At 36.2% G+C, this 144,179-nt stretch overlaps 5 protein-coding genes, 1 non-coding gene and 1 pseudogene across 8 annotated transcripts; 4 read left to right on the top strand and 3 right to left on the bottom strand.

The window, feature by feature from the left end:
- Positions 1-14,319: 14,319 nt before the first annotated feature.
- On the top strand, positions 14,320-17,899 carry LOC133300665 (probable trehalose-phosphate phosphatase G). Its single transcript, XM_061500236.1, has 13 exons — positions 14,320-14,386; positions 14,423-14,610; positions 14,718-14,858; positions 14,961-15,032; positions 15,128-15,253; positions 15,378-15,434; positions 15,532-15,633; positions 15,796-15,873; positions 15,965-16,034; positions 16,125-16,195; positions 16,311-16,403; positions 16,610-16,636; positions 17,762-17,899. Exons 1-13 carry the CDS (start codon positions 14,320-14,322, stop codon positions 17,897-17,899), a joined length of 1,230 nt encoding a protein of 409 aa, XP_061356220.1.
- LOC133300670 (beta-fructofuranosidase, soluble isoenzyme I-like) lies at positions 14,833-67,950 on the top strand. 2 transcript variants are annotated; one of them, XM_061500240.1, is made up of 7 exons: positions 52,899-53,295; positions 54,143-54,151; positions 65,267-66,123; positions 66,750-66,911; positions 66,998-67,221; positions 67,335-67,422; positions 67,578-67,950. In XM_061500240.1, exons 1-7 carry the CDS (start codon positions 52,899-52,901, stop codon positions 67,779-67,781), a joined length of 1,941 nt encoding a protein of 646 aa, XP_061356224.1. In that variant the 3' UTR covers positions 67,782-67,950. The 2 variants fall into 2 exon arrangements, with proteins under 2 accessions (XP_061356225.1, XP_061356224.1); XM_061500241.1 differs by lacking the exons at positions 52,899-53,295; positions 54,143-54,151 and adding an exon at positions 14,833-14,838.
- LOC133300671 (ubiquitin-conjugating enzyme E2 28-like) lies at positions 26,989-31,308 on the bottom strand. 2 transcript variants are annotated; one of them, XM_061500243.1, is made up of 5 exons: positions 31,223-31,308; positions 29,310-29,389; positions 28,315-28,445; positions 27,623-27,727; positions 26,989-27,368 (listed from the first exon to the last, which is right to left on the bottom strand). In XM_061500243.1, the coding sequence occupies exons 2-5, from the start codon at positions 29,377-29,379 to the stop codon at positions 27,225-27,227; spliced, it is 450 nt and encodes a 149-aa protein (XP_061356227.1). In that variant the 5' UTR covers positions 29,380-29,389; positions 31,223-31,308; the 3' UTR covers positions 26,989-27,224. The 2 variants fall into 2 exon arrangements, with proteins under 2 accessions (XP_061356227.1, XP_061356226.1); XM_061500242.1 differs by having other exon boundaries at positions 28,315-28,442; positions 31,223-31,302.
- Positions 55,542-65,113, bottom strand: LOC133300663 (acid beta-fructofuranosidase 1, vacuolar-like; annotated as a pseudogene).
- Positions 67,951-109,852: 41,902 nt separating the features above from the next.
- LOC133300675 (small nucleolar RNA R71) lies at positions 109,853-109,959 on the bottom strand. The gene has a single exon (XR_009750090.1). It is a non-coding gene; the product is annotated as a small nucleolar RNA R71 (small nucleolar RNA).
- A 1,147-nt stretch (positions 109,960-111,106) lies between these two features.
- Positions 111,107-113,636, top strand: LOC133300666 (uncharacterized). The gene is made up of 3 exons (XM_061500237.1): positions 111,107-112,124; positions 112,600-112,910; positions 113,100-113,636. Exons 1-3 carry the CDS (start codon positions 111,107-111,109, stop codon positions 113,634-113,636), a joined length of 1,866 nt encoding a protein of 621 aa, XP_061356221.1.
- A 7,682-nt stretch (positions 113,637-121,318) lies between these two features.
- On the top strand, positions 121,319-122,032 carry LOC133300668 (uncharacterized). Its single transcript, XM_061500238.1, has one exon. The coding sequence runs from the start codon at positions 121,319-121,321 to the stop codon at positions 122,030-122,032; it is 714 nt and encodes a 237-aa protein (XP_061356222.1).
- Positions 122,033-144,179: the final 22,147 nt, after the last annotated feature.

A 144,179-nucleotide genomic window follows, 5' to 3' on the forward strand; every position in this document is an offset into this window, starting at 1 on the left:
TAATTCCATAATTGACCCTAATAATTATTATGAGACTTAAATAATTATAGTAAGTGTGTAATAATGCTGAAAGTCGCTTTTCTGACGAAAAGTGCAGATACCGGTTCTGCTCGCAGTATAAGTGCGTACCGGTGAAGTATCCCGAAAAATTATGAAATGTGAGTATATATTACTAGAATACTATGTAGGACTGTGATTTCAAGTTTCAAGTTAAAATAATGAGAACTGGTGCCAGAACTGATACTGGCTATGGAAAAGCGCATACCGGAAAGGTGCTGCGAAAAATATAATAAAAATATGATAATTCTTGTAAAATTGAGTAGGTTAAGAATCCTGAGTTTGGGATTAAAATGCTAAGCGTAGCTATTAATGCTAATATTGTGTGTTTAATTGTTAAGTGGTTATATATATGCTTGTTAGCAGAGAACCCTAGGCTTCCAGTTATTTTTCCTGCGTGAGAGGGTGGCTGAGCAGCTCTCTAAACATTGTTCCATTGCTCCCTCACCCTTTCCTTGAGCTTTGTGATCTCTTATCCTTCATTTCTCTTCACCTTGTACCTTGTGTGAGTGGGAGAGATCTTTGTGAGTGTGAAAGAAGCACATTTTCTGAGTTTGGAGGCCGTGAGAAGTCAGTTTTGGGGCTGTGTTCTTTGTTCTTGTGAGGTGTGGTCATTTATTTGGCATTTTGATGCTCCAAGGTGCCTTCTTGTTGAGAGAAAGTTTTACCTTCTTGCTCATTTTCGTGCACCTTGAGGGACAACACCCTTGCATCTGATTTGTGAGCTCCAAGAGCATCCTCTTTTCTGTTTTGAGCCTTTGGGTAAGCACCCTCACTTGGATCATGAGTTTTAGATGTTAAAACTTGAGCCTTGGTATGTTAAATAAAGAAAATAAATAACCAAGATGATCATTAGCTTAAATGTGTTTAAAAATGCATGCTTGAATGTTTAGAAGTGTTAAAAGTTGAAGCTTGTAGGAAAAACTCTTGAAAAAATGCATTTTTGGCTTTCTGTCGCAAAATATCCCGATATTGGAAAACCAATATCCGGATATTGATATCCCAATATTGATATCCGGATATTCATCCATAAATATCCGGATTCGATATCCCGATATTCCTTTGGCAATATCCCGATATTTTGGTCTGGACAGCAACGAACCTGTTTTAGTAAAAAATTGATATCTTCAAATCGAGTGCCGTTTGGACCTATGTGAAGCTAACACATAGGGATACAACTCTGTAAATTTTCGTAGCCATTGGATAAGTGGTTTGATCGCAGTATCAATTTTAAATCGCGTTTTGGTTGTTGGAAATTCCGTTTGCAGCAGTCACCTTGCGTAAAACTTAACCGGAGTTATACAACTCCGATTGAGACATTTAATATGTCATTGTAAATATGGAGATGTCTAGTTTAACATATTAAAATATTGGAATTTTCGGTAAAGAGCTGCAATTAAAGCTTTAAAAAGAGCAAACGCAGTTTAATGCTTAAGGCTTTGAGAAAAGCCTGCAGTAAGTGAAAATGAGAAAGAAAACGTATTCCTTTTGACATGAATTTATAGAGCATGATTATTGATGATTAAGTATTGTATTAACATATTGTGATTGTGCTGTTTGTGGGCCTTGAGCTTGTGTGGACTCTTGGTTGGTTAGCTAGCTTACAAGGTAAGCTTTCGTGTCATCGGTTTAGCCATTGTTGGTTCCACCATGTCCCTTGGGGGTATGGTTATATGCATGATGTTGTTTTCATGATATATTGATTTGTGAAATGCTGTTGAGCTGTTATATGCAAGTGCCTTTATGATATGCATATGGTGTTCCACCTATACGGTAAGCCTGAGTATGTGGTACATACAATAGGGTGAGGATGTGGGTGAGGTGCAAGCGATGTTCCTTGTACTAACTGTAGGTAATAGATGTATTCCTGCATTTCTCTGGCCAGTAGAATAGTTAAGCACACATGGTATGAATATCTATTGCACTGCATAGTTTTGGAAATTATATTGAATTACTGCTTTTAGAACTTATATTGCACATGTAAGTGAGCTTGGGGTGGAAGATCCTTGAGGATCCCTTGTCTTACTGAGATTTCTGTTTAGAGATCTCACCCCACGTTTGGGGCACCATTTCAGGTTCAGGTAATGCGGGGGTTGAGACCTCTAGTGGAAGGAGGCCAGAGCTTAGCTGATAGATGATACTTGTTTACGCTGCTTATGCTGTTATGCTGTTATGATTGGATGCTAGATCTTGTTTACTGTCCTATGTTTTTAGCTTCAGTTTATGGATTTCTATGTCGAGACTTTGTTGGTTATGCTGTCGATTTGGTGAGCATGAGGATTGTCCATGCCACATAGACTTGATTATTGTCTTGTTTTATCTGGAGTTGTAATAATGTATCAGGATTATTATCCAGATTGCGTGTTGTATAGTCGTGACTTAGATACTCACTTTATATCTATACATTGAGGTATTTCTGTTAGATGTCTTTTGCATTTACATACAGGCGATGATTTTATGAAAATGATTAAATAATCAACTTGGCTAAGTATAATGACGTCATAATTGAAAAAGAAAAAGATATTCCGCATTTTTAATTAAGCACGGCTTAATACGATGACATGTTAACAAATCGGGTATACACGGGGTGTTACAGTTTCTTTGGTGGGTTAAGCTCTCCAAGTGATTCTACACACATTTGAAGTTGGAACCAAGTTGATTCATCCACTCTAGCTCACTTTAGGGTTTTCAAGGTCACTTCCCTCCCTAAAAATGGCTGCCTCAGTTTGTTGGAGAATAAAGTCCAATAATGTGTCTTATTTCATCCAATTTTAACAAAATACATGTCTGCTCGTTGGGCTCCTCACTTCAGCGAGCTACACCAGCAAACAATTACAACGCTCACTGAACAGCTCGCTTCAGCGATGAGTGGCTGACAGGGATTTTTAACATAGTTTTCCACTTTCTTACTTACCCACACACAACCATTCAAATTGAGTATTTATTTCATAAATTTCTCCTAACATTTATTCAATTTAATTAAGTCTCTCACTTAATAAATCTTCATTATGCATGATTAAATAATTAATCCAATGCAATAATACATTTTATAAATTAGGGTTATTATAGCAAAGGAGCATAACTCTCTTCTAGGAAAAGAAAAATATGAAAATAACTATAAAGATAAAAATAATGTAAAAATATTACTTTTTGTCCTTGTTTTGGATCAGATTCATATCTCAACAACCTATCCAACAGAAAATTGGGAGGCTTATCTTAATAATCAAACTACCAGAGGATCAAGGAATAAGATTCCTATATCAACAATGATTTTAATTAGCTAACAACCTAGAGGTATTTAAGACCCAGACCTAAGAGGTAAACATTATAAATATAAGCTAAAGATCTCACGTACACATTTTTTGAACTCGTTTACTTTTGGCATCACACACACACACACACACACACACACACACACACACACCAAGTCTTGGCTATCATCGTATTATACATGTGTATAATGACCTATACTCCCATATGGAATCTCTCTCATAGATATCTGTGAGTGTATCAATCCAACATACAATTAACACCCATCAGGTGTACATTCATGGTCTACTCGGACCGAACATTCCTAAGATAGCTATGCGGTACCAAGGTGCTAGACGAATATGTCATATGATAGTGCTAAGATGTAAGTATGGGAATAGATTTTATATTGTGATACAAGGCAGTGCCAAGATGTTAATAAGGAAAAAATCTAATATACTAGCATAGTACCTATATCCAAGCAATAAGAGTACAACACATGTATTGACATATTTTTTGAAGAGAGAAAAAATAACTTTAATATTATGCTTATTTATTTTCAGAAATACATATTATGTAATTTTATTTTGAATGAGAATCGTACTTATCACTCAGTACGATGGTACTAGTAAAAATGTGGTCATTTGAAAGACACAATAATTCAATCAACAATCCGAAGTGATTAGTTTGGAAATTTTGAGAGTTTTTTCCCAAAAAAAAGTTTAATGTCTGTCTTGGGCCAAGCGTAGATTGGACCTGAACATGCTGGGCCTGTTATACTAATCCAGCAGAATGTGAATTGTAATATCTTTAAAGTATTTAATTTGTTTGGTAAAACAAACATATAATCAATAATAAAAAAAATTTAAAAATCATAAATATTTCAAATACTTATAATATATGGGACATGATATTGTTATGCCAGTGTAAGAATAAGAAATTATACACTAAATATTGATAATTGATTTGCTTGCATCTAACAGCTCAAATATATAATAAACCATAACTATTAGATATAAATAATATTAACGATCAAGATTGAAAATATAATTTACACTGATATAAAATAATCCTGATCCATATATATATATGGGTCCCTCAGACCTGCCGTCCGACGCAGACACATCTTCGCCAAGATACGCATGTGGATCCATATATTTTTCCCTATATATATATGAGATATATTATTCTACTTATCTTTTTTTCTTGCCTATACCTACCAATCTCCAACACTGTTAGATCATAATCTCAAGAGGAGAGATAAATAGTAAAATTCTGATCTAATTGTATTGGAGAGTGGTAGGTTAAGTAGTCATAAAAAAAGTAAGTAAAATAATCTATCTATATATATATATATATATATATATATATATATATATATTTATATATTTATATATATATATATATACACACACACACATATATATATATATATAAGGTTTTTCGGATATAATGTCACTTGATGTAAGGTTTGGTGCGGTAAAAATTTTATAACTATGTATTTCCGGGAATACATAGTTAAAATGTTAAAGTTATTTTTTTTCTTCAGAATTATAACTATGTATTCCTGAGAATACACAGTTATAATGTTAAAGTTATTTTTTTTTCTCTTTACGTCACCCAGCAATGTCTGAAAAGTTGTTCAAAAGAGAGAGAGAAAAAAAAACAACTTTAATATTATAATTTTGTATTCCTGAAAATTATAACAACCCTCATTAGGAAATATTGAAATTATATGATAAACATAAGGTTGAATACTAGTTTACACTAATTTTTAGCAAGCAAGCTTTTAATGCAAATTTTGTTGAGTAATTGAATGAATTGGCATGATAATAAATATGGTGATACAATTCATGCTAGATAAAGTAAGTTATACTTAAATGGAACTATTAATAAAGTTTAGGGGTCAAAGGATAAATATGTGAAAGTTTAAGGACTAAATTGCAAATAAGCAAAGTAATGACCTAAGCTTAACTTTGATTTCTTAATTAAATTATTTAGAGAATTTTAAAGACTAGAAGTGTCTTAGAATTGTCTAACGATGATTAAATTAATTTATAAAATCAGGTCAAAGTTTAATTAAATATAAGTCAAAGGTGTGTTAAATTGCATGGAAAGTTAATGTAATTAAGTAAATTGACTAGTTTGATAATCTAGTCATATTTTCTACTAAATGATTAATTGAATGCTTTCGATTAGTTCATTATATATGTGAATATATGTGTTTGATAATGGACCAATCATGTTTAATTAAAGGGTTGATTAAGTTAAAATTGAAACAAAAGTTAGTAAACATTTTTTTTTTTTTTTGATAACAAGTTAGTAAACATTTAACTAAGTTAATTTGTTGAATTGTTTTCATGTGTAGTTAATTTCTTCTTTATTTGTACATTTCACGCCTCTTTCTTTTTCCTTCATCTATATGGGCTGAATCATATTGAAAGTCTAAGGAAAAGAACCAATAAGAATTGATTGTTGGTGAGTTGAAAAAGTCAAAGATTGTAAGTTATTTGTTAAAGTTACTAACCAAATGACTTTGTAATGCTTCTTACATGTCAAAACTGGTTGTGCACTTCACTTTTCTGCATGTTGATGTTCGAAATGTGCATGTGGAATTAAACAGCCAATAGAAATTCAAAGAAAGCTTAAAGGGGTCAAAAGTGTAGGAAAAGTTGATGAATTAATAAAGTTAAGTAAATTGGTGTAAAAACTCTTTATGCAAGTCGGTTGGCTCTATGTTTCCTTGTGTCCTTGCCTCAGCCGAACCATCTAGGAGAGAAATAGATGGACTATTGTCATTGGTTGTTGGTTTGGCATTTAAAAGACTTGGTGAGGAAGTAAAAGAAATTAACTAAGATAGGTTAAAGTAACTTAACATATTTTTACACAACCTATTTGGCCATCACACTCACCAAATATTCCACACACTCTTTCATTTTCATCTTGTCTTCTATCTTGTCTCCAATAGCGGAGCACGCTTCTTGAGAAATAACAAGTCCATAACTTTTGAGTTAAACACTTTTAGACTTAGTTTTCTACATAAAATTTGTGGTTTAAGACCTTATGAGCACATCTATGTGATTGGTTATTCAAGTGAGGCTGAGTTGATGGTGTTTTGATCTCTAAAGCTTTGAAGGCGTGGTTTTGTTAGTGTTGAAAGATGATATTTTTGGTGGTTTAAAGTGTGGAGATTAACCTTGTTTTGATAAAGAAGCTATTCAAGGTAAACTACTTGAGATTTAATGATTTATTCTCAAGATATCACCTAAGTTCTTCTTGTTTTAAAGTTTGGAAGTTGATTATATAATATTGAATATTTGATAGGGATTGGTGTTTAAAAGTGATTATTTTTGGAGTTAAACTTATACTAAGTACGTTAAACTAATGAAAATGCAAGGTGGCTTAAAAACCTAGATAAGGTTTCGGCCATGCATTCTTTAATAAGTGTGTCATGTGTTTGATTTTAAGACTATATGGAATCATGAACAATGGTGAGTAGCTAAAAGCTTGAAGTGGTTGGATTGGAATTGAATATTATAATGTTGAGGTATTTAATGATGCTTTTAATAAGTGGTTAGGTGAATGGAATTTTCATCGTACATGAAAAAGATGTAAAAATCCAAAGAATGTCTATGTTGCAATTCGGCCATGTTGAGTTAAATGGGAATGAATCATGTTTAATCATGGTTTACTTGATAAAGATGAACTTTAAGATGAATTAGGGTAATTGAATTATGAATGGATTAATTATAAACTTAATTAGATCGCTTGGTCAATTAAGTGGATGATTAAGGTTAATGTGTAAAGAAATCATTGAAAATGATGTGACAATGAGTTTAAAGGTTATGAAATGATTAATGGAACCTTGGAAGAACAATTAAAATTATGGCAAGAGTGTAATTAGGGTTACACCTAATTCGGCCATTGAGTGATTTTAATGAAATTGGAAAGTTTGGTAAGTTGCTTAAATGATAACTACTTCAATTAAATTAGAGAATGAACATTAAATAAAGAGTGAAAAGCTTGTAATATTGATGGAATTTGTGGGGCCACTATTCAGCCATCATGGGGAAATAGCCTTAATGGTTATTTAAATTCAAGTGGAGTTAATGAAAGAATATAGTTATGTCACCTAGGTTAACTGGTGAATAAATGAATAGGTATAAGTTGTTTAAATTGCAAGTGACACTTATTCAGAAATTGATAGTGTCTTATTTGTGAAAATAGTGTGTGCTCAGGGGAAGTACATTTAAGGATAAAATTGCTTGCAAGGAAGCTTCACAAGGAAGCTCTTTGTTTAAGGAGTTTTCTTTTAGCTTATTGTTCTTCCAAAATCTGGTGGGATGATGGTTTATGTCTGTATTAATAATGTGATTGGACATTGGAGTAGTGCTATGCATATAGTGAATAAAATGTGATGTGTGAGGTATACTGGTATATATTTTAAATGATGAGTTTGATGTTGACATGTCTGATAACAATGTGAAATGATTGATATGTCTGTTGATATATGAAATGATTGGTATGTCTAAAATTCTGGTAATTTAATATGTCTGGTGAAACTGATGTGTGAGGTTCAGATATTTTAATATTCAGATAATTTTGATGTTAGATAAGTTTTGGTGTACTGATGATGTGATGGTGAATTAGTTGTATTTCGTGAAGAGAAAAGTATTCAACTATATGAATACTATATTTATGTATGTGACATTTTGTATAGGTAATCCTTAGTTAGAGGGATACATTGTACGTATGCAGAATTGAAAGTGCATAATCTGATAACGTGATTATGAAAATGTGTAATTTAATAAGGTGTGATATATATAGTATATGGGTGAATTTCAGTACGAGGCCAGTGAGTAACTTGGTTATACAAGTTGAGTGCATCTGATTAATGGATGACTCTGGTGGAATATGATTAGATATTACCGTGAATGCTTTCGATCAATTAGGTGGTTCCGGCTACTCTGGGGAGTAGATATATATTTATATGTATATGTATATATAAATATCGGTGTAAGTTTATATTGTATTGTTTAATGTATTTGTGATGTTTAATGTGTTTGCTTTGTTGATAAATAGATTTGTGGGATGGTGTGCTCTATATGTTATTTGTTGTTATCTATTTGGTTTGATTGTGTTTGTAAGTTCTGTTGATATTCTAATAATTAATGAAATTATCAGTATTTGTTTGAAAGGAGAATATGATAAAGTAATATGGGTATGTTTGAGATTGCTATGATGCTTGGAGATATCACTCCGGGAGTATCAGGTTAATGGGAGAAAGGCGAAAACTTCTGTAAGAACTGTAGCATTGAACTCTATAATAAATTCTGTAAGGATATGGGTGAACTGTGAATAGTTTGTTAAGTTAAATAAAGTTAATTGAAATTGATTGTGTGTTTACATGATTAATGTTTAGAATTGCATTAAGTAATTTAAATACGATAAATTGCTTGCCAAATTATGATTATTGTATGCAATCAACCTTAGGGTGTAAATGAACTAAATTTAACTATAAAGAATTTAGTATGCTATGTGTTGTATGTTGTATCTAGAAATTGTATGTGTAATCTATATGTTTCTGCTATTCTGTGTGCGTTGACCAATTATGCAGGAAGTGAACTTGAGAATGAGGGATTACTCTATAAATCCAGAGTTTACTGGGATTTTATATCTCACACCATGTTTCGGGGCATATTTCAAGTCTTTCTTCAGGTGGTGGATCTTCCAAGAAATAAGCAACCAAGAAAAGATGGTCAGTAGACACAGTAAGATCAGTGTGTGTGATGGATGTTTGCGAATGTACATATGTGATATATTTTCGCTGTTATTATCTGTGGTTTAAAAGAACATGATGTGTTGTGATCATGTCTGTATGTAAGTTATGGTGTATAACTTGATACATAGACATAATGGGTGCATTTGTATATATGTTTGGTATGATGACAATGTGTGCATGTATGACGAAAAATACTATGTACAGGCTTGAAGAAAGTAATTGGTATGAAGTATTGCATGTGAATGTTTGGATATATTATGTACAACAAAGTATGTTTGTATAATTTATATTTTACTGAAAGTTGAATAGGAATCTACGGATAGATTCTGAAATGGTAGATATGAGTATATTATGTATTCGTTATTTCTGAATTATAGGTGTTGATGTTGTTTAGTTAATCCAATATACAAATGTTATGTTGTTAGTAAATTATTAAAATAGTAATTGTCAAGAATTAGGGTTGAGTTTGAATTCTGTACAATTATGGGATTGTATGGTTTTAAATTTCGCATATAGTGAACATAAAAGAATACGTAAAATGTTTAAATTAGTCACATAGTTTAAAGAGAACTATTGTGATATTTCTATGAAAGTTTTTCGTTATATTAATTAAGGGTTTTATTATTCTCCTTCAACATAAGATAGATATCTTATGTTGTAGAGAGAAAATGAGTGGGTCCCACCATTACAAGAAAAAAAGAAAAAAAGAAAAAGGTGAGGTGCGGAAATCAAAGTGAGAGAGTAGGAGATAAGTAATCTTATGTAAAAGGAGACTAATATTTCTCATTAATTAATTAAGTGTGAAAGTATACCGTATGCAGGTAACACTTTGTGCTTACTAACAAGGTGTTACAAGAATACATAGTTATAATTCTGAAGAGAGAAGAAAAATAACTTTAACATTATAACTATGTATTTCCGGGAATACATACTTATAAATTTTTTACGGCACTAAACCTTACATCAAGTGACATTACAAATCATTTTGATATATATATATATGGGGCAAGATTTATGGGGCATTATAGGATAAGATTCTTTGATACTAATACTAAAAGATCCTATCCATGTGTGTGTGAATTATTTTTTCAGATAATAGGAAATAATTTTCTCATATTGCAAGACATCGAAATTCATATTTTTATTTTATTTTTTTCTTTCTTTTTAACAAGTGGAGTGTCTCATCACTTGTTGTATCTATGTCATAAGAGATGTTACCTAATGTGATATGCTAATATGATTTAGGGCACTAGAGAATCCGTGTGTGTGTGTGGTGTTTTTTTATAAATATTTTTATATGCCTAGTAAGGTTGATTTGTGCATGTTTTGCTAATCTGTACATATTTGTATGGGAAATATTTTTTCATGTAATAAGAAATAACTTTTTCATGTTGTGAGATGTTAAAATCTATATATCTTTTTGTTTTTTTCTTTCTTTTTAACAAGTGATGTATCCCATCATTTAATTATATTTATGGCATAAAAAAATCCTATCCTTTGTGACATGCTAATATGGTTCAGGGCATCGGAGAAGCCCTATTTGTATACATGCTAATATGCATGACCGAACAAAAAGCAGCCAAATATGGTGTCACTGTGTCAGCATTTTTGTTCATTTGTCACTATATTTGACCAAAAACGTGCTTCTTTCTATGAATTCGTGTCGCCAGCTAGGATTACCCCACCACTCTCCGTACAAAAGCATCGCCACCGCTCAAATCACTTTCTTTTTCTTTTGGTCAACTTCACCTTCCATGCTATTTCCAAAAAGAAAAACTTCGCCTTCCATGCTTGGCTTCTTTTTGGAAGGAAAATCATTTTGTATTTTGACAGAGACAAAAAACTTAAGTTAAACTAAGTCTATAAAAAGTTTAGTCAATGGAGAACACGCAAGCTGGACGTGGAAGCATATACGAATGAATCTACTTAAAATATATATAATACTATTCACATGCGTAACGCTACCATATTAATATCTTTTTTGGTCTACACTAATATAATATTAATTATTTAATAACTTTTTTGGTCTACAGTAACTCGTTTAACTTTCGGAAGTATGAAGTCATTTGGGTTTTATTTACGAGAAAAATTATATTTATAACTTTTTTTTTTACAAATTATATTGTATCTTATTGATAAGATACTCTTAAGTGAAGTCTTACGATAAAATATAGTGTAGTTTAAAAGTTAAAAAAAAATATTCTTTTTTTTTCTGCAGTTAATATAGATAAGTTATGAGCCCAAAACGACGTCGTTTTGGAACGAAAAAATAATGTATTTTTATAATTATAATTTATTTTAGGATTATAATAATCTTTTTCATTATAGTTTTTTAATCTTTGAACTCAAAACGACACTGTTTTGGAAGTAAATGTAAATAATTTATCTACATTCACTGTAGAAACATTAAAGCCTTAATTTTTTTTTATCAATATAACTCTCCTCTTATTTTACTTATAAAAATCTTTTTTTTAAATAAAAGGAATATGCAATGTACACGAAAATATGGAGTAAACTATTTTTTTTAAATAAAAATATTTAAGATGCTAACTACTTCATTGAAAATACTCAAGTTCTCGAGCACGTGCATTGCATTTTTAAAATGTTAAAAAAATTATTTAAAGAAAAATAAGAGATTAATGTTTTTTTTACAAGATGAATATAATTTTGGAAAAAAATATTTGTCCTTTCAAATGACAAAATTTATATCATTTCACTCTACAAAGATGTGAGACTCACATCTTTATTTTTTTTATCCACTCTCTCCTCTTTTATTTATTTATTTCTCTCACTTAAAATGACACAAAAAAAATGACACAATTTTATATCTTTTAAAATAACACACATTTTTCCTATAATTTTATATCATGCATTCTTATAAAAGCGGGTGAACCCAATCAAGAGATACAAGAAAAAGAGAAAAAAAGAGTTGCATTCACTTTAATATGAATGTATGAAATAAAATTATTTCAGAAAAATATTATTTTCATAAAATAAACTCAATTTTAAAATTGTAAATATAAAATTCTGTAAAATTATTATTGTATAAGTGTTTCTTTCGTTATAAATTATAATAATTTTGATTAAAATGACATGATTATAAGTGTTTTATGAGAACAACTACTATTCCTTTTATTTATGGAAAAGTATGTATAATTTTAAAGAATGTAAAGTTAAGAGATAGATAAAGGAGGAAAGTAAGTGGACAAAAAAATATAAAGTTGTAGGTCCTACTTCTTTGTATTTTAAAAGAACATGAGTTGTGTCATTTAAAATACAAACACTTTTCACATTATTTATTCATAAATAATTAGAATCCATCAACGTGATCGTATTAAATAATCACAATCTGACTTTTGATGACTGTCTAATACGAGCGTTATTTTTGTTTAGAGAAAACGTGCTTTCAACAGCAAAACAATTTGGAACTTCATAGCTAGTTTTTCCTTATTCAACAACAGCGCAAAAGGGTGTCCCTGCACTGCAAGTTAGGTGAGGACTGAGGACCAAAAGCGCTTATAAAAACTCCATTATCTCTCTTCTATTATTCTTTCTCCTATTCTTCTTCTTCTTCTTCTCATTGTAGCATTTCAACACATTCATTTTTTTTTCCTTTTTAATCTCAAAGGGTTTCTGAAAGCTCTTATTTTTTCAAGTGAGTATTCATTTGCATATGTATCTCTGCTTTAACTTTCCATTCTCACATTCTCAAATCTCACTCACTCACTCATACCCCCACGTGCACATTGTTCTCTATGTTTGGTTTGGCTGCCAAGAATGTTACTGCAAATGGAAACTTGTGCTCAAATCTCACACCAAATAGTTGTTAACTTTTTATTGTTTTTGTTATGTCCTGTTGCCTATTTTTAAAAAAGGGGTTGTTCTTCTTGGGTTCTCTATAACATTGTTCATGTTCTTATTGGTTTCTTTTCTCTTTTGAAGACTATTCATCTGGAACTTGCATTGTGAACTGAAGATTTGTTGATTACCCTCGTTTATTAGGTACCCTTTTGCCTCTTCTTCTCTGCTTGTGAAATTGAGAATCTGAACTTTGAGTTCCAATTTGTGTTTGATTGTTGTTATTATTATTATTATTATTATTATTATTATTTATTTTTTTAATGGAGATTGCGTAAATATGTTGACATTCAATGGTTCGGTAACAGTTTTGACTTGTGAATCTTTCTTGGTGCCTTCGCTTTTAATGAATATTCAATCTTATTGAATTTTTATTTTGACATGGTCGGATTCTTGGTCACTTTTTATTTATTTAATTTTTATTTGCAAAAACGTTTCTTTTTCTTTTAGTATGTCATTATTTCCTTAAAGGGGTCCGTTGAATGAGTAGTTAATTCAATTTTATTTTTTTTGTTGCTGACCGCAATTTGGATACTGTAGTGTTAAAGAATGATTCTGATTTTTCTGCCTTGGAACTGTTTTTGATTAAGATGTTGTTATGGTGTTTTTGGTTTTCAAACTTGATTTTTCGTTTTTAGGTCTAATTGCTTGTTGTCGTGAACAAGTAAAATTGTGAACTTGACATAAATCTCTGTTCAATTTACCAGTCTTAGATTGTTGATTTTGAGTATTTTTCTTTGAAAATAAAAGTCTGCTAGAATTTATGCTTGAAAGAAGTATGCTTACAATTTTTTTTCAAATAGTTTATGTTCTTTTTGATGTCATGATGGTTATTTGAGATGGTAAGAGGAGCCTGATGAGTGGTGGTAACAAATTCTAACCATTGAATTGCGTACGTGTATGTATAGTCAATATTAAAACAAAATGTTAAGTGACTTTTTTAACTGGTCATATAACTTTTAAATAATTTCTAATCTTGACCATATATTGAGAAATTGTCAAAGTAACTTTCCTCCTTATGTTTAGCAGAAATTGTCATTGTAGAAACTCTCTATGTTGGGTTTATGTATTTAGCAGTTTGCCTCTTTAATAATTTATGGGATGATAAAAAGTTGGATTGAAACTTGATGCCATTTGCTTAATTATGTGGTCACATGATATTCAATGACTTCAAACTGATCAAATTACATGATCATTATCTTTAGGAGTTCAGCAATTGAGAAACTGCTACCTCAAGATCAGTGACAAGAAAGCATTGAAGCAGTGGTTAGAGTTGGGTGAAGTGGAAATTTATTAGTTCCATTTGCTCTCAATACTCCTTAAAAGTTGTACATCATTGCTGCATTGTAAATTTGTGCACAAAACTGGATCCAATGGACCTCAAAACAAATCATACTCCTGTGCTTGCTGATACTGCACCATTAACACGGTCAAGGCTGGGTGTGCCTTCCAATCTGTTACCTTACTCTCCAACAGGGTCAACCATTCCGCATGGTTCCTTGCTGACAATTCCTAGGAAGAAAACAGGAATTCTTGATGATGTTCGTTCTAGTGGTTGGCTAGATGCCATGAAATCATCTTCTCCTACTCACAATAAAATATCAAAGGATGTTAGCCATGGGAATGCATCATCTGATGCTGATGCAGCCTATTATACTTGGCTGGTATAACATACTTCTCTCTATGTGATTTTGTGTTCAATGATTCTGGAAGTGTTGTTAATGCAGTTTCCTTTTCCATATTTTCTTTTTCATTTTTTTAAATCTCACAGCTGAAGTTTCCATCAGCACTTACATCTTTTGAGCAAATTGCTAACTGTGCAAAAGGCAAGAGAATAGCATTGTTTCTGGATTATGATGGGACTCTTTCACCAATTGTGGATGATCCTGACTGTGCCTTCATGTCCGACAATGTATGTAACATTCTGCTTAGATTTAGTGTCCAGAATTTCAATTGGGGTGATTTTCTTCTCTTGTTCTTATTTTGCTGGTTCTGGTCCTGTAACTTCTGGCAGATGCGTGCTGCTGTTAAAAAAGTGGCAGAATATTTTCCCACCGCAATAATTAGCGGAAGAAGCCGTGACAAGGTAGTTGCAGAATTTTATAAAACAAAACCATTTTCTTCCTCTATTTTATATCTTTTATATTTACTCACACCGTTTGTTACACTGTGTTTGCTCAGGTCTATGAATTTGTTGGAGTAACAGAACTCTATTATGCTGGTAGTCATGGGATGGACATTATGGGTCCTCTTAGACAATCTGTATCTGATAATCACCCAAATTGCATTATGTCTACTGACCATAAGGTACTGGTTTTCAAAGTTTCCATCTGGCATATGTTTCTGAATATGTGTCTGACTTCGAATTGCCTTTCTAGAAGTACCTTTTTAAAGGACCTCTGTTTTGATTTATAATCTTTTAAGTTTGCAGGGTAATGAAGTCAATTTATTCCAACCCGCTGCTGCATTCCTGCCCATGATTGATGAGGTATGTATATTTGAAAAATTCTGCCTTGAATCATCACCTTTCAATATTTTTTTTCTGTATTGGAATGTTGTATCCCGATTGACTTATGTCTGCACAGGTACATGGGTTGCTCATGGAGTGTACAAAAGACATTAAAGGAGCAAAAGTTGAGAACAATAAGTTTTGTGTCTCTGTACATTACCGTAATGTAGATGAGAAGGTATTACCTTCTGTTTTGATGCTTATTGTTAGTGGTATTTACATAAGAATAGGGAGTTTTTGTGCCTAGGATGATCCCCCTTTTCACCAACTTATTTCATACTTCATCATGGTTGTAATTGTAAGTATTATTTCTTCTTATTTTGTTTCATTTAATGTATAGATTTGGGATATGGTGGGACAACGTGTATATGATGTTCTGAAGGGCTACCCACGATTACGGATAACACATGGGCGGAGGGTACTATTTCTAGACACAAATTTTGGATTCAATTTTTTGAAAGATCTAACTATTATAGTACTTTTAGGAACTTATGATTACTAATTTTCAGGTTTTAGAGGTCCGACCCATGATTGACTGGGATAAGGGAAAAGCTATCACATTTTTACTTGAGTCACTTGGTGAGTTCATTTGTTGTTTTTGTAAAGGTCACTTTCTTTAAATATCAGAATTTTGTTTTGCAGTAAATGACATCAGAAATTTTTATTTAGGACTTAACAATTGTGATGACGTGCTAGCTATATATGTTGGAGATGATCGGACAGATGAAGATGCATTTAAGGTAATGTATATATAGCTTCTTATGATGCTATGCCTCAATTTACATGTTTTTCAATTTTCATTTGCCTCTTACTCTGTACATTTCCTATATACTGATATCAAATGAACCGTAACAGGTTTTGAGAGAAGTTAATAAAGGTTGTGGCATCTTAGTGTCCTCTGCCCCAAAGGAAAGCAATGCGGTTTACTCTCTTCGGGATCCTTTAGAGGTGATTCTCTCGGTTGTTATTCAGTTTGTATGTTTTCTTTCAAAGTTCTCTTGTAATTACATGCATTTTCTTTGGCATTAAACATGCTGTTTGTCAACACACTGGGATACTATGTTGATCATCATCACTTCATTAGGTCTGTTTCATTGCTTATATTGTTATTGTTTCCTAATGACATATATTTTACCATAATGTTGTATTTGCAGGTCATGGAATTTCTTAAGTCACTTGTGGTATGGAAATCAAACTTGCTAAACAGACTTGTATAGTGTATACAGGAGAATATACTGCACTATACTATATATTAAAAGACAGCCTTATGTTTAAATTTCGGGTTTACTTGGAGACATTCAAAGAGGTCTGCTGGAGCAGATTTAGGCACTGAAGACCTCTCAAGAGATAGCAATAGCATTGTCATTACCCAGTTGTTTTTTTTCAAAGCTCAGAGGGTTTTTTTATCCCCATCAAAAGTTTATTGTATTTAATTCATATTCTTTCTTCTGTTTTGGTTACTACCCCTAATCAGCTAATTGGAGGTTTATATGACATTGTTCTTTTTTCTTTTTGTTGAGAATTTTCATTTGTTAAAGTTTTTAATATGTACATTGGATATCATTATTTATATTACTTATGTTATATCAGTCTGATTACTATTACATGCATTATAGTTTCCCCTTCTCTTCTTCACTCCTTATCTCTTATCACTGTCTCGCAACTGACTTCAAATCGTTCTACAAGAGATCTTGTGAATTGTGATATGTTAGTTCAAGTTATTCCTTTATCTAAATTATTTAATTAATAAGATGTACATTTCAGATTGAGGTGGTTTGATAGTTTCTAATTAAAAAATAAATAAAAATGAAGTGGTATCTCTTTCTCTTATGAATTAAGAAGGAAGTTAGTTATGTACCAAAAAAGAAGAAGGAGGAAGTGAGTTGCAAAATATCTTTAGGAAAGAAAAACTTGTTTCGAAAGACATTTTTGGGCGTTCATAATCTTTTCCTCTCTTTTGGTTAGCTAAATAATTTAATGTAACTTGGAAAAATTCAATAAGAAACAAAACTTAAAACTGTTTTCATTTATTCATTGCGCTGGTTTACACATATTTGAACTAGTAATTAGCATGTCATGAGAGAATAGTTTGAAATGACTAACTATATATGCTTTCGAATTCTGGAGAGGTGAAACTGGTAACATCATGAACTTCGGAAGAAGCAAGTGACATGAGTCTCTTCTTTACCATGTCTAAGGATTCCAATGTTGTGTCAAAAGTTGTAGGAATAAGGGATACAAGGCCAGGATTTTGACTATTGAACACTGAGAAGATAGTGGCATCTTCAAAACCATTATTTAGATAGAAATGGAACAAAGCCTTGGGGAACACAAAAACATCACCAACTTTGAGAATCTTTTGGAAAAACTGGTTTTGGGTATCAACAAATCCAGCTAACAATACACCTTTGGTAACAAAGATCATCTCAGTAGCTCTAGGATGATAATGAAAGTTTACTAGGCCATTCCCTTCAATGTCAGTTCTTCCAATTGAGAGGCCAAGAGTATTTAGGCCAAGAAAATCAGCAGCAGTTACAATTTTTATGGATGCACCAAAAATGTCTGCAGGGCCAGGGTTGCTTAATTCCATGGTCTTGAAATCTTGAGCTGTTACATTAGCGGGGTTTTGGCATGGGAAGCCATTGATGAATATGGTTTGTTTTTTGGGTGGAACTGCTGGACAACTGTCTTGTAGATTATCACAATCTGCTAGGCAAACTTGGATGTTAGTATAGGCAAAAAAGAAGAACATAAAGTAAAGGTAAGCAAAGGATTTCATCTTTATTCTCCACTTGGTTGCTATTTCTTGCACCTTATTGGGTTGGCTGAATAAATTATCCTCTTCAATTTATATATATAAATATGTACACACCAATAAGTTCTTGATGATATTTGGTCTTTTGCTAATGTGAGTCTTTTTAGGGTTGCATGTAATGCAAGTAATGACAATCTTGGAGTTCACTTCTAGCTTTGAAGTATAATGTAAGAAGTGTTTGCTTGAAACAAAGGAAACACTAACTGTTTCATTGAGTTAGCAGCATGTTCTATAACTGAAATTTCAACTTTATTTTTGAAACTTTAAGGTTGTGTAATATGAAATTCCATGTGTGGATCTTCAATACCATTCACTAATAGCAGAAGATATTTGAGGAATGACATTCACCCAGTTATCAATTTCAATGGTCAAATTCAAACAAGTTATGCTGTCAATTTTCAGGTCATGCTTCTATTTTGGATAGGAGCTATTGTGGTAAACTACAAGGTTTCAATGTTGAAAGGAGAGAAATTCCTTGGTAGTCACTCCTCCTGTATTATATTCATTATGGCAAAAGCAAAGTGCAATTAACAGTATTAAAAAAGGCAGTTTATAGTGTATGTAGTGGAATCTTTTCTATTGGTAAATTCTTTTTGACAATGACAAACTTTGGATGGATTTGGACATTTGGTGTATATTGAATTTTTGCACTAGTTTGATAAAAAGTCATATTTTTTAAATAATTATATAAAAATTGCTAAAATGTTTATATATATATATATATATATAATGGGTTAATGTTTATCATGTTTTAGAAGATAAATTTTATTTTCTATTCACACATAAAATTATATGGGGCCTATATGAGGAGAAGAGAGAAAAAGAGAAAATATGAATCTCACACACTTTTATATATATCTCCTACAACATGAAAAACAACAAACCCTATATAAAAAGAAAAATCATTTTATATCCCTCTAAATTACATTCTCAATTTTTATTTGCTTATACTGTTTTTGTGTAACTTCAATTCAGGTTTATGTTTTCTCCGGATTCCAGAGTATTAAAATGTCTATACAACTGTATTTATTATTTTTCGTTTTCAGTAAAAGTCTATCCAACATTATAAAAGAAATGAAAAACAAGAAATTAATAATTTTAAAACTTGTCAAACTTGAGAATTATCCGATAAAGTATAAACCTCATGGCAAAATAAGGTTGTACGGTTCGTATCTACATTGTATAACAACCATAGCAGTTCAAGGTAGATTATAATAGTCCAATGACACGTTCCCATCAATAAAGGTATAAACCCCTCAGGCAAAATAAGGTGGAAAACTTGATAAAGGTTTATCCCCTTTAAGCCGTCGAAGATACATAGTTGGTTAAGGATTAGGATTATATTTCTTATGGGCATGAGTTCGAATTTCGCTAGCTGATGTGAGAATTTTATTGATGTGTGATATGTAATCCCTTCAAGAAATATTCAAATAGGTTGAGAGGTCTACTCTGACCCTGATAGGATATCAATGTCTAACCCTATCTAAACTTTTAATTACTATAAAGTTTATCCTCTTGTAACTGTTCAAAATTTGCACTATAGCAATAGGAAAAAAAACAATAAATTAATGTCCATTTGTAGGGGTGTTTGCGGTCTGGATTGGATCCCTTTTTTAAAGTAAAAATTATCCGATCCAATCCCTTCAATTTGGATTTCTTTTAAAATTCGATTCAATTCAATCCAATTTTATTCTGTTTGAATTGGATCGGTTTTTGATTTTTCAAGAAGACTAAAATTTCAGCCATACAAATCATTAGCTATATCAAAATAAACCCTTTCAAAATTACAAACCATTGAAAAATTCAAGTCTTCAAACTAAGACAAGTCTTAAAACTCATGAAGAGTTAAAATAAATTAATAGATAATAAAAAAACTAAAACAAGATAGTTTGTTATCAATAACATCCAATATTCCAAATCTACAAAACAACAAAATTTCAAGTCACCATCTTTCAAAAATAATAAATACATAATACATTGAATCGGTTGGATTAGACTGATTTTCACCAACAAAACCAAAAACCGATTCAGTCCAATTAAAATATGCGGGTTTTTTTTTTCGAATTTTGGTTTTTCGGTTAATTTGGTAATCAATTTTTTGGTTTTGTCACCGCAGTTTGAATCGATTTAGATCAGTTGATAAACACCACTATCCATTTGCATAGACAAAGTACACAAAAATCTGAAACCTATTATTGTCCCAAATACTGACAACTAAGAAATATATTATTTTCCCCTGAACCCTGTTAAGACAATATAGAAGGGCTTTGTTCAAGGACCATTGCTGCATAATGGGTCAAAACTAGATCAGACACATTCAAAAGATGGTTATGCTGTTATCAAAAAAAGAAGAAGATGGTTATGCTTCCTCTAGAATGAGAAGAGGAGCAAATTCAATTTAAGATTCCAACACTTTCTTTTTTCCTCAATGTAACACCCCATCTCGGATCAGCTTGTTATCATACAAATGGTAGTAAGCGCAACAAGTTTAATTAAATAAATGTATAAGCTATAACTAATCATTCATCTATGATTTTTATCTTAAAATGTGAATAAACTTTTTCTATTCTTTATGTATTGCAAAGTATAACACCTCGCATTTCTAAGTTTAAATATTAATATATTAAATGAGAATTAAAAAGGAAGGATTAGTGAAAATCCTAAAGATTAGACCAAAATACAAAGAAAGGACAAAACGGTAATTAGCCATGCACACAACCCTAGGAAGATAAAATTGAGTAGAAGGTCTCAGATGATAAAAGAACCCTGGAAATTGATTCAAAACGAAAAATTGAGTGGATAGGCAAGTTTCAGAAAAATCAGTGAATAGTGTTTTTACCGGTGTAAAAATACTGCGGTATAATTGTACCCATAAGCGTGAAATTTTTATCAGTATTTTTAGGAAACAAAAATATGACATGAACGATAAAAATACGTAAGTCATGAATTTGTGGTTGAAATTAGTGATTGATTAAAGTTAAATTGCGTGTGGGACCCATCTATGACTTAAGTGACTTAAAAGTCACATTTACATGAGATCTTCTCTCTCCCCTTCCCCCTTCAAGACCGTGACAGCCCCTTCCTCCTTGCCCATGGAGTTTTTTTTTATTCTTTCTCCATAACTTGATCAAATCTTAACCAAATCGAGTGATTCTTGTCTTGAAATTCGATGAAAATCATCATCCGAACCCATTCCACCAATTAGTTTCCCTTGAAATCCTCTCTATTGTGAGAAAAGAGGCATTTACAGCCACGAAATTCTTAGGATTTTTGTGATTTTGGGGTTGATTTCTTGAGCAATTGCTTGTGGAGTTCTAGGAGGAGTCTTGTGACGTAATTGTGGGTAAGTTTCAACACCCCTCATGGATTGATTTGAAGATTTATTTTCAAATTTGTTTATGAACCATAAAGAGGGCTTGTTTGATTTGTAATGTTAGAGAGCTCAAATGGAAAATGTGCATTAGATGATAATGTCTTAGAATGATGTGTTAGAGCTAGAAATGCCATGAAAATTATTTGTGAAAAATATGGTTTTGTAACTTAGAAATTTTTGAGGTTGTCATGACTTTGAATTTTGAAAATGTGTTAGGATTGTATTGGTGAGTTGTTGTACGATTATATGTTATTATAATGGGATTGTATGAGGTGTGGAATGGTTAAAATTGGGTGAAAATCCCTTGGAATGGCTTATGTGCAATTCGGCCTTTAAAGGGAAATTAAGGAATGGATGTTGTTGGAAATTATTTGAGTGATGTATGATGTGCTAAATGGTACTTAGATGGGTTGTGTGGTGGTTTAAAGGTTGGAGAATCAATGAAAAATGGTTGATGGTGTTGAAAGTCATAAGGATCTTAGAGTGAAATATTAGGCAAAATGTTGTTTAAAAGACCTAAAGTGAGAAACGGCACTTGGTATGGCCTTTTGGCAACCTAAGGATATATAATAAAATGAGAAAGAAAATTTAGAAAAATAAATTTTGAAATAAGCCTTAAGAGGCCGAACCTACCTAGTGTGGGTGTAGAAATTTGACGTTTTTTGCATTTTGATAGAATTGCCATGTACTGACGATTCGTACATGGATATTGTAGGTTGTCGTACGTCGATTTGAACCCCGAACCGTGAGTCGGTGGATTGCCCTTGGTCCTGGACCAAGTAGGATTGAGGTAAGTGGTTGAATCATGCTTGTATAGTTGTAAATGACATGTATTCGTATGAGTTTTGAGTAATTGGGAATGTCCTTTGTGTAGGCATTCTGTTGAGTAACAAGTTTGGAAAATAAGCTGTTATGGAGCTAAGTGGAGGAACATATTGAGGTAACCTCTTGGTACTGGGGCTTGTTCCCCTTGTGTGTTCCACCATACCCGTTGAGGGTGATGGTAGGAAATATATATGAGTAGTGTAGAATAACATGAGCATGCATGTAGTATTTATGAGGGTACTTATGTACCGAGTCTCTGGCCAGTAGACAGTTTTTGCCTTCAGGCGTTTCGGACTTCCACTGGATAGGTCTCCGAGAAGGAGTTCCAGTTGACCCAGGGTCGTGGTGTGTGATCCGGATAGGAGCACACTAGGAAGTCTCGGGTGTATGCGGATGGGAGGGGTACCTTGGTTGATGTTCTAGGAACACGCCTTGGATGAGACCCATAGGCTTATATGCCGAGGACGTTGCGTGGTATTGGTAGCTACCATTCCCGCTTCGTCGTATTTTGTATTCCTATATTCCCCAGTTTCTCTAAATCCCTTGCTTTATCCCGTTTTGAAAAGTGGTTATTTTATATTATTTATATGCATCGAAGTGAGCCATTGGGCGGAGTTTTCTCCAGAACCTCTGGGTTACTGAGATATATTCGTATATCTCACCCCGTCTTGGGGGCTTTATTTCAAGAGGTAGCAGTGGCACTAGAGCGGCGGGCAAGAAGCCCGTAGGTTGAGTCATTGGAGGATTAGCACCTTTTTGCATTTTGATGGCCACTTGGCCAGGCTAGACTTAGGGCATAAATATCTCATATGTATGTAGGATGAGTTTCATAGTCATATTTGTTCATGTCGTTTTGCCTAAGTCTAGTAGTTTATGTCATTTAAGCTTATGTTTCAATTTGTAAGTTAAAGTTGTAATATTTGTAAGTTGTAATATTTGTATGAGATGTTGTAAGTATACATGGATATTGATGTAATATGAGGGGCTTTAGGCCTATTTTAGGATTATGATTATATGCTTATGTTGAGAAATTGCATGTAAATGGACTTTGGTGATTGAAATAAGTTAAGGAATTATAAAGTGAGCCATATAATATGTATTGTGTAATAACTATAAACTGAGTTGGGTTGTAAGTGCCCCAAGCGTTGTTGGTCCTTGTGTGTGCCACCCATTGGTTATTAGGTAATTTGAGGTGTTAGAAGTATTTGCAAATTTGGAGATTTTAGGAAAAACAAAGGAAACTCTGGCGAATTTTCTGTAGAATTGGCAGAATTTAGGCGAACTTCGGGAGAGTATATCTCCCTCCACAGAGGTCGGATAGGGACTTGCCATACGCCATTTTGAAGCTTGAGATTTCCCCTACATTGTGTCAAAATATGAGAATATTCTGGGTTGCACGCAGCCCTGTAGAAGCCTGTGGACACAGACTGTCCAGAACGCTCCTATGCAGGGGCTGTTTCTGGCAGTTTTTGGGAATTTTATTCCGGCTTCGTTTCTCAGTAAAATTAAACGTATGATATATCAAATTGAAGGTTGAGGTGTCTAGTTTGTGGTGTAAAAATTTGATAGCAATTGGATGAGTGTATTTTCTGAAGTAATTCATGGAGTGAGGGATGTTTAGAGCTGTTTTGGGGTTGGTTGGCAGTTTTGCTTGTCCAACTTCAAATGGCGATAACCGGAGCAAACGAGCTCCAAATAAAGCGTGCGATAGCTTCCTAGAAAGGTAATTAAGTAAGAAAAAAAGATAGCTAGAAAGGAAGGTCTGGTTTTGTGCGTTGAGTCCGCAGAAAAATAATTACCGAACCATGTTCGGATAGGTAGAAAACGTAAAATTGAGAAATTAGCTAAGTGGGTTTATGGGAACCCCTTAGTGGCTTTTAATAAGTAAAATAAGTTAGAAGAGTAGTTTAAATAAGTATTCCGCAAAGAGTCTGCAGTACAGTCACAACTTTTAATTATTACACTTTTTATTGTTTTAAATACTCGCGTAATAACGGAAAAAGTTTATTCGTATTTTTATAAATGAATTGTTGTGATTGTAACTGCGCTTAATATCATAATTAATGTTAACAATACTGGTGTACAACGGGATGTTACACAAAGTAGTTCATTTATAATATCCTTAATCTTTCTTGTTCAACAATAACTTGTGCATCAAGCAACATTGTCAGACACTGCTCGCTAGACAACTCGTCAAGCAAGGAAGTCAGTGAGGAATTTAATTTCAGGATAGTAATAAATGTCATCCATCATACTTGCTCGTTAGACTGCTCACTCAAGCGAACAAGTCAGCAAGCAATTCCACACTTTGGGCAGTAGCTACTGCCATCTTTCCATTCTGCTTGTTGAAGCAAGCAAGTCCGCGAGCACCCTCGCTAGACTGCTCGCTTCAGCGAGTGAAACTCTGCCCATGTGATGGCACTACCTAACTTGCAAATTTGCTCGCTAAACTACTTGCTTCAGCAAGTAAGTCAGTGAGCAGGCCTTGTGTTGCAAAATTGGTAGCATCTTGCTACATTTAACAAGATGCTGGGGTTCAGAGGAAAATTGTTGTCTTATGCAAAGTTATCTCGTGTGTCTTTTGATAGTAAAAAGGAGGGGTATTTATAAATGGGGTTGGGTTCCTTAGGTATGAAAAGGGAGCCAAGTCAACGGGTTTGGGACAGAGCCACTATAACTTGGGCTTGCTGGGTACAAGGCATTTTGCAGCCATTGTTAATGTACAATGATTATTGTGCAGGAGAAATGGGGTAGGGGGAGTGGAGGACATTCCAACGTATGACTTTGTGTGTCTTGCCTACCTTTTTCGGGCAATGGAGATGGAATAGCCGTGGGTTGGTTAGGACATCCTATTTTTCGAGATAAAGAGGGGCGTGAACTTTTTGTACGTCGTATGCCTACCTTTTTTGAAACATTTCCGGTTGTTTTGGTAGACGGAGACGGAATTGTTCGAGCCGATGTTCCTTTAAAAAGGAGGGGTATTTATAAATGGGATTGGGTTCCTTAGGTATGAAAAAGGGAGCCAAGTCAACGGGTTTGGGACAGAGCCACTATAACTTGGGCTTGCTGGGTACAAGGCATTTTGCAGCCATTGTTAATGTACAATGATTATTGTGCAGGAGAAATGGGGAGGGGGGAGTTGAGGACATTCCAACGTATGACTTTGTGTGTCTTGCCTACCTTTTTCGGGCAATGGAGATGGAATAGCCATGGGTTGGTTAGGACATCCTATTTTTCGAGATAAAGAGGGGCGTGAACTTTTTGTACGTCGTATGCCTACCTTTTTTGAAACATTTCCGGTTGTTTTGGTAGACGGAGACGGATTTGTTCGAGCCGATGTTCCTTTAAAAAGGAGGGGTATTTATAAATGGGGTTGGGATCCTTAGGTATGAAAAAGGGAGCCAAGTCAACGGGTTTGGGACCGAGCCACTATAACTTAGCCTTGCTGGGTACAAGGCATTTTGCAGCCATTGTTAATGTACAATGATTATTGTGCAGGAGAAATAGGGAGGGGGGAGTGGAGGACATTCCAACGTATGACTTTGTGTGTCTTGCATTGGGATGTATGATATACTAGTGTTGTCATCGCAACACTATCATGATAATGCTGGTTTAGCTTAGATAATATGGGCCTCTATTCTTGAGTCAGCTAACTGGGCTAGCAGAAATACCTATAATATCAAGTAAATTTAATGGAGCCTGGAATGAGATTAGTTTCTCATGTAGTTTAACATGAATCGATTGGGAAAACTTGCTGACCCAACATAGACATTATGGGAGAAACACACGGGAAAAATAAAAATAGTGCACGAACTTTGATGATGATGATGTAGGAAGTTATTTCTTTCAGATATATTTTAATGGAAGCTAACGTATAAAAACAAGAATTACCCAAATTAAAAAGAAAAGGGTCCTTCTAAAAATATTACATATTACCATCATGTCAAAAATAATAGTATAATAGTAAATAGTATGAAACTAATAACATCTTAATAAATAGTTGAGATAATAATAGTGGGGAAGAAAAGCATGGTTTGTAAACTATACGATTCGAAAAAGCAGTGGTCAAATCGAAATCTCAAAAGCAAATTTAAAGGCAAGCATAAACTAATACTGATATATCAACCTTTAGGGAGCGTTTGGTTGAAGAGAAATTTTTTGAATATTAGGAAAATATAATTGATAGAAAAATGGTTAGAAAGTGAATTTAGTAGGAAAGTTTAAAAAAAGTTGTTTGATATGCCAAAATATTATCGGAAAAATTGGATTAAATTTTCTAACTGTATGTTTGGTTGAAGGTAAAATATTGATGGGAAAATTGGTTAAAAATACTAAAATAACCCTTTATCATACTTTATGAAAATTGATTAATAATACTAAAAAATTTGTGAGTGTCTTTTTTGTCTTTTCAATAGAATGTGTCTTTCCATTTACCCATCTAAGTATAAAATACCATCTTAGAAATGGTCTTCTAAATAGTGCTCTCTATCTCATTTGCTTCCTATTTTTGAAAAGCTAGGGAAATATATTAGATGGGGAAATTATTCAATATCTTGAACCAAACATGGTGATCTCAAAAGACCAAAGTGAGATGCATAGGAAAATTTTTAAATAACTTGAACCAAACACCCCCTTAGACTTAAACATTTGTTTGAATTATTATAAAATCGATGCGGAAGCACAATATTTGTTTGTATATACCAACCGACATCCCCACAACTTTATTTACACATAGAACCAACCATAAGCATATCTCCTATTTCATGGCATATTTCTGAGTCCAAGAACGGGCAGTACTCTCGTACTTGGCCTTGTCAGTCTTGTACATGTGAGCAATATCAGGGACCAAAGGGTCATCGGGGTTAGGATCTGTCAGCAGGGAACAAATTGACAGTAGCACCTGCAATAAATTGCAATGTCAATGGAAAGTCTGAATACATAAATATCTACGGAAATGGCTGGTAAGTTTCACTGCTATAATCAGGTGAGATGGTTAAAACATTGCTGCATTTTCCATTATTTTCTTCATATGAAAATTCAAAACTCCATAAAAGTTACTTTTAACTTTCCTATACTTAAGATTTTTATCAAAAAATTTGGGAGGTTACGCAAAGAGACCCGTAGAAGGAATAAGTGACAACTATAAAGACTTACCTTGGAAACTGTAAGAGCAGGGCTCCACTGCTCTTTCAGAATGTCAAGACAGATACTTCCATTGCTGTTTATGTTAGGGTGAAATACCTTCGTTCGGAAGGAGACCTACACAAACACCACATTGTAAATACTTTTCCCAACCCAAACTACCGACGTTTTTTCTACCCAAGATCAAAGAAACATGCCTAAGACATACTTCAGGCCTCAAGAAAAGTTATAATATAATAAAAAGGTCAAAAGTTAAACACTACAACAAAGCAATATCAGATAGAGGACCATAAATGCTTCACCAAGCTGCCATACAAAACTAAAGATGTAAAGGGACTCTTTATCACTTGCACCTACAGATTCAAATATCTGGTTAGAGGGTCTTGTTTTGATATTAGTTTCGCAACACAAGCATTAATCAGATATCATCTCTCAATATTATTCTGACAACGGAAAATGGTTGAAATCAATGTCATGGCATGCCACAAACTACAGGAGAATATTTGGCAAGAAACAAATAAACTGTAAAATCAGCAATTCAATTTTTTAAGAGTCAAAATTTTCAGCCAAAGTATATATTAATTTCAATACAATATCCCATAAGAAATTGATTAAGATGATCAATCTCTTTTATGCTCATATAGTAACACAGATAGCAAGTAAGCACTTGAATCCATCACGTTAGCTTAGGCCTAGTTTGATACCTTTGGAGGCTTAAATGGATAATCTGGTGGGAAGTGAATGGTCACTAGGAATATACCACCAGCATAAGGACTGTCTGCTGGACCCATAATTGTTGCTTGCCAATGAAACATGTCTTCACCAACAGGGCCTGCTCGAGTGTAGAATACATAAGAATCATGATAACCTTCTTATACAAAATTGGCAGTTGGTGCAAATATATAACTAAATAATAAATATTATAATACATGCCATATATTTATATATATATGTAACTCATTTTCATTAATTCCTTTTCATTTGCATCACTCCATTTTCATCTCAACCAATCCAAACCCTACTTTATTGTTGCAGTTGGCAACATGAACTAGCAGCAAAATTTCCAAACCAATTCAAATCTACATATAGCTTCTGCTATTCTCAATCCAAGGCCTTCGCCATCTCTAATCCTTCTGCATTTGGCAACAGTGAACTACTTCACTACTACCGCCACAAATGTTTTCTCTTTTTCGTTTTTTAAAGCTTCATTCACAAATGCTGTCAGTAGCCATGCTACCCTCAGTTTCTCCTACTGTGCTCTCACATTTCCATACCATGCACGCAAAATGGTGTACAATCCAAAATCCATATCAAACAACTTTCTCTCATTGTATCGTACTTAAGTTCAAACAAATCACAATTTACTCAAAAGAATATTTTTGCATCTCGTCCAGGTATGGTTCAAACATAATTAAACCACTTTAAATCAGTTAAGTTAAACCGTATGGTATGTTTAATAATCACAAATCATATTCCAAATGACAAATAAATGGAAGATATAACATGTTATGAGGAGTGAAAAAAGAATATATGTGAAATGCATTTGCACACATGAGAAAGTAGAATGATCAAGAAGTACTAACAGAACATATTAATTTATTCAGCTTGCACATATATGCAGATAACTAAACATGGTTCTGAGCTATTGAAACAACAGGACTATATATGAGAGAGAGAGAGAGTGTCAGTGCAAACAAACCAGCGCTGCAGGAAACAGGAGGGTCCTTCTGTAGGTCCTTCAACTCCTTAGTAATGCGTTTTGAAGCCATCACAAGTGCACTACGTTTAAGACACAGATTTCAGGATTATCACTTCTAAAATTGAACCCAAACAAAAAAAAAAGTGTGAATCCATTATAAATACATTTAGCACGACATATGCCTTCCAAAACAGAATGAAGAAAACTATGATCTATAAATTTTAAGGGCAACAAAACAGCCAACTACTCACACTACGGCCCTCCAAGATAATTAAAACTCAATTCACTTTGCAAAATATGCAAGTAATAAAAAAATAAAATGAAAGATATTTTCTCTGGCGAATGTGGGTAACTCCAATTTCAGTCACCTACATCTCTGGTTTTCCTCCTAAGTTACCAGCCTTGGAACTAATTGTCCCCAGGTGCTTGGGGATCCACCATTTACCTCTGCAGCTTTTATCTCCCTTATTCCCATCACCTAAAGTATAAAAATCATGGTGTCTAGGACAGCCTAGACATTCAACATCATCTCCATCATCCCAATTTTGAAATCTCCAACGTCCCTCTCCAAAGATTTGACTCTTGCTTCAATCCAGGTACTGACCATTCACCGCAGGAACTACGGCTCTTGTACCAGGTAATAGAACACAACAAAACAATAACACAAGTGCAAGAGAATGACCAGAAATGGATTAAATGAAATACCACACAGACAGAATGCAGTACACCAGATAAAACAATAGCTACACTCCCTCAGAATACTCTCAAATACCCCCCCCCCCCCAAAACACAACCCACCAAGGGTTCAATCAATCTTGTCAGATCCCTTCCTTTACTGTAGGTGCCTAGCTAATGACATGACACGTTATGCCTCAACAGAATTTAAGAAGTATGACCCCCTGTCCTTACCCTTTTTCTTGTTCCTGTACAATTGTATTATGAGTGGTACATGTGCCTTAACATGTTCAAATTAAGTAGACAATATCAAAAAGGATTTAACAGAAAGATTAATATCAAGTCAATTTTGAATCAAACATATTTCGGTACCATATCAAATGTATAATAATTGCTTTTCTATGGGTTTATGGATTGCCAACCCCAACTAGTTTAGGATAAAGGTGATGTTTATGATATTGATGATTGATGATCATGAATAACTGAGAAAATTTTGATAGGTACACAAAACAAACTTATAAACCAGTTTATCCAATGCACAAAAATCAAGGTGACTGATTGAAATGATATATATAAAATAAAAAAAAGAAGAAGAAACAGATCCCTTGTAGAAAAGATCACAAAAACCCAGGATTTAAACCCATAATTGTTTTAATGCAATATCTTCAAACTATGTAGACAATGTTTCAAAAAAAAAATTGCCACCAAAACAATATGCAGTAAATTTTGAACCTATCTTGTTTCAGTACTATCTATCTCAAAAGTACAATTAATATTTAGGACGAGTAAAATGACAATTACAAGTTCTAACGCACAAAATTATTTCTAAACCAGTTTATCAAATGTACACAAAATAGCATAATAGCCGATTCAAAATAAGAATACAAATGATAATCTAGAATACTTTCGAGATTTTTACCAAAAATAAATAAATAAAAGGACTCCCTAGCAAAATAGCTCACTGAAACCCAGAATTTAAACCATACGACCAGCTATCGAAATTTCTACGGACTGACATGAAATAAGAAAAAATAAAATAAGGAAAACAAAAACAAAAACAAAAACAAACAAAAAAGTGAAGAGAAACTTGAAAAATCCCAAAAATCAAATTCCTCCTCCATCAAAATCCGATCACACAAAACAAAACCCACAAAGCAAGTGCTGCATAGGGAGGAACAGACAGCAAAGAAGGATCAAAAGAAAGAGAATCCAAAAGGGCACAGAGATTCGTAGCGAACCTTGCAGTCCTAGGGTTTGAAATTCGACCAGTGATGAGATAGAGAGAGACCAAAACGTTGAGGGATGGAAGAGAGATTCAAACGAGACTGCTTTCTTATATACCGTTGTGTGCGTCCATTGGATGCCCGCCGGGTGTAAATCTATATGGAATTACGATTTTAAAAGATTCTTTTAAGCTAATTTTTTTTTTTTAGATTTTAAAAGATTATTTAAAATTGAACAGACTTTAAACTTTAAAGACTCGATCAAGATTTCATAAGATTAGAATTTAAAAGATTTTAATATAATTTATAAGATTTGAAAAGACAATATAGATTTATAAGATTTTAAAAAATTATATGAATTTTTAACAAACATTTAAAATTACAAGAGTCAATAAAAAAGGGAAAGGTTATACGTATAACATATTTTTATTTACAACATTTTATAATCATATCTTAACCGTTGATTTCTGTCAATTAACGGATATAATTCATTCCAAGTTAAATATTAATTAATGAGTTTGATTTGCGAAAATAATAACCATTGATTTATGAAAATCAACGGTTAAGATATGTTTGTAAAAGGTTGTAAACAAAAATAAGTTGTAAGTATAATCTTCCCCATAAAAAAATAACAAAGAAATGCAATGAAATTAATAAAAAAAAAAAGTAAAACCTAATATAATTTCCTCAATCAATAAAACATAATATAATTTTTAACAAACATTCAAAATTACTAAACAACAGCTTTTCACATATCTAATGGGTTGAAAATTATCTTCTTCATTTGGTAAGCTATGCATATATGATTATAAGACCCAATTTTTTTTAATTATAAAAATAATTCTAAATTTACATATAGAACCTAAAGTTCATGATAAAATTTCGTTTGGAATTTTTTGCAATTGATCTTGAAAACCTTGGGGTTTTTATTTTACGTGATGAGAGTTTTCTAACTATATATCATATGCAAATTTTCTTTGAATATTCTAAGAAAATTTCGAATCTGAAATTTTGGGTTTAATTTCATGAAAGTTTAGAAAATTTCTCAAATTTTTTTCAATCGATACTTTGAAACCTTAAATTGCTTTGAGGCTTTTGAGAAACAAGCTTTTAGTTATCTATTGACACAAAAATTGTTTGAAATCGTTTCCTATAGTGAAGAAATTTCGTTCATGAATGTATTGTTACGAAAAATAGGGTTCATATTATGAAAGTTTCAATCTTTTTTTAAATTGATACTGTTTTATTGATGTAAAACGAAAATTGGGTTGAGGGTTTTAGTTCTCCTGTTATTTTTTCATTGTTTTATGTTGTTTTTAATACAAAAATCACACGTTTTTGTGCCAAGAAAAACCGCGACCCATAGCTTGAAAAATCACTTTTTAAACTTTCAAAATTTCTCAAAGATGGCTCAAAAATATGTTATTTTTGAGATAGATTATATTAAAATTTCGTTGGTTTGTTGTTTCTGGGTTATTTTGTGATGAAAATCGCTAAAAAATATGTTTTTTTTTTTTTAGTTTTGATGAAGCTCCCATGGCGGAACCTAATTTCGAGCAGTCAACCTGCCAAAGGAAGAAGAAAACACTGCAATAGAATAATTTCAAGAAATCCTAGGGGTTAGGGTGAGATTGTGAGAGAGGCATCCTATTTATATTTTTCACTAAAAAATCTCACAAAATTCACACCAATAGAAAATGAGGTATGTTTTTCTCATGTTACATGAGATAACATACCCCTCCTACTCATACATTAAAAGGTGTGCTAGCATTTATTTATTTTTTTTAAAAGTGGGTCCCACATGCTTTGTGTCTATGACATGAGATAGCAAATCTCATGCAACATAAGACTTGTACTTCCATAGAAAATACATTAAAATCGTCGGAATTTTGAATACCACGAGATTGTGATTCCATTGTTTAAAATCCTAATTGAGTACCAATGGATTTGGACAGATTCTAAAATAATCCTTTAAAATCCTAATCGAATATCACGTGACTTTTTTTCAATCCATTAAAATCCTAATCAAATACCAACGGATTTTCTTGTTCAAAAATAATCCATTAAAATCTTTTGAAATCTCAATCCAATACACCCCCTTAAGTTTTGATTTAAATAGACCATCTCTTTATAAAAAATATTGGGTCTGGCATGTTCTGTTGTTAGCTTGTGTAGACCCTAAATTAGGGGTGTGTATGGATCGGTTCGGTTCGATTTTTGTTAAAAATCAAACTGAACCAGTTTTAAATGGTTTGGTTTTCAAACCGAACCAGTTTTCTATTTTATAACTGGTTTTTGATTTTTCCAAACCGGTTTGAAACGGGTTCAAAAACCGGTTTATGGTTAATAACCAGTTTTAATTTAAAATCGGTTTTCCTATACAAAATTGCCACAATAGAGACCCGATTCCAATGTTATAAAAACTGGACCGATCCGGCCGGGTCGACCCGGAAACCAGTGAACCGGTCATGTAACCGGTCCGGTTTTCATATTGGACCGGTCATGTTACAGAACCGGTGTGACCCGATGCGACCCGGCCGGTTTTCGTAAAAACTGGTGACCCGGTCGGTTCAACCGGTGACCTGGCCCGGTCTATAAAAATTAAAAAAATAATAATTTATTTTCATAAATTAATGTCTTAAGTATATTTTTTGAAATTGGTATATTTTTTTTCCAAGTACTTAAGTATATTTATAGTTTTTTTAATATAAATAGTAGATTTACATGTACTTACCGGGTCATGCGGTTGAACCAGTGACCCAATGACCCAGTACCTCGACCGGGTCAATAACCGAGCCGAGTTTAATAACGTTGCCCGATTCACAATCCATAGCAGCTGAACATGGAACCTACCAATTTTAGCTCAAAAAACAAAAACAAATTTCCACATATCTCATCTCTTGAGTGAGAGAAAAGAAAAACCTAACAATTGCCATTAGAAAAGAAGGAACAGATGATTGGGAGAAGGAAGTACACAATGGCAAGTGCTTTGAATTTCTAACTGTAGTTTTAGAAATGCAAGTACATTGTAGGTGCCTTCGTAGATGAAGAATGCTACTGCAGTGCCTAGATGAAAGTTAGTAAGGTTCAAACCTGAAAGCAAAACAAAAGATTTGGGTATTTTGAATTCAAAGAAAATTGGTTTGGATAACTGTGGATATCCATTTGATAAATGAGTGGGTAACCAAATTGCTTTACATCATAAGAAGTGGTTTTTTTTAAAACCGGATTTTAAAAGAAAATCTGATTTTTTAAGTATGGATCGGTTTGGATCTGGTTCAGTTTGGATAATTTGGATAATTTGAACACCCCTATCCCAAATTACAAGTTTGGCTTGACCTATATTTAAAAAATAAACTCCTTTGCCTAGGCCTGTTAGCCTGTTAAACATTTAATAATTAAAAGAATAATTAAAATAATATTATTTTATTATTCAAAATTATTAAAATAATAATTTTATTTATTTTATTTAAAATAAAGAATAAGATATAGGTCGGCCTATAGGCTTATAGGTCCGACATATACAAAAAAAGCCTATGGCCTATTTTCTAAATAAGTTTTTTTTTTAAAGCTTAGGCCTATGGGTTATCTATGTAAGCTTTTATCTATACAAAAAAAGCCTATGACCTATTTTCAAAAACCAAAAAAAGTTTAAAAATACTTATTATAGTTATCTATGTAAGCTTTTTTTTTTTAGAATTGGGGAAATTGACAAAATAGGGTTTTTTTTTAAAAAGTAAATAAAATAGGGTCATGGGTTAACAATTGACCCGATTCATTTTTTATTTAAGCAAAAATTTAAAAACTTGTGTTTGAACTATTTTTATGTTTTACGCGATTTTTTTATCCGTTTTTACTCGTGTTTTAACATGAACCGCTTCAGTAAAAACATAAATTTTATGTTTTTACACTAGTTTTTAACAACAATTTGTAACTATTTTGTTATCCTAGGATTTTTTTTATTTTTTTAGAATGATAATTTACTGATTTTGTAACCTGTTCAAGTTTAATTTTGAGATTATACATTGGATAAAATGAAATGAAAAATAATAGGTTTATTTTTAGGATCCAACATAACATTTTTATGAAATAATAAAAGTTTGACTAGCTTATTTCAAATTTAAATTATAATAAGGCCTTCAATTAAGCTAATAAGCTGAAACTTTTAATTTCTAAATTGGCATACAATATAATCAAACTATTATATTATCTATAAAATTAATATAATAATATTAATCTATAATTAATTAAGGATTTATCATTTTTATTCCGCAAATCTCCACCATCAGATAAGATTGTAATCTAACGGTATTGAAAAAGGTAGGTAAAGGTAGACAAAATAAGAGTAGGCAGAATAACCTATCCCTTTTTATAAAATTCATATAAGAAGAAACAAATGAAATTCCTACAATATCTTTTATTAATTTCCTAATCCCAAAATAACGTAGTTTTGAGATTGATAGAGATAATTTTATCTCATGTTGAAGGAGAAACAAATAAACTCATTAATAAATTATTGAAATATTGAAATATTATAAAAAAATAGTTATATGTCTAAATAATAAATAAAAAAGTCAATATGATAGGCTAAATAAGATTTTTTAAAGACATTTAGAGAGATCTCAAAATTTATTTTGCTGGTACTTGGAGCTTTTGGATAAAACTTGGCATACATTGCGAGTTATGGGATTGAAAATTGATTAATTTTTTATCACCGAACACCATGCAATTGATGGTAACACATTAATTCCATGTTTGGTAATTGATTAGTGAGGTCTTTAAACGGCAAAACCAGCTTTCGAAGCAGAAATAGCGACTAGTTGGGACCTATGTTGCTCGGACACCGACACGGGACAAGGGATACGACACGAGGCTCTGACACGTTAATTTTAAAAAATGTTAAATTTCGACACGTTAGGACACGTTTTGATATTATATAATTTTTTTAATTTATGTAGTGTATATTATATTTAGTATTCAATAATTTAACAAAAAATAAAGCTAAACTTATAATACCCATCAATTTTGCAAAGAAACATAAGATATCCCAAATATTTTTATTAAACTCAATATAATAGTAATCGTACTCAAACGAATCTAATAGTTGAAACTCAAAATGCAACACATCGTAACCTTTGAATATTTTTTGAGTCTTTGCAACGAGTATTGGAGTGTCGGGAAGTGTTGGAGTGTCGGTGAGTGTCGGGAAGTGTCAGAGACAACACGTTAGAGATCTTGAAGTGTTGGTGCATCATAGGTTGGGATACTGCCATCTTATTAAAACTTCGCTCTATTAGTCTTTTCCTTACCACCCATTTCGATTGATAGTTGGGATTAAGGGTGCTAAAAATAAATTAGGGGTCTTTGTCTTGGCTTGTGAAGGTCTCAGCTTACATAACTAATCTTGGTTGTTGAAATCATACTTGGATTTATATAAAAACTCGTTTAATAAAAAGGCCTCGAGCTCCAATTCAAAAGCCCGGCCTTAAAGCCTCTTAGGCAGGCCCAGTATACAAACTTTTGTTTTTACTTTATATTTTTTTATACTACTTATAATAGTCATCTCTCCTCTCAACCCGTTTCACCCTATTTTATTGGTTAAACAGACTTTTTAAATGATTTTATTCTATATTATCTTGTTTGGATATAAATTGAATTTAAGAATCTCTGTGGAATTATTAGTGTATATTTTGTTTGGATAAATTTTAGTTGTTTTATTTTTTTTAACAGGCTAAACCAGACTTTTATTTTTTGTAAATAAGTTAGGCCACATGATGATAATTATATTCATAACAGGTAACAGGTTAGGTCAGACTGACATAGTTAAACACAGACTTAACCTTTTAAGACCAAAGTTCGACGCGACTTGGCCCGTTAACACCCCTAGTTGGGAGGGACAGTGACCAAAGTGCCACGCTTGGACAAAAAAATTACCAGACTGCCACGCCAACAATAAATTTTGCCAAAATGCCACGCGGCATAATTCGTTACACAGTGTAGCGAAATATGCCACGTCAGAACCAAAAATGCCACATGTCAAATTTGGAGAAATTCGCTACATGGGGTAGCGAATTTCTCAAAATTTGACATGTGGCATTTTTGGTTCTGACGTGGCATATTTCGCTACACTGTGTAGCGAATTACTTGCATGCATAATTCGCTACATTGTGTAGCGAATTATGCCACGTGGCATTTTGACAAAATTTACTGTTGGCGTGGCAGTCTGGTAATTTTTTTGTCCAAACGTGACAAAATGGTCACTGTTCCTAGTTGGGATGACCTGACTAAAATTATTATTCCAATTCACCACCAAGAAGGCGAGCACATTTTTTACAACCGAAATATGTACTTCCTTATAAAAAAGAGAAGAAAAATGAATATAAGAGAAATAAACATAAAGATAAGAGTAAAATAAATGAGTTACTTTTTATCATATTTGATGAAGAATGTATTGAGTGGTCGGTACATCCTGTAACACTGAAAATATTTTCTAAGAAAATGCAACCAAGATTGTTCTACATCTTTTCAAGGACAAAATAAAGGAAAGACAAGACACTCTTTAGATTACCCCTCTCTAGGTTTAACAAAGACTCTAAGGTCTCACTCAACCTACTTGTCGTCGAGCTAGAGTTGACATGCTAGGCATCTTCACCACCTCTGTGGCAAAAAAGGAGGACATGTCAATGGACGAGTTGCAAGCCAGGGTTGACAAACACATCAACTGTAAAAGTAATCATCTCATCTAAAATCTCAAACTCTTAAGTGAAAGTTCAACAATAATTTTATATTATATATCTCTAAAATACCTCCTTCAACAATTTTATGAAATAATAAAAGTTGAAAAACGTGTTTTCTTTGAGAAAAACTTTGAGCTCAGGCAATGCAATGCAATCTATTGGTGCACCAGTAATTTGCTGAATTACTGTTTTACCCCTATCAGTGCACCGTTGGCACGTTTTTCCAAAAATACTAAAATATATCAAATTGTACCAATAATCATATTTCTTAGTTCTAAGTACATTTTCCAACATATATTCAATCCTCAAGTACTAATCTCATTTTGCACATTTTTCGGTGCAACTGTAACGCAATATTTCAACTGGCAAAAATACTATTCATTAAATTTCCAGAAACTTGTTGAATCACTCAATTTTTCGTTCTGAATCCATTTCAAGTATTATTTTCATCATTTGAGGCCTAATTCCATTATTTTACAATTTAGGGTTACGTATTTGTTGATTTACCATTTTACCCTTTGTACGTGTTTTGACCCAGAACTTAGAATTTTCACTAAACATTCCCTTTAACCCTAAATTTAACTATCATTATGCATTTTAAAATATATGAGATGTTATAAGCACCAAAAGGGGTAAAAACCCATTATGTGTAAATAGATCTACAAGAGAAAAAGAGGATCAGACGGGAATGTTGAAACCTTTAAAGCTATATTGGTGGCAAAATGGTACACCTAAATTGAAGGTATAGATTATAAAGAAACCATTTTGCCAGTTGCCATGCTTAAGTCCAACTGGATTCTCTTAGTTGTTGCAGCGAATCTCGATTATGGGATTTGGCAAATGGATGTCAAAACTGCTTTTCTAAATGATAATTTGGAAGAGGATATCTATATGCATCAAGTAAAAGGATTCGTAGCCAAAGTGTAGGAACACATGGTGTGCAAGTTGCAAAGATCTATCTATGGACTCAAGCAAGCATCCAGGTCATGGAACATTAGGTTTGATCAAGCCATCAAATCTTATGGTTTTGAGAAGAGCCATGATGAGCCATGTGTGTATAAAAAGATCTAAGGGAAATCAATATCTTTTATGGTGCTTTATGTAAATGATATACTCCTTATTGGAAATGATATGGAGGTGTTGTTAGCCATAAAGACCTGGCTGAGCAAGCATTTTGATATGAAGGATCTGTGCGAGGCCAATTATATTCTTGGTATTAAACTCTTTCAAGACCATAAGAATAGGATATTTGCATTGTCCCAAGCTACTTACATTGACGAGATCCTTGCCAGGTTCATCATGGAGAACGCATGAGCAGAGATACCTTATGCTTCGGCAGTAGATAGTCTTATGTATGCTATGCTATGTACTAGACCAGATATCTGCTGTGCGGTGGGAGTAGTAAGCTGGTACCAATCTGATCCTGGAGAGGAACACTGGATAGCGGTTAAGCATATACTCAAGTACCTTCGGAGAATGAGAGATTATATGTTGGTTTATTTTAGTGGGAGTCTTGAAACCATTGGTTACACAGACTCAGATTTCCAAGGAGACATTGACTTAGGAAAGTCGACCTCATGCTATGTGTTCACTCTTAATAATGGGGCCATTTGTTAGAGAAGTGTTAAACAATCGTGTGTGGCTGACTCTACCACAGAGGCTGAGTATGTAGTTGCGTCTGAAGCAGCAAAGGAAGCCGCATGGTTGAATAAGTTCCTTATGGATCTTCAGGCGATACCGGGTACTAGTCGTCCCATCACACTTTATTGTGACAACAGTAGGGCAATAACACAATCTAAGGAACCACGGTGTCACGAAAGACATAAACACATAGAGATGAAATACCATTTGATCCGAGATATCATTAAAAGAGGAGACATAATGGTAACCAAGATAGCATCGAAGGAAAACATTGTTGTCCTTTTACCAAGAGTTTGCCTGAACGTGTGTTCGAGAAGTATGTTACATCTATGGGTCTTAGAAGGATTCCAGACTTGCTGTAACTTTAGGAGATTGGATTTTAATTTGTTAATTTTATGTTTTTTGAGCAAGACCTTATGACATTGTAATTTTTTGAAAGTAATAAATGAGGTATTATTCATTTATTATGCACACTATTTACAAACAACAAGGTTCGGATCAATTGTGTAGTACATGATCATATGGATACGTTCATAGAGGACATGATCATAGGTTCTCACAATTGATAAATAAATTCGCAGCTGTTAAATAAAGTTGGGCACTTTATTTAGGCTGCAATATTTTATGAAACAGTTTTGTCCAAACCATTGTAAAATATTGGTGTGAATTAAAATTCACATTCAAAAGATCAAGGAGAGATTTGATTAAGGATTTTTTCTCTGTCATAAGGTATCAAATCTCCAGTTAACTATAGTTATGTGATTGCTCTTAATCCTGATTTTATTTTAAATAGATAATCAAATACTTTTCATTCTTTAATTTACCAACGAGTGAGGCTTGATCTATTGACGACCAATAACTCGATATTTTGGGAGTGAGATTATTTGATTGTCGATATTTATGAGATAAACATCATGAAATTTGTAGGATATGTCCCCTTGATATGTTTCAGTACTTGGATATTGAAGACACTGGCCAGTGCATGTAATCTATTAGAGAAACTATCAGAGTCAAGGGAATAAATAATTGACTGAGTAACAGAAAACTCATCAATCAATTATCGACATTCTACAAAAGGGCCGATGCATATTCATGTTATAAGTGTTATTAATCTTGGAGTTTAAGCTCGAGCTTTTAGTGGATAGCATCTAATTAGATAATCATTTGTTGATTATCAAGAGCCTTGATTAATAACAGATGGTAGATCCTCAGGCTAGCTTGAGACAAGGGTTGGGGTGATTTTCAGTTAATGATGACTTATGGGTTATATAGTCTTGGGTTTTGGACTCAATTTTGTACCCAAAAAAGCAAGTGGGAGATTGTTGGGTTTGTGCTCTTTTACTTAAGCCCAATTGGGTCAAGAGTATGAAAAGAGCCCAAGAAGCCTAGAACCCATATAAAGCTTAGAGCTAGGATTTCTTGGAACCCATATATATACTACCACTTAAGTCATTTCCCCTCAAGATTATTGAACAGAAGAGGTAAGCTCAGATATAAAAAGTGACCACACACTTTCCCCCTCGAGAGATAACTTGAAAGGTTTACCAGAACCTAGTAAGATCTGTTCGTGCTGTAACGCAGAAGAGATCGATTCGTGAGTTCATGTTGTGACACAAAGAACACCAATTCGTGGAGCATCATCTTAGATATGCGTTACAAGAGGTAATTGTAAACAATCCGTTACATCCCAAACCACAATGGTCTAAACGCTTTCCCAGAACCAATTGCTCCTACGGAATTAAATTCATACTACTTTAGTTATTTAATAATTCATCCAAGACTAAGAGTTTCATTGGAGTCTAATGGCTATAACTCTCACAATTTCATAATCGTTGATGACCAATAAATCCCTGTCTGTTTTCCTAGGAGCTGTAGGTGAGGAGTTCGATGTATCCGAGTTTCTAATAATGGCCTATATTATTATAGGCAAATAGTAGAAGGAAATCATATAGGTATCACCGATCACTGTTCTCACTTTTTGCCAAACTAGATACTTTCTGGCAAACCACATCTCTCACAATTTCATGAATCAACTAAAAAAACAATACATTCTTCAAGCATCTCGCAAATAATATATTTTGTAATATAGGGATATAGGAAGCATCTCGCATATGCTGATCAGAAATCTTATACTTTGTAATACATCTCACAAATAAATTTTGAAACAGGATATGCATCTCCATTAAAATATATGGGAGATATTCATCCCACGCAGACCTTCTCAATATATGCGAGATATGAATCTCGGATTTTTCTCCTCATCGTCCTGAATCTTGCGCTTTCCTCCTCGTCAGTATAAATCCCGACGAGATAAAAGTCAATATTGCGAGATGAATAATATCATTGCGAGATGAATTCGATAACCTCAATTCATCACAAATAAAAAGCTCAAAGCAGATTGTGTGTACCTTTTCGGGGATGGGAATTAAAGTTTACCTCTCTCTACCGACAGCACCAATAATCAGAACTATCTTTATCTGGTTGGGCTGGCCATGTGATTTTTCACTACACAAATAGTTTGATGCAGATTTAACTCATGGATCTTCACTAGAACAAGATGAGTGTGTATTTGCAAGACACTCCGACACTCAAGTTAGTTTAAGATTCAAGCAAGTTCATTCATGTAGGAGAAGATGTATACCTTTGGTTAACATATTCATATTTAAAATGGAGAGATGACCAACTATAATGAAGAGATGACCAACTATAGTGGAGAGATGTCCCTCCAAGTTGTCTTTCTTCGTGGTGAAGGTAACAATCTATTTTCATTGGTGCTTGTGGGTGGCTTGAGATAAAGGAAGAAGGGTGCGCATGTTAGTTACTTTAGTTAAATTATGGTATTGGAAGTCACATAATTTTTGTTTCAATACTCGATGGGAAAAGAATTCCAATTTGTATTAAATTAGATTGAAAATCAAGTCATTGCGAAGAATAAATTGCTCTAGTGATCCTAATAACTTGTATGATTGTTTTTCAATTACAAGCCCTGATTCAATTAACAGATTAGAAGAGATGAGATTACTTTTCTTGAATTGAGATCCAAATAACAAAAAGAGATGGATGGAAGCACCTATGCTTACGATTTTTCAATGTTCGGTAAGTTTAGTAACAAGAAGGTTGCGAGTAGGATATATCACTACTCTAATAGCATCATCATAACTATTAGCCCAACCCAATAGTGATTTTCTAAGTTAAACTATTAGCATCATCGTAATTATTAGCCCAACCTAATAACATATATAGGCTTGAGAATGTAGCCATTAGAGCTTCAATCCGAAAGCCTTCAAATCAAACTTCACCTGACATTGTTCATCTAATTTTCCTGTAGTACTTTTTTTTTTTTTTGGTAGTCAATTTTCTTGGGGTATTTGACCGGTATGGAGTTTGTATTATTAAAATTTACGAATTTGGTATTCGGTGGTGGTGGAAAGAAATTACGGTTTGGGATCTTTGAGTGCCGCGGGAGGTACCCAGCAACTATAAATGACCTCCCCTCCCCGCGGCACGTTTGTATGATTTTTTTTTTTCCGGATGCAAGGCCGCCAACAACCTCCCATCGACACTCAATAAATAATATTTTACAAGTGCCGCCTATCCCCCCAACGGAACTGCTACTATATTTTTGTATTTTTATTTTTATGAGTGCCGCCCATCCCCCATCGGAACTGCTATTATATTTTTATATTTCTATTTTTAAAGTGCCGCCCCCCTTGTGGAACTCTGACAGCAGGCCAAGTGGCACATCCCCTTCTGTCTGAGCCCCACCTTATCTTATTTTTCACCTCTGTCTCGCTTTCATTTATGGTAAAAATCCAGATCTAAACATTCTCAAACTATCTCTCTTTTTTGCCCTTTGCAGCTCCTTGGAAACGTTTTGCAGAGCACATCAATTGCAACAAAGTGTTGAAAGCTCTTCTTACAAAGGAAAACCACCGTAAGGCAAGTAAGAATCAACGTCACTTTTATTAATTAAAATCAGTTAACTTTTTTTACTTATTTTAGTTAGATATTTGACACAATATTTAGAATACAGTGGTGTTTTTTTTTTTTTTTTTTTTAATCTAATACATTAGTAGTTTTTTTACTAACACAAGCAATTGCAATTAATTATATTTATATAGTTGTCATAATAATTAGTCATTGGAAAGTAGTGTTTAATAATTTAGTAATATGATTTAATTTTTTTTTGGTAATCTGATTTAATTTAATTAATTTGTAAATGTTTATGATTTCTTTTAATTAGAAATAGTTGTTATAATTTTTGAAATAATAACATAGGCATGTATAATTAATAATATATAGAGATTTGAAATAATAATTATTTTTTTATGTTGATGTGTAATTAATTAGATTTACATATTTGACATAATAAGTATTAATAATATAAATTAGAATAATTAATTGTTATTAATATTTAGGGTTTGTTTTATTTAGTAATAGTTGTTATAATTTATTTATTTTTTTGTAAAAAGTTGTTATAATTTTATGGTTAATTATTTTGTGATATCCTAACATAGTCATGTTGTATAATTAATATATAGAGATTTTACATAATAAAATATTTTTTTTTGTTGATGTGTAATTAATTAGATTTAGATATTTGACATAATAATTAGTCATTGATGATTTTTGTGTTTAGTAATTTAATAATATATTTTAGAATATTTTATTTGTTATTAATATTTAGGGTTTGTTTTAATTAGTAATAGACATATTAATTTTAAAATTATTCTTGTGTGAAATCCTAACATAGGCATGTATAATTAATAAGGATTTTACATAATAAAATATATTTTTATGTTCATGTGTAATTAATTATATTTAGATATTTGACACAATAAAAAATATTGTGATATATCCTAACATAGGCATGTATAATGTTCAGTATTTTAATAATGTTATTTAGAATAAATTATTTGGTTGCCATTTCTAATTTTCATAAAACATCTTATTGCCTAATATTTTACTGTTTTCTTTCTAGATATGGGGTCAATTTATGCAATCATATATTACAATGGTAGAATATATGAAGGTGCTACAGGTTGGACATTTGAAGGGCAAACCAAAGGAATACAAATACAATGCAGGTTGAGATTGCATGATTTAAAAACAAAGATTGCGGAGAAATTGAAGCTAGGTCCCAATCAATCGGTGTCCCGATTAACCGACCGATATCGTACAATAGAAAAATTTGCTGTGCTAGAAATTGCTGCTGATGATGATGATGTTGATATGATGTTCAATCTGTTTCTACAACAGTCGCTTCAACCACAGGTTCACCGTCCGTAGGAAGACCTGTGATCATGGCAACATCCTCGAGTGTCATAGTAACCTATCCCGTGGGCATATGAAATGTATGGGTCTCCGGTCTCCATCGCTCAACTAGAGTTATGATTAATGCACTGTCAATCTGCAAACCATAAAATAATAAACGAAAGCATAAAAATATTTTTTTTTTTTATAATTTCTTGATAATTTAATATATGTAGCATATAAATACCTCAATACGGCCCATCCGAGCAGCGCCAAGAAAGCCGGCACGACATAAATAAGGTACAATGGGCTCTGGAATAACATCCAACCCGCCAATCGTCCACTTCTGACAGTCAGAGATTTATAATCATGTTCCTCCGTCCAGACAACCTCTGATCGGTGTATAGATTCCATGTAAAATACTGAATTGATACGAGGACGGGGATGAAGATGTCTCTTAGATGAATCATCACATTCCATCAGTAGTTAAAGTCTATTATTTAAAACTGAATGCAAATACTGGTTACGCAAAACTATTATCTAAATTTTTAATAAACAAATATCTGCATGTGTTCTTTGTATTTGAAGTTGGTAGAATTATTAACATTTATTATCAATAATAACTCAAACCAGAAAACACAGACAATTTAAAGATCCCCATTTTGATTCACTAACACAAGTTACACAATCGATTGGAGCAGTTTATTGGTTTGATTTTAATAAAAAAAATACTCAAAACGTTAGGCCTTCTCAAATACAGCACATTAATCATGATGTTGACCAAAAACTCCTACCTATAAATGGCAAAATGATGATTGGAAATATCTTTGAAGTTCAGTAAAAATACTAATTTACAAAAACACAATGTTGAAGCCTACTTGTTTCTTCCATACCAGATGCTTCGAAATCCATAAAAAAAGATTCTATTTGTTAATATTTTCATCTACTAAATTCATTAACAGTTTTAGTTTATGAAAATTTCAGTCACCAATAATTTATTTTGTTATAGATAAATAGCATCAATTTAGCATTTAAATTAGGAAAAGATGCATTAATGTTACAAAAATGTATAACACTAAGTCAGATGAATCAGTCATGACTCATAGGAAGATGACTTTAATTTATAATAGAAAATGACATTAATTTAACCACTTTATCCTATGATTTGAGCACAGAAAAACGACTTTGATGGCACCTTTCATTACTGAGACTAAATTAATGTCACATATCTTTTATGACCAAAATTATGTTGACTCAATATTAAAAAAGCTAAATATAAATTTACTCTAAAATATATTAATCAAAATCTTTGTCGAGGTTATATTTAGATTATCAACATGAACAAATAATTAGAATAATAATTAAAAATAAACACCGGTATGTTTAATGGGTAGAATGCTATTCGGAGATTAATCATATGTTTAATTAGAAAAAAACAATTATCCCCCTCATTCATATGCACATTGATCCCAGCAAGCTTAATATCTCAACCAACCAAGCTTATTAAAAAATATAGCACATATTAAGAAGAAAAATAGATACAACAACAAAATAGAAACATGTTCCACAATCTTTGCAACTGTCACGGGAAATGGGATGCTCTCCCACAAACTGATACCTACCCAAGTCATGGTATTCCCCTCCAGTCTACGGCAATGCAATTGTCCCTATTTTTATACCAATTTTCACATAAAATTATAGCCAAACCAATTGTCCACGGCAATGCAAATTGCCACACACTAATGTTATAATAACCCTAATTTTATGACTTTTGAATTGTTATGATGAGGATCTTATGGTCATAAACAGAATGAGAATGAAATTCTAAGAATTTTGATACTCATATTAAGGATATTCTAAACAGTTGAGTTTTCAACTGTTATTTTTAACTGTTGATACAGTAAGAGTCAGTAAAATAGTCCCAAACTAGCAAATCTGAAATAGAGAGCTAATCTAATGATATAAATATCATGAAAGAGGTTAGAATATGAAATGGTGAAGATTGATACCCATATTGGGGTATTTCTGAAAAGTCAATTTTATCGGGCGGTAAAAATTCTGAAACGGGAAAAAGATGAGAAAATGGAATGAAAGTTCAATATATGCCCAACAAGTCGTAATTAGACCAAAAATATTAAAGTGAAGTTATATGTAGATAAGAGAACAAAGTTCAAATTACTTGGACAATTTAGTGTAAAAACGTATGGAAGTAAAATTGATGATGTTGTCATAATTTTACTTAGTAGTGAGTTCAGTTTTAAATAAATCATATCTCACTCATTTCTTAATCAAATTGAGTGTGTGAGGTACCAAATTGAACCTTAGGATGTCTAGTTTCTTGTCTTAAAATATGAGAATTTTAGGAGCTCACGTTAAAGTTTTCAAAAAAAATCAGTGAGCATTGTTCATTCCCGTCACAGTTTTTACAACAAGCAACAGTGAGTTTGCGAAATTCATATCTCCTTCGTTACTTAACGAAACGAGACGATGAGGAGGATGGTTACATTCCAGAATATTAAACGAAACGAAATTCATGTCTAGTATTTGTCATAAATATTAAAGAATAAACTGGGCAGTATATCATTCCAGAAAAATTTAATAGTCCGTGACCCTGTTCAAGTGATGTTGGATTTACAGCTTACTTCTTACTGCGGACGTAACTTGGGTTGTAATGGTCAGAATAAGGCTTATAATATATCGTTGAAAAGCTTATGACGCATAGATTATGATGGTTAAGTATAAGGATATTAGAAAAGTTCTGGTAAGATGAGGAGAAATTGATGTTGTGTTACATCTCAAAGTTAATAGTCTAGTAATTAACTAGTTTCTAAGGTTACTAGTTTTATTGGTGATGAATTAAATAGAAATATGATTTCCTTCCTTTTGATTCATGATCAGCCATGTAGAGCCATGTGGAGTGGGACTTAGTGTCTTCATTATTTATCAAAGTTGGTCCCTCCATTAATTATCAAAGTTTTGCCTTCTTCATTAATTACCAAAGTGTTGTCTTCTCCATTAATTATTATAGCTTTGTCTTCTTTTCTTTTACTCATGTGGACTTGTCTCCTCTTCCTTTAGTTAATGATCAGACCAATAAATATAAGTGGGAGGGAATCAATTGAAAGAGAATGATATAGTGATTAAGAAAGTTAACAAACTGGAAGTAAGCAAATTGGACAAATCCTAGCTATATGGTCATTGGTTTTCATTGTTGATGTCCAAACATTTTCATTTTTTATTTCCTCTAAAATCATGACAGCCTTAAAGGAACTAAGAAAAGCTAGTAAGTGTAGTCTTGTTTCTAACATTGGAGCTTCAACCTTTTCTCTAACTTCTCTTTAGAACCTCTCCTCCAAAACCTCTTCAAATCACCAATTTTCCTTCACCAAACTTGCTCTCCTCACTCACCTCTTCACAACCATGCCATTTTCATGGTGTGAAGCAAATTTTTGTGGTCAATATCCTCATTAACAGCCATGACTTTGAAGGTTCAAGGAGTTATGGAGTTGTGTTCTTGAGTTCTCTTGAAGATTATCACTTGTGTGCTTAATTCTCTTGAGTTTTGTGTAAGTTTTCTAAGCTTCTTTTGAAAAATTTTATCTTTCTCTCTTGTGTTCTTGAGCTCTAACTCATGAGCATATTTTTGAAGGTGTGTTCTTGTTTAAAGGATCACCCTTGTTGGTAAAAAGTGAAGCTTGGAGCTAAAGGTGTGAGTGTTGAACCAAGAAATGGTTGATTGATGTGTAAAGGTATAACCTTTGGATCCTTGTATGGATTTCATAGAAAAGGATGAACTTGAACCATAAAAGAGACACATGATGATTCTGATCTCTTGAGTATAAGGTGGATTAGTTATGTTAAAAATAAGGTATTCATGGATTAGTAGATTAAAAAAGTGTTGGGACTAATTAGTTAAAGAAAGGACAATGAAATAAGCTTAAAAATCTTAGTTTATACCCTAACTTGGGAGGGTGATATCTCCCTCATCCCTTGGTCAAATGAGACTCATGATACCTCATTTTAAAGCTACAGATGTCATTTATATTGTCCTAAAATTTGAAAGTATTATGTGTTGTGACTTGTCCAGAAAGTGAATTTGAGTCCAAACTTCCCAAACTCGCATAGTGCAGGGACAATTCTAAAGGTCCAACTTGTAAAATTCATATCTCTCTTATTACTTACTAAAATTAAGCTTATGATACCTCAAATTAAATCTAAAGGTGTCTACTACAACATATTAAAATTTGAGAGAGATCAGACTTCTGAAACTCTCACAGGGACGAAAACAGTGAGGGATGTTGGGATTCCCTGCACTGCCTAAAAACAGATTTGTGAGTTGAACTTTCAAAAATCATAACTTGAGCTATATAGCTCTGATTAAGGTGTGTGATACCTTGTTGGAAAGATAATTGAGTCTGGATTAACATACTAAAATATGAGAATTTTATAACCAGTGATTTGTGCACAGTGACTTGAAAACAGAAGCATGTATAGATACGAGAAAACCGTAAAAGTGAGATTTAAGCTAAGTGGGCTTATAAGAACCCCTTAGTAACTTATAATAAGTATATATATGGCTTGGATGAGTGAAAATAATCTAAGTTACCTAAGTAAGCCTAGAGTGTGATTCTAAGTTATGTAAGTGATTGAAGATTGAAGTTGAAGGTAATAATGCACAAAAATACGTTATTATATAATAATTGGTCTAGACTTGTAAAGGGCATATTATTGGCATATAAGTATGGAAAGTGAAATCATTAAATGGTTAAGTCTTGTATGTGACTTGATTAATTACTATGTAATTAATGATGTGAATGATTCCTACTCTAGGTGTGCCTAGAGAACCTTGCACTTGAGGATTGTATTGGAGCATACGTATAATATTGGAGTTGGGCTTGATAAGCTCAGTGAGGTAAGCTCCTGGTTCTGGTTGCTCCTCTCTCTTGTGGCCCCGCCATGATTGTGGGCATTATGGTTATATTGTATGAAAGTATGTGGTATACTATATATGTGCATTCATTCACATTCATATAGATGTTATATGATCTTGATGTTATGATGATGCACTGATAATATATGTTATGAGGATCCTGGCCAGTGATTAAGGTATGTAGGCTGCCTATGACTTGACTCTGGGAGCTATTTTATACAGAGGTTATATTGACTGTCTATGGCTTGACCCTTGAGTCACACATGTGTAATCGTCTATGGCTATGACCCTGGGGTTACACAAGGATGATATGATGATGCTATGTTTATGCTGTATGTTTGTTATATATGCTTTATATCTGACTTGTCATACAAGAAGTGGGCTCAGGGGATTAGAAGATTCTCTAAGAACTTTGAGTTTACTGAGATGTGGTTATCTCACCCCGTTTGGGGACATCATTTCAGGTACTCAGAGTAGCGATGATGCTTCTAGAGGCAAGGCCCCCGCCTTGGAGTAGTTGATGATGCTGCTAATTATTTATATTATGACTAGACTCTGTGATAACATGTATAATCATTAACATGTCCAATTATCTTATGTTGAGATTATGTTATGTATTTACTTTGGCTCATGACTGTAGTATTGGAGCCATGGATTATTTACTGATGCTTTGACGTTTTGAAATTTATATAGCCTTGATGTATGTATTCAGTTATTTGGATTTGCGAGCTATCTGTTTAATTATTGTATCTATCAGATAGTTATCCGAATTACAGTCGTTATGCTGTCCGCGAAACTCCGTAAGGAATGATACTTAAGGTTATATCCGGATGGTCAACGGTCAATTGATATGGCCAATGGTTTTAATTAGTAGACTTAGACGTTAATGTTACGCTAATGCAATATATCAGATGAACGCTTGAAAATGTTTTAGAAAATATTTTGGAAAAAGTTTACTCATATTTTTATAAGATGTTTTATTATTATTTAAATTAAAATCTTTCGTTGTGTATGCTAAATATTATGGATGTTAACTACCGGAGTACTACGGGGTGTTACAAATGCATTTCATTTAGGACACGTTTGGTGCATAGTATAGAATAAGGCCAGATAGTATAAGACCTGATTGTACAAGACCTGATTAAATTTTAATACTATCCTGCGTTTGGTATGATATTGTATAAGATAATATCGTCCAATATTTTAAAAATTAATATATTAAAAAAAACTATTCTATTTTAATATATTAATATTGAAATGATATATTAGTTCTTGGGAATTGTACTTTTGAGCAACATTAATACATCAACCCCTTATTAGGCCTAATCCTACCCCTTTAGGCTTGATTAAGTTATACATCATTTTGATGTATAAAGGGATCCTGCTGTATAAACTTATACTATACGATGGTCACACCAAACAACTAAAAATGTCATAACGTATAGTATAAGCTTATACTATCAGGCCTTATACATCATACCAAACATGCCCTTAAGGAATCATTTCCTCACTACAGTTGTATTTTTAACTTATTTCCCCATTTCCAATCAGCATTAATATAGTAGTTACAATCGTCTTATTTAAAATCTGCTCTATTACCATAAGGTAAGCTAATTGGGCAAAACAAGCAAGGATTTTTTTATTTTTTTTTGGAAATTACAAGCAAGGATTTCAAACGCATAACAGTAGCAAGAAAACGCGTACCTGTGAATCTGTGATAGAGACTCACTACTCTGCTTTTGAAGTCAAAAACGTTTTTCCTGTAAACCCAAATCTGAGGTGATAGAGGATTTGGTGGTTGACGGCGAATGTGGCTCCAATGAACAATGGTTCTGACGAACGGTGGCGGAATAAACGAAGTTGTACAGTGGCACCACCAGATTAGAGGAGAACCTTGTAAATGGTGTCTGTGATGATGAAATCAACCTGTAAGTGTTCTTCTCGGTCTCCAGCTCGCCTCAACCTGTAGGTGTTCTTCTCAGTCTCCAGCTCGCCGACAATGACAAATTGGGGGACGATGGTCTCCAACTTCGTTTATTTCGCAAGTGTTCAGAACAAATACAAATTGGGTTTAAAAAAATAAAAATTAGTGCCGTAATGGGGGAGGGGCGGCACTTACGTAGTAAAAATAAATATTATATTAGTGTCGTATGGGGTGGTGGGCGGCACTTATTTAATCAAAAAAAAAGTATTTGAGTGCTGTGGGGGAAGATGGGCTGCACTGCCCTAGGAGAAAAAAAAATTCACATGAGTGCCGCGGGGATCCCTGGGTGTAATTTAGATACGATGAGTTTCCCCGCGGCATTTATTGATCCCAAAACGTAATTACTCTCATCCACGTACCAAATTCGTACATTTAAATGGGAAAAGTCCCAAACTGGTGAAAGAGCCAATTTTCTTGGAGTACTTTGTTCTTCTTGTCTTTGGTCCACTAGGATTTTCAAGTGTTACTAGTGTTTTAAATTGTGATCATCAATTATCAAACGCTGATTGTGACTGCATTAACTACAATTAAAAATCTTGATTGTGACTCTTTATCATTTTTTTTTGTATAAATGACTCTTTATCAGTTTGGTCATTAGCAAACTTAGCTTATCTTACTTATTTAACTTAAAAATAAATATTGAATTATTATTTTCCGCACAAAATATTATGTACCTTTATAATTATTAATAAATTTATATTAAATTTATCCGTGAGCAAATCTCAAAACACAATGGCTACTATCACAACATTTTTTTTTGAAATATTCCAATCGGTTCATTGCTTCGCAATTAATCTGATTCGGGGTGGATCCAGAATTAAAGCTTTAAACCCCTCCCAAAGGTGGTACTGAAGAAATCCGAACACATACTCTTACCCCACCTACTTAGTTCCCATGCGCCAACTGAGCTACCACTGTTTGGTCTATCACAACATTTATATCCTCCATAACATGCATTCATTTACCTTCTCTCCAATTATATGGGAACCACCATTCCAATCCAACTTCCCTAGACCTCGTTGTTGGTTGTAACGGTAGCTCTACACCTGCCATTCTCCACCTTCTAGTGAAGCATCATTTTCCTTTTCTTTTTAAAACTACAAGACTCAAAGTCTACGAGTAACACACTATAAACTAAGCCAAAACATGGAGGCCAATCCTTCTCATACTATTATCACTTCTGAACTTGATCATGCTCTAAATACCCCCTTGCTGAATCTGCAATCAAGAGTGCACAATAGCCATAAACCATTAAAGGGTATCTTTGTGATATTTGGCTCAATTGTTTTCTTAATGTCATTGTTGGCAATCATCATAAACCAGAGCCAAAATTCCTTGGAGAAGTTGGAGAACAACACCCCAGAAACTACCCCATTTTCTAACATCTCCAACAAGTCAGAATTGCCTAGAGGGGTTGCTCAAGGAGTTTCAGCCAAGTCCAATCCACCTCTTTTCCAAAAGGATTCATATAATTGGACAAATGCCATGTTCTATTGGCAAAGAACAGCGTTTCATTTTCAACCAGAAAAAAATTGGATGAATGGTATGTGTGTTTTTCTTTTCTTTTTTAAAAAAAAAAAAATTACTTGTCAAATTTATATTGGAAAAAATTGTTATATTAACTATCTATTTAATCTTTCTACTTTTATTATTTTTTTTTATCACTGTTAAGAAAAATATAAGACATTAATTAATTGAGAAAATTAAAAGAGAGGAACAAAATATAAAAACAAATGTGTTTGAAACCGTTGATTTAAATTTAATCTAACAATAATAAAAAGATAATAAAAATTAAAAAAATAGACAATATAACCGTCCCATTTATATTTACTATATGTTTTTTATTTTTCTTCCTCTCTTCTATCCAACTTTTTTTCCCAGTAACTTCAGTAAATGATAGGTGAGTGGTAACAGAAGTATTTTACTTGCTTTATAAGTTACCGAATCTTCTTTATAATCTGTTAGAATTTTTTATATTTTATTTGAGAAATTTTTATTATTATTTTCGATTAATTTATTAAGGCAACAGTGGTCATTTGATAGGTTTAACTTTATGTTAAATAGAAAAATTAAGAAATGAAAAGTATGTGACAAAATTACAAGATAACTCTTTCTCTCTCTTTCCCTTTTACTGTGTAATTTTCTCTTCTTCTTTATATTGTTCTTCCTCTGTTCTCTTCTTCTTCAACATCTTTTGTGTGTAACTATCATACTGCTACATCCATGATTAGCTTTCAAAACACTTTATTTCAATTTAGTTTTTTATTTTATTTTGTTTCTTTTGATTTTATATTATTAATTACAAATGATCATGAGAGGCTAATCAACAATGTCTCAATGACCTATTGGGGTTCCTGTTTCGTGCGGATGTTTGGTGGAATTCGCTTCAGATCCTGACGGTACGTTTATATTTATTTTTTTTGTGATTTTCTTTTTTCAGTTGATTGTTCATTTATTCTCTTGATTTCTTTTATGTACGAATTAAAGAAGTTACTTGATGTTTATTGTCCAGATTTTTTATTTTTATTTTTTTTGTTGAAAACGTAACGTTAAGAATTTTACGTGTGTTGCTATCTATGTAGCATCGATAGTACACGTGACACGATACGACACGATATTCCGACACGTTAATTTTAAAAAATGTTAGATTTCGACATGTTAGGACACGTTTTGATATTAAATAATATTTTTAATTTATGTAGTGTATATTATATTTAATATTCAATAATTTAACAAAAAAATGAAACTAAACTTATAATATTCATCAATTCTGCAAAGAAATATAAGATATCCCGAATATTTATATTAAACTCAATAAAATGGTAATCATAATTCAATAAATCTAAAAGTTGGAACTAAAAACTCAACGCAATCCAACATTTGAACCTTTTTTTGAATTTCTATAATGCATGTTAGAGTGTCAGGGAGTGTCAGAGTGTCGAGAAATGTCGGACACGATACATGAAGATTTTTGAAGTGTCGGTGCTTCATAGGTTGCTATCAATCATCATCGTTTTAAAAATAACTTTTTTTAAATATATCGATCCTAATTATCTCTTTGAGGTCACACACTTCATTATCTCAATCAGCTTTGATTTTTTGGGCCATGAGATTAATCCGAGTGAGAGCTTAGAAGTTAAAGCTACTTGCCTTCCTTGTCTTTACTGAGAATCGAACCCAATTTCTTTTTTGTGTGTGGAGATATTCCAATCGGTTTATCATTTCGTGATTAGTCCGATTTGGGGCGATCCCGAGATTAAGGCTTTAAATCTTTCCTAAAGACATTACTAGGAAGGATCAGACATATGCTCTCAATTCCAGTTCCTCTATCCATCTATTTAACCCAATGTTATAAAAATCGGACCGACCCGGCCGAGTCGACCCGAAAATCGATGAACCGGTCTAGTTTTCATATTGGACCGGCCATGTTACAGAATTGGTGTAACCCAGCCGGTTTTCGTAAAAATCGGTGACCTGATCTATAAAAAAAAAAAAAAAAAACTAATTTGTTTTCATAAATTAATGTCTTTTTTTTTTACTCTCAAACACAAATGATTTGTTTCTTTTGAAATATTTGAGTGATTTGTAGCTTATTATGGTAAACTAGTTCAGAGGAACTTTCACGAATAATGAGATTACAAAAGGGTCTTCCTTAGTAAGCACTAGAGGTAATCTTGATTTCTTCACCTCGCATAAGTGGAATACAAAGATTTTTTCTAAAAGAGATTGCACGCCCCCATCTTCTCTTACAAAGGAATACACTCATTAGCTAACCTTTCACTAATGAATTCATCTCTTTCCAGAATCTTCACATTTATCGGGATTGTTAGGGCATTTGGTCATGCGCATTAACTGTCTTGCATGCTCAACCACCAAAGCATTGAAAGAGGAACATACCCCCAACAAGTCTCTCCCTTCCAACCTCAATTCATCGGGTTCATCATCCCGCACCTTTGCAGCATTTTTCAAATTTTCTTGAGGACATCGGCTTCATCATTATGTTAGTTCAGGTCGATGTACAATTTAACAAGTTGAAGATGATTTTCCTTTAACACATACTGGATCCAATGATATCTCATACCAAAATGTTTTAAGCTAAAGTGATAGGTAGAATTTTTCGTTGAGTGTATCACACTCTGATTATCACACTTCAGGTTGTACTTGTTTTGTTTATGGCCGAACTCAAGGAGGAACTTCTTTATTCACATCATCTCCTTGCTCACTTCAGTTGCAGCTATATACTCGTCTGATCGTCAAGAATGAAACACATTTTTGAAGTCTTGATTGCCAAGAAAAAGCTCTGCTTACTTAGGTGATCGATCAGGTAGCTTATGGTAGACTTCTTGGAATCTGTATCTCCCTCTTATTTAGAATCCACAAAACCTTCGAGCTTGGCCTTATCGAAGGCATAAAATTCTTGTCCCTTTAAGGTACTTAAAAATCCACTTTACTGCTTACCAGTGTTCTTTGCAGGATTTGTGATAAACCAACTTACCAGTCCAACAACATACGCATAGTCGAGTCTTTTACATACCATATCATACATCAAACTTTTGACCGTGGACTGGTATGATATTTTCAACATTTTGTCCTTCTCTTCATCAAACCTTGGATATTGTTGTTGACTTAGCTTTATGTGTCTGACTAAGGTGTTGTTTATTGTCTTGACTTTATCCATATTGAATCTTTTCAAGATCTTTTCTATGTACTTCTCTTGTGAAAGCCACAACATCTTCCTTTGACGATCTCTTATGGTCTTGATTCTCAGTATTTGCTTTGCAAGGCTAAGATTCTTCATTGCGAAGGACGTGCTCAATGCCTTCTTCTGAGTGGCTATCTTCAATTTGTCTTTCCCTATAATTAGCATATTGTCAACATATAAAAGAAAATCAGAAAACTTCTGGCCTCATACCTTTTAGCGAACACGCAATGGTCAACCTCCATCTTCATGAACTTCAGTTGTGTCATGAAGGATTCAAACTTCTTGTACCATTGCCGATGAGCATATTTTAAGCCATAAAAGATTTTCTTTAAACGACAGACCATATTTTCTTTTCCAGGAGCCTAGAACCTTTCAAGTTGCTCCATGTAGATTTCTTCTTCCAGATTGACGATAGTTCTAACCCCAGAAAGATTTTGGCAACCCAAAATGAGAAAGCATACCTCTAACTCGTTCTTCAATAGTTATGTTCATTCTCTCAGCTACTCCATTCAATTGTGAAGTATTGGGTGGTGTCTTTTCCAATCTTATTCCCGTTGACCTACAATATTCATCAAAAGGATCATAGTATTCTCCTGCGTTGTTAGATAAGACTGCCTTCAGCTTCTTACCGGTCTCTCTCTCAACCATGGCATGAATTTCTTTGAAGATTTGGAGTACTTGGTCCTTAATATTCAACCAATATACCCGGTCTTCACAGGAATGGTCACCAATAAAAAAATAATAAGCCCCACCAAACAATCTTTTTGACATGGAACAAACGCTGGAGTGAACGAGGTCTAGAATGTATCTGCGTTTCTTGGGTTGGTCCGACCTTATGAAGGAAATCTTGCATTGCTTTTCATCTAAGCAATGAGTGCAACTCTCCAAAAGTTGACCCTTTAACCCAGGCAACAAACCTATCTTTATCAATATTTGGAGTTATTTCTTGCTCATATGGCGAAAGCGCTTGTGCCACAACTCTATGTTGCACCTATCTTGGATTGTGTTGGCTTCTCCAACATTAATTTTGCCTTGCATCATGTACAAGGATAATTCGTTCTTGTCTCGGGCAACCATCATGCTACCCTTGGTTCACAGGGCTCCTATATTGGAAGCTCTGATACCTAGAAACCAACATTTCCAAGAAACATTGTAGCAACTTGCATTGATGATAAAAGATTACAATAAAGTTTCTCTCGACTATGTAGATTGAAACATAACAGATGACATTACAATGAATAGAAAAATTGAACGAAATGAAAGACAAACCCAGAACAAGTTCGAGAGTGCTCTCGTGCTCTCTTAGCCTAGATTAATTCACAGTCCCAATTTCCAAATGTCTCACCTATTCCTTATTTTCCCTTTTTCAATTGCTTGCCTTAACTATTTTTCGTAACAAGCTTTCTCTCTTTTACTGATGAGTTAACAACATATTCAGCCTAAGAGAGTTAAGGGATTGTAATTCCACGCTGCCAATGATGCACTTTAAACTTAAAAGGTTTTGTATCAAAACCAATTAAACTGAGTGAATGAGTAGGGTTATTCCCTAGTGGTACAACAACTGAACTTAGTGAAAAGAGAAACAAAAAGTAAAGTTATTAAAACTTACCAATACCCTAATTGAAAATTTTTCATCACCGAATATTGCAAATTTTCTTCCATAAACTGGCTTTGCAACATCAGGAGCCTTGGATGATCTGTAGCATCCAATAACTCATTTACTCATAATCACATACAATTGATTTTCACTTTTTTATTTTATTTTTCTTCTTTAAAAGGAGAAAAATATGAATCAACAAATGCAAATTCTTACATTGTTTCATCAACATAAGAAGAAAGTGGTTGAACTACCAAGGCTAGTATTAGAAAATTGGAAATAAATTGGAGTTTGTTCAGAAAGTGTGTCACCTAAATAGCCAAAAGACCAAATGGTCCAAAAGCACTTTTGTCTATAGCAACCCTTCCAAAACCTACGTTGTCCTTGCCAATTTCTTAGATGATAATGATTCAATCTCAAATTCATTGAACATGTCCAATGTTACGAATGCAGATACACCAGTACGTAGGGAAAGGGTTCCATCATCTAGATTGAGGGATCACTATTGTTAGTGAGTTTATAGTATTGTTTAGGTACATAACAGTGGGACTAGGCCCACATGTGTGGTGCAAGGGAATAGTGAACACGTGTCAGCCATGTAAGGGAGAAGTTAGTTAGTTGTTATAAAAGGAAAACAATCAGTGTAAAAGAATCATCTTGAATAAAATTGAAGTTCAGTTCCAATTTCTCTCTTTTTCGTTCGTTCACTTTAACATGTCGCTCAGGTAGAGTGCAACATTGGTGCTTTCATTCTTGATCTCACGATGAGGGTTCAGCAAGTTGCTGATGAAGTAACATCATGGCAGAAACGTTTGGAAGAATCTCAGAATCAAATTGCACTACTGGTGGCTCAGATGCAGAAAATGAATGATTCCATGCTGAATTTGCAAATGCGTCCGCGAAGTTCCCAGGAACATCATCACGAACAACTGATGCAAACCATGTCGTCCGAAGGGGGTAATTCTCTTATTGATAGAGGAAATAAGGATATGGTGGATCCAAGAACGTTGCTGAAGTTTGTGAAGATGGAGATTCCATTATTTGATGGTACAAACCCAGATAATTGGATTTTCAAAATCAAACTTTTCTTCGATTTGCAGAGGGTTCCATCAGAGTTGAAGGTCCAATTGGTAGGATTGAGAATGGATGGTTCGGCGTCATCGTGGTTTCAATGGAAATTTCGAACTGGAACGATTGGTTCGTGGATGGAATTCACCACAGCCCTGCGTCAACGTTTTGGCGTCTTACTACAGATGCATGTGACAGGTAATTTGTCCAAATTATCCCAAACTGGTTTGCTGAAAGATTATTTCGTTGCGTTTGAAAAATTAATGAACCAGACACAGAACCTCAGTGAAGAATTGTTACTCAGTTTCTTTGTGTCTGGACTGATTCCGGATTTGAGGAGAGCATTAGAAATACATGATCCAAAGTCTTTACAACAGGCTATGGAATTAGCAACAGTGTATGATTCCCATTTCTCGGAATTAAAGGTATCCTTGAGTTCAGGAACGAAGAAAGTACCTTATCGTGCTGTTCACAACAATGAGACACCGAGTGGCAAGTGCAGGGGTCCACCACTTTTGTTGCTTCCAATGCAGTGTCCACAACATCGAATACAACATCAGGGGGGTTCAAAATTCCATTCAGAAGATTGTCGAGTGAAGAAATGAGCCGTAGGAGGGAGTTGGGTTTGTGTTTTACTTGTGATGACAAATGGACCTCTAAGCATAGGTGTCCAAGTAAAATGCTTCTTATGGTGGGGGAAGATCCAGGGGACGATGGGGAAGAGGAAGAAGATATTGTGTGGAATTCCCAGAACCTGGTGAAAGAGGATGCAGCTTTACATTCCCTGTCCGAAGGATCCATAACTAAGTCTTTCAAATTTGTAGCTCAATTAAATGGGAAGGACTTACAGGTTTTGGTTGATACTGGCAGCACACATAATTTTGTGAAAACAGAATTAGCAATGGAATTGGGATTACACATGACTCGTATCAAGAAAATGAGATTATTCCTTGGTAATGGGGAGTTTATGTTGTGTGACCATCAATGCAGGAAGGTGCATATGTGGTTACAAGGGGAGGAATTTATAGTTGATTTGTGGGTGTTGAATCTGGAGAAGCTGGAACTGATTTTGGGGATGAATTGGTTGGAAAAATTGGGAAGAGTGACACATGATTACAATCATATGGCCATGGAATTTCAATGGAACAATAAGGATATTCGACTAGCAGCTAGGACAACACAAGCAGCTAACGAATTATTCCAGATCAGTCAAGCTGAATGCTGGGTATTGCAACCTGAGACATCACAGTCCAGTACCAGTGAGGTCAGTGCTGATTTATTACTCTTAAAACCTTCTGTTCATAAGTTGTTGTGGCCCATTCTCTTTCAATATCAATCTGTTTTTGCACTTCCAAGAGAATTGCCACCTATTCGGGATACAGTACATGCAATTCATTTGGAGCAAGGAGTGAAACCATTAAATGTGAGGCCATATAGATATGTCCATCACCAGAAAGAAGAGATTGAAAAACAAATGTCTGAGCTACTTGAATCTGGTTTCATTAAGCTTAGTAATAGTCCCTATTCATCTCCAATCTTATTAGTGAAGAAGCAAGACAAGTCTTGGCGCATATGTGTAGACTATAGAGCACTCAACAAGATCACAATTCGGGATAGGTTTCCCATGCCTACCATAGATGAGTTGATGGACGAATTGGGAGGGTCAGCTGTATTCTCCAAATTAGATTTGAGAGCTGGATATCATCAAATCCAGATGCTTCCACAAGATGTGCCCAAGACTGCATTTAGGACACATGAAGGGCACTATGAATACTTGGTCATGCCATTTGGTTTGACAAATGCACCAAGTACCTTCCAGGCTGTGATGAATCAGATATTTAAGCCATTTTTGAGGAGATTTATCATTGTGTTCTTTGATGATATCTTGGTTTATAGCAGGGAGATGGATGAACATGCACAACACCTTAGTGTCACCTTGCAGTGTTTACAACAACATAAGTTTTTTGTGAAGCTAAGCAAGTGTGCCTTTGGGGTGGGAGAGATCGAATACTTGGGACACAAAGTATCACAACAAGGTGTTCATGCAGATGAGAAGAAAATCGAAGCTATGCTGTCTTGGCCAGTACCCAATTCAGTTAAGCAGTTGAGAGGCTTCTTGGGTCTCACAGGATACTACAGATGATTTGTGAGACAATATGCTACTATAGCTGCTCCTTTAACAGATCTTTTAAAACAAGGAGCATTTGGGTGGTCAGAGGAGGCTCAAATTGTCTTTGATCATTTAAAGCAAGCAATGATACATACTCCAATACTTAGCTTACCCGATTTTCAAGATCAGTTTATACTGGAGATTGATGCTTCAAATACAGGGATTGGAGCTGTTTTGCTTCAGCAAGAGAAACCGATAGCTTTCTTCAGCAAAAGGTTGGGACCCAAGTTGGCTATGGCATCAACCTATGTCAAAGAATTATATGCCATAGTTGAATCAGTGAAACGGTGGAGGCAGTATTTGTTAGGTGTCCATTTCAAAATCAGGGAGATGTTGGGGCAGACTGTACAAACCTTAGAACAACAAAAATATGTGTGCAAGTTAATGGGATATTCATTCACGATAGAATACAAACCTGGAAAACTAAATGTAGTAGCTGATGGTCTTTCCAGAAGTTTTTCAGACGAAACCGAGATTAATGATGTACGGGTGGAACCTGCATTTGATTTGATTCATCAGGTGCAATGTGAGAATACAGAAGATAGCTACTTGCACGATATACACCAGAAATTACAAGCGGATCCTTGCTCCTTACCATTAATATCAGTCAAGGATGGAATTCTGTTTCATAAACAGAGGATATCGCTTAGCTCCCAATCCAAGCTGATTCCATTGATCCTTTGTGAGGCTCATGATTCCCAAGTGGGGGGACATGCTGGAGTGCTGCGAACTTTATTGCACATCTCTTCATCATTTTATTGGGAGAAGATGAGAACGCAGGTCAAAGAATACATCAAGAATTGTCAAACATGTCAACAGATGAAAACTATGACTCAAGCTCCATATGGTTTGTTACAGCCTTTACCGATACCTGCAGGTGTGTTTGAGGATTTGACATTAGATTTTATCGTGGGACTCCCTCCTTCAAATGGACTCACTACAATCCTGGTTACAGTCGACAGATTGACTAAGTATGCTTATTTTGGTGGCTTACCAACATCCTTTACAGCAGCCAAAGTAGCTCAATTATTCTGCGAATTGGTAGTCCGAAATCATGGGTTTCCTAAATCCCTCATTTCTGACAGGGACACAATATTCCTCAGCCAATTTTGGAGATCTATGTTTAAGTTTAGTGGAACTACACTCAAAACAAGTACTTCCTATCATCCACAAATGGATGGACAGACAGAAGTTACAAACAGGTATGTGGAGCAATATCTGAGAATTTTTTGTCATGAACAACCCCATTCCTGGTCCAAAATGCTTTGTTGGGCACAATACCATTATAACACAGCCACACATTCGGCCATTGGGGTATCGCCATTCCAGGCATTGTTTGGTAAGTGTCCCACATTAATTCCCTTTTATCCAAGAGGTATGGTGCGAGTGGAAGCCGTGGATTTCATGTTAGACCAACGTAACTAGCTGCTTGCTAACCTCAAAAAGAACCTGCAACGAGCCCGCAACAGAATGAAAACACAGGCTGATAGGCATAGACGTGAGAAAATTTTTCAGGAAGGTGACTTTGTATGGGTGAAATTACAGCCATATCGCCAGGTTTCGGTGGAACGCAGGAGCTGCCACAAACTTGCTAAAAGGTTTTTTGGCCCTTTCAAAATATCAGAGTCATTAGCGATGTGGCATATCAACTACAGTTACCTGAAGGCAGCAAAATCCATTCTACGTTTCATGTATCGTTGTTGAAACCATGGTTCGGTCCTCCGCCAGATAAACCAGTTTTCATGCCATCTTTTACAGTTGATAACAAACCTGTTCAGGTACCTACAACTATTTTGAATACCAGGTCTAAACCACACCAAGGCCAGCAGCTACGGGAATTCCTAATACAATGGTCTGAAGCTCCTCCTAAGGATGCATCGTGGGAGACAGAAGCAGATTTGAGGAAAGCTTAACCAGAACTTAACCTTGAGGACAAGGTTTTGGTCCAAGAGAGGGGGTGTGTTACGAATGCAGATACACCAGTACGTAGGGAAAGGGTTCCATCATCTAGATTGAGGGATCACTACTGCTAGTGGGTTTATAGTATTGTTTAGGTACATAACAGTGGGACTAGGCCCACATGTGTGGTGCAAGGGAATAGTGAACACGTGTCAGCCATGTAAGGGAGAAGTTAGTTAGTTGTTATAAAAGGAAAACAATCAGTGTAAAAGAATCATCTTGAATAAAATTGAAGTTCAGTTCCAATTTCTCTCTTTTCGTTCGTTCTCTCTAACCTGTCGGTCAGGTAGAGTGCAACATCCAACTGCAAATTTTTAAGGAAATGAAAGTGTTGTTGATTAGTGCAGTTATTGTGAGCGCCAATTCTACAAATATATGAGCAACTTACATAATGTTGTGGAGAAACCTGTGTTGCTAAGGTTATGTTCAGTGGCACAGCCCCTTTAAATTCATCACCACTTAGTCTTAAGCTCTTTATTTCTTCTACTGGCCACATAAGCAAATTTGCTCTATTCTTGTTGTCAAACAGCATTGTTCTTGGAATTGTGTGACTGAAAAAAAATGTGGACTAGTTTTAAATTCATCAATTAATAAACTCACACATGTAGAAATTGCAAACAATCTTTCTGCCAAACATTTTGTCTTTACGATTTTCAGACTTGACAAATCGATGTGTGTCATATTAAATCCAAATGTTCAAAAGTTGTCTGTAATACAAGTTAAGAAGGTTTAATTACATGGATCATTTTCAAGATTTGATGAAATAAAATTTTCTTTTATTTAGCAATGAAATTACACTTCCTCTTTAATAAGTTTTTCACTTGCATAAAATTCTTAAAACCAAAATTGTGCATATAAGCAAATAGAATTATAAATTGCAAGTATACTGCTCCTAAAAAAAATACATGCATGAAGATATGCCTAACCCTTTTTCAAGTCATCTCTTTTTGTATCAGTTTCATTAATCCAACCCCACAGGATCCTTCTCTCTTAAACTTGATCATAGAAGGTTTTGGAAGCATAGTATCTCCCATGATCCAAAAGCAACCCAATACTCACATACTCAATCGGGTTATCGGGCACCCATGTATCATTTTCAACAAAATAGGTCCTAAAGTGCATAACAGTTTACCATTGCATTATTCATGCTACCCTTTAGCACGTGCTTAACTTGTGGACCATTAACTAATGTTTCCAAACCTTTGCACTCGCTTATCGAAATCAGGTAAAAGTTCACATTTATCTTAGGATTATGTTTATTTCATTTTATATGAGATAAATAATTTTTTTACATACATAAAAAAAGGTAGATCTCACCACTCTTTTTTTTTTTTTCTCTCCTCTTATCTATGAATCCTATTTGTAATTTTATTTTTATAACATGAAATAATTACTCTCCTATAATATGAAAAAAATATTTCCCTTTATTTTATGCTTATCACTTATCTTAGTCTATTACTTTTAGAAGAAGTCATGGGACCCGCAAGGAGGGTCTAGAAGAAATATCTATGTCTCAAAGAAAACGTAATAGTGTTTATTATTAGGGTTTTATTAATCTCATGTTAAAGGAGATAGTTATCTCATGTCATAGAGATAAATTTGTGGGCTCCACCACTTAAGAAAAGAAAAGAAAAAAGTGGCACAATTATCGAAGAATGTGTAGGAGGGAAAACTTATCTCATGTATTATGAGAATATTTTTTTCCCTTATTATTATTTTCAATCCTACAATTATGTTATTTCAATTTAACTATGAGTTTTATAATTCTCATTCAACATGAGAATTCAAATTTTTCTACACACCCTTCGATTTTCGTGCTGATATGGGTCCTACATATAATTTTTTCTAACACATGGGTTCCACATGATTTTTATCTCTACAACATGAGAATTGAATTCTCATTCAACATGAGAAAATCAAACCCCTTTAACTATTCATGATCAATGTTTTGTGTTAAAGTTACGAGAATGAAAACCAAAAAATTTTGACATTAAAGAATTGTTATTGTATGGTTGCAGGTCCACTATTTCACATGGGGTGGTACCATCTATTTTACCAATATAATCCTGATTCAGCTGTGTGGGGCAACATTACATGGGGTCATGCTGTTTCTAGGGATATGATTCATTGGCTCTATCTTCCCATTGCAATGTTCCCTAACAAGTGGTTCGATATCAATGGTGTATGGACCGGGTCAGCCACGATTTTGCCAGGTGGCAAAATCATAGTGCTCTACACTGGTGATACCAATGAGTATGTGCAAGTCCAAAACCTTGCTTATCCTGCCAACCTATCTGATCCTCTTCTCCTTGACTGGGTCAAATATCCGGGTAACCCGGTTTTGGTACCCCCACCCGGCATCGGCCCAAAGAATTTTCGTGACCCGAGCACGGCTTGGATTGGGCCAGATGGAAAATGGAGAGTCACCGTTGGATCAAAGAAAGGGGAAACAGGGCTTTCATTAATTTATAAAACCAAAGATTTCATAAACTTTGAGCAAAATGATCACTACTTACATGCGGTTCCGGGTACGGGTATGTGGGAATGTGTGGATTTTTACCCGATTTCAATAAACGGGTCCAAGGGTTTGGAAACATCAGTTAATGGTCCACAAGTTAAGCACGTGCTAAAGGCTAGTATGAATAAGGCAAGGGTTGATTGTTATGCACTTGGGACCTATTTTGTTGAAAATGATACATGGGTGCCCGATAACCCGGTTGAGGATGTGGGTATTGGGTTGCTTTTGGATCATGGGAGATACTATGCTTCAAAGACTTTCTATGATCAAGTTAAAGAGAGAAGGATCCTGTGGGGTTGGATTAATGAAACTGATACAAAAAGTGATGACTTGAGAAAGGGTTGGGCATCTCTTCAGGTATGCATTTTTTAAAAAAATTATTATGCTTACAATTTATAATTCTCTGGAGAGATTATACTTATTATTATTTTTTATTATCTTCTACTATAAAATTTTAATTATTAATTTTTGTGAATCTAACAGTTATAATTTATTGAATCGCAATTATTAATTCTTAATAAATTATAATTTTTAGATTAACGAAAATCAACCGTTAAGATTTGATAATAAGATATAATAAGAAAACAAAAGGTAATAAATATAATGTTTCCCTATTTGTTTACATGCACAGTTTTGGCTTTAAGAATTTTACACAAGTGAAAAACATATTAAAGAGGAACTATAATTTCATTGTTAGATAGAAGATTAATTTTATTTCATCAAATCTTAAAAATGATCAATGTAATTTAACCTTTTTAACTTAAATTACAAACAATGTTTGAAGGTAGTTCTTTGTTTGGCATATAAATAATATAAGTTATGCACTTTTGCACATTTGGTTCTAATTTGACACCACATCAATTTGCTAAGTCTGAAATTCATAAGGACAAAATGTTTGGCAGAAAGAAGGTTTGCAATTTTTACACGTGTGAGTTTATTAATTGATGAATTCAAAACTAGTCCACATTTTCTTTCTCAATCAGACAATTCCAAGAACAGTGCTGTTTGACAACAAGACTAGAACAAATTTGCTTCTGTGGCCAGTAGAAGAAATAGAGAGCTTAAGAGTAAGCAGTGATGAATTTGAAGGAGTTGTTGTTAAACCTGGCTCTACTGTGCCATTGAACATAACCTTAGCAACACAGGTTTGTCTATAGTATTATGCAAGTTGTTTATATATTTGTTGCATTATCACTCACAAGTCACAATAACTGCACTGAAAAATTTACAGTTGGACATATTCGCTGAATTTGAGATTGAAACATTGGCATCTGAAGGAATTGGCAAGGACAATGTAGGTTGTGGAAAGGGTGCTACAGATAGAAGTGCTTTTGGACCATTTGGCCTTTTGGCTATTGCAGATGACACACTTTCTGAACAAACTCCAATTTATTTCCGCCTTTCTAACACTAGCCTTAGTAGTTCAACCACTTTCTTCTGTGTTGATGAAACTAGGTAAGAATTTGCATTTTCTGATTATGACTTTTTCTCCTTTTGAAAGAAAGAAGAAGAAAAAAGGGTGAAAATCAATTGTGTGATCATGAGTAATGAGTTATTGGATGATGCAGATCATCCAAGGCTCCTGATGTTGCAAAGCCAGTGTATGGAAGTAAAGTTTCAGTATTAGATGATGAAAAATTATCAATGAGGGTTTTGGTAAGTGTGAATAACTTTACTTTTTTTTTTTTACTTTAATTTTCTTCTCACTAAGTTTAGTTGCATCACTACAGAATGCAAACTCTTTCAGTTAGTTTAATTGGTTTCAATTAATGTATAGGTTCTTGTGACAATTAACTTTCCATTATGATTAGGTTGATCATTCAATTATTGAGAGCTTTGCTCAGGGAGGGAGAACTGTGATCACAGCTAGAGTTTATCCAACAGAAGCAATATATGGAGCTGCAAGATTATTTCTATTCAACAATGCAACTGGCATAAACATTAAGGTCTCACTCAAGATTTGGCAATTGAACTCTGCCTTTATACGACCCTTTCCCTTTGATAAGAGTCAATGAAAAGTGAAAAAAACTATGCATGTACTTTTGCAACCTATTGAGGTATTTCCCGTTGCCATAGAGCAACAAGGATTCATGAAGCTGATAAATTATGGTTGAGTTATCCTTTACCTTGCTGGTGTCCCTGTGGTGATTCATTTTCTTATCATATGATTTACTTTTGTAAACTGTCCTAGGAATAGGTTCCATATTTTGGTATTGGTATTCTTCAGATGAAAGACTTCAACCAATAAAAATTTAAAATAATTTCCTTTTCTTCCTTTTTTTATTTATTTTTATTTTGAATCCTAACTCCTCCCATGTGCTCTGGTCTTCTTTGGCATATATTTCCTCTCTTTATTTGTTCCCCAAAACTCTAATCATTGTCAAAATAGAAATGGAATCTTGATTCTGTTAGAATTAATTAATTACCAACTGAACTCAAGAAGTTAGAGAGACATTTTTTTAGGAAGAATAAGAAAAAAAAAAAGTAAAATGTGACAATTCTCCAAAGAAAGTACATGTAGCAGCAAGGAATTTTGGCTATGGCCAACATGAAATTGAAATCCAAGTTCCACCAACCTAGCCTTTGAACCCTTGAGCAAATCTCAAACCACAATGCCTACTGCCCCAACCTTTATATCCTCCTGAACATGCATTCAACCACCATCCCAATTCAACTTATCTGTAACTCACTATTGGTTCTATCCGTACCTCTACACCTGCCATTCTCCACCTTCTAAAGTTTCATAATCTTTTTCATTTTATCTGCAGGTCTCTCAAACCTCCAGGAACACGCTACAACTTAGCCATAACATAGAGGCCAATACTTTCGATACCTTTATTTATATTTTATTCTCCTATTTTTGGGCCCTCCTTTAATACGCTAATATTTATGCATGCCCCATCTTCCTATTTTTCTAATTGGGCTTCTCTCAACCTTTCCCTGCATTTCTCTCAAATTTGGGCCTTTAAACTCTTGTTTCCAATTACCCAATTCCATAGTAACTAAACCAACCCAATCCAAATTTAGTCTTTTTGAGGGACTAATGTGGATTTTTTTTGAATTTGTGAAGGACCACGATTTCAACTAAATAGGTCTATTTCGAATTTCTTAGGAACCACGAATAGCCTTTTTATTTACTAGGGACTAAAGCGAACATCGTGAAATTTGCTGAGGACCAAAAGGGTATTTACTTTTTTTTTTTAATCTAAATGTGTTGTACTATGTTTTAAACCCGTTATAACCAGTAGTTAAAATCGAGATTTTAAGGAAAATCGAAAAGGGGATAAAAAATTATAAAACGTAAAATCGTAACGTAAAAAAAATATAAAAACGTAAAAGCATTTGGAATATTGGTAAAATTGTTTTGATTAAAAAAAATTAAAAACACAAAATCTTAGTGATAAGTTGAGATTTTAACTACCATGGTTGTAACACTTCATCAGTTGAAACCATTTGCAAAAAATAAAGCTTAACATGTAACAACAAAATGACAACACACCAGTTATGAAAAAAAAACTAAACGAACAAGAATTAATGACCAGTTGAAAGGTTTTACTTACTACTTACCTGTGCTTTGAGTTTCCAAATGAAGTACTATCGAAGAAAATCATTGTAACTAGAGTCACTTAGTAGTGTTTAACTCTTCCTCTCCCCTCAAAACATTAATCCCAATTTTCCATGTCACTGAAGAAATGCCTTTCTCCTCTTGATGAACCATTCACTGCTTCATCAAGAAATAGCAGCTTCATCTAGAGAGGAAGACGAAGAAGCTTTAACTGAAGAGGACGATGACGAAGAACAAGAAAATCATCAACCATCATCATTTTTGCAACCCGCTTCTAAAATGAAGGCAGTGTTGTTGATGACCCAATTCTTGGTTTGCAATCTGAGCCGGGATCCGCGGCTAAGAAAAACCCTATACAGTCTGATAAGGAGGTTGAGGAGGATGGGAAAAACTGTGAGGGTCCTAAATTCTCCAGCGCTCACAAACATAAATTACTTGAATTATTGAAAAAGATTTTGGTCAATAGAGCTGTAGAGAAGAGAAGAAAGGTAGTGTAATAACTATGCCGCTTCTTCAAAGATTTCAAAACTTGAAACAAATTTGGCCTTGAATGAAATGATTCTGTTTATGAAAAATGGTAGTATGATTCGGTATATTACAATTTCGTTCATTCGTATGTAATATTACAATTTCATTCATTCGTATGTAATAATACAATTTCATTCATTCTTTCATTTGTATATTACAATTTTGTCCCTTCGTTCATTCGTATGTAATATTACAATTTCATTCATTCGTATGTAATAATACAATTTCATTCATTCTTTCATTTGTATATTACAATTTTGTCCCTTCGTTCATTCGTATGTTAATATTACAATTTCGTTTATTCATTCATTCGTATATTACAATGGTTCAAATATATGAAGCTCAAACCGCGTGCACCATTAATTTTATGTAATATACAAATGAACACTAGGCATGAACACATTGAGATTACAATAGTGTTTTCCACGTCGAAGGTCAAATCGCCTGCACCGTTAACTTTAAAACCATTGTAATATACGAATTAACCAAATTGATCCATTACAGCAGTGTTTTTTTGCGAATAACAAACAAAATTAGAGGTAGTTATAACTCAAAACAGGAAATAAACAACGCGATTACATACAAATTGATCCCAAATGTTTGAGGAGTATGGGATGTAACCACTCGATATCATAACAATGAAGTTATAATTCTTACCTGTAATAAAAATAATGAGTCTATAGAAATAACCCATCTGATATGAAAAAATCATTTTTCTTCTTTTTCAGGGTAAAATGTTTTCCAGTTTATGAACAAGATTAATGTACTACTGAAGCAGCAATATTGTAGCCAGGATTTTTTAGCATAAAATTTTCACTAATGCTCCTTGCACTAGCGATATTATTTCTTACTACTGTATATATTATTTAATATTGTTTCTTCTGGGAATTCTTACAAGTCTAGTTTTCTTTAGCCTCTTTATAGTTTACTATCTTATTTGGTTTATTTTTAAAAGATGGGTGTGGAATAATTAATACAAACAAACAATTAAGAATGTCTACAAGATTTAATTCTTGCAAGTTCGTCATGCCTGTCGATTCTATGAAAATTTGGTGCCAAATTACACAGTATATGAGGTTGAATGCCTAGACCATTCATTTCGTAAATTCACTGATGATGGTCGATGCCTTATAAGTTTCAACAGAAATCATCAACAGTCGATTGTTTATAGGCATGTATGTCTTTCTTTTTCATGCAAAGATGAAGATTGTTATAAACATGATTTGCCGTCATAAGCAAAGATATTTAAGAGTTTTTTCACCCAATTATATTGGGTAACACTTGCTTCTAGCAATAAACTTAAACCAAATAATCTTCGATTGAACAGAGCATGAAAGCTTATCTCGTGGGAAACGTCAGGTGTAGGTAGTGGTGTTTCCTCAAGATCAATATTGAGAGGATTCTTCTCTATCCCAATTGGTGGTGGGTCGTCTTCAGTTCCCTCCAAATATAAGAGGGTCACACGTCCTTTGCAACGATGTCCTAGGACGAAACGTTCATCACAATTATAGCAAAGATTTTTATAGCGACGACCCTGCATCTTGGCTGGAGAAAGACGTTTGATGGGGATGGATGGAAGGGCCAAAGGTGTTTTAGGGTTAGGAATAGGGGGATTGTGGAAATGGGTCGGGCTGTGATAGGTGTGGCAGATGTGGAATTCGATTGTGCTGGACGATTTACCAATGGTTTAGTCATGCGATAGTCAGCAAATTGTTCTTCGTAGAGTTTGACATATGCAAACGCTGCAGTTACATCTGGTGGACGATGAAAAAGAACAGCACGTCAAATATGAGATTTCAAACCAGAAATAAAGAGGCTCTTACGCATCAAAGGAGTAAGAGTAGGTATCCTCCTAGCAAGCAATTCGAAGGCAGATTGAAAATCTGTTACAGAACCTGATTGCTGCAATTTAGCTAATGCACCCAAAGGATCTTCGAAGTCTGAAAGGCCAAAACGTTGGTGAAGTACTTGCACAAAGGCGGGCCAATCTGGAAGATGTCCAGTGGCAAATAGTGATTCATCCAACACGATGACAACATATCAAGGTTAAAGAAGGAAACCAGATCTAGACGATCTTGTTCCGGTACCCGGTGGTAACGAAAGTAGCGCTCCACGGCGAACACCCAAGGTCCAGGGTCACCAGATCCAAATCTGGGAAAATCAATGCGCACAGAGCGGATAGGATTAGGGGAGCGAACATTGCAGCTCCTGGAGTGGCACCGAGTATTCTCAGCCATAACTCAATGAAAGCACCAATGTAACATGCTCAAGGAAACAATGAAATAGGAAAAGTAAGAAGGAGAGATTAGAGAGAAGAATTAGAGAGAGAAAGGAATTTCTGAATATCTTCTTATCCATTACTAATGCTCTCAGGCTATTTCAATTGAAATTACACGATAATAAGCATAAAATGTAAAATATTATCCTTGATAACGGGCTAGGTAAAGGAATATAAATTCTCAGCCCACAATATAATCAGCTAAGTGCCCAGGTTTCTTTCTAACTCTTTTAGTCTCAACACCAGTGTCCATTGGGCCCGCATACGAACCCGTTACAGAAGATCCTTGGACTAGTGTTGCAAGAGTGAGGGTTGAGCTGGGTAACAGTGAACCAGTGGCGAATCGGTGGCAAAATAAGAGGTTTTCACGTGTCTTCAGAAATCGAGACTGAATGATAGTGGCAATTTCGTTCATTCGTTCATTCATTCATTTGTATATTACAATTTTTTTCCTTCGTTCATTCGTATGTAATATTACAATTTCGTTCATTCGTATATTACAATTTCGATCACTCATATATTACAATGGTTCAAATATACGAAGCTCAAACCGCGTGCACCGTTAATTTCATGTAATGTACGAATGAACACTGGTCATGAACACATTGAGACTAAATTAGTGTTTTCCACGTCGAAGGTCAAATCGCCAACACCGTTCATTTTAAAACCAGTGTAATATACGAATTAACCAAATTGATCCATTGCAGCAGTGTTTTTTTGCGAACAACACTCAAAATTAGAGGTAGTTATAACTCAAAACAGGAAATAAACAACGTGGCTAAATACAAATTGATCCCAAATGTTTGGCGGAGTATGGGATGGAACCACTTGATATCATAACAATGAAGTTATAATTCTTACCTCTAATAAAAATAATGGTTCTATAGAAATAACCCATCTGATATGAAAAAAAATCATTTTTCTTCTTTTTCAGGGTAAATAAGTTTTCCAGTTTATGGACAAGATTAATGTACTACTGCCAGGAATTTTTAGCGTAAAATTTGCACTCATGCTCCTGGCACTAGCGTAATTACTTCTTACTACCATATATATTTAATATTTTTTCTTATGGGAATTCTTACTTTTCTTTAGCCTCTTTATAGTTTACTATCTTATTTGGTTTATTTTTAAAAGTTGGGTGTGAAATAATTAATACAAACAAAGAATTATGAATGTCTACAAGATTTAATTCTTGCAGGTTCGTCATGCCTGCCGATTCTATGAAAATTTGGTACCAAATTACACAGTATATGAGGTTGAATGCCTAGACCATTCATTTCGTAAATTCACTGATGATGGTCGATACCTTATAAGTTTCAACAGAAATCATCAACAGTCGATTGTTTATAGGCATGTATGTCTTTCTTTTTCATGCAAAGATGAAGATTGTGATAAACATGATTTGCCGTCAGAAGCAAAGATATTTAAGAGTTTTTTCACCCAATTATATTGGGTAACACTTGCTTCTAGCAATAAACTTAAACAAATAATCTTCGATTGAACAGAGCATGAAAGCTTATCTCGTGGGAAACGTCAGGTGTAGGTAGTGGTGTTTCCTCAAGATCAATATTGAGAGGATTCTTCTCTATCCCAATTGGTGGTGGGTCGTCTTCAGTTCCCTTCAAATATAAGAGGGTCACACGTCCTTTGCAACGATGTCCAAGGACGAAACGTTCATCATAATTATAGCAAAGATTTTTATAGCGACGAGCCTGTATCTCAGCTGGAGAAAGACGTTTGATGGGGATGGATGGAAGGGCAAAGGTGTTTTAGGGTTAGGAATAGGGGGATTGTGGAAATGGGTTGGGCTGTGATGGGTGTGGCAGATGTGGAATTCGATTGTGCTGGACGATTTGCCAATGGTTTAGTCATGCGATAGTCAACAAATTGTTCTTCGTAGAGTTTGACATATGCAAACGCTGCAGTTACATCTGGTGGACGATGAAAAAGAACAGCACGTCAAATATGAGATTTCAAACCAGAAATAAAGAGGCTCTTATGCATCAAAGGAGTAAGAGTAGGTATCCTCCTAGCAAGCAATTCGAAGGAAGATTGAAAATCTGTTACAGAACTTGATTGCTGCAATTTAGCTAATGCACCCAAAGGATCTTTGAAGTCTGAAAGGCCAAAACGTTGGTGAAGTACTTGCACAAAGGCGGGCCAATCTGGAAGATGTCCAGTGGCAAATAAAGATTTAAACCAACACGATGCCAGCATATCAAGGTTAAAAGAAACCAGATCTAGACGATCTTGTTCCGGTACTTGGTGGTAACGAAAGTAGCGCTCCACGGCGAACACCTAAGGTCCAGGGTCACCAGATCCAAATCTGGGAAAATCAATGCGCATAGAGCGGATAGGACTAGGGGAGCGAACATTGCAGCTCGTGGAGTGGAGCCGAGTATTCTCAGCCATAACTCAATGAAAGCACCAATGTAACATGCTCAAGGAAACAATGAAATAGGAAAAGTAAGAAGGAGAGATTAGAGAGAAGAATTAGAGAGAGAAAGGAATTTCTGAATATTCTTATCCATTACTAATGCTCTCAGGCTAGTTAAATTGAAATTACATGATAATAAGCATAAAATGTAAAATATTATCCTTGATAAGGGGCTAGGTCAAGGAATATAAATTGTTAGCCCACAATATAATCAGCTAAGTGCCCAGGTATCTTTCTAACTTTTTTAGTCTCAAAACCAGTGTCCATTGGGCCCGCATACGAACCCGTTACAGAAGATCCTTGGACTAGTGTTGCAAGAGTGAGGGTTGAGCTGGGTAACAGTGAACCAGTGGCGAAACGGTGGCAAAATAAGAGGTTTTCACATCTCTTCAGAAATCGAGACTGAATGATAGTGGCAATTTCGTTCATTCGTTCATTCATTCATTTGTATATTACAATTTTTTTCCTTCGTTCTTTCGTATGTAATATTACAATTTCGTTTATTCGTTCATTCGTATATTACAATTTCGATCATTCATATATTACAATGGTTCAAATATACGAAGCTCAAATCGCGTGCACCGTTAATTTCATGTAATGTACGAATGAACACTGGTCATGAACACATTGAGACTAAAGTAGTGTTTTCCACGTCGAAGGTCAAATCGCCAGCACCGTTCACATTAAAACCAGTGTAATATACGAATTAACCAAATTGATCCATTGCAGCAGTGTTTTTTTGCGAATAACACACAAAATTAGAGGTAGTTATAACTCAAAACAGGAAATAAACAACGTGGCTAAATACAAATTGATCCCAAATGTTTGGGGGAGTATGGGATGGAACCACTCGATATCATAACAATGAAGTTATAATTCTTACCTCTAATAAAAATAATGGTTCTATAGAAATAACCCATCTGATATGAAAAAAGTCATTTTTCTTCTTTTTCAGGGTAAATAAGTTTTCCAGTTTATGGAAAAGATTAATGTACTACTGAAGCAGCACTATTGTAGCCAGGATTTTTTAGCGTAAAATTTGCACTCATGCTCCTGGCACTAGCGTAATTACTTCTTACTACCATATATATTTAATATTGTTTCTTATGGGAATTCTTAATTTTCTTTAGCCTCTTTATAGTTTACTATCTTATTTGGTTTATTTTTAAAAGTTGGGTGTGGAATAATTAATACAAACAAAGAATTAAGAATGTCTATAAGATTTAATTCTTGCAGGTTCGTCATGCCTGTCGATTGTATGAAAATTTGGTACCAAATTACACAGTATATGAGGTAGAATGCCCAGACCATTCATTTCGTAAATTCACTGATGATGGTCAATATCTTATAAGTTTCAACAGAAATCATCAACAGTTGATTGTTTATAGATGTATGGCTTTCTTTTTCATGCAAAGATGAAGATTGTGATAAAATTGATTTGCTGTCAGAAGCAAAGATATTTAAGAGTTTTTTCACCCAATTATATTGCGTAACACTTGCTTCTAGCAATAAACTTAAACAAATAATCTTCGATTGAACAGAGCATGAAAGCTTATCTCGTGGGAAACGTCAGGTGTAGGTAGTGGTGTTTCCTCAGATCAATATTGAGAGGATGCTTCTCTATCCCAATTGGTGGTGGGTCGTCTTCAGTTCCTTCCAAATACAAGAGGGTCACACGTCCGTTGCAACGATGTCCTAGGACGAAACGTTCATCACAATTATAGCAAAGATTTTTATAGCGACGAGCCTGCATCTCAGCTGGAGAAAGACGTTTGATGGGGATGGATGGAAGGGCAAAGGTGTTTTAGGGTTAGGAATAGGGGGATTGTGGAAATGGGTCGGGCTGTGATGGGTGTGTCTGTTGTGGAATTCGTTTGTGCTGGACGATTTACCAATGGTTTAGTCATGCGATAGTCAGCAAATTGTTCTTCGTAGAGTTTGACATATGCAAACGCTGCAGTTACATCTGGTGGACGATGAACAAGAACAGCACGTCAAATATGAGATTTCAAACCAGAAATAAAGAAGCTCTTACGCATCAAAGGAGTAAGAGTAGGTATCCTCCTAGCAAGCAATTCGAAGGCAGATTGAAAATCTGTTACAGAACCTGATTGCTGCAATTTAGCTAATGTACCCAAAGGATCTTCGAAGTCTGAAAGGCCAAAACGTTGGTGAAGTACTTGCACAAAGGCGGGCCAATCTGGAAGATGTCCAGTGGAAAATAGTGATTTAAACCAACACGATGCCAGCATATCAAGGTTAAAGGAAACCAGATCTAGACGATCTTGTTCCGGTACTTGGTGGTAACGAAAGTAGCGCTCCACGGCGAACACCCAAGGTCCAGGGTCACCAGATCCAAATCTGGGAAAATCAATGCGCATAGAGCGGGTAGGACTAGGGGAGCGAACATTGCAGCTCGTGGAGTGGAGCCGAGTATTCTCAGCCATAACTGAATGAAAGCACCAATGTAACATGCTCAAGGAAACAATGAAATAGGAAAAGTAAGAAGGAGAGATTAGAGAGAAGAATTAGAGAGAGAAAGGAATTTCTGAATATATTCTTATCCATTACTAATGCTCTCAGGCTAGTTAAATTGAAATTACATGATAATAAGCATAAAATGTAAAATATTATCCTTGATAAGGGGCTAGGTCAAGGAATATAAATTGTCAGCTCACAATATAATCAGCTAAGTGCCCAGGTTTCTTTCTAACTCTTTTAGTCTCAACACTAGTGTCCATTGGGCCCGCATACGAACCCGTTACAGAAGATCCTTGGACTAGTGTTGCAAGAGTGAGGGTTGCGCAGGGTAACAGCGAACCAGTGGCGAATCGGTGGCAAAATAAGAGGTTTTCACGTCTCTTCAGAAATCGAGACTGAATGATAGTGGCAATTTCGTTCATTCGTTTATTCATTCATTTGTATATTACAATTTTTTTCCTTCGCTCATTCGTATGTAATATTACAATTTCTTTTATTCGTTCATTCGTATATTACGATTTCGATCATTCATATATTACAATGGTTCAAATATACGAAGCTCAAATCGCGTGCACCGTTAATTTCATGTATTGTACGAATGAACACTGGTCATGAACACATTGAGACGAAAGTAGTGTTTTCCACGTCGAAGGTCAAATCGCCAGCACCGTTAACTTTAAAACCATTGTAATATACGAATTAACCAAATTGATCCTTTGCAGCAGTGTTTTTTGCGAATAACACACAAAATTAGAGGTAGTTATAACTCAAAACAGGAAATAAACAACGTGGCTAAATACAAATTGATCCCAAATGTTTGGGGGAGTATGGGATGGAACCACTCGATATTATAACAATGAAGTTATATTTCTTACCTCTAATAAAAATAATGGTTCTATAGAAATAACCCATCTGATATGAAAAAAGTCATTTTTCTTCTTTTTCAGGGTAAATAAGTTTTCCAGTTTATGGACAAGATTAATGTACTACTCAAGCAGCACTATTGTAGCCAGGATTTTTTAGCGTAAAATTTGCACTCATGCTCCTGGCACTAGCGTAATTACTTCTTACTACCATATATATTTAATATTGTTTCTTATGGGAATTCTTAATTTTCTTTAGCCTCTTTATAGTTTACTATCTTATTTGGTTTATTTTTAAAAGTTGGGTGTGGAATAATTAATACAAACAAAGAATTAAGAATGTCTATAAGATTTAATTCTTGCAGGTTCGTCATGCCTGTCGATTGTATGAAAATTTGGTACCAAATTACACAGTATATGAGGTTGAATGCCCAGACCATTCATTTCGTAAATTCACTGATGATGGTCAATACCTTATAAGTTTCAACAGAAATCATCAACAGTTGATTGTTTATAGCCATGTATGGCTTTCTTTTTCACGCAAAGATGAAGATTGTGATAAAATTGATTTGCTGTCAGAAGCAAAGATATTTAAGAGTTTTTTCACCCAATTATATTGCGTAACACTTGCTTCTAGCAATAAACTTAAACAAATAATCTTCGATTGAACAGAGCATGAAAGCTTATCTCGTGGGAAACGTCAGGTGTAGGTAGTGGTGTTTCCTCAAGATCAATATTGAGAGGATGCTTCTCTATCCCAATTGGTGGTGGGTCGTCTCCAGTTCCTTCCAAATACAAGAGGGTCACACGTCCTTTGCAACGATGTCCTAGGACGAAACGTTCATCACAATTATAGCAAAGATTTTTATAGCGACGAGCCTGCATCTCAGCTGGAGAAAGACGTTTGATGGGGATGGATGGAAGGGCCAAAGGTGTTTTAGGGTTAGGAATAGGGGGATTGTGGTAATGGGTCGGGCTGTGATGGGTGTGTCTGATGTGGAATTCGTTTGTGCTGGACGATTTACCAATGGTTTAGTCATGCGATAGTCAGCAAATTGTTCTTCGTAGAGTTTGACATATGCAAACGCTGCAGTTACATGCAGTTACATCTGGTGGACGATGAACAAGAACAGCACGTCAAATATGAGATTTCAAACCAGAAATAAAGAAGCTCTTACGCATCAAAGGAGTAAGAGTAGGTATCCTCCTAGCAAGCAATTCGAAGGCAGATTGAAAATCAAGACGATGCCAGCATATCAAGGTTAAAGGAAACCAGATCTAGACGATCTTAGTCCGGTACCTGGTGGTAACGAAAGTAGCGCTCCACGGCGAACACCCAAGGTCCAGGGTCACCACATCCAAATCTGGGAAAATCAATGCGCATAGTACGGATAGGATTAGGGGAGCAAACATTGCAGCTTTTGGAGTGGCACCGAGTATTCTCAGCCATAACTTAATGAAAGCACCAATGTAACATGCTCAAGGAAACAATGAAATAGGAAAAGTAAGAAGGAGAGATTAGAAAGAGAAAGGAATTTCTGAATATATTCTTATCCATTACTAATGCTCTCAGGCTAGTTAAATTGAAATTACATGATAATAAGCATAAAATGTAAACTATTATCCTTGATAACGGGCTAGGTCAACGAATATAAATTCTCAGCCCACAATATAATCAGCTAAGTGCCCAGGTTTCTTTCTAACTTTTTTAGTCTCAACACCAGTGTCCATTGGGCCCGCATACGAACCCGTTACAGAAGATCCTTGGACTAGTGTTGCAAGAGTGAGGGTTGAGCTGGGTAACAGTGAACCAGTGGCGAAACGGTGGCAAAATAAGAGGTTTTCACGTCTCTTCAGAAATCGAGACTGAATGATAGTGGCAATTTCGTTCATTCGTTCATTCATTCATTTGTATATTACAATTTTTTTCCTTCGTTCTTTCGTATGTAATATTACAATTTCGTTTATTCGTTCATTCGTATATTACAATTTCGATCATTCATATATTACAATGGTTCAAATATACGAAGCTCAAATCGCGTGCACCGTTAATTTCATGTATTGTACGAATGAACACTGGTCATGAACACATTGAGACTAAAGTAGTGTTTTCCACATCGAAGGTCAAATCGCCAGCACCGTTCACATTAAAACCAGTGTAATATACGAATTAACCAAATTGATCCATTGCAGCAGTGTTTTTTTGCGAATAACACGCAAAATTAGAGGTAGTTATAACTCAAAACAGGAAATAAACAACGTGGCTAAATACAAATTGATCCCAAATGTTTGGGGGAGTATGGGATGGAACCACTCGATATTATAACAATGAAGTTATAATTCTTACCTCTAATAAAAATAATGGTTCTATAGAAATAACCCATCTGATATGAAAAAAAATCATTTTTCTTCTTTTTCAGGGTAAATAAGTTTTCCAGTTTATGGACAAGATTAATGTACTACTGAAGCAGCAATATTGTAGCCAGGATTTTTTAGCGTAAAATTTGCACTCATGCTCCTGGCACTAGCGTAATTACTTCTTACTACCATATATATTTAATATTGTTTCTTATGGGAATTCTTACTTTTCTTTAGCCTCTTTATAGTTTACTCTCTTATTTGGTTTATTTTTAAAAGTTGGGTGTGAAATAATTAATACAAACAAAGAATTAAGAATGTCTACAAGATTTAATTCTTGCAGGTTCGTCATGCCTGTCGTTTCTATGAAAATCTGGTACCAGATTACACAGTTTATGAGGTTGAATGCCCAGACCATTCATTTCGTAAATTCACTGATGATGGTCAATACCTTATAAGTTTCAACAGAAATCATCAACAGTTGATTGTTTATAGCCATGTATGTCTTTCTTTTTCATGCAAAGATGAAGATTGTGATAAACATGATTTGCCGTCAGAAGCAAAGATATTTAAGAGTTTTTTCACCCAATTATATTGCGTACCACTTGCTTCTTGCAATAAACTTAAACAAATATCTTCGATTGAACAGAGCATGAAAGCTTATCTCGTGGGAAACGTCAGGTGTACGTAGTGGTGTTTCCTCAAGATCAATATTGAGAGGATTCTTCTCTATCCCAATTGGTGGTGGGTCGTCTTCAGTTCCCTCCAAATATAAGAATGTCACACGTCTTTTGCAACGATGTCCTAGGACGAAACGTTCATCACAATTATAGCAAAGATTTTTATAGCGACGAGCCTGCATCTCAGCTGGAGAAAGACGTTTGATGGGGATGGATGGAAGGGCCAAAGGCGTTTTAGGGTTAGGAATAGGGGGATTGTGGAAATGGGTCGGGCTGTGATGGGTGTGGCTGATGTGGAATTCGATTGTGCTGGACGATTTACCAATGTTTTAGTCATGCGATAGTCAGCATATTGTTCTTCGTAGAGTTTGACATACGCAAACGCTGCAGTTACATCTGGTGGACGATGAACAAGAACAGCACGTCAAATATTAGATTTCAAACCAGAAATAAAGAGGCTCTTACGCATCAAAGGAGTAAGAGTAGGTATCCTCCTAGCAAACAATGCGAAGGCTGATTGAAAATCTGTTACAAAACCTGATTGCTGCAATTTAGCTAATGCACCCAAAGAAGGACTCCTCGAAAAGTTAAGGATTCGTAATCCTTTTTGAAAATTCAAAATCGAATGGATTCGGTCTTATACATACGCGAGGAAGGTAATCAAAAAAGAAAGAAGATGAGTTCTTGATCTTCGAAGTCTGAAGGACCAAAACGTTGGTGAAGTGCTTGCACAATGGCGGGCCAATCTGGAAGATGTCCAGTGGCAAATAGTGATTCAAACCAACACGATGCCAGCATATCAAGGTTAAAGGAAACCATATCTAGACGATCTTAGTCTGGTACTTGGTGGTAACGAAAGTAGCGCTCTACGGCGAACACCCAAGGTCCAGGGTCACCAGATCCAAATCTTGGAAAATCCAGGAGCATAGAACGGATAAGATTAGGGGAGCGAACATTGCTGCTCCTGGAGTGGCACCGAGTATTCTTAGTCATAACTCAATGAAAGCACCAATGTAACATGCTCAAGGAAACAATGAAATAGGAAAAGTAAGAAGGAGAGATTAGAGAGAGAAAGGAATTTCTGAATATATTCTTATCCATTACTAATGCTCTCAGGCTAGTTAAATTGAAATTACATGATAATAACCATAAAATGTAAAATATTATCCTTGATAAGGGGCTAGGTCAAGGAACATAAATTCTGATCCCACAATATAATCAACTAACTGCCCAGGTTTCTTTCTAACTCTTTCAGTCTCAACACCAGTGTTCATTGGGCCCGCATACGAACCCGTTACAGAAGATCCTTGGACTAGTGTTGCAAGAGTGAGGGTTGAGTTGGGTAACAGTGAACCAGTGGCGAAACAGTGGCAAAATAAGAGGTTTTCACTTCTCTTCAGAAATCGAGACTGAATGATAGTGGCAATTTCGTTCATTCGTTCATTCATTCATTTGTATATTACAATTTTTTTCTTTCGTTCATTCTTATATAATATTACAATTTCATTTTTTCGTTCATTCGTATATTACAATTTCGATCATTTATATATTACAATGGTTCAAATATACGAAGCTCAAACCGCGTTCACCGTTAATTTCATGTAATGTACGAATGAACACTGGTCATGAACACATTGAGACTAAAGTAGTGTTTTCCACGTCGAAGGTCAAATCGCCACCACCGTTAACTTTAAAACCATTGTAATATACGAATTAACCAAATTGATCCATTGCAGTAGTGTTTTTTGCGAATAACACATAAAATTAGAGGTAGTTATAACTCAAAACAGGAAATAAACAACGTGGCTAAATACAAATTGATCCCAAATGTTTGGGGGAGTATGGGATGGAACCACTCGATATCATAACAATGAAGTTATAATTCTTACCTCTAATAAAATTAATGGTTCTATAGAAATAACCCATCTGATATGAAAAAAATCATTTTTCTTCTTTTTCAGGGTAAATAAATTTTCCAGTTTATGGACAAGATTAATGTACTACTGAAGCAGAACTATTGTATCCAGGATTTTTTAGCGTAAAATTTGCACTCATGCTCCTGGCACTAGCATAATTACTTCTTACTACCATATATATTTAATATTGTTTCTTATGGGAATTTTTACTTTTCTTTAGCCTCTTTATAGTTTACTATCTTATTTGGTTTATTTTTAAAAGTTGGGTGTGGAATAATTAATACAAACAAAGAATTAACAATGTCTATAAGATTTAATTCTTGCAGGTTCGTCATGCCTGTCGATTCTATGAAAATTTGGTACCAAATTACACAGTATATGAGGTTGAATGCCCAGACCATTCATTTCGTAAATACACCGATGATGGTCAATACCTATAAGTTTCAATAGAAATCATCAACAGTTGATTGTTTATAGCCATGTATGGCTTTCTTTTTCATGCAAAGATGAAGATTGTGATAAACATGATTTGCCGTCAGAAGCAAAAGATATTTAAGAGTTTTTTCATCCAATTATATTGCGTAACACTTGCTTCTAGCAATAAACTGAAACCAAATCATCTTCGATTGAACAACAACTCCTGACAGTGGGCGTTTGGTATTGAGGGTGCAGCATGGTGAAAGAGAAAACTGAAAATGGGTATGGGTGAGGCGTAACTTGACGAAAACTCAACTTGATGTGTGTGAAGATCCTTGGTTTAGTGCAGCAAGAGTGATGGTTGAGCTGGGTAACAGTGAATTGATGGCGAATCAGTGGCAAAATAAACGGTAGTCACGACTCTTCAGAAATTGAGACTGAGTGATAGTGGGTGAGCCCTCGGTGAGTGCACAAAGATAGTGGGTAGTGGGAAGACGATGGAGAAAATCGAGCGAAGGGATGAGATATGGGTTGTTTTCTCGAAATGGATTTCGGTAACTAATGGTGGGTGTTTTCGGTTGGCTGAAGAAAGCGGCAAGGGAAACAAATGGGTGACGCTGCAGTCGTGGTTCTGTGAAGATGGACGAAGAGATGAAAAGTTGGCATTCGTATAATGGATGTTATTATAGCCTATTTATATGGCTTATTCGATCGATAGTGAAATTTATATGAAAATCATGGAAGGATCCAAAATGCTTGAAGCGTATAAAAATTCCTGGGAAATTTGTTGGATGGTGGGTGTTCGGTCTTAAGGGTGCAGAATGGTGAAAGAAAAAACTGAAAATGGGTATGGGTGAAGCGTAACTTGACGAGAACTCAACTTGATGTGTGTAAAGATCCTTGGACTAGAGCTGCAAGAGCGAGGGTTGAGCTGGGTTACAGTGAACCAGTTGCAAAATAAGAGGTTTTCTCGAGTCTTCAGAAATCGAGATCGAATGATAGTGACAATTTCGTTCATTCGTTCATTCATTCTTTCATTCATTCGTATATTACAATTTTGTTCCTTCGTTCATTCATACGTAATATTACAATTTCATTTATTTGTTCATTCGTATATTACAATTTCGTTCATTTGTATATTATAATGTTTCTAATATACGAAGCTCAAACCGTGTGCACCGCTAATTTTATGTAATATACGAATGAACACTAGGCATGAACACATTAAGACTACAGTAGTGTTTTCCACATTGAACGTCAAATCGCTTGCACCGTTCACTTTGAAACCATTGTAATATACGAATTAACCAAATTCATCCATTGGAGTAGTTTTTTTATGCAAATAAAACAAAAAATTTTAGGGTAGTAATAACTCAAAACAGGAAATAAACGAGGTGATTAAATACAAATTGATCCCAAATGTTTGGGGGAGTATGGGATGGAACCACTCGATATCATAATAATGAAGTTATAACTCTTACCTCTATTAAAAATAATGGTTCTATAGAAATACCTTGTCTGATATGACAAAATCATTTTTCTTCTTTTTCAGGGTAAATAAGTTTTCCAGTTCATGGACAGTATTAATGTACTACTGAAGCAGCAATATTGTAGCCATGATTTTTTAGCGTAAAATTTGCACTCAAGCTCCTGGCACTAGCGTAATTACTTCTTACTACCGTATATATTTAATATTGTTTCTTATGGGAACTCTTACTTTTCTTTAGCCTCTTTATAGTTTACTATCTTATTTGGTTTATTTTTAAAAGTTGGGTGTGGAATAATTAATACAAACAAAGAATTAAGAATGTCTACAAGATTTAATTCTTGCAGGTTCGCCATGCCTGTCGATTCTATGAAAATTTGGTACCAAATTACACAGTATATGAGGTTGAATGCCCAGACCATTCATTTCATAAATTAACTGATGATGGTCAATACCTTATAAGATTCAACAGAAATCATCAACAGTTGATTGTTTATAGGCATGTATGGCTTTCTTTTTCATGCAAAGATGAAGAATGTGATAAACATGATTTGCCGTCAGAAGCAAAAAATTTAAGAGTTTTTTCACCCAATTATATTGCGTAACACTTGCTTCTAGCAATAAACTTAAACCAAATCATCTTTGATTGAACAACAACTCCTGACTGTGGGCGTTTCGGTCTTGAGGGTGCAGCATGGTGAAAGAGAAAACTGAAAATGGGTATGGGTGAGGCGTAACTTGATGAGAACTCAACTTGATGTATGTGAAGATCCTTGGTCTAGTGCAGCAAGAGTGATGGTTGAGCTGGGTAACGGTGAACCGGCGGCGAATCGGTGGCAAAATAAGCGGTTTTCATGACTCTTCAGAAATCGAGACTGAATGATAGTGGGTGAGCCCTCGGTGAGTGCACAAAGATAGTGGATAGTGGGAAGACGATGGAGAAAATCGAGCGAAGGGATGAGATATGGGTTGTTTTCTCGAAATGGATTTCGGTAACTGATGGTGCGTGTTTTCGGTTGGGTAAAGAAAGAGAGAGGGGAAACAAATGGGTGACGCTGCTGGTGTGGTTCGGCGAAGATGGACGAAGAGATGAAAAGTTAGCATGCGTCTAATGGATGTTTTTATAACCTATTTATATGGCTTATTCGATCGATAGTAAAATTTTTATGAAAATCATATAAAGATCCAAAATGCTTGAAGCATATAAAAAATCCAGGGAAATTTGTTGGATGGTCACGCCAAACAAACAACTAAAAATATCATAACGTATAGATAATATAATCTTTTACTATTGTGCTTTATACATCACACTAAACAGACCTTGGATCTTTTGGAAATAGAGGCTAATTTTATCTTTTTCATTTTATATGTAGGTCTCAAACCTTCAGGAAAACGCGACAACTTAGCCATAACATAGAGGCCAATCATTTCGATACCATTATCACTCATGATCTTGACCACGCTCTACATACCATCATGTTGAACCTGCAATCAAGCATGGACAATAGCCATAAAACCATCAAAGGGTATCTGATAAGAACCTTGGGATGCATCACTGCAAAAAGTAACTCAAAGGATGGGAATGCCCAAGGCTTATAAATCCCACATTAGTTGCCCATACAATCAATGTGGGACTTTAAGTCTCATACCTTGTAAATGGCATCGTAACAGTATCCTTGTGATATTTGGTTCCATAGTTTTCCCAATGTCATTGGTTGCTCTGATCATAGAGCCATAAATCCTTGGAAAAGTATCCTGTTTTTCTAACTTCTCCTCCATGTCTAGATTGCCTAAAAGGGGTGCTAAAGGAGTTTCAGCCAAGTCCAGTCCATCTCTTTTCCAAAAAATTCCGTATAATTGGACAAATGCATTATTTTCTTGGCAAAGAACATCTTTCCATTTCCAACCAGAAAAGAATTAGATGAATAACATGTGTACCTTATTTCTTTTTAAAAATAAATTTCACTTGTCATATTTACATTTGCCACATGTTTTTGAAATAAAGTGTTTGCAATGTGCTAATAATGGATTTGAATCTCACTTACCATTCAGTAAAAGCTAATAAGAAAGAACTTGGAGAAGAGAAAAATAAAAAATATGAGGCAAATGTAAATATCGCATATGGAATTTATTTTTATTTTAAAAAAGAAAAACTCTAAGATACATATACCATTCATCCTATTGTTTTCTGGTTGGAAATGGAAAGCTGTTCTTTGCCAAGAAAACATTGCTTTTGTCCAATTATATGAAATTTTTGGAAAAGAAATGGATTGGACTTGGCTCAACCTCCTTTAGCAACCCCTCTAGGCAATTTAGTAAAGAGACTTCATTCAATTTTTGAAAAATATACAACTAGACACAGAACTCATCACTCATTAGTAACTAGCAATTGTATTTTTTGTTTCTGCTTCCATTTTGATTAATTGTGCCTGCTTCCAGCCACCACCATACACATACAAATAAAATAGAGGGAAAACATTTCACTTCATTGCATTTACATAGCATGATCCCAAATGCTTTACAATCCACGATTGGACCAAGTGATGAAACATGCTATTTATGAGTATATTCACTTTTCTGGAGAACTCAGATTAGTGATTCTTGTATGATCTGTTTGGTTTAGTTTTCTTAATTGGTTCTTTGTTCATCAATGTAATTTTTTTAATAAAAGGAGAAGTTTATTGAAATGAAAAGAATGAGTTACAAAGTTCATGATCTAAATTAGAATTACATTATATTTTGCTATACAAGAGAAAGTTTATTGAGATGCGAATGAAGTTTGTTCCTTTTGATTTTTATTTCATGCTCTAAATTTTTGTTCATGATTTGATCTATACACAACAGTATATGCAATTAGTTTTACGACCTTGTTTTAGTGCAGTGCAATGTTTGTTTTTTATAGCTTTGTTCTAGACGAACATTAATGGGTATTGTGTATATCTGTCTCTCCATAAGGAACCTTCTATATTTATATATAGTCTAAACCCAGCAATTAGGATAAACGTGGGTAGTTATGGTGATCGTGGGCGGTAATGGATAAACCTATTTTGAGGTCATCGTAGAGCCCTAAATGATACTAATATGTGGGCCTCTTACCCGGTATACGAAATAATCTGAGCTCGTGACCCTACGAAAGGGTTGGGTTGAGTATCCAAAGGATACGAACCAGGAACTCAGAACATTAAGCCCCCCAGCTCGGAGTAGGATTCTTATCTACTCCAAGTTGATGACATAAATTCCCTTATCTATCAGTTGTCTGACCTCTTTTTACTTTACCTGTACCCTTATTAAATGTTGCTTGATCACTCCTTTTGCACTTGCCACTTGTCCTTCTTTTCTTGGTTTCGATTTCCTAAACGGCGCGATTTGACAACTATCAATCATTTATCTTTGAAATTCGAAACGTCGCTTGCCCCTTGAGATTCAAAAACATTAGTTGTCCTTTGGGTTTCTCCTCCTTTTATACATACCATCTCTATCTCTCTTTTCTTCCTGATGTGCCTCTGGCAAGTGTAGTTTTCTGTGTTAAAATTGATAAGAATTGAGTCATAAAAGAGCAACTTAAATATATATTTGCTAATGATATTGATTTTTTCTTTTCAATAATATTTCTCACCTATTTGTTGTGTTTTTATAGGAAAAAGAAGTGAAAATTATAAAAAGCCTGTTAACGCAATTCCACACGGATGCAGAGAAATACAAGTTCCATAAGCATGGCGCCAATCGGCGCCAAATTAAAAGAAAGCAAACAAAGTTCCATGTGCATTGTGTTGCATAGGCTAATTTCCAGGGAAATGGCGCCAAAATGGAGCCAAGTGGCGCCAAAATGAATAAATGTGAAGAGAAATTTCCACGCCAACTAGCGCCACATTTATCAAGCCAACCAGCGCCAAGTGAAGCAAAGTGGCGCCACACTTTGTTGAAGAAATTGGAATGCCGCCAAGGTTGAACAAGATGGTGCCAACTGGCGCCAAGTTACGTAGAAGCTGTCTCGACTTTTCTAAATTGAGACAGAGACGTGGCGCCGACTAGCGCCACACCAGCGCCAACTAGCGCCGGTTTGCGGGAAATTATACCGTGTTGTGCGAGGGCAATTTTGGAAAAATAGAAGAGACTTATAAATAGGATCCTAATGACAGAGTTATGGATTCAGACCTATTCTTCTGAAGAGAGACGACGGCGGTGCTCAGAGAGGATTCCTGGGATCAAATTCTTCTTCTCCTTTCTCCTTAATTTTATGCTTTTGAATTTTGGATTATTTTTAGCCATGATTATGCCTGGCTAGTAATTTTTATTGTAGTTAGGGTCACGAACCTTATGAGAACCCTTGTTACGCGGATTGATTTATAATTGCTCGTTTATATAATTATCTTTATCTCTACCCTGTTCGTATTTTATATTTTCTTTATTAGAATTGATCACTCTAATATTTGATAATAGTTCGAGGGTTAGAACCCTAGATAGGGATATTGGGGTTTTCATCCTGAAAGGGGGTAGGATAACGGTTCGTATGCATGCTAGGAATAGATGTGTATTGAATTGCGGATGCCTAAATTATTGAGTTCATTGCTTAATTTTCATGAGGGGTTGCTAAGGGATTAGGATTCCAATTGAGATTAAAGGATTAAATTTCCAAGGGATTGAGATTTAACTAATTATTTTAGATAATAATTTATCCGAGTAATTTTATAAATGAATGTTGTAAATCAATCCAAAGTAATAAGTGAGGATCATAAGGTGAGTGCGCTCTAGCTACAATACTTTTCTCATTTTTACAAATCAATTCTCATTTTTATTGTCTTTTTCTCATAATTAAAAATTCAAAAACAAGTCTTTATTTTAAGTTCTCAATTTTACACAAACCGACAATATTTGTCAAAACCGTTTTGAACTCTTCCATTCTTGAAAGGAACGATTAATTGATATTCGACCCAATCCCTGTGGAGACTATACTTTACTTACTTTCTATATTACTTGTGCGATCGGTGCACTTGCAGGTGAGCATCAAGTTTTTGGCGCCGTTGCCGGAGATTGGCGTTTCTTATATCAATTAATTTTGATTTTTAAGATTTGATTTTTCTTTTATTTTTATTTTTATTTTTATTTTTGATTTTTCTGTGATTCTTGAACAGTGCTACTAATCCTTTTTCTGAGTTGTATGCGAGGTAAAGAGCCTGAATTTCCACTTGATTTGGAGATTACAAAAACAGAAAAGAGGAACAGAAAATTTACTCGGAAAAGCTTGCTTTCAACGAGTTAGAAAATCTGTTTGAAAAAGCACACAAGATGGCAGGAAACAATGAAGCAGATAATCCATTCATGGATTCCATTCTCACTCCATTATTCAACAGGCCCAATGCGAGCATTGTTCAGCCGAATGTTGCCCACAATTGGGAGCTCAAGTCCTCTCATATCAATTTAGTGGAGAGAGACCAGTTTGGATGAGGGGAGAGTGAAAACCCTCATAGATTTATTGACAGATTCTTGAGGATCTGTGACTCCACCAAACATCCTCAAGTGTCTAATGATGCAATTCGGTTAAGGTTGTTCCCTTTTGCTCTTAAGGGAAAAGGTCTTAGTTGGTTGGAGAGGCAGCCTGCAGCAAGCATCTCTACATGGGATGATATGTCTCAGAAGTTCTTTGCTGAGTTCTTCTCGATGGAGCGGTACAACCAGATGGTGAATGACATCACCAATTTAACTCAGTTACAGGGTGAAACTATGTGCGGAGCATAGAATAGATTCAAGGATTTATTGAGCAGGTGTTCTCAGTATAACTTGACTGCTGGTAATCAGGTTAGAATCTTCTTCAATGGTTGTAAACCTGAGATTCAGATGGTGTTGAATGGTGCAGCGGGTGGCACTATTAAAACTCTGAGAGCAAATGAGACTCTTGAGTTGATTGAGAGGATGGCTGCCAATGAAAATGAAATGCTGTCATCCAAACCTAAGAGAGGTATCCTTCAACTGGAAGGTAATAATGCAGTGCTGGCTGAAAATAGTTTGCTATCTCAGCAAGTAGAAAACCTGACCTCAAGGCTTGACAAGATACAGCTTGCTAGTGTTCAGACTAAAGCTGCTGTTGCGTGTGAATATTGCCAGGGCAATAATGAGCCTAATGAATGTCTTGAGATGCCTTCTGATTCACCTCAGCAAGTACAAGTGAATGGCATCTGGTATGATCAAAGACCTCAACAGCAAAATGTTCAAAGAGGTCAGAATTTTGCTCTTGGAGGAAATAATTATCAACGGAAGATCCAAGGCACAAGCCTTGATTACAATTCAAACAACTACTTGCAGCCTCCACCAGTCCAAACCAAGGAACCTTCTGATTTGGAGAGGCTAGTGGGACAAATGGCTCAACACTCCAATGCCTTCATGGAAGAGACTAGGGCCAATACTAAAAACATGAGTGCTTCTATCAGGAATTTTGAGAATCAAATTGGCCAGCTGGCTAAGCAAGTTGCTGATAAAACTCCAGGCACTTTCCCTAGTAACACAGTTACAAATCCTAAGGAGGATTGTATGTTTGTCACAACTAGAAGTGGCAAAGTGGGGGCAGCTCCAGAAAAGCCGAGCATAAATGTGGAAGCTGAGAAGAAGCTAGATACAGCAGGTGAGCCCGAAAAAGAAAAAGAAATTGAAAAACCTGCTGAAGTGGAGAAGCCAGTTGAAAAGAAGAAGTTTGCGCTGAGTCCTGAAGATGTGAGAGCCATGGAACCCTATCCTGAAAGATTCAAGAAGGATGCTCAGAAGCAACATTATGACAAATTTCTTGATATATTCAAGAAATTTCATGTCAACATTCCCTTTGCTGAAGCTCTGGCTTGCATGCCCAATTATGCAAAGTTCATGAAGGACTTGTTATCAAGAAAGCATAAGCTGCAAGAGTGCCAAACAGTAACACTCGCTGAGGAGTGTAGTGCCATAATACAGAAGAAGTTTCCACCCAAGCTTAGTGATCCAGGGAGCTTCAATATTCAAATTGAAATTGGCAACACAAAAATTGGCAGGGCATTATGTGATCTAGGGGCTAGCATTAATTTGATGCCCTTTTCTGTTTGTAATTCCTTGGGGATCACCGAGTTAAAGCCTACTTTGGCATCTCTTCAACTTGCTGATAAGTCTGTAAGGAAGCCTAGTGGAATAATAGAAGATGTTCTTGTGAAGGTGGACAAGTTCATCTTTTCTGCTGATTTTGTGGTGCTAGACATGGAAGGGGGAGCTGAGATGCCTCTTTTGCTGGTAGACCTTTCTTAGCTACATCTCGTGCCATGATTCACGTTGAGAATAGGAAGCTAGAGTTAAGGATGAATGATGAGTTCATTACCATCAATGTCTTTGACTCTATGAAACAATCTTCTGGTAAAGGCGATTGTTTTAGACTCGAGCAAGTGGGGAAGGAAGAAAAATCTTCTAGTCAAGAGCTTGATGAAGAACTTGAGGCGCATAATGTAACGCCTGGCCACTTGCAAGAATCAATGACTGTCCCCACACACTAACACGAGACTTTTCAGTGTGCTTTGTCATCACTCGCACACTTCCCGGGAAAACTTCCCAGGAGGTCACCCATCCCAGAATTGCTCCAAGTCAAGCACACTTAACTGTTACACATAAGATTGTTCCTGCTAAGGAAAAAAAGAATGTAGTGTTTGAAGTTCCTGAAAAAGTAGATGATTACAAAGAAGATGGTATCTCAGAAGTGGAATTGAAAGAGCTTCCACAAACTCTAAAAGATGATGTGAAAGAGGGTGACAAACCTGGGAGGAAATCCCAAGGGAGACGTCAGTCTATACTGAATAAGGTACTAAGAAAGGAAGTGGTGAAACTCTTTGATACGAGTTGGAAGAGACACCGGGAGCTGAAGTTTGACAAGAGACACCGAGACTCTATCTCTCGGAAAAATCAATGCTTCAAAGAGTTCTTAACATGGCTTCATAGTTTGGAACAAATCTGGGAATTGTGGTCTCATACACTAAGGCATCCAGTGCCACCAGACCTTCCATTTGCTGAGTCATCCCACGCTGCTGAGGGGGATGACATGGAGGGTTGATTATATCTCCTTGCTGACGGAGATTTTGTATATTAGTTTATTTTTCTGTTTCGTATTTTTTTGGTTATTTTGTGTTGGTATATCTCTTTCTGATGTTTTAATGTGCGCATTATAGTTTATCCTATATGCCATTGTTTGTTCCATTGTGCAGGTTTTTCATCTTTCTTGTGGTTTAATTATTGCTGAGGACATCAATTCTCTAAATTTGGGAATGGTAGGCTTGCATCTTTGAACTGCTGCAATTCTTCTATCAGGGGAGATATTCTAACTCTTTTAATTTTTTTTTTAGTTATTTTTGTAGTATTTTGTGAAAAAAAAATTTGAGAATATTTTCTGAGCAAGTCCCAGGTTTAAATGTGCTTATCTAGTTAATGTGCTTGACTGAATTTTGGGAAGCATGTTGTATGAACTTCTGGCATGATATTGTATGGGCACGAGTAGACTTCATGATTGCTCGTTTGTCTGAATTTTGTGATTGAATGATTAATGATGCCTGATATTTCTTGTGGAAGTCTAGCTTGACATCATAGCTGGTGAGGTTTTGTGCTTAAACACTTATTTTATTCTGAGAGACCTCACTGTGATAACATTCTAGAACTTGCTCTGTTTCTCTGTTATGCATGCATTGATTGAAATGATTAAGGCAATTTTATTCTGTTAGCCATGGCCAGATAGCTCACCTGTTTGATTTCTCCATTGTCAACCCCTTTGAGCCTGAGCCTTTTTGTTCATAATTCTTGCTGATTGCTTAGCCTATATCCATATAACTTACCTTGATTGAGATTGAATTACTGATGTGCTGAAAATAAAACAAAGGAATTGGGGTAAGCTCCATAGAGGTCAAGTAATTAGAGGAAATTAATTTCATCTGCGCCCTTAAAACAAAGGGAGAAAAAGGAAAAAGCAAGAAAAAGAAAAAAGGGTGAATGTGCAAAAAAGATAGTTGAAAGGAATTAATTCCCGAAATTCTGTGGGAATGTTAGTGGAGCAAAACCATTGAGTTGAATGTGTTAAAGTGAAATAATATCGTTTTTTCAATCTCATTGTTGTTTGAGCTGCTATCCATATATTCCTATCCTTTAACCCGGCCAAGTTATAACCTGTGAATTCCTTTTGATCAATTGTGCATGTGTTAATGTTCCTCATCTTTAGGAACTTTAGAATATGTTCAAGCTTATGGTAGTGTTATTGTTGTGATGGATTGAGTGATTGTTACTCCCCCAAACACTTGAGTGCTGAGCGTTATATGTTTATCTTGGTGAGGGGTGTTCAAGCTAAATTATGATATTTTCATAAGAATAGAAGGCATTGTTAGGAGTTCTTTGCATTGATTCAGTCATGCTTAGCATAGTGATCTATTGATTGTCTGTGTGATGTTATGTTGGAATAATTGATTGTTTCCTGGATTGAGTCTTGTACATTGCTGGGGACAGCAACGTTTAAATCTGGGAATGGTTTGATGTTTCTCTGGCAAGTGTAGTTTTATGTGTTAAAATTGATTAGAATTGAGTCATAAAAGAGCAACTTAAATACATATTTGCTAATGATATTGATTCTTTCTTTTCAATAATATTTCTCACCTATTTGTTGTGATTTTACAGGAAAAAGAAGTGAAAATTATAAAAAACCTGTTAACGCAATTCCACACGGATGCAGAGAAATACAAGTTCCAGAAGCATAACGCCAACCGGCGCCAAATTAAAAGAAAGCAAACAAAGTTCCATGTGCATCGTATTGCATAGGCCAATTTCCAGGGAAATGGCGCCACTTGGCACCAAAATGGAGCCAAGTGGCGCCAAAATGAATAAAGGTGAAGAGAAATTTCCACGCCAACTAGCGCCAAATTTATCAAGCCAACCAGCGCCAAGTGAAGCAAAGTGGCGCCACACTTTGTTGAAGAAATTGGAATGGCGCCAAGTGGCGCCAAGGTTGAACAAGATGGCGCCAACTGGCGCCAAGTTACGTAGAAGTTGTCCCGACTTTTCTAAATTGAGACAGAGACGTGGCGCCGACTAGCGCCACACCGGCGCCAACTAGCGCCGGTTTGCGGGAAATTATACCGTGCTGTGCGAGGGAAATTTTGGAAATATAGAAGAGACTTATAAATAGGATCCTCATGACAGAATTAGGGATTCAGACCTATTCTTCTGAAGAGATACGATGGCGGTGCTAAGAGAGGATTCTTGGGATCAAGTTCTTCTTCTCCTTTCTCCTTAATTTTATGCTTTTGAATATTGGATTATTTTTAGCCATGATTATGCTTGGCTAGTAATTTTTATTGTAGTTAGGGTCACGAACCTTATGTGAACCCTTGTTACGCGGATTGATTTATAATTGCTCGTTGTAATTATATTTATCTCTACCCTGTTCGTATTTTATATTTTCTTTATTAGAATTGATCACTCTAATATTTGATAATAGTCTGAGGGTTAGAACCCTAGATAGGGATATTGGGGTTTTCATTCTGAAAGGGGATAGGATAACAGTTCGTATGCATGCTAGGAATAAATGTGTATTGAATTGCGGATGCCTAAATTATTGAGTTCATTGCTTAATTTTCATGAGGGGTTGCTAAGGGATTAGGATTCCAATTGAGATTAAAGGATTAAATTGCCAAGGGATTGGAATTTAACTAATTATTTTAGATAATAATTTATCCGTGTAATTTTATAAATGAATGTTGTAAATCAATCCAAAGTAATAAGTGGGGATCATAAGGTGAGTGCACTCTAGCTACAATACTTTTCTCATTTTTACAAATCAATTCTCATTTTTATTGTCTTTTCTCATAATTAAAAATTCAAAAACAAGTCTTTATTTTAAGTTCTCAATTTTACACAAACCGACAATATTTGTCAAAACCCTTTTGAACTCTTCCATTCTTGAAAGGAACGATTAATTGATATTCGACCCAATTCCTGTGGAGACGATACTTTACTTACTTTCTATATTACTTGTGCGATCGGTGCACTTGCCGGTGAGCATCACTTCCCTTCATTTACATTTCTTCCAGTACCATATCACCTTTTATCTCCTTCTACATTCACTTTGCTCTCTTGTTGGCTTTCGCTTCTAGATTGCATCCTCACTTGCTGTCTTCTCCAACTTCCTCCCCAAGTAAGTTTACTATTTTTCTTGTTTTTTTCTTTATTCTTGCTCTTCTTCATTATCATCTTTATCTGTTGCCATTCTTTGCATGTTTATCTTCTTATCTTTCTTTTTGGCCTTTATTATTGTTGTTTCTCTTCTTGCTGCTATGAATCCTTTTTATACTATCCCTTTAGATATTAACCATTTAGACTCACCTCTATCTTCTTTGCCTGAAAATTATTTCCTTTACCACCATAACTTTTCTCCCTCTAGGGCTCCTACATCCCCTTTCCCGGGTTCCAGATGGATTAGGGTAATTTTACGCCCCCAACCATCCCCCCTTAACATACTAAATATTAATTCCTTTACTAAATTAGATTTTAATGGTGCCCTTCCGTCCAGACACAAGACGAGGAATCGTCCCTATCGTTCGCTTTCCGCTTCTCACTTTGCACTCCCTTCTACCGTGGTAGGCTTAGAATGGGTTGACGAAGAAGCGTTAGGTCTTCGTTCAACTTATACGACTAATCCGAGTACTCTATATGCCACTTTACATTCAGTGCCTCTGTTCCATGACTCTATTATTACTTCTTTCCGGGTTGCTGTACCTGGGGAAGACGAGCGAGTTTGTTCTCCCTCTGGGCAAGGTGAGAACTCTTTCTTCTTTGTCTGTAAGTGTTTATTTTTTGAACTCAAAATCAGCTTACCTTTTACCGAGTTTCAAATGGATGTCTTGAACCATCTTGAAGTCGCCCCTTCTCAACTTCATCCTAATAGCTGGTGCTTCTTGCACACCTTTGAAATAATTTGCCAAGTTTATGGATTTTCTTACACTTCTCGAGTCTTCTTCTATCTCTTTGCCATGTTTTGAAATGCCATCGAGAAAGGAAGTACCCGATATAGTTGGGTTTCTTTGAAATCTCGCCCATGCTTTCGATGGTGTAGTATATATGAAGATAATTGGAAAAAATTCAAAGAAGACTACTTCAAAATCTGCACCCATGATGCTCTTCCGGCTACACCTTCTGCTTCATCTTCTTCTTAATGTGCACATCCTTCTTCCTTCTTTTTGGATCCCAATGTAACTCCTCGGTTTCCTCTGTCTTGGAATCATAACCATTACACCACTTCAGCAAAAGCCTTTTTAACTAATTCAAAGAACCTGACTAACGAGGAACTTCAAACCTATACTTGGTTTAAAGACTTGGCTGCTCAACTATCCGAGCAAAATGCTTCTATTGTTCCTCACTCCATTCTAGACTATAAAGATTCTTCTGACTGTATTCGTCGAAAATTAAGTAAGTTACCTAACATTATTATCTCATATTTCTGTATCTTTAATATGCCTAACTCGCCTCTTTTTTTTTTAGATAAAATCATGGATCCTTCATTTTTTGCCCGGATGAAATTGAAAGTAGCCCGGGCTGATGCTCCCTCTATTTCTGGCGAGATAGACCCTTCTCCTAGTCCTTCTATTCCGACTACCTCTGCCACAGACTCTATTCCCAGAGATACTGTTATGGCTGAAATAGAAACTCAAGTGGATTCTGGCGAGCTCTGTCACCGGAAGCGGGTTAGGATTGAAGAACCTAACCTTGATTCAAGCGCTGCTGATAGGGGTTTAGCGCCTCCAACTTCTGTGGTCGCTACTCCCTCTTCAGGTCCCTCTTTTTCAACTAAATTGCAAACCTATTTTACTGTCGGGCTCCGTGAAAATTGGGACAAATTATCTTTAGATCAACTTATTTCAAAATTCACTGCTATTCGAGACAATGATCTTCGAGAAGCTCACTATTTTGAAATGGCTCTCTTAATTTTGGCTGAACGCCAACAACTTCTGATTGACCTCAAGAACCATTATGCTGAGAAGGAAAGGCTTAATCAACGGGCTGAAGCTGCTGAATTGGCAGCTCGTGGTTTTCAAATTAAACTTACAGAAACTGAAAAAATAGTTTGTTAGTATATGGGTGTCCCAGAGACAACTTTTTGATTAAATAAGGACATAAGATGTGGACCTTTTTGTCGCAAATAAAAATAAGCACTCTTTTTCCTGTTTCATATTTTGTCTCGATATTATTGTTAATATATTATGAATAAACTGGATAAACCCCTTGGAATAAAACAGGTATTTCTTGAGTATCTGTGATGAGATCACGATTATGAAGATTCAAGGATACCACACGTTTATTCCTAATTCTATGTTCCTAGTCTAGAGACACTGAGAATGGGGATCAGTGATCTCGGGTAAGACTAGCACGACTTATCTACTTGTATTTGGATACAAGGTAAAGACCTCATCTGCTACAGATATGGAGATGTCTTAGCTAAAGTCGTGGGTGGACCTATAAGGGTATAGTTCGCACTGAACAGACCCACAAAGAGACTCTATGAGGAAATCTCACAGAGAGTATCATTAAAGTAATCTCTTTATATTTGGGTATGTCTTTCCTTAGACCAGAAGTTATTACCTAGACTGTGTTCTAGAAGGCACGCTTTGACTGTATACCTCATCTGCCTGAAACATGGAGACTCACAGGTACACTATTGGGCTTGTCCTGAAAGAGCACAGGGCTAGGGTGATAAGCTGAAGGAATTCGTCAAATCTCTGTGAGAGATTAGGTTATCTGTAAACCGGAGAAATCAGGATGACATTTACAAGGACTCGGGAATCTATGCATAGCAAAAGAGATCAAGAGATGATCTGCTGTTAGAGTCAGTAAATTGAAGATTCCCTATTTCGAATAAAGCTTACCCTAAACCGCATGGGTTGATACGTTTCCTTACCCTAGGTTTAATGGGAAGGTAACCGAGACGAAAGGAAATACATACGGCAACCAAATATGTGTAATAGGATGATTATGACATTAACCTAACTAGCTCTGGGGCAACAAAGCATTCCTAGTGCTCTGTGTTGTCATTAGATGGGTTGTGGGCTTGTTGGGCCCAAGCCCATTTATGTCAGTGGCTATATTGGGCCTAATGGGTCACACACTAACACCTTATTGTCATGATAATATAGCATTAAAGGTGTTGGGCCTAATAATGGTTGTTAGCCCAAGAAGAAGTTTGGAAGCCCACCAAAAGGGAAAAGCGCGCATGGATCATGTAATGGGCTTGGATGGTCCAAGACATTACTAATTAATTTAATTAGTTAAATTAATTATCAAATATTTAAATTTTGAATTTTGAATTTGAAATTTGTATTTTGAATTTTGAATTTTGAATTTTGAATTTGAATTTTGAAATTCGAATTTTGAATTTGGAATTTGAAATTTGAAATTTGAATTTTGAATTTGAATTTTGAAATTTTAATTTTGAATTTAGAATTTAAATTTAAAATTTGAATTTTGAATTTAAATGTTTGAATGTTTGAATTTAAATGTTTGAATTTGAATTTGAATTGGCTATGAAAAGTTATTTCATAACAAAAGGATAAGGTGAGATCTTGTTGGAACGGATCCCAAGTATCAAGAGGATATCTTTGAGCATCATCCAAGGCTGATTTGGGGCGCTGATTTTGGGGTCTTGTGATGGTCATAGGATCAACCAAATGAGCTCCAATCAGATTTGGTTTGTTGAGAGAATAAGTGAGTGAGTTGGTTCAAGTTTGAATGCAACTACTCAACGTATCTGGACTGTTTTGAAGCTGAATGGGGTGCACCATATGGCTGGCCATATGATGGTTGTTAAGTCAGATTTTTGTTGAGATATGCACTTGATATCATGAGGATATGCTAAGAGGTTGTTGGCAAGATTTGATTTGCAACAACTCCACTCATTCCTCTCCTAGTGTGCGCTACATAGGGCTGATTTTTGAGTGAAGAAATCAGATTTTTATTCACTCTTTCTCTCATCTCCTTTGGTCATCCTTTTGTGAGGTTTTTCTTAAGAGAGTTTTGAAAATTACCTAGCACTTTCTAAGTGAATTCCATGCGCCACTTTTGTGTTTTTTTCTTGCTGAAAATTCACTCAACTAAACACCTTGAAACCTTGCCTCCTTCCTCTCCATAAGGGACGCCTAGCTTGCCTCCCTTGGTGTTCGTTGGTGGCCTTGAAGAAGGGTTCTTCCATCTTGACAAAGGGTGGTGTGGATCAACATTAGAGGGCTTGTATCTTCAAGCCTCACCTTGATCATCTTCAAGTTTTGGAAAACAAACAAGGTAACATCCATGTCCTAAAGCATGTTTCTTGATATGGTATGTGTAATTCCGCTTTGAAAATTTTGTTTTCATCTTCACATGCCTACGGCCTTCAAGGCCAATTTTCTTTCATAGTTGTTGCTGAAGAAAAATCCAAAAAGTCAAGTGACGAATTGGAAGTTATTAAAAAGGATAACTCTGACTTAACCCAAGAACGTGATCGTTAGAAGAAAATTTTTGAAGACTCTGACTTTCGAGTAGCCGAATTAGAGCTAGAGGTAGATGGTTTGAAGAAGAATGTTTCTGGTTTACAATATGCTGCTGATGAAATGGATTCTAAATACGCTGCATATGGCCATCAAATTCGTGGTTGGGTGTTAGACCATGTCGGCTTCTTCCACTTGGAAACTCCTCTTCGGGACTTAGATAAAATTGAAACGTTCAACTTCGTTCAAGACGGCCAATTATGTACTCATAGCGAGGAAGGTCAAATTGTTGTCTTGGCGACCTGCCCTTCTGAATATGTCTGCTTGAACCCGAATTCTGGTACTGCTGCCTCCGTTGAAATTCCTAAGGAAACTTGAAGGAATGGAATGCCACTTGTAAGAACCCGCACCGTTAATTAAGGAAATTAATTAATTAATTATGTGAAATTAAGAAATAATTCCAAAATTGACCCTAATAATTATTATGAGGCTTAAATAATATTGGTAAGTGATTAATAATGCTGAAAGTTGCTTTTCTGACCAAAAGTGCATATACCGGCTCTGCTTCTCGGTATAAAATGCGTGCTGGTGAAGTATCCCAGAAAATTATGAAAAGTGTGTATATGTCACTAGAATAATATATAGGACTTGTAAAACGAGTTTCAAGTCAAAATGATGCGAACTAATGCCAGAACTAATACTGTCAGCGTGAAAACGTGTACCTGAAAAGTATTGCGGAAAATTAAAATAAAAATATGACAAATCCTAGAAAAATGGTTAGGTTCAGAATATGAAGTTTGAAATTAAAATAATAAGCGTAGCTATTAACGCTAATACTGCGCGATTAACTTAAGCGCGTCTATAAATACTCATGGGCACATGATCCAAGGTCAGAAAATTATAATCTTGCGTGGGTTTTCTGAGGTTCTTGAGGCAGCCACCATTCTCCCATCTTCTCTCCTCTATAGAAGCTCCAAGAGAGCACATTTCCACTTCATTTCTTCACCAAAGCTGCTTGTATGAGTGTGCTCTAGCCATGGGTGGGTAAAAGTCCAGCCATTTCTGAGTTGTGGGAGTTGTGGTGAGGGGGAAAGCTTCTGAATTTGAGGTTGTGAGGTGTGGGAGCCATTCCCATGCCATTTTGAGCTTCATGGTGCCATTTTGATGGAGAAAGGTCCAACCTTGTGATACATTTTCGTGGCTTTGTTGAACCTGAGTTTCGGGTCAGTTTGGAGAGCTCCAAGAGCCTACTTTTCTGCTGAGTTTGAACCTCCATAGGTATACCTTGAACATTCCCTTTTAAATTTCATGATAATAGCTTGTTTGTGTCATGAAAAGAGATAACTTTGATTAATCAAGTTAAAGGTTGTTAATGCATGTATAATAAGTAGTGTTGAACTGCTGTTTTGAGAAAAATTGAACCTTGGACCATTGGAATCCATTGGATTCTCGAATTATGCAGAAAAATCTGCATTTTCATGTTACTGCACAGGTGGTAATTGATTACCTAGTTTAGTAAAATTGCGATATCTTGAGCTACAGATCTCCAAATTGAGTGAGGTTTGGACCTATGTGAAGCTACCTATGTGAAGCTAGTTTAGTAAAATTTTGCTTAAGCTAACACATAAGCAAAACGAAAAAGAAATAATGTTCGTTCTAAATCTAAAAAGCTATGATATGTGTATTGATAGTATGAATGTTATGAAAACAGATCTGTGACCTTCCTGGACACTGTTATTACTTGTGACTCTTTGGACACCGAGTCGTGAGGGAGGGTTTAGCTTGACAGGTAAGCTTTCGTGTCCTCGGTTTAGCCATTGTTTGTTCCACCATGTCCCATGGGGGGATGGTTTATATGCATGATGTGTTTTCATGTACTGTTTTATTGAAATGCTATGGAGATGTTAAGTGCAAAATGCTTATGATATGTATGTGGTGTTTCGCCTAGCCATGAAGCCATTGGGAGGTCCTGGGGGCGGGTACAGCATGGGCAGGTACCGGTGTGGGTAATAGACATATTCCTGCACTTCTCTGATCAGTAGAATAGTTATAACACACATGACATGATTATCTGCTGCATTGCACTGTTTTGGAACTTATACTGTTAAACTGCTTTTGAACTTATATTGCACATATACGTGAGCTTGGGGTGGAAGATCCTTGAGGACCCCTTGTCTTACTGATATTTCTATTTAGAGATCTCACCCCACGTTTGGGGCACATATTTTAGGTTCAGGTAATGCAGGGGTTGAGACCTCTAGCAGTAGGAGGCCAGAGCTTAGCTGATATTGCTATTTATATAATGATTATGCTTGGATGTTGGATTATGCCTGTTGCTACTTGCTGTTAGTTTTATGACTATATTGATGTTGTTGTTGAGACCTTGTATGGCTATGTTGCCTTATTTGGTGAGCATGGGGATTGTCCATGCCACATTGATTGACTATGTCTTATTTTAGATTTGAGTTGTAATAATGTATCAGGATTATGTCCGGACTACGTGTTGTAGTTCCGTGATTTTAGATACTCACAGTTATTTATATATATTGAGTTATTTCAGTTAGCTGTCTTTTGCAATTACATACAGGCAATGTTTTTATGGAAATGATTAAGTAATCAACTTAGCTAAGTATAATGACTTCATAATTGGAGATAAAAAGTTATTCCGCATTTTTAAATTAAACGTGGCTTAATATGATGACATGTTAACAAATCGGGTATACACGGGGTGTTACATTTTATGGTATCAGAGCACTTTCTAGGGAAAAGTTTGTATGTATTGCAATAATTTAGGATGTTTGGTTGCGAGTCTGTTTTGTGTGTTTCCTCTGATGGGTTTTGCTATGATGATGCATGTGTTACCACATTGCATGGGCCTGATCAACTCATTCTTTGTGTAACTTGTGCAGAGTCATGGTAATACCTAGGAAAAACTGCGAGACCACTGAGGATCTGCCGGATCCTGTCTTGACTGCATTAGCTGAGATGCAGGCGACTAGGATAGCCAATCAGAAGGCCACTAAATTAGCCAACATGGCGATGATGGACGCCATTCGTGAGGCAAACCGGAAAGTCATTGAAGATGTTTTGGAGGCGAATCGACTAGCGTATATGACCGTGGTACGGGTCATACTGGAGGAGTTGAGGATTGGTTGTCTTGACGGCCAACATCCTCTGCTGCCACCACCTCCATTCTCACATTGGTGTGGGAGTGTAGCTAGAGGGATGTTAGTTGGGAATGAATCCTCGCTGCTTGAGTGTATCCCGTGTGGAAAGACTCATAAGGGTGCTTGCTGGCAAGGACAAAAAGTATGTTTCAGATGTGGCGAGCCAGGTCATCTTATCCAGAGGCTCGCTTCCAAGGCGGAGCGAGCTGCAGGAATACAAAATGTTTCAGTATGTCGTGTTGAGGGGATAGCTGGATCGACATCTAAGGACTTCGAGAATATTCGTGTGAACCACGAGGCAAAGAGAGTCAAAGAATCTGAGGCTAAGGGAAACTGTAGTTCCACTTCCTGGAGGGACAGGAAGTTTAGAGGCAAGGGTAAAGGGAAGCATCTATAGGTCAAGCAACTGTGCAACAAATTTAAGAGGCTTACTACTCAGACAGGCAACTTTGCTGGATCATCGACTATCCCGAAGTGAAAGGGTTGCGAGAAGGTGCATTTGGGACGTTGTGCTTCGGGTGAGCTGATATGCTTCAAGTGTGGCAAGAAGGGCCACTACTCCAGAGACTGCCTTACCTATGTCGCTGGTACTGTTGTTGCTCATGTGGTACAATTCCAGATGATTTCTGCACCACCAGAGACTGACCGAGTTTATACGTTGGATAGTCAGCAGTCGGACCGAGCTCCGAACCTTGTCAGAGGTACTGTTTCCATTGGTGGATCTTTTGTTGATGCATTGTTTGACTCCGGGGCTATGCATTTCTTCATTGCTACCCCGATTGCTGTGGGGCTTGAGTTGCCCATGTCTGTGCTTTCTCCACCATTGCGGGTGACCACCGCCACCGGAGAAAAGTGTGATACCTCCACTGTTTATCGCGTTGTAGCGTTTCAGTGGGATAGCCGTGATTACTCGGTAGATCTTATAGGATTGCCGATGGCTAACTTGGAGATTATTCTGAGCATGGATTGGTTGTCTAGGAATTGTGCATTGTTTGAGTGTTATGCCTAGCGAGTGATGGTGTCTCCGTGTGACTCCACAGCCAGTTCCTCGCCATATATATCATTATTGCAGGCTAGGAGAGCCTTGAGTGCAGGGGAATTCGGATATGTCATGTTGGGAGATTTGGTGAGTGGGGCATAAGACGATATCACTGGCATTCCTGTGGTGGGGAATTCCTCGAGGTATTTCTGAGGAGATTACTGAGTTTCTGCCACAGCGGGAGATAGAGTTCTCTGTTGAATTGTTTCCTGGAGTGAGGGCTTATTTCATTAGCTCCATATCGGATGTCGCCACCGGAGTGGCAGAGCGAAAGAAGCTCATTGTTGGTCTTTCGGCGAAAGACTTCTTTCGACCGAGCGTGTCTCCTTGGGGAGCACCGGTTAATTTTGTTATAAGGTATGATGCCTTACGCCATTACATAATAGTGATGGTGCTTTGCTTGAGAATGTGAAATTATCTTCAAGGAAAAGTAAGTGTGTAACACTTGTACTTTGTGGCAAGGCCACGCACTATCTTTTATATGCGAGACTAGTGCATGTACAATTGGTTTTGTGAGTTGAGTGGTCTCCATGACTCTAGTGGCATGTTAACACCGTGGATAATGTTAAGTATGAAATAAGTACGATAAATGATGGTAATGTATCAATGTTATTTTACCTTTAATTGACTCTTTGAGGTATACCGTTGCATAAAGTTTTTAATTTATTTTGCTATTGAAATTGAAATTGAAAATTTTGCAGGTGTACGTGAACTAAGGTACGTTATATGTGAATGAATATGTTAAATAACATGTATTGGTTGAAATGAACATGATTATGATTTCGTACTGTGAAATGAATATGAATGTATATTGAGGATGTTGATTATAAATTGTAAGTCTTGTTGAGGCTAGAGTCATGGAATAGGACCAAACTCGCTCAAGTTTGTGCGGATTTGAGTATCTGGGGTCAGGTCACCTCTTTTGAGAAGTGATTGGTCACCTCTTTCGAGCTTTGACGGTGATTTCCTTGTTTGCGGGTTCATTTCTCGAGATGGAGACTGTAAGAGTCAAGAATGAGCTTATGGAAAAGATCCAAGAGGCACGAGTGCAGAGAGAGTGCCTGGACTTTGTGAAGAACCAGGACAGTGTGTATTGGAATGAAGAAGGACATCGTTGTTTTTATGTCCAAATGTCTGAATTGTCAGAAGGTGAAAATTGAACACCAGAAGCCGTCTGGTAAGCTTCAACCTCTTGAGACTCCGGAATGGAAATGCGATAGCATTTCCATGGACTTCGTGGTGGGATTGCTGAAGATTCAGGCTGGTTGTGACTCTATCTGGGTCATTATGGACAGATTGACGAAGTCTGCCCATTTCTTCCAGTAAAGGTGAGCTTCACTACTGAGCAGTTGGCCAGACTATATGTTCGTGAGATCGTGAGACTTCACGGGGTTCCCGAGAGTATCATTAGTGTTAGGGACCCGAAGTTCACATCTCGGTTCTGGGAGGCGCTGCAGGAGGCTTTTGGTACGCAGTTGAGACTGAGTACAGCCTATCACCCTCAGACTGACGGACAGACTGAGCGGACCATCCAGACATGGGAGGACATGTTGAGGGCTTGCACATTGGAGCAGGGTTCAGCATGAGATAGGTACCTTCCATTGGTGGAGTTTTCGTATAACAACAGTTTTCATGCTAGCCTGGGCATGGCACTCTACGAGGCGCTGTATGGTAGGAGGTGTCGGACTTCTACCTGCTGGTCTGAGGTTGGAGATAGGGTTGGCAAAACGGGCCAACCCGGCTCGACCCGGCCCAACCCGTTTATAACCTGAAAAAAACGAGTTGGGTTAGGGTTGGCTCGAAAATAAAAAGAGCCAAAAAACTCAACCCAACTCGACCCAAGTCGGGTTCGGGTTAGCTCGCGGGTTGGCTCAAAAAATTATTCGACTCATACACTTCGAGTTACAATAACTGATGAACAGCACTATGTTATTTCAAAATTAAAGAAAACACACAAGGCGATGAGAAAGAGCTTCATGCTCAGGTTGCTGAATTCTTGAAGAACCATAAAATCAATGGAAAAATCTTTCCAAACAAATGATGTGCCTACTAATCTGCTATCTCTAAAGAAACAACAGAAACAGGTGGTGCTCTTTGGGACATCTTTCGGAGGGAAGGGAATGGGTCTTGCCGGTGATGGGTCGCCGGTGGTGGTTTCCAAGATCTGTTGGATCGGTGATGATGGTGGTCCCGCGGTGGTTGTTGGCCGAAAAAGGTGGTGGAGCAAGGGTTTTGAAGCTTATGGGTCTTGGTGGTGGTGCGGTGGCTGGTCAATGGGTGTGGAGATGGCGGGCAGTGGCAGCTCAATAGTGGTGGCTTCTGGCGGTGAGATGGTTGTGGGTTTGTGCGACGGTGAGAGGAAGAACTATGGTGGCCTTCGATGTGGGTATGGAGTTGTAGCTCTTGTCACGGCTGCGTATGCGTTTTAGCCTTTAGGTTTCTTTTGTGCTTTTTAATAAATAAATAAAAATACCCAACCCGCGAGCTGGCCCGTCTAACCCGCGGGATGGCTCGTTTTGGTCCGGGTTGTATCGAGTCGGGTTGAATCGAGTTGGAAGCTCATTTAGGCCAACCCAACCCGACTCATTTATAACGGGTTGTGAGCCAACCCGACAGGTTGGCTCGTTTTTTCCAACCCTAGTTGGAGATAAGGAATTGTTCGGCTTGGACTTTGTCCAAGATACTACCCAGCAGATCCAGTTGATCAGAGAAAAGCTGAAGCAGGCGCAGAATCGCCAGAAGAACTATTATGATGTAAAGCATCGTCCACTAGAATTCAGTGAGGGTGAGCACGTGTTTGTGAGGCTTTCACCTGTCATCGGTGTTGGACGGGCACTCGGAGTGAGGAAGCTGAGCCCGCGATTGATTGGGCCATACCAGATACTTGGTAGCGTAATACCTGTTGCCTACCGGCTTGCCTTGCCTCATGATAAACCCTTGGTTTACCATGTTTTTAGGCTTAAATATGATTGATATATGTTGTGAATTGCATGAAAATTAGGGTTTTATACCGCAAAGTTACAATAATTGAATATCTTGCTAACATGTTGTCATATTTCTTATTTCAAAGGATTTTTGACATCTATTATGGCTTTTTTGAAGCCAAAGAAATACAACAAGAAGAGTTCAAACCTCAAAGAAGCAAGATTTCAAGTGTGTACCAGCTGAAGGAGGACGTTTTGGCATCCATGAAGCATGTTTAAACGCACAAAAGGAAGAAAAACACCTTTGCCCCTGGAGGAGACATTTTGGCGCACAACAGCACGCCAAAACGTCCAGAAAACAACCAAAACCATTCGAAGAGCACGTTTTGGCGTGCTAATGGACGCCAAAACGTGTGAAGGCAGAAAAGAATACACATCAAGAACGTTTTAGCGCACAAACAGCACGCTAAAACGTCCATGAACGGTCAAAGCAACTCCAGGAAAGATGTAATCAAGATATGCAGCAAATTCCATGAAGATACAAAGAGGAAACACCTCAACCTTGATTTGAAATAAGATATAAATCCAATGGGAAGATGTGATGAAGATACAACAAAGATTTGAAGCTCTAATTCGTTAACCAAATCTCCAAGATATTACATGCAAAAAGGAAACAAAGATGAAATCAAATACAAATCTGATATGGATTCATTGGGAGATTTAATGATGGATACAACTCCTATGGTTATAAATAAGAAGCTTGGGAGCAAACCAACTCACTCATTCACCAATTCAGAAATTCATACTCATTCAAGCTACACGGAGGAATCCTGTTGCGGAGCGCGGGAACACTGAGGAACCAAGTCAACATAACACCAATAGAGGCTTGGGGTTCTCTTTTCTTTATTATTTCTTTTCAATTCAGTATGCTAGAGTAGTCTTTTATGTAGTTAAGGGTAGATGGAACCCAATTGAATCTTTATGTTTATGAATTAAATTGTCTCTGAATCCTGTTCTTTTTATAATTGAATAAATTATCTGTCTTTAATGCTTTCTAAGAGTTTGTTCCTTATAGAATGATTTTGGGGAATTGTATGATAATAGGGATGTTGGTGCATGAACCTTGACTTGATAATTTATCATAATCCTTGTGATCTAGGAATAGGAATAGGAATAGACATAGGGTAATTATGCAATCTTGTAATCCTTGATCTTAATACATGTTTTCTTGGGGAATAATCGGGAAACTAGAGATCTTTCAAGATTACATAGATTTATCGTAACAAGGAATTGAGCTGTAATTAACTAAGATAGAATTGACTGGCAATATATTAAGAAACGTATTCTTGGCTATTTAATTCATAACATATTGAGGATATTAGGGGAAGTCGAAACCTTAACTACGCTTGTTTTAAATCTTAATCAAACATCATCTTTATTCATCCTTTTAATTCTGAATTTTCATATTGCATGCCTTTACTTGTTTTTTAATTTTAAGTTCTTTGAACCACAATTCTCTTTATCTAAATTCTCTCAAACCAACCCTTTGATTGTCCAACTAAAACGCAATTAGCAAACTAGTTCTTGAAATTCTGATCCTCGTGGGAACGATCTCGTACTCCGGTGCACTTTATTACTTTCACGACCGGTGCACTTGCCGATTCGCAACAAGTTTTTGGCGCCGTTGTCGGGGATTGATTTCTTCAACATTAGAAGTAACTAATTAAATTTTAGATTGGACGTTTATTTTTTCTGCACTTTAAGCATACCATAAAAACATTTTCTGCATACAAAAATTTTGCATATTTTTCTGCATATTTAATTTTCTGCATTCTTTTCTTTTCTATTTTTTGTTTTGTGTTTCCTATTTTTCTGCATATCTTTTCAAATCTTAGTTTATGCGAGGTACTTCTAACCCGCGACTCTTGCAGTTTGATCCTGAGATAGAAAAGATAGAGAGGAAACTTAGGAAAGACGCAAAAACAAAGAAAGCGAAAGAAACAAAAACAACATCAACTTCTACGGAAACAAAGGAAAAACCAAAAGAGGAACCTAAGGAAGAACCAATGGCAGAAAACAACAATCAAATTGTTCGAAGGACATTGAGGGATTACATGACCCCAACTCAAGCTCCACAGATAGCGAGCATTGATAGACCCAACATAGAGGCTAACAACTTTGACCTGAAGCCGGCATTACTGCAACTGATTCAAATAGAACAGTTCACTGGAGGAAGCACAGAGAACCCCTATTGTCATCTTGATGACTTTTTGCTTTACTGTGATACATTAAAAGTGAATGGAGTTTCTCGTGGTGCTATATTGCTCAGGCTATTCCCATGCTCACTGAAAGATGAAGCAAGAGATTGGTTGCAGTCTCAACCTGAAGGAAGTATAACCAGTTGGGATGACTTAGCCGCTAAATTCTTGGCCAGATTTTTCTCAGCTTCAAAGATGGCTAGGCTCAAGGCGGAGATCGCAACTTTTGAACAAAAAGAAAGCAAATCTTTGTACGAGGCTTGGACACGATTCAAAGGATTACTCCGAAAGTGTCCTCAACACGGAATTGAAGCATGGGAGAAGGCAAAAATCTTTCTCCAAGGGATGACAGCCAACACAAGAACATTGGTAAATGCCGCTTCAGGAGGCTCATTGAAAACAAAAACTCCTGAGGAAGCACTTGAATTGTTGGAATCATTAGCATCTCAAGAATTTGACAATGCTCCTGCTCCAGTTGCACCAAGAAGATCAGGGATCATGAAGCTTGAAGGCTATGATGCACTCTTAGCCCAGAATGAACAAATGCTACAAATGCACAAGAAACAACAAGAACAATTAGATGCCCTTAATAAGAAATTTAATCCTTCTCAAGTTTATTCTGTTTCTAATGCTAACATTAAATGTGATATTTGTCAGGAGGCTCATGCAACTGAGGATTGTGAATACATCAGAAACACGGAAAATCCACCAGTGGAGGTCGATGGACTCTGGTATGATCAAAAGAACTCGAACAATCCAGGAAGGAATCAATATGGTAATCAAGGGTGGAAGAATAATAATCAACACCCTGGGTTGAGTTACAAGTCAAACTACCAGCTGAATCCTCCTATGCCATTGCAACAAAAACCTCAAGGCACCACATCAGAATGGGAGAAGGATTTTGCACAGTTATCCAAAACAACATCCGACTACATTCAAAATGCAGATGCCTTCAGAGATGAAACAAGAGCTTCCTTCCAGAATCAAGAAGCTTCGATCCGGAACTTGGAGACTCAAATTGGTCAGCTATCAAGGCAGTTCACTGAAAGAACCCAGGGCATATTTCCAAGTAACACCGACATGAACCCAAAGGCACAATGTAATGCAATTGTCACAAGAAGTGGGATCGTGATTCAGCCTGTGGAAAAACCACCAGTTGAAAAGAAGAAAGAAGCCGAACCTGAAGTCGAACTTGAAGCTGAACCTGAAGCTGAGAAAAAGAAAGAAGAAGATGCAGTAGAAGCCGAGAAGAGCATTCTAGAGAGGAAACTATTCAAATAGGAGAAAAAGAAAGCTTTGGACAAACAACCAAAAGCAGCAGATCTGTCTCCTTATGCAAAAGTTCAATACCCTCAGCGGTGGAAACAATAAGTCCAGAAGCAGCAATACACCAAATTTCTGGACATCTTCAAAAAGCTGCAAGTCAACATTCCTTTCGCAGAAGCCCTGGAAAGCATGCTGAACTATGCGAAGTTCATGAAAGACCTTCTATCAAAGAAACGCAAGTTGAAGGAATGCGAAACAATGGCCTTGACAGAGGAGTGCAGTGCAATCATCCAGAAGAAACTTCCTCCCAAGATGAAAGATCCAGGAAGCTTCAGTATTCTTATTGAAATAGGAAACATTGAAGTTGGAAAAGCATTATGTGATCTTGGAGCAAGTATCAACCTGATGCCACTGTCCATGTGCAGAGCTCTTGGAATCAAGGAGCTCAAGCCTACTACCGTTTTTCTCCAGTTAGCTGACAAATCGATCAGACGACCAGATGGGGTAATTGAGGATGTTTTAGTTAAAATTGACAAATTTATCTTCCCTGCAGATTTTGTAGTTCTGAATATGGAAGAAGACACCGAGATTCCCCTATTACTTGGAAGGCCATTCTTGGCCACTGCAAGAGCAATGATCGATGTGGAGCAAGGAAAACTGATGCTGAGGGTGAACGAAGAAACAGTCACCATTGACGTCTTCGAATCAATGAAACATCCAACAGATGGAGAAGACTATTTTATGATAGACATAATACAAGAAGCAATTGATGATGCTATGAAAGAGGAGATTTTCTCGCTTGAGTTAGAACAAATCAACGAAGAACTTGAAATAAATGATAAAGAACTAGTGGTGGAAGAACTTAAAAGAAAGAAAGATGACATCCCTCTTGGAGCACCGAAGGTTGAGCTTAAGGAGTTATCTCCAAATTTAAAATATGCCTTCCTGGGTAATAACGATACATATCTAGTCATCATCAATGTTGAGCTAACAACCGTAGAAGAAGATAAGCTTCTCAAAGTTCTGAAGAAACACAAAGCTGCCATAGGATGGTCCTTCTCCGACCTGAAAGGTATAAATCCTTCATTTTGTACTCATAAAATTCTAATGGAAGATGATATGAAACCTGTGAGGCAGCCGCAAAGGAGACTCAATCCAACCATGAAAAAAGTGGTTAGGAAAGAAGTAGTAAAACTATTGGATGCAGGTATGATCTACCCTATATCTGATAGTGCATAGGTAAGTCCTGTACAAACAGTACCCAAGAAAGGTGGAGCCACCGTGGTGAAGAATGAGAACAATGAGTTGATTTCAACAAGGACAGTCACTGGGTAGAGGATGTGCTTTGACTACAGAAGACTTAATACAGCCACTCGGAAGGACCACTTCCCATTTCCTTTCTTGGACCAGATGTTGGAAAGCTAGCCATGCCTTTTACTGCTTCCTGGATGGGTACTCATGCTACAACCAAATAGCAGTAGCTCCAGAAGATCAAGAAAAGACAGCATTCACATGCCCTTACGGAGTCTTCGCTTACTGGAGGATGCCCTTCGGCTTGTGCAACGCTCCTGCAACTTTCCAAAGGTGTATACTTTCTATCTTTTATGATATGATTGAGAAATCTATTGAAATCTTCATGGATGACTTTTTTGTTTTTGGTCTCTCTTTTGACAATTGTTTAGAAAATTTATCTAATGTTTTGCAAAGATGTCAAGAGAGTAATCTTGTTTTAAACTGGGAAAAATGCCACTTCATGGTGAAAGATGGCATAGTTTTAGGACATAAAGTGTCCCAAGCTGGTATAGAAGTAGATAGAGCTAAGATATCTGTTATTGAGAAACTTCCCCCTCCCTCTAACGTTAAAGGTATTCGAAGTTTTCTTGGTCATGCAGGTTTCTACAGACGCTTTATCAAAGACTTTTCCAAGATAGCAAAACCACTATGCAAGCTGTTGGTCAAAGATGAGGAATTCAACTTCTCAGACGAATATTTGGTAGCATTTAATATTTTAAAAGATCAATTGACCACTGCACCTATTATCACTGCACCTGATTCCACACTCCCTTTTGAATTAATATGTGATGCTAATGATTATGCCATATGAGTTATTTTAGGACAAAGAAAGAATAAATGGTTGCATGTGATTTATTATGCTAGTAAAATTCTGAATGATGCACAAAAGAATTATGCAACCACTGAAAAAGAGTTACTAGCAGTTGTCTATGCATTTGATAAATTTAGACCGTATTTGCTGGGGTCTAAAGTAGTTGTATACACTGATCATGCTGCTTTAAAGTATTTTTTGAATAATCAGGATGCAAAGCCACGACTACTGAGGTGGATGCTGCTCCTTCAAGAATTTGAAGTGGAGATCAGAGACAAGAAACGTGTAGAAAACTTGGTAGCTGATCACCTCTCCAAAATTCAAGAAAAAGATCTTCAAGACGGACCTGAGCTGAAGATCAAAGAGGAGTTTCCGGATGAGAAAATCATGGCTATCAATGTCATCTCGGATCCACAACCAAAGGAAGTAAAGACCACAAGTACACCACCTTGGTTCGCAGACTTTGCAAACTTCAAAGCAGCAGGAGAAATTCCAGTAGACTTAACATGGCAACAAAGAAAGAAGTTCTTACATGACGTCAAGAAATACTTATGGGATAAGCCCTTCCTTTTCTATAGATGTGCTGATGGCGTAATAAGACGCTGTATTCCATAAGAAGAGATGAAGGACGTCCTGTGGCACTGTCATGGTTCCAGCTACGGTGGAAACTTCGCAGGAGAAAGAACAGCGACAAAGGTGCTGATGAGTGGTTTTTATTGGCCAACACTTTACAAAGATGCAAGGAAGTTCGTTGAATCATGTGATAGATTTCAGCGAACGGGGAACATCTCTAGAAGACATGAAATGCCCCTCAACAACATATTGGAGGTTGAGATCTTTGATTTGTGGGGAATGGACTTCATGGGACCCTTCCCACCTTCTTATGGCAACAAATACATCTTGGTTGCGGTTGATTACGTCTCCAAATGGGTTGAAGTTGTTGCCCTTCCTACTGATGATGCTCGGGTGGTCATTGCATTCTTGAAAAGAAACATATTCGTTCGATATGGAGTACCACGAGCGATCATAAGTGACGGAGGAACTCATTTCGACAACAGACAAGTGGAATACGTACTGGCTAAATGCGGCGTGAAGCATAAGATTGCAACACCATATCATCCGAAAACAAGTGGTCAAGTGGAGATTTCCAACCGATAGCTTAAACGTATCTTGGAGAAAACAGTGGGAAGCTCCAGAAAATATTAGTCCAAGAAGCTTGATGATGCACTGTGGGCATACCGGACTGCCTTCAAGACACCAATAGGTATGTCCCCTTTCCAATTACTGTTCGGGAAAGCTTGTCACTTATCGGTAGAATTGGAGCATAAAGCACTGTGGGCAATCAAGTACCTGAACTTCGACTCCAAGACAGCAGTTGAGAAAAAATTGCTTCAACTGGATGAGCTCGACGGATTCAGACTATCTGCGTACGAGAGTGCGAGTTCGTACAAAGAGACGAAGAAGTGGCATGACAAGAAGATCCTACCTCGAGACTTCAAGTGGGGAATCAGGTATTACTCTTTAACTCTCGTCTTCGTCTCTTCCATGGAAAACTTAAATCCTGATGGTCGGGACCGTTCATCGTAAGGAACATGAAATCATATGGAGCAATGGAGATTAGTCTGCTGGAGTTCGATAGAAGCATCACAGTGAATGGCCAACAACTGAAACTATACATGGGAGGAGAAATAGACAAGGGAACAACCATTGTTGCCCTTGTCGAGGTAATTTGAGCAAGGTACATCAGGCTCGTGACGTTAAACAAGCGCTGACGGGTAGGCAAACCCGTAGTTTACTGCTTTATTTTAAATTTTAGTTTAGTTTATTTTGATTTCAAGAAAAAGAAAAGCAAAAAAGAGACAGACAAGTGAGGCCAAGGTCATGATTGAGTTCAAGAAGGAAGAAACGAGGATTCAAGAGGCTAAGGTATGAAATTTTAAAGCTTAAATATAAAAATTGTCCCTGCCTCAGCACGTTTTAGCGTCCACATGCACGCCAAAATGTGCTACAAGACTAAAATAAGCAATTGCCCCTGCCTCTCAGCGTTTTGGCGCACATGTGCATGCCGCGCACATGTGCACGCCAAAACGTGCTCCTAAGATCACAGGGGCCACCTTTCTGGCTTAGAACGTTTTGGCGTGCACACTGTGCGCCAAAACGCCCTAACGCGTCCCCAAAATTTTAAAAAGGTTTTAAATTCCTTTCTCCCCCCCCCCCCCTCACTCTGCACTCTCACAATTTCTTCCCCATCAACTCACTCTCATCTCTCTACGCCCTCTCCTTACCTCACACGAGTTGTTCATCTCCCACAAGGCAATCCAGGTATGAAATTCTTTCCCTAATCTTCATGCTTCATTCATGAATTCCACATTTGAATCTAAGGATTGGAGGGTATAAAAACTTGGGAGTAAAATTGATAGAGAAAACCTAGGGTTCCAACGAATTGGGGATTTGGATTTCTAATGGTTTTACAAATTGATTGGCATTGAGCAATCCAAGATTTGAATAGGGAATTAGGGAATGGTGTTATGATAACCTCTGTACAAATTTTGTATCATGAAATTTCTGAGGTTATATACATGTCCGCACATTGTTCACTCTTTTTGCATTCAAAAGCATGCACACAAGCTGTTCGACAGAATGTAACAATGAAGATGAAATGTTAAAAATGCTTACAATTCCTTATTTTCAATGCTCAATTTATTATGATGGTTGTCCTCAACTGAATTAGCAACAGAAATAAGAGATAGAGAGTTGTTCTTAAACTATGCATTGCAAGAAGATCGATTACATGTTCACATAGTTAGGGTGTTTCATACATGTAGTGCATAATACATGCTGGACCAAATGCTTTAGCTGTAGGATTTTCTTTTTGGTCGGTAAGCTTGGGGCTACTTAACAGATTATATACAATTGAGTTGAAACATGTAATGAGGAACAAACTTCTATAATGCAAACTAGTGATCATGCATAGATACAAGTATCAAGTAAAGCATGCACATGGAAGTTTCAGTAGCAAAATTTTGTGCTAAAAGGAAAGTGCTCTAATATAGATAGAAATCCCAATACTATCTTCTGAAATAGATTCATGAATTGTAAATTGACTTGGAATTTTCTGTTTTTCATGAATGTCAACTAGAGGCAAAAAGAGGGTCAAGGTGAACCCCAAGGGTGGTTCAAGCTTAAGGCAAGCACCTGAACCTGAACCTGGTTATGATGAACACAGGTTCAAGTCCCCAGCCCATGCTACCCGGTACATTGAGCACATCAAGAAAAAATCCTTTGTACGAGAAAGGGTTTTCTATCTCAAGCAAGGGCAACACCATGATTTCTACATCATGGTGGCCAATGGATGGCGAACATTTGGGAGGTTACCAATAGAAGCTAATGAAGAGCTGGCAAGAGAATTCTATGCCAACGCTTACACGGTAGAAGAGGGAGCAAATAGGGAGTATATTAGCTCTATGAGAAAGAAAACAGTGAGATACAATGCTACTTCCATTCAAGCAATTCTACAAATAGCTCACCATGACAGAACTACACAGAGGACTTACAGGTTTCAAACAAAACTTGCAACCGTTGAATATGAGAGAAATGATCCTTTTGGTGTAGCTGAGCCAATACTTCTAGGTCTCACACTTCCTGGAGAAAAGTGGGACCCAACAAAAGATCACAGCCGCCCAAAGAGGATTTGGCTGAAACAGCTGAACAATGTAGCCAAGGTTTGTCACTACTTTATTAATAGCAACATCATGCCCAGTTCAAATCAAATTGAGATAGTGGTGAAGATAGTTGTATTAATTTACACTGTTATGGAAGGACTACGGGTGGATTTGCCTAGGGTACTGGCTGATAGTATCTATGAGCTGGCTCATAAAAAGAACAAGACAGCCACCATTGGACATGCCTCTCTGATTCAGAGTTTATGTGCAGCAGCAGGAGTAAAGATTTCTATTGAAGGAGATACCATCCCATTGAAGCCCATCATAGATGCAAAATACATTTCTACTTACATAGGAGGCTCCTTTGTTACTGACGATGATGACCCAGTGCCACCACCAGAGACTCGCGGCAGACCGCAACGTGCACCTAGACCATCTGCTCCAGTTGAGAGACCACCAGTTGCGACTACTGACAGCCGACTGGATGATATGGAGACACAGATGGGATTTCTTAGGCGGCGGCTGAGGCATATGGATCACAGGGAGCAGGAGTATCAGACTTACATGACTATACATCATCACCCTGCCAGACCAGATGGACCTCCACCTTTCCAGCCCACACCTTATAATGGTTCAGATGGGGAGGCCACTTTTGATGCTGCTAGGAGGATCGCTTCGACAGCTCAGGCCACGACTTCACATGCTGCGGAGGATACTGATACAGAGATGATACCTGCCATTGTCCGAGACGCTAAGGATGATGACATGGACGACTGATACCACCCTCATCCCATACTTTCCCTTTTATTTTCTGTTATTTTGTGATTTGAGATTCGCATTTTAATATGCTAACCCTGTCACATGTTTTCATACTATCACTTCTATGACTGATGAGTTTAGATTGTTTCATGTTGTTTCAGAATAAGCGACTAGTTATGCTTAGCTTGCACACAAATTATTTTTAGATTTAAATCTGTTGTTGAGGACAGAAAAATTTAAATCTGGGAATGGAGAATGCGCGTTCCATCTAAGCACATTGGATTGAGACCGGAGGAATTTTCATGAGTATACACAGAATCTCCGGTCAAGACAGGGAAATATCTCAAATCCCTTTTTCATACAATTTTTAATTCTTGTTTTTATGTTTTTCATGCATTTTTTAATTAGATAATTTTAATTGTTTTCGTTGAAAAACCCCAAGCCAAAATTTTTTGTGAAGATTCTTACAAATTTTTCAAAGTTTCTTAGTGTTTTTTTTTATTGGAAAAATGGCGGGAAGTTTAAATCAGCAATTGATTCAGAGCATGATGATGCACTTACCCATATTCACTTTTATGAACATCATTGCAATAAGTGACATGATTCATTGAAAATATTGTTTGATATTGAAGTTATTTGAGAAAAAGAACAAGGAAATTACTGTGCATTCATAACCGTGAGGTTTTGAGCCTATACAGAAAATTTTTATTGAGTGTGCATTCCATTGTTGAGATACTCTAGAACTTGCTTGGTTTCTTAATTAAAATAGTCTGTGATTTATACTGTAGAGATGACAGAGGCATGTTCTTTTTCTAACTAGATGGCCAAATAGCTAACCTTGATGATATTCCTTAGTTAAGCCCCCTTGAGTCTAGACTTTTTTGTTCATGAATAACCTTGAATGTGAATAGCCACTTCCCCAATTGAATCCTCACCTTAATAGCAGATTAATTTCAGATTTCAAGTAAGGAGTGGATATGAGTTTCAACTATGCAGGCGTTCAACGGAATAAAGAAGTACAAGCAAAAGGGCAAAGCCCAAAGAAGAAAGAAAAAGGAACAGTTGGTTAGACTCAAGAAAAGCGAGCAAAATGCTCAAAACAAAGAAAGGAAAAGAAGTGAAAAGCAAGAAAATATGCTTAGAAAGAAAATGACAAAAGAGAAGGTTTAAATAAAGAACTGGAGAGAAGAAGAAAAGCTTTACAGCCGGAAGAAACGCACAACACTTGTTCCATTCCTTAATCTGAATTGATCTTAAACTTTTGTCCCAATTTCTATCCTTCCCTTTCACCAGGCCACGTTACAACCTTACGAAAGACCTCTTGATCTGCTTGATTTATCATAAGAACTGTGGAGAGCGAGAATATAAGCAAGCCTATGGTAGTGTTAATTCAGTGGAATAAGAAAGAAACACCAACCCTCTACAAAGTTGAGCGAGAGTGAATTATAAACCTAGTGAGGGAGTGTCTCAGGAAGTTTCCCCTGTTCTTGATCTTAAGGAATTTCATTAAAAGTTTTACTGATGAATTATTGATCTTATTGTTTTGATGTATCATCCTTTCCTTAAGTCTAAATGCTCTGTAGTCATTTCTTTGATTAAATCATGCATGTGAATTCCATGCAATTAGAAATCTTGACTGAATTCAATTAAGTTTATTCTAGTGAATTGCTGAAGATAGCAATGTTCAAATCTGGGAATGGTTGATAAACCCTTGGTTTACCATGTTTTTAGGCTTAATTATGATTCATATATGTTATGAATTGCATGGAAATTAGGGTTTTATGCTGTAAAGTTACAGTAATTGAATATCTTGCTAACATGTTGTCATAATGCTAATCTACAAGGGTTTTTGACACATATTATGGCATTTTGGAACAAAAGGAAGACATCAAAGTGAGTTCAAGTCGCAAGAAAGCAAGATTTCAAGTGTGTGCCAGCTGAAAGAGGACGTTTTGGCGTCCATAAAGCATGTTTAAACGCAGAAAAGGAAGAAAAACACCATTGCCCCCTGGAGGGAACGTTTTGGCGCACAACAGCACGCCAAAACGTCCTGAAAACAACCAAAACCATTCGAAGAGCACGTTTTGGCGTGCTAATGGACGCCAAAACGTGTGAAGGAAGAAAATAATACACATCAAGAACGTTTTAGCGCGCTACAACACGCTAAAATGTCCATACACGGTCAAGCCAACTCCAGGAAAGATTTAATCAAGATACGCAATAGATTCCACAAAGATACAAGGAGGAAACACATCAACCTTGATTTGAAATAAGATATAAATCCAATGGGAAGATGTGATGAAGATACAACAAAGATTTGAAGCTCTAATTCGTCAAACAAATATCCAAGATATTACATGCAAAAAGGAAACAAAGATGAAATCAAATACAAATCTGATATGGATTCATTGGGAGATTTAATAATGGATACAACTCCTATGGTTATAAATAAGAAGCTTGGGAGCAGACCAACTCACTCATTCACCAATTCAGAAATTCATTCATCCTCATTCATACTCCAAGGAGGAATCCTGTTGCGGAGCGCTGGAACACTGAGGAACCAAGTTAACATCACACCAATGGAGGCTTGGGGTTCTCTTTTCTTTATTATTTCTTTTCAATTCAGTATGCTAGAGTAGTCTTTTATGTAGTTAAGGGTAGATGGAACCCAATTAAATCTTTATGTTTATGAATTAAATTGTCTCTGAATCCTGTTCTTTTTATAATTGAATAAATTATCTGTTTTTAATGCCTTCTATGAGTTTGTTCCTTATAGAATGATTTTGGGGAATTGTATGACAATAGGGATGTTGGTGCATGAACCTTGACTTAATAATTTATCATAATCCTTGTGATCTAGGAATAGACATAGGGTAATTATGCAATCTTGAAATTCTTGATCTTAATGCATGGTTTCTTGGGGAATAATTGGGGAACTAGAGTTCTTTCAAGATTACATAGATTTATGGTAACAAGGAATTGAGCCGTAATTAACTCAGATAGAATTGATTGGCAATATGTTAAGAAACGGATTCTTGGTCATTTAATTCATAACATATTAAGGATATTGGGGGAAGTCGAAACCTTAACTACGCTTGTTTTAAATCTTAATCAAACATCATCTTCATTCATCCTTTTAATTCTGAATTTTTATATTGCATGCTTTTACTTGTTTTTAATTTTAAGTTCTTCGAACCACAATTCTCTTCATCTAAATTCTCTCAAACCAAACCTTTGATTGTCCAACTAAAACGCAATTAGCGAACTAGTTCTTGAATTTTTTATCCTCGTGGGAACGATCTCGTACTCCGGTACTCTTTATTACTTTCACGATCGGTGCACTTGCCGAGTCGCAACAGCCAGATCGTGACAAGGCCATTTTTTGAGGAGCTATTTTTGGGGAAGTATTTCCCATATGATGCGATGGAGCGCAAGCAGGGAGAGTTCGAATGTCTTATACAGGGCTTGATGTCTATGGATGAGTATTTGGCTATATTTATTAAGTTAGCCAAGTTTGCTCATTTTCGTATGGCGATGCCGTCATAGGATTTTTTGGCTTCTAAATTCAGTAGAGGCCTCAGTGAAGAGATAGCAGATAGGATTATTGGAGTAGCATCTAGAGACTTCGGCACTTTGATTCAGCAGTCTCGTGACATTGAGGATGTTTATATGGTGAGCAAGGCCAAGAAGGCCAAAGTGTCTGAGGAGAGATGAGCGGGTACTTCTACTCATGGTAAAGATAGGAGATTTGATAGTAGGAACAAAGGCAAAGGTCTTCAAGCGAAGAAATCATATCAGCAGTTCAAGAGGACTATTACTCGGGCAGGCAGCTTTACTAGACCTTCGACTATTACAAAGTGTGTTGGTTGTAGGAAGATGTATATAGGACCCTATGCTATAGGGAAGATTGTTTGTTTCAAGTGTGGCAAGGAGGGGTACTTTGCCAGAGACTGTCTTACACTCGTTGCTAGTGCTGCGGTTGCTCAGGTTGCACCACTTCATATGATTCCTGTACAACCACCTGCACCTGCACCACCTACAGTGCCACCAGTTACTAGTATAGTTTATATCTTTGATCGTCAGCAGTCGGACCGAGCTCCGAACCTTGTTCGTAGTACTAACTCTATTGGTGATCATGATTTTGATGTATTATTTGATTCTAGGGCGACACATTCATTCATTGCGGGCCCAAATGTTGTGGGGTTAGATTTGCCCATTTATGAGCTTTCTCCACCTTTGCGGGTTACCACTGCCACTAGGGATAAGTGCGATACTTCATTCATCTATCGTGATGTGGCATTTCAGTTGGATGGCCGAGATTATTCGATGGACCTTATTTGTCTACCCATGGTCAACAAGATCATCTTGGGTATGGATTGGTTGGCAAGGAACTGCGTGATGATAGATTGTTGTGCCAAGAAAGTAGTAATGTCCCCGTGTGATTCTATTACCAGTTCTTCTCCTTATATATCAGTGTTTCAGGCTAGGAAGGAAGGAGCCTTTGGGTACCTTAATGGGAACGCCAACATCATCTTCATAATCCAGAATGATGTAATCAGCATGAAAAATGAATTTGTCCACTTTGACTAACAAATCTTCCACTTTTCCTTGTGGCTTGACAATTGATCTATGGCAAGTTGTTTGAAAACTGAGGAGGGTATCAGGTTGATGTTTTCTCCCAAATCACACAAGGCTTTGCCTTGGTAGCTATTCCCTATGACACAAGGGATGGTAAAACTCTCAGGGTCTTGTAACTTAGGTGGAAGTTTGCCCAAGTATTTGCTGCTTTCCTGTCTCAAAGCTACAGTCTCATATTCTTCCATACGTCTCTTTTTGGAGAGAACGTCTTTCATAAACTTGACATATATGGGCATTTGTTCCAAGGCTTCCACCAAAGGAATGTTTATATGAAGCTGCTTTAGGATGCTCAGGAATTTGCCAAATTGTTTATCATCTTGCTTCTACTTTGTTCTTTGAGGGAACAGAACTGTGACTGTTTTGCTCTTCTTTTGTGGGGGCTCTGCAAATTAAGTTGTTCTAGCTTGAGCTTGTTCTTGTTCATCAGGCACTGTTCATTCCTTGGGTCCTTGATTTTTTGAACTTGGACCAGCTGCACTCTCTTGTTGATGTTCAGGATGCAAAACTCTTGCTGGTGCTTTTGGTGAATTGACAAGCTCTCTCTCAGTTCTTTTGGAAGCTGCCTTGAAAGCATTTATGGATTAATTGGCAGTTCCTCCACTTCTCAATTACTTTTACCTTTTCTATTGAGGAAGTTGAAGGGACTTCAGTGTCCCCTGGTGCTCTGGTGCTGAGAGATGCAGCTATCTGACCCAAATGGGTCTCAATGTTTCTAACAATAGCATCATTTCTTGGGACATACTCTTTCACACAGTTTTCCAAGCAAATGATATGTTGTTCATCTCTAGGGAACAGAGCATTATTTGGTCTTCTGTTCTGATCTAATGCTCCATTGCTTCCATTGTTGTTGTTCCGTGGTTGTTGTTGATTATTGTATGGTTTTGTTGTATGTCACAATGAGGTTGAAGGGACTTCAGTATCCTCTAGAAATTTCCCTGGTGCTCTGGTGCTAAGATTTGCAACTATCTGACCCAAATGAGTCTCATTGTTTCTAACAACAACATCATTCCTTGTGATATACTCTTTCACATAGTTTTACAAGGAATTGATGCATTGTTCATCTCTAAGGAACGGAGCATTATTTGGTCTTCTTTTCTGATCAAATGCTCTATTGCTTCCATTGTTGTTGTTACGTGGTTGTTGTTGATTGTTGTATAGTCTTTGATTGGTGGGTGGTCTCCATTGAGGGTTGTGATTCTATAGCTTTGGTTGCTATTGCAACCTATATAGCTGTTTTCCTTGGGTTGATTGAAGTTGCTGCCCCCAAAATTTTCTACATAGCATACTGGTGCTGTCAAGAGACAGTCTGTTGAATCATGTTCACCACCACAGGTTGGGCAGGACTCAATTTCTGGAGTTGTGAATTGAGAGACATTGGCCTTGTACTGGTTTTTGTCAGCCTTCAAGCTCTTTAATTCATTCATCAGAGTTATCAACTGAGCTTCTATGGCAGTCTGTTTGTCTATATCCAGCATACCAGGCTTCCTGATTGAACTCATTCTTTCTAGATGCCATTGAAGACATCATTCCGCAGTGCTTTCTATAATTTCATAACGGGATTCAAGGGTTTCAAAGGTTCCTGTAAAAAAATAGCCTCCTGCAGCAAAGTCTATGCGAGATTGAGAAGTATGATCTATACCTTTGTAAAAAGTTTGGAGAACTCTCCATTTTTCTACCTCATGGTTAGGATATTTCCTGATTATGTCCATGTACCATTCCCATTTCATAGACATTTTCTCCATAAAATATTCTGAAACTTGATATTTCTGCTCTTACATCAGGTACACGGGTCATGGGAAGAAATCTTTCTATGAACTTGTTAGAAAGTTCCTCCCACGAATGTATAGATCCAGGGGTGTAAGAACCAGCACCGCTAAATTAGGAACTTAAACGATTTAATTATGAAAATAGGAAATAATTCCATAATTGACCTAGAATAATTATGAGAAGACCCAAATAATTATAGTAGGGGCTTAATAACGTTGAAAGTCGCTTTTCTGACGAAAAATGCATATATCGGTTCTGTTTCATGGTATAAATGCATACCGATGAAGTATCCCGATAAATTATAATAAGTACATGAATATTCCTAGATTAATAATTAAGTCAAGAATATCAAGTTTGAAGTCATAATAATGAGTATTGGTGTTAGAACTAATACCGGCAACGTGAAAATACGTACCGGCAAAGTGTTGCGAAAAATTATAATAAAAATATGACAAATCCTAAAAATATGGCTAGGTTCAGAATATGAAGTTTGAGATTAAAATGATTAACGGAGCTATTAGCGCTAATACCGACAGATTAAACTTAAGTGAACTATAAATACTAATTGGCACACTCTTCTAGGTCAGAATTTCACTCTTCCACGTGGGATTTTCTGGTGCATAGGCTGCCACCTTCTTCTTCATTCTTCAAGTTGGAGCTTTTCTCCATTTTCAAGCCCAAGACTCCATGAGGAAATCTTACAAAAGTATCATTAGAGCAGTCTCTTAATATTTGGGTATGTCTTTCCTTAGACCATAAGTTGTCACCTAGACTGTGTTCTAAAGGCATGTTTTGATTGTATACCTCGTCTGCCTGAAACATGGAGACTCATAGGTATATTTTTGGGCATGTCCTGAAAGAGCACAGGCCTAGGGTGATAAGCTGAAGGAATTCGTCAAATCTCTGTAAAGGATTAGGTTATCTGTAAACCAGAGAAATCAGGATGACATTTATAGGACTCGAGAATCTATGCATAGTAAAAGAGATCATGAGATGATCTGCCTTTAGAGTCAGTAAATTGAAGATTCCTTATTTCGAATAAAGCTTACCCTAAACCGCAAGGGTTGATACGTTTCGTTGCCCTAGGTTTAATGGGAAGGTAACCGAGACGAAAGGAAATACATACGGTAACTAAATATGTATAATAGGATGATTATGTCATTAACCTAACTAGCTTTGGGGTAACAAAGCATTTCTAGTGCTCTGTGTTATCATTAGATGGGTTGTGGGCTTGTTAGGCCCAAGCCCATTTATGTCAGTGGCTATGTTGGGGTTAATGGGTCACACACTAACACCTTATTTTCATGATGATATAGAATTAAAGGTATTGGGCCTAATAGTGGTTGTTAGCTCAAAAAGAAGTTTGGAAGCCCACCTAAAAGGGAAAAGGGCGCATGGATCATGTAATCGGCTTGAATGGTCCAAGACATTACTAATTAATTTAATTAGTTAAATTAATTATCAAATATTTAAATTTTGAATTTTGAATTTGAAATTTGAAATTTGAAATTTGAATTTTGAATTTGAAATTTGAAATTTGAATTTTGAATTTTGAATTTTGAATTTTGAATTTTGAATTTGAATTTTGAATTTTGAATTTTGAATTTAAATGTTTGAACGTTTGAATTTAAATGTTTGAATTCGAATTTTTAATTGGCTATGAAAAGTTGTTTCATAACAAAAGGATAAGATAAGATCTTGTTGGAACAAATCCCTAGTATCAAGAGGAGATCTTTGATCACATCCAAGGCTGAATTTGGGGCGTCACTTTGGTTGTGTGAGTGTCATCTTGTCAACCAAATAAGCTCCAAATCAGATTTGGTTTGTTGAGAGAATCAGTGAGGTAGTTGGTTCAAATTTGAATGCAACTACACAACGTATCTGGACTGTTTTTGGGGCTGAATTGGGCGCACCATATGGCTTGCCATATGATGTTTGTTAAGTCAGATTTTTGTTAAGATATTGACTTGATATCATGAGGATATCATAGGAGGTTGTTGGCAAGATTTGATTTTGCAACAACTCCATTTTCCTCTTTATTGTGCGCTACTTATGGTCAGATTTTTAGAGAAAAATCTGATCCAATGTTGATAGTTCTCTCATCTCTTTTGGTCATCCTTTTGTTAGGTTTTTCTTAAGAGGTTTTGAAAAATAACCTAGCCATATATCATCAAATCCATGCGCCACTTTTGTGGAGTTTTAAGCTGAAAATTTAACTCATCTAAACACTTTAACCTAGCCTCCTTCTTCACACATTGGACGCCTAGCAAGTTTTTGTGGTGATCAATTGGTGGCTTTTCAAGAAGAGTTCTTGCATCTTGACGTGGGTGGTGTGGATCAACGTTAGAGGGTTTGAACCCTTCAAACCTTACACTGATCTCCTTGGTGTTTGAATCACAAATGAAGGTAACATCATGTTGTCTTAAAGCATGAGTCTTGATCGCATGTGTGATTCCGCATGAAAAATTTTGTTCTTCCCTCTCACATGCTTCGGCCTTCAAGGCCAATTTGACTTTCATATTCTGCCATAAATATCTTGAAAATTATTAAGATCTGTGTATGGATCTTCTGTTGGAAGTCCATTAAAAACTCTAGCGGACATAATATTGAACATGATAGGTTTAAGCTCAAAGTTGAGAGCTTCTATTGGAGGGAAAACTACTGCTCTTTCTAGTCAGTTCCTTGAAGGAGGACCCAATGCTCTAAAATTTTGTTCAGGAGGAATTTCTTTATTATTATGACTAACGTGATCAGCCATCTCTGGTTCTGAGTTATTTCTCCTTAAATCTCTTCTTCTTCTATGAAAAGTGCATTCAGGTTCAGGATCAAAGAGAAAGAAAAGTACCTCAGTATCAGAATAAGAATCAGTTTCAAGTTCTTCACTCATAAACCATGACACATAAACAAAGTTAACAACAGTTTAACAAATAAAGAAAGAATAAAGAATAATATTAACAAAGTGCAAAGTAGAATAGTTTCAAAAGCAAAATTTAGTGTAAACTTGTTGGGTACTAGGTGCTTTGTAGGACGTTCGCTTACTTAATCTATAAAGAGAAAACTCATTCGTTCTCAAGATATTGACCCTAGTCGCGCAAGTGCACGCATCAAGTAATAAATGGGATTATTTAGAGTTATTATCCTTGTGGGAACAATAATCTAGGTACTAATAATCCCACTTATTATTGATGTCTGCACTTGCATGACTAGGGTCAATATCTTGAGAACAAATGAGTTTTCTCTTGATAGACTAAGTAAGGGAACATCCTACCAAGCACTTAGCACCCAACATAGCCCACCGTCTTTTCTGTAGCGAAGGTGACCCATTTGCGAGCCACCAGAGTTCTGACCACCCAAGAGGGCTACAGATCCACATCATTCCCCAAATCAATGTACCTTTCGAGGTACAGAGTAATCACATGGTCAAGCTCTATTATGTTATGACTATTGTACTTGAGACATGATCTTGCTTTGATGTTCCATTTGGTGAGCATGGGGGTTGTCCATGCCACAGTGGCATAAGTTATGTTTGATTCAGACTTGAGTTGTATATTGTATCAGGATATTGTCCGATCTACGTGTAGTAGTTTCGTGACTTGATACATTATCTATATTATGAGATTATTCAGTGTAGTTTTTATTGCAATTTACATACAAACGTTATTTTGAAAATGAATAAGTAAATCCACTTGGTTAATATAATATGTTTCATAATTGGAAAAATTTAGCTTCCGCATTTATTGAGCTGTGTTATTACCATTTTATGTTTAATACATCATGTGCACACACGAGGCCATAATTGGAAAAAGTTAGCTTCCGCGTTTATTGAGTTGCGTTATTACCATTTTATGTTTAATACACCGGGTGCACACGAGGTGTTACACCTTGCCTAACGAGTCCAGGATGCAATGATACTCCCCATAGTAGTTGACTTGGCTCCCCCTCCCACGTAGTTGGAGCTTATCCTAATTATAAATAAATACACCGGGTGCACACATGGTGTTACACCTTGCCTAACGAGACCAGGCTACAGTGATACTCTCCATAGTAATTGACTTAGCTCCCCCTCCCACGTAGTTGGAGCTTATCCTAATTATAAATAAATACCTCTTTCATGATAGCACTGCCATCTTGGTGCTACCTACCAGACATCCCAATATAAGATACGAAAATGTCATACGTTGGGATATCCTCCCCCTTACCTTTCCTACACTGCAAACGTTGTATCACTGACAGCAGCTGCAAAGTGCCTTGACCAACAAGGCCGGGCTGCAATGACACTCCTCATAATAGTTGACTTGGCTCCCCCTCCCACGTAGTTGGAGCTTATCCTATTTTTAACTGATACTTTTTAAATTCTACTTAATTTTTTTTTTGTGAGCAATTCTACTTAATTTATTTACACTTTTTATATCTTAACAGAATTTTAAAATACTTATGTAATACAAGAAATACTTGTTAACTATAACTTATTATCGACATTTGTGATTATTTGAAGATCATGACTGGATTTTTTATTTTTTATTTTACATTTTAAAATATTGATGTGTCTATTTCTAAATTTCGTTAGAACAAATTTTAGTTTACTCTTAATTTTGTTAAAATTCTAAAAAGACAAATTGTCATATTATTTCAGCTCACATTCTAAATGAGTAATGTTCTCAGTTATTGTATTTATGCTTCCAGAATTTTTACTACTCTTAATTTAGTTACATCACATAGTACTTTTTCTATTTGAAATGTTTTGTTATAGGAAAATAATTACCTCATGTTGCATTAGATAATTATTTCATACAACAGAGATAAAGTAATGGGGTCCATTATTTTTCTTTTTTCTTTTTTTTTTAAATAATGGATCCCATTATTTTGTCTCTGTTGCATGAGATAAGCAACATGAGATAAATAGATCTCTTTGTTATATAGTGTTTATTTTAACATGAAGATTTTTCTCTATAACTATTTTACTCTAACTTGCACCAAAGCTCAGCTCTACATTCCTTATAATCAATAGACTATCCATAACACCCACCGTGAACAACAAAAACAACTTTGGGAATTATCATAATGTAATGGTAGTTATCATCTTCCCATTTGTGGATAAGAAATAAGAAAAAGTGTGTATCATTTTAAAGGATATAAAGTTATGTCATTTTAAGTGAGAGAAAGATATAGATAAAGGAAGAGAGAGAGTGTTAGATCTCACCTCTTTGTGAGAGTGAAATTACACAAGTTGTGTCATTTAAAAGGACAAACACTTTACCCTAAGAAATTAGGCAAAAAGACCAAATTGCCAAGATTTGGTATAATAAAAATAAATATGTCACAATTCGATTTTATTTTTGTTATTTTGCCACGTCGAAGTCTCATTGACATTACCAGCGAGATTTTTTTTTGCCATGTGGACCAATGAGGCAATTTGTAATATTCGGCCACTTGCAGGATTAATGATTGTCTCCATAAATTAACACAAGTTTTTTCAACGTGCTTTGTCCTTACTCACGCATTTACTGAGAAACTTTACAAGTGGTCACTCATCCCAGAATTGCTTCTAATCAAGCACGCTTAACTATGAAATTCTTCAGTTATAGGTCATCGAAAAGTAGATGCATCTTGTTAGTATATGTAGTATATATTAATTCTTTTAAGTCATCCTCAACTATAAAGTCTCATACCTGCACAGTCTCTGAATCCCTCTCATTCGGGTGTTAATTCGATTCATTCATGTATTCCTCCCATTGGAAACTTGTCAGGAGCCTACTGTCATAACCCTTCTACCTTAGCGGGTCTGGACTTCAGGCACTGGGATTTTTAATTGGTAGTATAGTCCAACCCATATATCAAAGGACTATCTATTTCTCACCATCATCAACACCCGGAATGTTACACAATTCCACTAGCACAATTTGCATGACCGATCATGCTGGTCCCACCTAGCCTATAAGACACCCTTCCCTCCTCATTTTTTCCCACCTTCATTTTCAACCTTTTCTTTCTCTCTCTAAAAAATATTCTCTCTCAAGCGTTAATTTAAATAAGTTCCTAACTTTTCCCTATTTAAATATTTTAGCGTAGTGATATTGATAGGTTAAATAGGTTAGCGGTAGAGTAGTGACATGAATAAGGAAAGTAGGTTTAATAATGTAGTGGCATTAATAAGTTAACAATAGTTTAGTAATTAGTAGGTTAGGGTAATTTCTATGAGGTCATAGATTCAAACCTTAGTGTCATCATTATATTAAAAACAAGTAATTTGTACATTTTGCAGTGTAGTGTAAGTAATTAATTGATTATAATTAATATTTCTATAATCAATTAGTATATGATTAAATAATTAGTATAATTAATAGGTGGTACATAATAAATAATCATTTATTTAAATAAATGATAATTATATTAATTAAACCAACACTTATTTATTGTTGTGAATTTGGGACAAGATACCTCATCCTAGTTCCCTTTAGCCCAATTTCGAGTAGCAAGATTTTGATCGTAATCGCATCAGTTCTAGCCCCATTGACCGTAGTGTCCTCATATTGCAAAACTTAGAGGTGGCAAAATGTTGGAAGTTGTTCCTCCTTTAATGCTTGGCTCAAGTACTAAGAGGTTGGAACTCTCCATTTTTGGTGCAAGGCTCAAGGGTCATATCCTTTGAGTAGTTCAACATCTCTCCATAAATGAAGGTGCAAGGCTCAAGGGACACATCTTTTGAGTGGTTCAATGTCTAGAATCATCTCCCTCCCCTATATAAGCTTGTAGTGTGTGAGGTTGAGAGATATGAGAAAAATGATGAAATGAGAAAAAGAATCTGAATACCTCTAGAGAGAAGTTTGAGTGAGACCTCTTTAGGGAAGTTTGATATTACCCCCATACTTGTTGAAGTTTTGATTGTACCTCTAGTGAAAGGCTAGGGATGTTTGATTGTTGTAACCCATTATTCTTATAGTGGAAGTTTGATTCTGGACTAGTGTCCCGTGGGTTTTTACTTCTTCGTATTAGAGAAGGTTTTCCCACGTTAAACAAATTAACTATGTTCTTCTCCATCTCTCTCCTCTTGCATTTTACTGTTTCGCTTCTGCAATTGACTTGAGGGTCCGACTTGACCAAACAGTGGTATCAGTGCCCGGGTTCGACGGGTTTTGGAAAGAGACAAGATGGAGACTAGTGGCATAACCCATGATAGAGATATGTTCAACCTGACCGCGGACAACTTTACTTATTGAAGACCAATGATGGAAGATCATCTCTACTGCAAAGATTTACATGAGCCCATTATCCTTCATGAAAGACCGGCAGGAAAAACCGATAAGGAGTGGGAGATCCTGAGTCGTAAGACGGTAGCTACAATCAGAAAATACATAGACAAAAGCCTCTTTGAGCACGTGTCCGAGTTCACGATCGCGTACGAATTATGGAACAAATTGGAGTCCATGATTCAAAATAAGACTCCCAGGAACAAAGCACACCTGGTTCGCCGACTTATGAAGATGGAATACAAGGACGACATGAGCATGATTGAACACCTTAACACCTACAAAGGAATTGTGAATCAGTTGTCAAAAGTCGAGATAAAAATTGATGACGAGATACAGGCTTTGCTGCTGTTGAGCTCGCTGCCAGAAAGTTGAGATACTCTGATGGTGACTTTGAGTATTTCGGCTCCAGAAGGAAAATTGAAGATGAATGTCGTGACAGATAGCCTCTTGAATGAAGTGTCTAGGAGAAGGGAACAAGGTGTAACTAGCACATCTGAGGCAAACGTGACCGAGAATAGAGGAAGGTCTGACGCCCGGGGTCGTGATAGACGTGATAAGTCCAGAGGGCGGTATAGGCCAAAATATGAGATGAATTGCTTCTATTGTGGAAAGCCCGGTCACAAGAAGACGGACTGCAGGACTCTATAGAATGATGAGAATAATGGCTCTATGAAGCCAGATCAGATTATTCCCAAGAAGAGGGAAGACAATAGCACCACTGCGGTGGTTTCCAACTCGAATGCCGAGATATTTCTCCTCGGCGAAGACAATTACTTGAATGTCGCATATGAAGACTGCACATGGATTGTTGACTCTGGTGCCTCCTTCCACGTTACTCCACACAAAGGATTTTTCTCCTCTTACCGAGGAGGTAATTTTAGAGTCGTGAAGATGGGAAATCAAGTGACCAGCAAGATTGTTGGTGTCACTGATGTAACTCTGACCACGGGTGTCGGATGCCGACTTGTGTTGAAAGATGTAAGGCATGTTCCTGACATGCGATTGATCCTAATCTCGGTAGGCAAGCTTGATGATGTCAGATTAGTAAACTACTTCAGTAGTGGTAGATGGAAGCTGACCAAGGGAAACTTGGTTATTACTCGAGGTAAGAAGGAAGGCTCCTTGTATGTGATGCAAGGAAAGATAAATAGCGGAGAAGCTAATTCTGTCCGAGATGGACATAGCTTGGAACTATGGCATAAGAGCCTCGGCCATATGAGTGTGAAAAGGCTCCAAATCCTTAACAAGAAGGGATTATTGACCGGGTTGAAAGGGCAAGCATTGGAAAGTTGCACGCACTGCCTAGCTGGAAAGTAGCATCGGGTTTCTTTCGTGAAACCGGATCAACCTAGAAGACGCGGGTACATTCTTAACCTCGTTCATACTGATGTTTGCTCTATGTCAGAGAGATCCCTTGGAGGAGCTCAATATTTTGTTTCTTTTACTAATGACCACTCTCTCAAAGTGTGGGTATATTTATTGAAAACTAAAGACCAGGTACTCCAATCCTTTAAAGAATTTCATGTTATGGTGGAAAAGGAGACTGGAAAGAAATTAAAGGTGGTTCGATCTGACAACGGTGGTGAGTACCGCGGCCCATTTGATGCATATTGTAGAGCCGCTAAGATCCGACTTGAGAAGATGCCCCCCAAAACTCCTCAGCTGAATGGACTTGCTGAAAGAATGAACCGGGCTATTGAAGAGAAGGTCCGAAGTATGTTGTCCAATGCCGGATTGCCGAAATCATTATGGGGAGAAGCCGTCAGAACTGCTTTTGACTTGATCAACCTCTCACCATCACGGCCACTTGAAGGAAAAATTCCAGAAGAAGTCTGGACAGGTCGGAAAGCGGCCTATGATCACCTGAAGGTGTTTGGATGCCGAGCTTTTGTGCATATCCCTAAAGATGAAAGGGCGAAGCTTGATGCAAAGATAAATGAATGTATGTATCTCGGTTCACCAAAATCCGAGTTTGGATTTTGACTTTGGGATCCAATCAACAAGAAGATAGTGAGAAGTTGAGATCTGATCTTTCATGAAAATGAGACCATTCATGACATCTCGAAGCCCAAAGTCTGGGTTTCTGTCAGACGTGAAGAACCCATCCCTTCTGTTCGAACTAAAGTAGGGGGAGAAAATCAAGAGAATGAAGAAAATGATGACCAGCAACAAGCTGATGATGACCAAGATACTGAGGTCCGAGTTGATGATGAGATCTGGTATGAGAATGATGAACCGGGTTCTCAAGTTGAAGAACAGCCGAGATATCCAACTCGAGAAAGAAGACCCTCTACAACGTACCCACCTGATGAATACACTGTTGTTACTGAAGACGGTGAGCCTCAGAGTTATGATGTGGCAATGACTAGCTCAGACAAAGAAGAATGGGAAAAGGCGATGCAAGACGAGATGAAGTCTCTACACAAAAATTAGACTTATGAGCTGACCGAGTTTCCTGAAGGAAGACGAGCTCTAAAAAACAAGTGGGTTTGCAAAATCAAGAATGAAGAGAATGGCTAGAAGCCTAGATACAAAGCCCGGATTGTAGTGAACGGCTGCAATCACAAGAAGGGAGTAGACTTTGAGGAGATTTTTTCTCCTATGGTGAAAATGACCTCGGTCCGGACCGTGTTAGCCATGACAGCTTCGATGGACCTCGAGGTAGAACATATGGACGTGAAGATGGCATTTCTTCACGGTGATTTAGAAGAAGAAATATATATGGAGCAACCTGAAGGGTTCTAAGCTCCAGGACAAGAAGAGATAGTATGTCATGTGAAGAAGAGCTTATACGACTTGAAGCAAGCACCTCGGCAGTGGTACAAGAAATTTGAATCCTTAATGACTAATCACAAGTTTGTGAAGACTGAGGCCGACCACTGCGTATTTGTGAAGAGGTATAAGGATGGAGATTTTCTGATTCTATTACGATATGTTGATGACATGCTTATTGTGGGGGAAAACAAATCGAGGATAGCCGCCCTAAAGAAGGCGTTGATCTCATCTTTCACAATGAAGGACCTCGGCCCTGCAAAGCAGATTCTCGAAATCAAGATTATCCGAGATAGACAAAAGAAGCTACTGTGGCTGAGTCAAGAGAAGTATATTGAGAAGATTTTGAAGAGATTCAGTATGGACAAAGCCAAAATAGTGAGCACCCCCTAGTCGGACACATAAAGCTAAACCAGAAGCAATGTCCAAGATCTGAAAAAGACAAAGAAGAGATGTTGAAGTTCCCATACCAACCTGTCGTCGGAAGCTTGATGTATGCAATGGTTTGACTAGACCCGACTTGGCATATGATGTTGGGATGGCGAGCTGGTATTTGTTAAACCCCGGTAAAGAGCACTGGGAAGCAGTGAAGTAGATCTTCAAGTACCTTAGAGGTACGACCAACTTATGCCTCCGATTTGGAGAAGGCAAAGCCGAGTTGCAAGGCTACTCGGATGCTGATTTAAGGGGAGATGTCGACTCGAGGAAGTCGACGACTAGATATCTGATGACTTTTGCAGGAGGAGCTATCTCCTGGCAATCAAGACTTAAGAAGTGTGTTGCACTATCGACAACCGAGGCTGAGTACATTGCCGCGACTGAGGCAAGCAAAGAGATGTTGTGGATGAAGAAGTTCCTCATGGAACTCGGCCATGATCAAGACAAGTATGAGCTAGGTTGTGACAATCAAAGTGCAATCTATCTTGCGAAGAATTTGACCTATCACTCCCGAACTAAGCACATTGATGTGAGGTATCACTGGATCCAGGATATAGTGGAAGGTGGAGAGCATGAACTTGTTAAAGTGCACACTGACCAAAATTAGTCCGATATGATGACAAAACCAGTACCAACAAAAAAATTTGAAGACTGTTGTGAAGGTGTCAGAATGATGCTTATCCCGACGCATTGAAGTCGGAAGGGGAAGATTTGTTAGAAGTTGTTCCTCCTTTAATGCTTGGCTCAAGTACCAAGAAGTTGGAACTCTCCATTTTTGGTGCAAGGCTCAAGGGTCATAACCTTTAAGTGGTTCAATATCTCTCCATAAATGAAGGTGCAAGGCTCAAGGGATACATCTTTTGAGTGGTTCAATATCTAGAATCATCTCCCTCCCCTATATAAGCTTGTAGTGTGTGAGGTTGAGAGATATAAGAAAAATGATGAGATGAGAAAAAGAATTTGAATACCTCTAGAGAGAAGTTTGAGTGAGACCTCTTTAGGGAAGTTTGATATTACCACCATACTTGGTGAAGATTTGATTATACCTCTAGTGAAAGGCTAGGGATGTTTGATTGTTGTAACCCATTATTCTTATAGTGAAAGTTTGATTCTGAACTAGTGTCTCGTGAGTTTTTACTTCTTCGCATTGGAGAAGGTTTTTCCACATTAAACAAATTGATTGTGTTCTTTTCTATCTCTCTCCTCTTGCATTTTACTGTTTCGCTTTCGCAATTGACTTGAGGGTCTGACTTGATCCAACACACAATGTGTAGACGGGTCGGGTTCGTGTTGTGTCAAGTCTGACCAGCAGGTCACACTGTCCAACTTGTACATGACTCGTTTTTATTCGCAGGTCAAAAATTAAAATCCATACACGACCCACTGTAGGTCACGGGTCACACGGTTGACCTGCAAAAATTGATAATTTGATTTTTTTTTCTAAAATAATAAAAGGAAAAAATGAATAAAATACGAGAGTTAACCCGTGACCCACAATGGGCTATGCAAAAATCACCAAAATTTAAACTTTTTTATTTTATTTTTTGGTAAAAAAAATTTATTGGTTGACATGCGGGTCACACTAGTCAACCCGTGATATAACATGGCACTAATTCGTGTCATTTACCTAAACCCAACATGACCCGTTTTTATAATATTTCACTTAGATTGATGTTTTTGAAAAATGTTATTAAAGGACATTATCCATTTTGAGATTTGTTTATAATTTATGATTTTTCTAAGCCTTTCTTCAAGTCTCTTTCAAAATTGTCTAACCTTAATGTCTCACATACCTCAAGCTTATATACGAGAGAAGGGAAAATTTTAGAATATGAAAATGGGGACTAGGTTTTCTTGAGCCCCAAAAAAGACAACATTGGGCCTTTCAATTAACTTAACCGGTAAAGACTCATATTCTCCACTCACTTAACTCTCTATTAATTTTTAGCCACAGTGTCTTATAAAATTTATTATGTATAAATCAATAATTTCTTTTCAGTTCCAGGTATTTTTCTATACCCATTGTTTCTACCGCGGTACCCGCAGTATCAGCAGTTTTCGTTGAAATTGACCAAATTTCAATAATTAATATTTTCTAATAATTATCAAACCTTAAATATTAAATTATTAAATAATTCTTAAAATCACAATTTATTTCTTTTAAGTTTTCAGATAATCTCGCTAGTACATCTTTTTATCCCGAAACATGTTCCATTTACACTTTTCCTCGAAAAGTGATTTAATTTAAATAATTATAAATTCTCTCTAATTATCCTCTTTGAATTGTGGAATAATTTTCTAAAATCATAATTTATTATTAAATTATTAAAATTCTAATTTACGATGCGGGTTCTTACACTGTCATCATATACAACATTCAAAAAAATATCTTCTCCGATAAGGAATATCTCGGCATTAGTATTGGCAACCACCGCAATGATGCTCTTGTCTTCTTTCTTCTTCGGAATAACTTGATCCTACTTCATACTGCTGTTCTTCTCATCCTTTTGCAGAGTCTGACAGTCAGTCTTCTTATGCTCGGGCTTCCCACAGTAGAAGCATTTCAATTCGAATTTTGGCCTAGACCGTCATCTGGACTTATCACGTTCATGACGACCCCGACTTTTACTATGACCCCGGGAGTCAGAGGTTCCTCTATTCTCAGCCACATTTTCCTCAGATGTGCTGGTCACATCTCGTTCTCTTCTCCTTGCTTCTTCATTCAGTAGGCTATCAGTTACGACATCCATTGTCAACTATCCATCAGGAGTCGAGTTGCTCAATGTAACCGCCAGAGTATCGCAGCTTTCTAGCAGCGAGCTCAACAGTAGTAGAGCTTGCATCTCGTCATCAATCTTCATTTTGGCCTTTGACAATTCATTCACAATTCCTTTGTAGGTGTTGAGGTGCTCAATTATACTCATGTCGTCCTTGTATTTGAGCTTCACAAGTCTGTGAACCAGGAGTGCCTTGTTCCTAGGAGTATGCTTCTGAATCATCGACTTCAACTTCGTCCACAACTCGTAAGCATTCGTGAACTTGGACACATACTCAAATAGGCTTTTATCAATGTTTTTCCTGATCATGGCCACCGTCTTTCGATTCTAAACTTCCCATTCCCTCTCGTTCGTTCCTTTTGGCCTCATCTCATTGAGGATAAGCTCATACAAGTCTTTGTAGTAGAGGTGATCTTCCATCAACGGGCTTTAGTATGTGAAATTGTCTGCAGTCAGCTTGAACATATCTATATTATGAGCAGAGCCACTGGGCTACATCTCGTCTCCTCATAACCCTTCGAACTCGGGCTCTGATACCACTGTTGGGAACTCGGTTGCCTCAAGCCGGTGCAGAAGTGTTTGCATGTCAAACGTCGAGCTCGAAGCTCGGCACAATCAGAGATCGTTCTGAGTCACCAGATCGGCTAGCGCAGCGAAAAAATAAAAAAGCAAGAGGAGAGAGACAGAGAAAAACACAGTAATCTTTTAACATGGGAAAATCTTCCTCGACGTGAAGAAGTAAAAATCCACGAGACACTAGTCCAGAATCAAATGTCCACTATGAAATAATGGGTACAAGAGATCAAACTTCACCAACAAGTGGTGGTACACTCAAACCTCAACTTCAATGGTAGTATTCACTCTAACTTCCCTATAGAGGTCTAACACTCAAGCTTCTACCTAGAGGTGCTCTCAAATTCTAGGCTCTACGTCTTTCTTCAAGTTTCTTTCAAAATTGTCTAACCCTAACCTCTCACATATCTCAAGCTTATATGGGAAAGGATAAAAAGTTCTAGAATATGAAAGTGGGGACTAGGGTTTCTTGAACCCCACAAAAAACAACATTAGGCCTTGGGTAGCTTTGAAGGAGGAATGGCCCAATAGATTTCATAACTATATTTTCTTGACAAAGTGCTAGTTTTGAGATGAATTAATATAAACAATTATTTGAGAATTTCTCATATTTTTTGTTTGATCTAAATATTGATTTCATATATCACCATCATGCTGTTATAGTTTTCATTATTTGTTCACTAAGTTGCTTCGTAAGTCACTCCAATCACGATTATGTATTTTTGTAGATAAAGCTAAAAAGTTAACTTCTAATTTCACTTTTATGGTTTGATCGAGGGAGTCTATTTGTCTATCACTAGTGAGCCCAACATATTGTGTGTCTGAGTAAGATTTACATTTTAATTTATTTGGAAGACTTATATACTATTGATTTAAGGGTCAATCATTCTGCAGCAGCGAAAGACAAAACCACGGACACATGTTCACCAAGATCCGCCGACGGATCCTAAAAAATTGTGTATGCGACAGATAAAGTTTTTCTGCTGCAAAAACAAAAATACTTTGGCCTTAATTTAAAGTTTCTCCATTATTTTAACAAGATTAATTGTAATTTTCATAAACTCCTGACTTTTTCTTATTTGTCGTGTTGCCTACATCACTTTTCCTTTCTCAACTTCCTTATTTTTCTTTAACGGTCCAATATTCATATTCATGCATCTCTTTTCCTTCTTATAATTTTGTGTATGCGTTACTTTTTTAAAGTTTTCATCATGCAGACTTTCTTGCATTCGTTTACACCAACTACTATTCCAGTCAAGCATTTATCGTCTTTTATTTGTCTTTTATTAGCACTACCTTCTAGACCAACCTTTTGATCATATTTCTGTTGGATATATTAATAGTATAATCAATAATAGTATGTTCACATATAAGCTCAATAGGTGAAAGCATGGTTATTTGGGTCCATATGGGCTGGAGCCCAATAGCTTGTATTATATCTAGGGTTTCCTAAGCTGGAGGTAACACTGTTGAGCATTCCAAACTTGATGTCTCTTGGTGTAATACTTTAAGCACCTCTGAACCCTTCTCTCTCAACCTCATAATCTCCAACAATCTTAAAGTATTAGCTTCGGGTGTCGGATTTGAGCGAGTAAGGTGTCTATTCGAAGATCTCAACGAGAGGAACTCATATTTTAAATCACTTTCGTGATTCGACGGAAGGATTTTCCAAGATCTGAGTTTGAAGATACTACAGCCGCAACCTTTCGGTCCAGATCCCGGAAATTTTAGCCAATTTCAGAAAGTGAAACCTATTGGTCTTTGTTCTACTCGTCGAGATGATCATTTTGAGTGGTCATTCGCCTCAAACGGAGATCGGACGAAGGAAATATGACTGTTTGAAGTTATAGGTACACTTTTATGCTAAAAAGAATATTCCTGCAAAAAGGAATATTCCGAGAGAATATTATGTTTGTTGAGGAATATTCTGTATGGGACATTTTAAAAATCAGAAAATGTTCCAGTGAGTTTCTAGCCATAGGGGTAGTTCATCTTAAGGTTTTTGGGCACTCCGAATCTGTTTTAGGAGTCTGTTTTGGCAAATTCCAAGTCTATAGAGCAGTTGATGAAAGTTGGAGCTTTTGCTTTAATTTGCGAAGTCTGAGAGAGCTACAAGGTGCACTCTTTCTAACTCTTAGCTCTGATTAAAATGCCTAAAAATAATTCCTATGATATTATGAAATGAAATCATTTGATGTTATTGAATTTTATGGTTGGAAATTACATGTTCAATTTGGCATGGAAGAACATGAAATATTCCATAATATATTAAATGATCTTGCATTTACCATTGAAAATTGTGGATTAATATCAATGGAACAAAGATGAATAATTTTGTAGGGATTGCTTGCTAAATTCTCTAAATATTCATCTCGCTATGACTTGTAGTGAATATAAGACGATGAAAAAAGATATGAAATCATGTTGTAAATAGTAATTATGTAGTCATTTATTAGTAATTATGTAGTCATTTATTGCTGTTGTAAATAGTAATTATGTAGTCATTTATTAGTAATTATGTAGTCATTTATTTGTATTTATTTAGTCCGTTAACTTGTATATTGGGCTAAGCCCATTAGGTCAAAATTAGGTCAAGAAGTCTCTATAAATAGAGACCCCTATGTACAGATTCGAATACGATTCAATAATATTTCAAATACCCTTTTATTTCAAGTTGGTATCGGAGCTCTCGATCCTGAGGGCTCTGCTTCCGCGCCTATTGTCTTTAGAACAAGAACATTTTTATTCTTTTTGTCTCTCGCTGCCATCAGCCGCCACCGGATTTTTTTCGGGGACCTCTTGGACCGAGAAGATCTCTGTTATACTGGATCTGTGCTCCTCTCTTTGATCGGACATCGTTTGGTATTTATTTGTGATTTTTTGGCTTCTTGGAGCTTTTCTTCGACCATTTTCTGTGCAGTATGGCCTCTTCTCAAAGGAGTTCTTTTTCAAAATTTTATGATGGTACCTCTTCTAGACCTAAGAGAGATGATCGATGGTGTTCTTATTGTAAAAGAACAGGTCATATCAAGGATTTATGCTTTCGCCTTTATGGAAAGCAATCTGTCTTAGAAAAGATGGCAAAGTTGTGTGGTCAAGCGCATTTTACTTCCTCTGAAATAACTCCTACACCTAATAAGACCCAACCTGCATTTCGTCCAGATGAGTTGGAACGGCTCCGAACCATTCTTGATTCTATGAGTAAGCCATCTGATACTAGTGCTTTGACTATGACTGGTATGAGCTCCAAAACTTATTCTTTCATTTCTTCATGTAATGATTTTAAACATTCTTGGGTTGTTGATTCTGGTGCTACTGATCATATGGCTTGTTGTGCTGACTCTTTTACCTCTTATCATCCTACCATTGGAACTCATACAATAGCCGTAGCTGATGGCTCTCATACATCAGTTGCGGGTTCTGGTGACATAAACTTACAGCAGTCCTTACATATTAAGGATGTTCTTCATGTTCCTAAACTCTCCACGAATCTTCTTTCTATTCATAAAATTACAAAAGATTTGAATTGTACTGTAACCTTCTATCCTACCCATTGTGTTTTTCAGGATCTCGCCACGGGGAAGACGATTGGTAGTGCTAAAGAGCAAGGTGGGCTGTACTATCTGGTGTCACAATCTCCTGCAAATAAAGTAACAAATCACATCTTGATGTCTCATGGTCAATCAACTGCTGATTCTTTGATTTGGCTTCATCATAAGCGCTTAGGTCATCCTCCATTTAGTTTACTCAAATCTTTATTTCCGTCATTGTTTTTATCTAAATCTGTTGAGTCTTTTCATTGTGATGTTTGTGAATTTGCTAAGAATCATCGTGTGTCTTTTCCTTCTACTATTACTAAGAGTGTTGAACCTTTTGATCTTATTCATTCTGATGTTTGGGGTCCCTCTAAAGTCCCTCATGGTTCTGGAAATAGATGGTTTGTTTCTTTTATTGATGATTGCACTCGTGTAACTTGGGTGTACTTAATGCATGAAAAGTCTGAGGTACCACAACTGTTCTTTCAATTTTATAAAATGATTGAGACCCAGTTTGGTAAAAAACCCAAGAGACTAAGAACAGATAATGGTACTGAATATGTTAATCATAGCTTTTCCCAATTTATAAGAAATAACGGTATGATTCATGAACTTACTTGTGTTGACACCCCCCAACAGAATGGGGTTGCTGAAAGAAAAAATCGTCACCTTATTGAAGTGGCTCGTGCATTAATGTTTCAGACACATGTACCCAAATACTATTGGGAAGATGCTATTCTTACTGCAGCATTCTTGATCAACCGTTTACCCACTCGGGTACTTGACCATGTAAGTCCTATTCACTCTATGACTTCTTTTTTCCCTTCTATTCCAACTATGATGAGTCTTCCTCCACGAGTGTTTGGGTGTGTTGCTTTTGTTCATGTTCATAAACATCATCGCAGTAAGTTGGACCCTAGGGCTATTAGATGTGTTTTTCTTGGTTATGTTCCTGATAAGAAGGGCTACAAGTGCTATCACCCTGGTAGTAGGAAATTTTTTGTTTCTATGGATGTTACATTTCAAGAATCTGAGTCCTTTTTCCAAGGTCCTCATCTTCAGGGGGAGAATCCTTCACCAGAAATCTCATCACCTCCCTTCTTTGAGTTTGAATCATCAGTGTCTACTCCTTTACCTATGTCAGTGTATCCTCCATCTGGTCCTATTCCTCCTGTGTCTGTTTCTCCTTTGTCTGTTCCTCCTGTGTCTGATCCTCTTGTGAGTAATCCTCCTGTGACTGATTCTCCTGTGATTGATACATCAAGTACACCAGAGATACGAAATATTATGACACCTGAAAGAAGGAAACAACCCACATTGTCTCAGCAGCAACCTCAATCGTCTGAACCACTGGTAAGTCCTGAATCTCATATTTCTGATCATGATGTTAATACTTCTGATGACTTACCCATTACTACTGATTCTGATGATTTACCCATTGCTCTTAGAAAAGGAAAAAGAGCTTATCCCAAGAAATCTTGTCCCTCATGTCCCTCTTGTACTCAATACCCTATCTCCCAGTTTGTTTCCTCTGCTAATCTTTCTGTGCAGCACAAAAGCTTTGTTTCAGCACTAGACTCTATTGCAATCCCAAAATCAGTACAAGAAGCCTTGAAAGATAGGAATTGGGCTCAAGCCATGCAAGAGGAGATGAATACATTGGAGAAAAATAAAACATGGGAGGTTATTGATAGACCTACTGGAAAGAAAGCAGTAGGGTGCAGATGGGTTTATGCCCTGAAATATAATTCTGATGGAACTCTTGAGAGATACAAAGCTCGATTAGTTGCCAAAGGTTACTCTCAAACCTATGGCATTGATTATGAAGAAACATTTGCTCCAGTTGCAAAGATGAATACGGTGAGAGTTTTGTTATCCCTTGCTTCCCATTACAATTGGGATATAAACCAATTTGATGTGAAGAATGCTTTCCTCAATGGTGAGTTAGAAGAAGAAGTCTACATAGAAATTTCGCCTGGTTTTGATTCTGTGAAGGGAGAAAATAAAGTTTGTAAATTAAAAAAGGCCTTGTATGGATTGAAGCAGTCACCTCGTGCCTAGTTTGGAAAGTTTACTAAGGTTATGATGACCTTAGGATATAAACAAAGTCAAGGAGATCACACTCTTTTTTTCAAGCACTCCCAAAATGGAAAGCTTACTGTGCTCCTTGTATATGTTGATGATATTATTATCACAGGTGATGATTTTGTGGAGAGACAGATTCTGCAAACACGGCTTGCCTCTGAGTTTGAAGTCAAAGACCTTGGGAAACTGAGATATTTCCTAGGGATAGAAGTAGCTCATTCGAGCAAAGGAATCTTTATCAGCCAGAGGAAATATGTTCTTGATCTTCTCAAAGAAGCAGGAAAGCTCGGGTGTAAATCCTCTAATACTCCTATTGAGCAGAATCACAAGATGGGCTATGAAGAGCAGAGTCCTCCAGTTGATAAAGGACAATATCAACGGCTAGTTGGGAAATTGATATATTTGGCCCATACTAGACCAGACTTAGCTTATGCTGTTAGTGTTGTCAGTCAATTTATGCACGATCCAAAGGAGAAACATATGCAGGCAGTAGAGAGGATTCTTCAGTATCTAAAAGGTACTCCTGGTAAAGGGTTGTTATTCTGACGTGATGGCAATCTATCTTTAGAAGTCTACACAGATGCTGATTATGCTGGATCCGTGACTGACCGTCGTTCAACCACTGGTTATTGCATGTTTCTTTGTGGTAACTTGGTGACATGGAGAAGTAAGAAACAAGATGTGGTCGCCAGATCAAGTGCAGAAGCTGAATTTCGAGCTATGGCTCAAGGCATTTGTGAGTTACTGTGGCTGAAAATTATACTTGATGATCTAAAAATAAAATATGAGGGACCTATGAAGCTGCTATGTGATAATAAGTCTGCTATTTGTATAGCTCATAATCCAGTTCAACATGATTGGACTAAACATATTGAGGTCGACCGCCATTTCATCAAAGAGA

The sequence above is a fragment of the Gastrolobium bilobum genome, unplaced genomic scaffold (assembly GCF_033153095.1).
Source record: "Gastrolobium bilobum isolate Gb01-03AN ecotype WA unplaced genomic scaffold, APGP_CSIRO_Gbil_v1 utg9733, whole genome shotgun sequence".
Classification (NCBI taxonomy): Eukaryota; Viridiplantae; Streptophyta; class Magnoliopsida; order Fabales; family Fabaceae; genus Gastrolobium; species Gastrolobium bilobum.

Excerpts from the sequence above, each read along its gene's own strand:
- LOC133300665 (XM_061500236.1), top strand. The coding sequence starts at position 14,320 with ATGGACCTCAAAACAAATCATACTCCTGTGCTTGCTGATACTGCACCA. Across the intron at positions 15,254-15,377 it reads TTATGTCTACTGACCATAAG|GGTAATGAAGTCAATTTATT; the intron begins GTACTGGTTTTC and ends TTAAGTTTGCAG. Across the intron at positions 16,196-16,310 it reads CAGATGAAGATGCATTTAAG|GTTTTGAGAGAAGTTAATAA; the intron begins GTAATGTATATA and ends GAACCGTAACAG.
- LOC133300671 (XM_061500243.1), bottom strand. The coding sequence starts at position 29,379 with ATGGCTTCAAAACGCATTACTAAGGAGTTGAAGGACCTACAGAAGGAC. Across the intron at positions 27,728-28,314 it reads ATCCATTTAAGCCTCCAAAG|GTCTCCTTCCGAACGAAGGT; the intron begins GTATCAAACTAG and ends GTGTTTGTGTAG. Across the intron at positions 27,369-27,622 it reads CTGCTCTTACAGTTTCCAAG|GTGCTACTGTCAATTTGTTC; the intron begins GTAAGTCTTTAT and ends AATTTATTGCAG.
- LOC133300670 (XM_061500240.1), top strand. The coding sequence starts at position 52,899 with ATGGAGGCCAATCCTTCTCATACTATTATCACTTCTGAACTTGATCAT. Across the intron at positions 66,124-66,749 it reads AGGGTTGGGCATCTCTTCAG|ACAATTCCAAGAACAGTGCT; the intron begins GTATGCATTTTT and ends TTTCTCAATCAG. Across the intron at positions 67,222-67,334 it reads TTCTGTGTTGATGAAACTAG|ATCATCCAAGGCTCCTGATG; the intron begins GTAAGAATTTGC and ends TGGATGATGCAG.
- LOC133300668 (XM_061500238.1), top strand. The coding sequence starts at position 121,319 with ATGTATATAGGACCCTATGCTATAGGGAAGATTGTTTGTTTCAAGTGT.
- LOC133300666 (XM_061500237.1), top strand. The coding sequence starts at position 111,107 with ATGCTGAACTATGCGAAGTTCATGAAAGACCTTCTATCAAAGAAACGC. Across the intron at positions 112,125-112,599 it reads AGTAAAACTATTGGATGCAG|AAAATTTATCTAATGTTTTG; the intron begins GTATGATCTACC and ends ACAATTGTTTAG. Across the intron at positions 112,911-113,099 it reads ACTTCTCAGACGAATATTTG|AATTATGCAACCACTGAAAA; the intron begins GTAGCATTTAAT and ends GATGCACAAAAG.